The 130,327-nt window shown below is 48.7% G+C and overlaps 4 protein-coding genes, 1 long non-coding RNA gene and 1 other non-coding gene across 15 annotated transcripts; 2 read left to right on the forward strand and 4 right to left on the reverse strand.

Moving 5' to 3' along the window:
- Positions 1-12,808: 12,808 nt before the first annotated feature.
- Positions 12,809-73,106, reverse strand: CFAP45 (cilia and flagella associated protein 45). 2 transcript variants are annotated; one of them, XM_064282790.1, is made up of 12 exons: positions 63,504-73,106; positions 41,552-41,627; positions 39,093-39,235; positions 36,665-36,809; positions 36,167-36,337; positions 34,586-34,764; positions 29,736-29,865; positions 22,421-22,567; positions 18,384-18,497; positions 17,591-17,784; positions 13,346-13,570; positions 12,809-13,021 (listed from the first exon to the last, which is right to left on the reverse strand). In XM_064282790.1, the coding sequence occupies exons 3-12, from the start codon at positions 39,167-39,169 to the stop codon at positions 12,943-12,945; spliced, it is 1,461 nt and encodes a 486-aa protein (XP_064138860.1). In that variant the 5' UTR covers positions 39,170-39,235; positions 41,552-41,627; positions 63,504-73,106; the 3' UTR covers positions 12,809-12,942. The 2 variants fall into 2 exon arrangements, with proteins under 2 accessions (XP_064138860.1, XP_064138859.1); XM_064282789.1 differs by having other exon boundaries at positions 41,552-41,677.
- On the forward strand, positions 23,678-23,784 carry LOC111751999 (U6 spliceosomal RNA). The gene has a single exon (XR_002787026.1). It is a non-coding gene; the product is annotated as a U6 spliceosomal RNA (small nuclear RNA).
- Positions 73,107-73,219: 113 nt separating the features above from the next.
- Positions 73,220-81,758, reverse strand: TAGLN2 (transgelin 2). Of its 3 annotated transcripts, none has more exons than XM_010594864.3 (5): positions 81,657-81,758; positions 76,024-76,231; positions 74,693-74,867; positions 74,335-74,437; positions 73,220-74,010 (listed from the first exon to the last, which is right to left on the reverse strand). In XM_010594864.3, exons 2-5 carry the CDS (start codon positions 76,201-76,203, stop codon positions 73,869-73,871), a joined length of 600 nt encoding a protein of 199 aa, XP_010593166.1. In that variant the 5' UTR covers positions 76,204-76,231; positions 81,657-81,758; the 3' UTR covers positions 73,220-73,868. The 3 variants fall into 3 exon arrangements, with proteins under 3 accessions (XP_010593166.1, XP_064138862.1, XP_064138861.1); XM_064282792.1 differs by lacking the exon at positions 81,657-81,758 and adding an exon at positions 81,012-81,341; XM_064282791.1 differs by lacking the exon at positions 81,657-81,758 and adding an exon at positions 81,008-81,340.
- A 240-nt stretch (positions 81,759-81,998) lies between these two features.
- Positions 81,999-100,737, reverse strand: IGSF9 (immunoglobulin superfamily member 9). Of its 2 annotated transcripts, XM_023554157.2 has the most exons (20): positions 100,559-100,737; positions 100,164-100,352; positions 94,746-94,898; positions 93,835-93,977; positions 93,480-93,597; positions 91,953-92,094; positions 91,705-91,850; positions 91,480-91,622; positions 89,168-89,308; positions 88,456-88,572; positions 88,049-88,199; positions 87,729-87,852; positions 87,290-87,465; positions 86,783-87,033; positions 86,524-86,608; positions 86,267-86,443; positions 85,956-85,998; positions 84,777-85,637; positions 84,211-84,338; positions 81,999-83,958 (listed from the first exon to the last, which is right to left on the reverse strand). In XM_023554157.2, exons 1-20 carry the CDS (start codon positions 100,614-100,616, stop codon positions 83,777-83,779), a joined length of 3,528 nt encoding a protein of 1,175 aa, XP_023409925.2. In that variant the 5' UTR covers positions 100,617-100,737; the 3' UTR covers positions 81,999-83,776. The 2 variants fall into 2 exon arrangements, with proteins under 2 accessions (XP_023409925.2, XP_064138858.1); XM_064282788.1 differs by having other exon boundaries at positions 81,999-84,338.
- Positions 93,508-105,714, forward strand: LOC135230819 (uncharacterized). Of its 3 annotated transcripts, none has more exons than XR_010321571.1 (4): positions 93,508-93,612; positions 94,499-94,615; positions 94,738-94,921; positions 95,942-100,169. It is a non-coding gene; the product is annotated as an uncharacterized LOC135230819 (long non-coding RNA). The 3 variants fall into 3 exon arrangements; XR_010321572.1 differs by adding an exon at positions 103,225-105,714 and having other exon boundaries at positions 93,556-94,615; positions 95,942-96,052; XR_010321570.1 differs by having other exon boundaries at positions 93,556-94,615.
- Positions 105,715-111,119: 5,405 nt separating this feature from the next.
- Positions 111,120-122,318, reverse strand: SLAMF9 (SLAM family member 9). 4 transcript variants are annotated; one of them, XR_002786998.2, is made up of 6 exons: positions 122,149-122,317; positions 121,204-121,545; positions 119,205-119,477; positions 118,719-118,795; positions 117,835-118,022; positions 111,120-115,414 (listed from the first exon to the last, which is right to left on the reverse strand). XR_002786998.2 is itself a non-coding variant. In XM_023554160.2 (5 exons), the coding sequence occupies exons 1-5, from the start codon at positions 122,192-122,194 to the stop codon at positions 117,999-118,001; spliced, it is 762 nt and encodes a 253-aa protein (XP_023409928.1). In that variant the 5' UTR covers positions 122,195-122,317; the 3' UTR covers positions 111,120-117,998. The 4 variants fall into 4 exon arrangements, 3 of the variants coding, with proteins under 3 accessions (XP_023409928.1, XP_023409927.1, XP_023409926.1); XM_023554160.2 differs by having other exon boundaries at positions 111,120-118,022; XM_023554159.2 differs by lacking the exons at positions 111,120-115,414; positions 117,835-118,022 and having other exon boundaries at positions 118,395-118,795.
- Positions 122,319-130,327: the final 8,009 nt, after the last annotated feature.

Genomic DNA, 130,327 nt, shown 5'->3' on the forward strand with positions numbered 1-130,327 from the left:
CCAGATGTACAGGTGGGAGCCCTGCCCGGCAGGCTTGGCCTAGCTCTAGAGAGGCCAGCAGGTGCCCCTCCAACACCCTCAACACCAGGGATCACTGAACTTGCTCCTCAGACCCCTGGCTGGACATCAGCCAACTGCTAACCCCACAAAGCTGGAGGGCGACCCAGAGCAGGCAGGCTGGCAGCTCGGGCTCTAACGGGACCTGGTGATGCTTCCTCTAGCCTCAGGCCAAGAGAACACCCACTCATTCCTGAGATAAGGATCCTGATACCATCTGCCAGATCCAGGAATGGCACAGGGCAAGCCAGGCATGAGCCAAGATCCAATGGAGAACAGCAACTCCACCCTGGGGAAGGGTGGCTGGAAGCAACTTACAACAGAGCACTCTCTCACCACACCATGCCGGCCCACCAGGCAGGAGGGGAAGAATTCAGAGAGAGAGGCTTGGGGAAGAAGGGCTAGGGCTGGAAGAAAGGAGCCTCCACCCTACATCAGGCTGAGTTCTTCAACTGTCCCTAGCCAAAAAGCCTCACCCCAGCTCTTCTGTCTCCTTAGAAGCTTTCTCAACCTCCTCCCCAAACTCCCAGCCTTTCTCTACCTCCTCATTCTACTTGGGAAGTTCTTCCCACTGTCTCATCTTGATTCCTTTTGCTGTGGCACTGAGGAAGTTCTTACAGGGAATGTGAGAGAAGAGAGACACTGGAGAGAGAGAAAAAGGCCAGAATGGAAGAGAGAGCTGGGTGGAGAGACTTGGGGAGAGGAGAGGGACTGGGGTAGTCACAGGAGCTCTCTGAGAAAGAGGACATTGGAAACCAATTCCCTCCACCCAAAAGAAAGCACCAGGGGTCGAACTGGGGAGGAGAACCTTCTACAAGCTGTCACCTCACTGGTAGTATATACTCCCAGCTCATAAATCCTTTCTGAAATTTTAAGCTGCTCCCAGAGCTCCTAGTCCTACCTCTGCAGGAGAGAGAGGAAGGGAAGGAAGGGGAGGAGACATCTCCCACCAGAAGACGTTGGTGTGTAAATACACACAGCGCTGAGCATGTTCTTATGTACCCACAGACACACCCCACACACGTGGAGATGTCCCAGGTCCCCACAGTACAGCCAGAGCTTCCTGAGAGGGCTCTGCCCACCAGCTCTGCCAGCCCAAGCTCACAACAGACAGAGGGAGTGTTGCAGGCAACCTGCCAGAGATGCAGTCACGCATGTAAAAGCTGAACACGCACCACCTTCCCAGGCACTCTTTCCCCATGCCTTCTCACCCCAAGTCCAGACCCCAGAGGGAGTCAGAGCCATTTCCAGCACTGCCCACACAACAGGGCCCTTGCTGGGACTTGCCCCAACCAGGGCAGGCAGCCACAACCTCCAAACCTGAGCCCTGCCCTCAAGGAGTGCCCCAGCAGCATGAGGGGGGATCTGGGAGTTGCCGCCCACCCTCCTCCAGCCTCGTCCTGGAGGGGTGCTTCTCTGGCCCTCTCACAGCACCAGGGGCCCAGCACGGGGTCTCAGGCCGGGGCTCTCACTGGCCAAGATGGAACCACCCACTCAGACTCACCCCAGCCCAGAACCCTTGCCCTTTCAAGACAAGCAACTCCCCAGCCCCTTGGCTCTGGCCTAGCAAGGGGAGGGCCCTGCACAGTGCACAGAGGAGCTGATGAAAATTGATCCTTCCCAGGCTCCTCCTCAGCCCCCACCCAGCTTTGCTACTCACCTGACTCTCTCCTCCCCCATCTCCATGCCCACAGGTAACTTCAGGCAAGCCCTGGCCTTCCATTCACAGGCATGTGGGCGGAGGGCACCTGCACCTGCGGGAGCCCGGGGGATTCATGGACATGATGTGGAGGCACTCCAAGGCCTCCCTACCCACAGACACATGCTGCAGACCTTCAGGCCTGGGTTCTCCTGGGGAGATGCCTCCTGGGCAACGATCCAAACCAGGATGACAGCAGGCCAGGGTGGGCAGTGCCCTGCTGGTACATCTCCGATCATGTTTGAGGCCCCTCGTTGAGCTCCGTGCTGCCGTTTCCCTGCCCATCTTGCCTCCTGCCTGCATCCCTTGCCCACTGCCCAGCCCCATACCTGGGCTCAGGCACACGAGCAAAAGGTGGAAGGCTCCTCGAACTCCCATGTTTCTAGGCTCGGTGTTTCCTCCACCTGGGCCGGCTACCTCTGGGGCCTAGGCTGTGGGTGGGAGGGGGTGCGTGGTGGGAGGGGGTGCTGAGGGCCCAGACACTGCCTGGGGTGGCAGGAAGATGCAATGAGTGCCTGGCGGAGGAGCAGCTGGAGTTATTTCTATGGGAGGGAGGGGGCCTGGCCTGTCCCCGCCTTGGGGAGGAGCCCCAGGAACCCTAATTAGCAGGGTGACTGGGTGGCCTACCCCGGTATTACCCAGCCCTCACCCAAGCTCTTTCCTAAACCCAAGAGTGGCACAGGGTGGCCAGCGGGACTTGTAATTAGGCACCTGTTAAACTTCCACTTCCTCCTGGCCCCATCCTCAGGGTGACAACAGTCGCCCCATTTTATGGCGTCCACCGAGCTCCCCTCACCACTCATTTGTTGCCTTTTCACCGAGGGAAGTGGGGGAGAGGAAGGAGAAGCCAGGCTAGGGGAGGAAGGGTGGCCAGGCCTCAAAGGGTTAACAGTAATCCCAAGGCACAGATCTGACACACTCTCCCTGTGCAGGCTGCAGCATCCCGAATCCCGGCCTCCTCCAAGTATCTCTGACCCCCAAGGGAACCCCAAAACGAAGCACAGGACCCCCAGGTTGAGGTTGGTAGGCAGGAGCACCAATGAAGGGGACAATTCCCCATTACCAGGACCTGGGGCTGGAGGCAAGGATCAGGCAGATGAAAGGAACTCAGGAGTGCCCAGCCCCCCCCTTCCCCTAAGGCCTCTGGCCTTTCAAAGGGAGTCAGGCCGCCTGAGCTGAAAAAGGGAGGGAAAGGGTGTGTGTGAGAATAGGTCTTGCCCTGTCTGTCCCCCCTGGAACTGTGCCCCCACCCATACCTGACTCAAGGTTGTCTCAAGTGTAGGAGATCCCTGGGAGCCAGGGGGCATTATGGGGGACTCAGCCCCCAGTCCTGACATAGGACTGAACCCAGCCAGGTCAGGCCTGAGAGGAGAGGGGCCAGGGTGTGTAGGGGGGTGAAGTCAGTGGATAGGGTGGGTGTGAGGGAATGTTTGAGAGAATAGTGCTGGGAGAACTGGGGAGAGGTGTGCCCATGTGAGTGTGCACACGTGCTCGCTGGGATACACAGTGCGAGGCAAGTAGGGTATCTGTCCCTGTTGAGGGGGCCAAGCCCCTCTGTGTGCACATTTTTTAGGGATCACAGGATGTCCTTGTTTCTATGTACAGGAAGGGAGGCCAAGGAGCCTCATAACCTGGACTGACTGATCACTGGGGTGACCAAGCCAGCCCAGTTCAGGGAAGATTAGGGCAGGGGTCCTAGAGGGTTCTGGTGGATAGAGGGAAACTGTGGAGGGTCAGTCCTTGCTTGTCAGTCCAGGGGGTACCAGCACGGGCCCCATGCCTCCCCTGTGCTCCAGTACTGCCCATGCAAGGTGGTGGGGTCAGGTCATGAGTGGCCTTGTTCAACAACTCGATTCCCTTAAAGGAACAAGGGTTCTCCCCAACTTCTCTCTCCTGTCCTAACCTGGAGCACAGAAAGAGCAGAGGGGGAAGAGTCTTGGGGACAGCTATGGGGCTCAGGGATGCTGCCAGGGCCCACCCCTCCAGGAAAAATGAGAACAATAAGGAATACAAGGAATCCATGCGTCTCTGCATTCCAAACCAAACTATCCCCCTTCCCCTGCGCTCCCAACAATAACTCTGGACCCCACCAGATGTACACAATCAGTATCTTTATTTCCTTGTTTATTCTGAGGTTTATGGAATTGTCCTGTACCCTCTGGAGAGCAGGGATCATTATCCTCATTTTACAGATGGGGAAATAGAGGCCTGGAGGAACATGGGAATTCAGCCAAGGTGATGCTGCTGGAAACTGAGTTGAGGGGTACCAAGACATCCTAACTCTCAGTCCAGAGCGGTCCAAGAAAATGACTTGGTGACCCTCTGAGTTGTTAGGCCAGCCCAGAGAAAAAAAACATGGAAGGTCAGTGATGGGAGAGAGGAGAACAAGTGGAACTGGGAAGGGGGGTACAAAAACAAAGGACTAAAGGTTGTGGTTCCATTAAACTGAAGTATAAGGTTGGGGGTTAACTGGGTTCCAGATTTGAGCTAATGCTATAGTTGGGGAGAAGGCTGGAGCTGGGGTTAAGATTGGGATTAGCTGGAATTATGAATGAAGCCGAGGTTAGATCTGAGGTTGGGATTGGAGTTCAGGTTGGGGTTAGGGTTAGAATTACAGCTAGAATTGAGGTTAGGATTTATGGCTGGAATTTGTGTTAGGATAAAGAATAGGGCTTCAGTTTCCTTTACAGCTGTGCTTGGGAATGCAATTAGGGCTAAACTGAAGGCTGGGGGGAGACTGATTTGGGATTGGAGTTACAACTGGGTTAGAACTGAGTTAGGATAGGCTGCGGTTAGGGTTAAAACAGGAAATGAAGATATATAGGTTTCATGGGAATCAGAATTGAGGTTTTATTTATGATCCAGAAAGACCTCAGCTTCCATCTGCTAGATCAAATTTGGTTAAAATGTTCACCCCTTAGCTCTGGAAAGAATTCCAAAGGCATATGTTGACGGGCATCCCAAGATTTTGAGGAGAGGTTGAAATATGCATCGGCCCATCTGAGGGGTCTGAAGCAACTTAGTCTCATAGCAAATGCAGCCTCTGGGATCCCACCCCACAACCTAAGCTCCTCACCTGGTCTAGTTTTGTGGAAGGCATTTGGGGAAGGGGATGCAGCAAATTTTAAGAAGATGGGGTCCATCAGAGGCAGTCTTACTGGATTGAGAGGTGGCCCGGGTTTTGGAGTCCAGGAGATGGCAGCTGGGGGAGACTGAGGGCCAAGATGCACCTGGAAGAACAGGTACTTCTAAGGGCTCCACAATGGAGTCCCTTGAATCCTGAAAAGGCAGGGCACCATCCTTGTTCCCCCTTGACCCACTGAGGGCTAATTGCCACCTCCTTGCAATTTGGAGCCTATTAAGAAGCTGTTAGCCTTCCTGCCCTGTGCCCTGTGCCCTGCAGGGTTTGGGGGCATGGTGGGAGGTGAGGGTGCTGGGGTATCAGCTTAGTTCTCATAGCCTGGGTCCAGCCCACAGTCCTCTTCCTCTGGGCAGCCCACGGCCCACGTTTCTCTCTGGGCTCCCCTCTCTGTCAGGAAGAGGCCTCACTCCTGGGAGACCCCCTATTCTGACTCCTCTTCTCCTTTTCCCACACCCAGTCTCCACCCCAAACCCTCCCATTTCCCCACCTACTTCCTTTTCAGATCCCATAATGGTCAAGGCAGATCCAAGAGGCTATGGGGGTTCCCTCTATGCCCCTCAGAGAAACAGAGGAGATCAGGAGAGAGTGATGAGTAAAAGGGTCAGAGACAGACTGGGACAGAGACGGACAGAAACCCATGTGGCATCCAAATGGCCCACACAGAGTTCAGCAAGAGGCAGAGGAGGCAGGAAAAAAAAAAAAAAAAAAACCCGTTGCCAATGAGTCGATTCCAACTCATAGTGACCCTACAGGACAGCGTAGAATTGCCCCATAGAGTTTCCAAGGAGCGCCTGGTGGATTCAAACTGCCGACCTTTTGGTTAGCAGCTGTAGCACTTAACCACTACACCACCAGGGTTTTCCGAGGAGGCAGAGGGGTCAGGAAACACAAATTTCCAAAAGGGCCCCTTGCCATTCCCTGAGCAATCCATAGCTTTCAGCTGAGAGCAGCCCCCCTTGAGCACACCCTCAGTCTGGGTAGTATTTGCTCCTGTTCTAGGGCAGAAACAGAAAATCAAAGCGAAGAGGCCTAGGAAGAAATGGACAGAGACACAAGGAGAGAGGGAAGAAGCAGAGCAAGGATCCAGGGAAGCCCAGAAGCTACCTCTGGGATGAGGTACAGCCCAACCCCAGAACATTTTGAGGAAGGTTAGGCAGAGGCCTTGGCCCACCTACTCTTCCTCCAAAGTAACTTTGCAGTGAATCCACACCACCCCTGTTCTCCCTGCCCCTACCTGCCTGCTTACCCACCCAAACTCTTCCCCAGCCTCTCTGGGTTCAGACCCAAGTTCCTCATCTCTCCTTCCAGGGCCCCAGGACTGCCACTTGACACTTTTCAGACTCCCTCCCCACACCATCAGTAGGCTCCTCCGCCCTCTCTCCCAAGTCTCCATGGGGACCCAGGCTCATTGCTCTAACACTCAGGAAGGTGCGCAGCAGCCCAGGGACTTGCCCGGCAGAGAAAACCTCTGAGACAAGGGTATGGGAGCAGAAGTCATGACTGGCCATGGGACAGACAACTTCATATTAAGTCTGGGAGAGGACAAACAGAAGCATCATGGAGGCAAACACAAAAAAGCCAACGAGTCACAGCAGCTGCTGTCTTTCCACCTGGCTTTCAGTGAAGGTTTGGGGTTGGAGGACTGTCAGGGGAGGCCATGGTTAGGTGAGTCGGGCTGGGTGCATAGCGGTGGTAAATGTGTGTGATGGGAGTGCTTCTCCCTGGTGGGACAATGTGAGGTCTGGCAAGGAAGGGTTAAAGTTAGTTACAGAGAGAGAGGAGTCCCTGAGTGGTGCAAACAGTTAACACAATCGGCTGCTAACCAAAAGGTTGGAGGTTCAAGTTCACCCAGAGGCACCTTGGAAGAAAGGCCTGGCAATCTAATTCCCAAAAAATAAGCCATTGATAACCCTACAGACCATGGTTCTACTCTGATACACATGGGTTGCCATGAGTCGGACCTGACTTGACCACAAGTGGTATAAAGAGAAAAAGCCAAACTCGTCAAGTTGATTCCAACTCATAATGACCCTATAGGACTGAGTAGAACTTCCCGAAGGAGTGCCTGGTGGATTCGAACTGCCGACCTTTTGGTTAACAGCCGCAGCTCTTAACCACTGCCCCACCAGGGTTTCTGGTATAGAGAGAAGGGCAAGTCAACGTGTGGGGAGTTTGAGGATGTGGATTGGGGTTAGGGACTGAAGCCCCAATCAAGGCTGGTGGGTGAAGGGTTGGAATTAGGGACTGAGGCCCTAATTCAGTCAGGGTTGGAGGGCGAGAGCTTTGGACACATGTGACCCAGGGACTCCCTGAGCCCCTGCTCCAGCTTCCCAAACCTTGGTGGTTTCTACTGGCCCACCTCAGAAGAAGGAGGACCCTAGGAGGGAGCCTGGGTATGCCCAAATCTCTCCCATCCAGCGGTGTCCTAGGGCTGACCCACACTCTTAAAAGCAAGCAGCACTAAATTATCTCTGTCACTGCAAGGACTATATCAGGGCTATATCGGCAAAGTCCAATGGCAATCGGCAGTTGGTTGAATGGTTATCAGTCTGTTATCAGGGAATGAGTGGAGATGTTAGCTTATAAAGAGGACACACCCCAAAGATAAAAGCCATCTTCACCTCACCAAGTTCAGCCATGTCCTGCGGGACAGCCTTTATCCATTCACAAACCCCGCAAATCGTGTCTGCTTTGGCTAACAAGCCTCAGTCTCTCTTCTTACAAAGCACCCAGTCTGGTGGGGGAGACAGACAAGGAAATGTACAGCTCTACCCCTCAGTGCAATAAGCTGTGGCAGTACGTGGTATGGACTGAGGTTTAAACAGACATCGGAAAGGTAACTGAAGATGTGCCAAGGGGAAGATTAGGAATGGAGAGAAGGGACCGGAAGAATATTCCAGACTTAGGAAAATAAACCAGGGTCCCGTCAAACATGGATTGAGAAGACAGTGAAGTCAGAAGAGACAACTGATGATTCTTTCTGGATTGAGAAGGGAAGATCCATGAGAATTGACATCTTGGGACCTTCTACCCAAAGCCCAGATCACCTCACTGGGATCATAGCCAGGCCCTCAGGATGGATTAAGCTGTGATCGTTCTGGGCCATGTGTATGCTCATATGTGGAGAGACAGACTTTGTCCTGCGGAGAACTGGTGCTCCTGGCCCCAAGGTGCCACCAGGCCTGCCTTGCCCTCCTGGCAGTTGCCCAGGGAAGGAGTGTGGGAGCTGGCAGACGTCAGAGGTAAGCCAGATGTGTGTCTGGTTCAGAGCCTTCTTCTCTAAGCCCATCTTGAACAGTTCTGGCTCTGCTCTCCGTGTTTGTTTCCAGTTGCCTGGGCAATGGGGTAGGGAAGGTGGTGCTGGAGCAGGTGGAGCTTGGAGGGAGCACAGCTCTGCCACGGCTGAGTGGGTGGATGGAAGTGTTAACTGGCAGGAAGGCCATAGGCCCAGCCCAAGGCAGAAAGTGGAAGGTTCCCAGCTTCCCCTTCAACAATCCCTTCCTGTGTTTCCAGAACGACAGGCACACCCCCACACAGGGTCAGGCTGCACAGCAGCCTGGGTAGGAGACATGTGAAGGGCTATCATGTAAAAAGAACCTGGACTTGTTTTTATGTAGTCCCAAAGGGCCATAGTGACCCTAGAGGACAGAGTAGAACTGCCCCATGGGGTTTCCAAGGAGAAGCTGGTGGATTCAAACTGCTGACCTTTTGGTTAGCATTCGAGCTCTTAACCACTGTGCCACCAAGGGCCCATTGGATGCACAGGAAGACATACATTGATTCAATAGTAAGAATTTTTTTGAGCATCGGAGCTGCTCTGAGATGGTTTGGGTTACTTTACGAGGCAGTGAGCTTCCTGTCTCTCAGGGTGTGCACAGGCTGTCCAGCCATTTAGCTGGAGTTTACAAAAGAGATTCAAGCCATCAGAGACTCTTTGAGGTCCCTTCTGGCCTTGACATTCTGTGGTTTGGGGCTCACTCCACTAGCCCAGGAATAGCCTTTCCCCAGGGACCATGCAGGAAAGCTCATTAGCTCTGTGCATTTGTTCCAAGCCATAGACTCCCCTGCTCCCCACTCCCACCCACCCTGACTCCCCTTTCCAGGAGTCTCCTGAGAAAGCCACCCCGAAATCTCAACCCTATCCCTGCCCCCAGGCTCAAAGTCATCAGAGGACACTGAGGTGCTGGGCTCCCCTCTCCCAAGGGGCCATGGGGTGAGAATGCAGGAAGAAAAGCCAAGCTTGTGCCTCACGGAGACTGTCTCAGCTGGGAAGGTGTATGCTATTTAAACCCAGTCAAGTCAAAAATAATTTGGCCTCTTCTGAAGCCCAAGATTTCTGTGATGCTTGAAATAAGGGTCTTCCAGGTAACCTTGGCATTACTTCTCAAACATCTCTCAAACAGTATGGTAGCGAGAGGACAGACGGGGAGGTGTGTCACCGTGGACAGCAGCCTAGGATGGGGAGACCTCTGGTTTGGAGTGAGCCACTCCCTCTTCCCATGCGAGAGTGGAAAAACTTAGCTCTGTCCCTGCGCCTCCATGGCCTCCTCACCCAGCTTCTTGTCTGAGACGCCAGCAACTCCCCTCCACTGCTACCCTTCCTCACCCGCAAAAGACCTGTCTGGCTTTGAACTCTCTGAGCCCCTTTCATCCGAGTCTAACCAAAGTGCCTTTGCTGAGACCAATTAATGCTCAGCTGTGACCTGAGGTGGCATTGAGGCTTTCTGGGGTGGTAGAGGACATCCCAGCACCCCATTGAGTCAGAGGCAGCCTGGCTCAGCCACCACGGCAGGCTGCCGAGTCACACCCAGCTACAGCTGCTTCTCCAGCAGGTGCAAAAGTTCCGAGACCGCCTCTAAGCCACAGGGGAGCGTGGCGCGGGCAGCAGGCACATGCGGGCAGGTGGGGCATGGAGTCCAGCCAGGAGCCTGGAGGCACGCGCTCGGGAGGCAGCTGCCTGTAGATCTGACTCAGCGCCCCAAGGTGAAGCCCAACCACAGGATTTCTACAGGCTGGACCAGCTCGGTCTGATATTGCAAGGGCTGGAAGGCCAGAGGGTCAGAGGAAACGGGGCTGGGAAGTCCTCAGGAGCTACTATGTGCCTTTATACATAAAAAAAAATACGAAAATAAGATATAAATGAATCAGGTTCCCAATTGCTAGGGCTTTCTTTTTTTCTTTTTTCTTTTTTTTGCAAGCTTCTAACATCTTTTCATCTACAAAGACAATGCACCAGGCAACACTTCCTGCTTATCTCCAGGTTTCCCCAGGACGGCTTTCACACCCCACTGCGGTCTTCCAGCCACCCCTGAGCTGATTCAGTGGCTTGGAGTGGGGTACAGAGCTCACCGTACTTCAGAACATGAGAAGGCAGCGGGAAGCTGAAGCCATCCTTAGCAGAGATCCCTGCCCACCCGAAGCTGCAACCTCTAGCAGTAAAATGGCTTGCTGGTTCCTGAGCCTGATTCCCATGAGAGCCCTCCCAAGAGTACAGGCTTTTTCTCGTCATTGTCTCCAGGTCCCAGCCCTACTCTGCAAGCTGGGCTCACACTCTCCTGCCGTCCAACTCCACCAGCCAGTGGTCTTTCCCCTGTAATTACCCCCACTTCCTGCCCTAAGTGAGAAGGGTGGAGGACCAGAGATGCCCATGTGGCCGCTGGCTCCACACCGGCTCCCTGCCAAGCTCTGAGGACTGTTCCACTTCTAGGAACTAGGTTCCTATGACGAGTCAGACCAGCCCTGGAGCCAGTGGCAGCCTGCGCAAGGCTTCTCAGGAATCCTGAGAGATGTCAAATCTCCCCCACATTTTTCCTCTGATGAGTGGGGTGGGGGGCGCGCATTGTGGTCCGCTTCTGCAATGGAGACTCTCTGTGGAGCCTGGGGTGGGGCAAGTAGACAACACAGGCACAGCTGCCCTGGGGCAGAGCTCGGATTCTCTCCCAAGCCGTCTTCTCCTGCTCAAAGGTGGCTCTATACTCCCTTCTCAGAAGCCAGATCTATTGTTCATGTAACCTATAACTGCCCAGTATACAGGCCCAGTCAGAATGATCTCACCTTTAGGGCTTGGGAGCTGCCAGCCACCACCAAAAAAAAAAATCCCATTGCTGCTGAGTCCACTTTGACTCATAGCGACCCCATGCCAGGCACCACAAAAGACGTGCGTTTTCACCAGAGGCAGTCAGTTCTGGCCAACTGCTTTCAACTCGTGACCTTGGCCTATTTTTCTCTACATGGGCTCAGGGACCCCCTTTCTCCTTAACCTGCTCCAGGGGGCCCATTCCTTCCAGCCCTGAGATGGATGACTTGGTGTGGAACTGGGCCAATTCCAGGCCCCAAGGCTTTCTGGCTTTCCTGGGAAAGAAGGTCCCCTGAAATAGGTAAGGGCTCACTCCTTGGCCACTGTAGACATTAACTGAGCAATAGGTGAGCCAGTGTGCCAGCTGCAGAGAGTGTTAGAGTCCTCTCCCATCCTGGGTGGGGTACCAGGTCTCCCAGGCACTGAAACCCCTAGAGATGAGGGTATCAAGTTCCCTAGGTAGCAGGCTTGCTGTGAGGGGTGCTGAGCAGGGAAGGTGAGAAACCTCTTCCCCAAGCAGCTGGTGGGGCTGCCTGCCTGGCTGGGTGGGGCACCAATCCTCATTGGTGGGGAAGGTGGACAAGGTGCCTGGGGAAGGTGTGGCTGTTCTAAGGAAGAGGAAGCACAGGAAGCAGCTTGCTGACTCTCTGTGGGCCTTATGAAAAGAGGACTCTTGCCTGAGGTCCTTGTAACCTGGCATCGTAAACACCCAGGACACACCCAGCAGCTGTCCTTTGCCTCTGCAGGACCCATCAAGGGACACAGATGGGGCTCTGGACTTGAGAAGTGGAACACCAAGGTGGGCGTGGGGAGGTGGGCAGCTGGAGGTGGAGCTCAATGATGACAGCTGAAGGAATACCCTCCCCCTGCCCCAGGCACACAAAAAACAGGGAAGTGGCTCCATTCCTAGAAGCTGGCACTGCAGCCTGAAATGGAATCCTGACAATCCCAAGAGCATGACACTATTCTGAAGGTATGAAAAATCTGGTGGCGGACAGCTGGGGAGGGGCAGCAATGGCAGGCTGGCCCAACTGCGAAGTTTCCATGAGGGCAGAACAGGGCCTGTTGTAGTCACTAAGAGCCTGGAACTGTACCTGGCACATGGTAGGCTCTTGGTAAGAATGTGAATGAATGAATAAAGATTCGTTTCGGGCACAGGAAGGAAAACTAAAACAGATGGAAGTGGCTTTGGGACCCACACTTACTGGAGTGAGGTGGACTGAGGGGATCCTGGCTACCTGAGTGAGAGGCAGCTTGTTGGGGTGAGGGGACTGGGCTGGTAGGCTGAGGCATGCCCCAATGAGGGAATGGGGAGATATCTATGTTAAGGTGCTGCCTGGAGCTGAAAGGCTCTGGTGGGAGAAGGACACAGGAGAAGCGAGCCCAGGTTCAAACATCTCCCCTCCACAGATGTGGTCTGAGTCATGGGCGTGAGCAGGCTAAGAGCTCAGGCTCAGGCCCAGCCCTGGAACCTCCTTCCCCAACTCCACTCAGCCCAGCCCTTGTCCCAGCCCCTCCCTGAGAGAGCATCTCTACCTGCCTGCCTGAGTGCCCTGAAATGTTTCTCACCTGGGCATGGGCCAGAGACAAGACTGTGCTGGAAACGGACTTGATGATGGCATCCCAGACAATCACAAAAAGGCCAGAAACACCAGGACCATAGGGCCACCTGGCTTACAAAGGATGATCATGAGAGAGAGCTGGTTACCAGCGAGCCCCAGCACCATTCCCTTCCCCTGAGCATCACAGTGCCTGCTACCCTGGTCTCCCTTAACCCTTAACCTCCACATTCAGTACCCCGTAGCAACCACCTCCCCACAAGAAAGCTGGGCAGTTCTTTAGAGAAGAAGAATAGATTTAATCTGTAACTACGAAATGTCTAGGTTAGCAGCAAATATAGATTGGGCAGAATCTGTCCTCCGAAGTTGTCTCTCAGGACAGAGGCCCCCTCAGGACACAGAGACCCCCTCAGTTCACAGAGGTGACTGGCAGGATGTTAGCTTTTCGCTCAGCTTCAATGCAGTACTTCTCAGGCAGGCCCGTGGCTCTGTGGGGGAAGCAAAGCGCAGGTATGAGGGGCTGTGTCAGAACACAGAGGAGGCAGCTCCCACCGTACACACCCCGCCTCAAAACACATTCTCGTTTAGGCCCCAGCATCCCACCAAGGAGCTCCCAGAGAGCCAGGATGAGCACAATGTGCAGTCCCAGGACTTCCTGCTGGGGTCCCTCAGCAGGCAGCAGCCCGTGTGAGCCTCAAGACAAGAGAAGGGCAGTCCCTAAGCACATGTCACCATCCCCTCACTCTCCAGCCTGAGGTGCCCTCACTTGGGGAAGGGGAGAGGAGCTGGGGGATGAAGGGGTGTCCACGCACCTCAGCTCTTCAAGCTTTTTCCTCTTGATGTCATCAATGCGCTCACGCCGCCTCTGGGCCTCCTCTTTGAGGCGGCGGCCCTCTTCAAAGGTAGCGATCCGGTCCTGCACCTGCTTCTGTTGGTTCTCACGCACCTGGCGCCGGAGCTCGTTGGCGTGCTGCAGACGCCCTGTGGTCTTCTTCTCCTGCTCCAGCCGCTCCTTCTCAATCTGTTCTCTCTGGGCCCTTGGGGGAGAGCACAGGGAATGGAACCAGCTGGGCTGAGGCATCTCTAGTGGATGTGCTTCAGAGACCACAGCCCACCATGCTCCTGCCTATTCCCCAGCTCAGAGATCAGGCCCCAAGCTATCTGCCCTTCTTGGCTGCCACCACACAGGCTCTCCTGCCCACCCAGCTGGCCCGGCCTCATAGGCATACGACCCATACAGTCACGCAGGGCCCCATGCTTAGAAGGACCCTGCTTGGTTTAACGCTCCACTGTCACCATTTTGAAATTCTTAATACTTTTCAAGCCAGGGGTCCCATGTTTTCATGCACTGGGCCCTGCCCCCAGGGTTTCACCTGCTGGGAGCTACTGTTCCTACTCTTCCTCTCTCTATAACAATGCATAACTCTTCTCGGGTTGTTCTCAGATTTCTTCTTTTCTCTCTTCCTTTCTCTCCTTCTCTCTCCCCTAACCATAATAACATTAACAAAACCAACCAAGGGGGTGCTGTACCATTAAAAGAAGCGGTGAAGCCTATAATGCTTGATTGCTGGAAGAAGGATGGAGCTAGGCCTGCTATCGCTTGGTTTTCTTATTGATCCATCTCCCCTAGTTCCTCTTAGAAGCAGCTTCCCCCAAAGTACTTCATATACCCTGACACCAGGGAGAAAATCACCAGTGGCAACCAGACAGCTTAGAAATTTCAGATGAAATATATTCAACTCTCAGCGGAAATGCAGTCATAGCCCATTGTGAGCTAATACCTAATTTCCTTCTCCATCTTAGCCAGGGATCTCTCACCTGCCCTCCTCCCCTGAGGTCACTCAGCCGAACAAAGGAACTGAAAGCACTGCTCCGCTTACTCATTTCCCTTGAGCATCTTCCCAGATCCACCATACATGAGGTAGCCTCTCAACTCCCAACAGCTCTGTTCCATCATTCAAGCCAGCTCCTAAAATGCCACACCTTCTGTTATGGAATGAATTGTGTCACCCCAAAATGTGTGTCAACCTGGCTAGGCCATGATTCCCAGTACTGTGTGGTTGTCCTCCATTTTGTGATCTGATATATTTATCCTATGTGTTATAAATCCTAACTTCTATCACGATAATGAGGCAGGATTAGAGGCAGTTATGTTAATGAGGCAGGATGCCAGCTACAGAATTAGGTCATATCTTGAGTCAATCTCTTTTGAGATACAAAAGAGAGAAGCGAGCAGAAAGGACCTCATTACCACCAAGCAAGAAGAGCCAGGAGTGAAGTGCGTCCTTTAGACCCAGAGTCCCTGCGCTGAGAAGCTCCTAGACCAGAAGAAGATTGACGACAAGGACCTTCCCCGAGAGCTGACACAGAGAAAGAGCCTTCCCCTAGAGTCAGCACCCTGATTTTGTACTTTCAGTCTCCTAAACTGTGAGGGAATAAATTTCTATTTGCCAAAACCATCCACTTGTGGTATTTCTGTTATAGCAGCACTAGATAAATAAGACACCTTCTACAGAGCATTCCCAGTTTATCAGATGAGAACTGCTGGCCTCCTTGCTCCTCTGTATTTAGACACCAAATTCCTACTGCTCAGAAACATCGTTGATAGCACCAAGACTCTCCTCTTGGCATCGACACTGTTTTTCTATGTGTACAACAATTGTTTATTGCTTCACATTCTTCTGGGTGGAGGGGTAAATGTGGAAACAGGGTGACTACGTGTCACAAGAGAGCCACCAGTGTGGTAGAAAAAAAAAACAGACAGACCAGTTGCCATCAAGTTGTTTCCAATTCATGGCGACTCCATGTGTGCAGAGTAGAGCTATGCTCCATAGGCTTTTCACGGTTGTGACCTTTCAGAAGCAGATCGCCAGGTCTTTCTTGCAAGGTGCCTTTAGGTGGGTTTCAACCACCAACCTTTCCATTAGTAGCTGAGCACTTAACCATTTGCACCAACCAGGGACTCCAACTAGGGCAGTTTAAAATCCAAATGGGGAAGAAACCTAGTCGTTCCATGGCATTAAGGCAGTGATCATGGAACCTGCCAGCCTGCATATTAGAGTCACCCAGGAGCTTTCAAAAAATATTGATGCCTGGGCTTCATCCCAGACCAATTAAATCATAATCTGTGGAGATGGAGCCTAGGCATGAGTTTTTTTGTTTTTTAGAACGCCCAGGTATTTCTAAGAACCACTGGGTAGGGTAGGTCAGCTATCCCTGCTTAGCCAACAGGCTGAGATTTAAAGGCATCCCTCTTTGCAGAAGCAGGAAGTCCATATATAGGCTGTACAGGAGGGCATGCTTTTGAAGTAGGGAAGGTTGGATTGCCAGCCGTTGCAGATGCACCAAGAGTGAAGACACCCACCATGGTAGTCACGTGGCCCTGGAGGCACTAGGTCTAGATGCTAACCTAGAAAAACAACTGAAGTCGAACTTCTCCAATGGGTTGGTCCAGCTTTAATAGCTGGGTAGAGCTCATGCTTCAAGCAAACAAAACAAAGCAGAGGCAAATGGGTCAGCTGCAAAAGTAGGACTTTAATTCCATTCCAATAACATTTATTAAAACCCAGAAATAACATTTATTAGTGCCTGCTAAAGGCAACACTGGTAGCTCCTTGGAAACCCTGTAGGGCAGTTCTACTCTGTCCTATAGGGTTGCTATGAGTCAGAATAGAGTCAACGGCAATGGGTTTGTTTGGTTTAAAGGCAACATGGTTGTCCAAGGGCATAGAGGCCAGGGAGGGGAAGGGAGACATCTGAAAGGCAGTCCGAACCCAGGGGCAGAAAATTCAGGGCCATTTAGGAACTTGTCTTCTTCAGCAGATACTCAGAGACCACAGCATGACCCTTTGGGGCAGGGAAAGTTACAGAGCCAAAGGGTATCACAGCCAGTGGGAAAAGGGTAGAGTCCCACAGTCCAGTAAAAGACCAGGAATCCAGTTCCGAAAAGGACTGAGATTCCTACGGTTCTGCTCTGCCTCTGGCTGGGGTCTAGGTAGCCTGAGACTGACCGCAACAGTACCAAGAGGAAGGACCTAGAGCCTGTAGACCAAGAAAGCTGGGCCACACCATCCAATCTTTACAGCTGAGTGTAATTTCTCTGCTTTTTTATCCACTCCCGTCTCCCAACTTAGATTCTGTTTGGTTTGTTTCTTTTTGACAAATTCTGATCTCATAGAGTCTGAACCTAAGCAAAAAGGAAGTCATTCCCAGTTAGGCCAGAACAGCTGGAGCCAGGAGAGTGCCCCAGGAGCCAGGTCTGATGGTGGTAGATCTGCTGGTAGGAAGTAGGCCAGAGACGGAAACCAGTGGCAGCTGTGATTTACCTAGAAGGAAGAGGAGTGCTGCTGGGGAAGGAGGGCCAATGAGCAATATAAACTCTCAGCTTCCGCTTATGTGTTGGAATTATCATTGAGCCAAAAGAGAGAACAAAAATGAAAGGATAAAGAGCTGGCAAGGCAGGGAAAGACGGATAAATACGGGTGAGCTCTATTCCAATGTGAGTCTCGAACATCCTTCCTACATGAATGGACAAGGGCAGTGCTTTATTCATCTCTAATGTCGCCCATGGTATCCCACACAGAGCCTTGAGTTTATGTGCACTAATAATACATATTTGTCATATGAAGGGCCAAGACCTCTCTTGGAGTCCCACTCCAATGACTCACAGCCCTTAGTATCTGAAGTTCTTCTCTCGCTCTCTCCTAATTCTCTCCTGCTGCAGTTTCACTCCTAACTTGTAGGAGAGGGCGTGGTGGGAGGGACCATATTTACACCTTTATTTACACCTTTACTGCCTCACGGTAACTAATTCCAACAATCCCCCATTCCTTTAACACTTCCAGCTGCTATTTTCTAATTCTCTAAATCATAAAATTCTTGGCTCAGGTGGCTTTTAAATATTTCGACCACCCATCTCGTTGGAATGTTCCCACCAACCCAGTCCAGACAGGCAAGGATCTGTCAGTTAACAGGCCAGAAGGCTCTTCTCTGACCAATATGGACCATCCCTGCTGCAGTACAAGGAAAGGAAGCCAAGGTTCCCAGGCCGCTCCTACCGAAGAATCCTCTCGAATTCATCCCGGTCCCGTTGCACCTGAACAGCCAGAGCGTGCTCCTTGAAAGCCACCTGTTCCAGCCGACTCTTCTTCAACATGGCCTCTGTTTCTATCTTCTTCTGGGCATTTTCCTTTTCCTTTCTGCGCCATTCTCTGTCTGCAACCTCCTGGTTGCGCTTGGCCCGCAAGGCATCCTGGGAAAGAAGAGGGTGGGGAAGAAAGGGACCAATGAGGGTGCATAGTAACCTCAGGTACCCACCAGGTGTCTTTAGGAAGGCACCTGCTTGCAGGCTCTGACAGCTTGCCTTGAGAAGCACCATGGATTTCTCAGGCAACAAATGATTCTAGGGAAAAAAAGATGAATGGAATCCTGTCACAGAACTTTCAGGTCAGAAGACACCCTGAGGGGCACTTTGTCCTTCCACCCTATTCATCCCAATTCTTTCCCTGTATCTCAAACACTTTTCGGCAGCCCTGCAATTGCTTCTTATATAAAAAACTGCTAATGACGGAGACGTCAGTTTCCTCTGGTGACACATTTCAGTGGTTAAGATTGAAAGTTCTTCTTTACGTGGTAGCCAAAGACTTTCTCTTGAACCTTAAGCACATAATACACTGCTCAGTCCTCGCTGCCCAAGACAACAGGAGCAGGCCACCCCATGGCCCTCTGACTGTTGAAGTCTAGCTACTTGCATCCTCTCTTCTATACCTCCCCCTCCCTGAAGGCCATTGTACAAGCTATCAAAGGAATAGCTAGGATGGTAGAAGAAGGAAACAGAGATTAAGAGGGTACCTGTTCTGCCTGGTAATCCTGGGCCTTCTCCTGCATGGCCCTCAGGCGAGCGATCTCCTTCTCTTTCTCCCTCCGGATCCTCTCCTGCTCAGCCTCGAACTCTGCTTCTCGAGCCTGCCAGAAGAAAAGGCCTTGTAGCTAAAAGGACAGCTCCCCTTAACCCAGCCTTGCAATGAGTCCCTGTGTAGCACAAATGGTCAAGTGATCGACAACTAGCTGAAAAGTTGGAGGTTCGAACCTACCTGGAGGCACCCTGGAAGACAGGCCAGGCGATCTCCTTCCAAAAGGTCACAGTCTTGAAAACTCTATAGAGCAGTTCTACTCCGTACACCCGAGGTTACCATGAGTCTGAATTGACCGGACAGCAGCCAACAACCACCTCAGGCTTGCAGAGAGAAACAAAGTCCCTACAAAGATCTGTCGGATATCTCCCCTACCACTTCCTGGCTGCTTTGAAAATGAACTTAGCAAGACCTGAATAACACACAGCTAACATTTACAAAATGCTTTGTTGTTCAGAAAGTGCTTTCACATGTATAATCTGAGAGGGCCCTCACAACATCTCATGAGATAGATATTATAGATGAGGAAACTGGTGTTTAGAGAGTTGATCTCTTGCCCAGGATTGCATAGCTGGTAAGCCACCAATCAGAATTTGAACACAGGTATCCTGACTCCAAATTTCATGCTCCTTCCACTACAGCGCCACAATTTCAAGTTGCAAGGCCACTGGGCCAAACTTCTAAAAGTAACAGTTGTGGTTCCCTGCCTGGCTTGTAAAGCAAAGTGGGTGGAGGTTATCTGACTAGTCCCTGGGCAAAGGGCCAAACATGCATTGTTTAGCAGATACCTAGGAAATGAACCATCAAAATTAACTCCCTTTACCACTCATCTGTTAGTTTGTCGTACTGTGGTGGCTTACGTGTTGCTGTGATGCTGGAAGCGATGCCAACTGTATTTCAAATAACAGCAGGGTCACCCATGGTGGACAGGTTTCAGCGGAGCTTCCAAACTAAGACAGACTAGGAAGAAAAGCCTTGTGATCTACTTCTAAAAATTAACCAATGAAAACTCTATGGATCACAACAGAATATTGTCCAATATAGTGCTGGAAGACGAGTCCCCTAGTTTAGAAGGTACTCAAAATACACAGTGGCCACGACAATGGACTCGAGCATACCAATGATCACGAAGATGGCACAGGACCGTGTAATGTTTCATTCTGTTGTACATGGGGTCACCATGAGTCAAAGGTGACTGTCATGGATTGAACCGTGTCTGCCCAAAATATCTGTCAACTTAGCTGAGCCATGAGTCCCAGTATTGTGTGATTTTCCACCATTTTATGTGATTTCCTTATGCGTTGTAAATCCAATCACTATGATGAAATGAGATGGATTCGTGGGAGTTATATTAATGAGATATACAAGATTAGATAGTATCTTAAGCCAATCTCTTTGAGATATAAAAAAGAGAAGGAAGCAGAGGGACGGGGGGACCTCATACCACCAAGAAAGCAGCACCAGGAGCAGAGCGTGTCCTTTGGACCTGAGTTCCCTGTGCTGTGATGCTCCCAGACCAAGTGAAGACTGATGACGAGGACCTTCCTCCAGAACCAACAGAGAGAGAAAGACTTCCCCTGGAGCTGATGCCCTGAATTTGGACTCATAGCCTACTAGACAGTGAGGGAGTAAATTTCTCTTTGTTAAAGCCATCCACTTGTGGTATTTCTGTTATAGCAGCACTGGATGACTAAGACAGTGACTCAACGGCAACTAACAACAACCATTTCTCTAAAATAAAAGGCATATCCCTACAAACTTCCCAAACCCAGCTTCCCAGCTACCATTCTTGAGTAGTCATAAGACTAATGGGGCAGGTTGGGTGGAAAGAGACTTTCCCATAAAGAACATGCCTTAGCCACTCATTCTACCTGCCCAGACTCTGAGCTACCCAAAGAGTTGTCTGACTGTAAGCTGCGCACAGCTGTGTCAAGCTGGTGCCTCTGTTCCACCTTGCCCTGTATAGCAGGGAAGGGAACTCTGGATGTTTCCACAACCAATCTCTGCCTGTACCTCTGAAAAGGAAGCTCTGGCTGCAAGAACAGAGACCACCATGAGGTTGGGGAAGGGCCTGGGATATACGTGGATACTTACGGTAGATGTAGGCATGCCCAAGTTCCTGATCCCTTTGCAGTCTTCAGCTTCTCCCAGTTTTACCCTGCCAATGTCCTTCCCATATATGAAGACAAGCCTTTCCTCCCTTGCTCGGAAATCTCTGGTGATTTCTCATCGTACCCTGCTTCCACCTCTGCCCATGGTTCAAGGCCTCTCCAATAACTGCTCTCAGCTCTCCATCACCTCACCACCCTCTTTTCTTGTTGTGCCCACCACAGACTCTCTGCTGTAGTCAGCAAACCTGTTCACCAGCTCCTACACATAATTAGCTTATTATCAGAGCCCTGGTGGCACAGTCATTAAGCATTCAGCTGCTAACCAAAAGGTCAGCAATTTGAATCCACCAGCCACTCCTTGGAAACCCTATGGGGTAGTTCTATTCTGTCTTATAGGGTGGCTATGAGTCAGAATCAACTCAATGGCAGTGAGTTTTTTGGTTTTTTTTTTTTTTTATCAGATACGCCTTTTCAAATTATACCAACACCCTCCCCCTGCCCTTCACTGAGAATCACTACTATACCAAACTCATTGCCATTGAGTCAACTCCAACTCACAGAGACCCTACAGGACAGAGTAGAACTGCCCCATAGGGTTTCCAAGGAGTGGCTGGTGGATTCAAACTGCCCAGCTTTTGGTTAGCAGCTGAGCTTTCAACCACTGTGCCACCAGGGCTCCAATCACTACTATAGAGGAGCACACAGAAGTATGAAGTGGCTTCTGTCATGGAACTTGGAAACTGGCAGAGGGAAGTGGACCGATACATGAAGAGTTCAATAACTTTCCCGCCACCTTTGGTGTTTCCTCCTCTCTTTATATAAATCCATGCTCACTCTGTCTAAACTGTACTTAAAACCTAAAACTTTTTACTCCCCATCCCACACAGACCACAATCATTTCACTACTCAATTTTGCCCTAGAATGAGTCCACACATTCCTGAGCTACAGCCATCTGTGATTGTTTGTGGATATTGCTCTTCTCTATGGTACATTTGTTCCTATAAGTCCTATGGTGCAAGATGGCAGAAGGATTTACTTTCGGAATCTAGAACCCAATATAGGACGTCCAATATGGAAGTTTTCACAAGAAATTCACAGGGCAGCTGACCCATGATTACTGGGGATATAATTATCCAAGTTATGAGAAATCCACAAAACTGTACTTCCACCAATGGTTTTAATTTTCTTCCCTGCCTTCACATAACCCTCCTCCCAACTTCTAGCCACAGATATTAACAAGGATAACAACACACTTATTTGGGTGTCCTTTCTAGGCTAGGAGCCCTGGTAGCACAGTGGTTAAGAGCTTGGCTGCTAACCAAAAGGTTGGCAGTTCAAATCCGACAGCCACTCCTTGAAAGCCTTATGGGGAAGTTCTACTCTGTCCTATAAGGTTGCTACTAGTCAGAATCAACTCAGCGGCAACGGGTTTGGTTTAGGTTCTAGGCTAGAAGCCCTGGTAGTGCAGTGGTTAAAGCGCTCAGCTGCTAACCAAAAGGTCGGCAGTCTGAACCCACCAGTCGCTCCATGAGAGAAAGATGGGGCAGTCTGCTTCTGTAAAGACTGCAGCCTTGGAAGCCCTATGGGGAATTTCTACTCTGCCCTGTAGGGTCTCGAAGAGTTGGAATTGACTCAATGGCAGGGGGTTTTCTAGGTTACTCTCTGCCGAGCAAGTGAACTGGCCAAAATGAAGAGAAAAAGAAGGCAGACCCTTGAATTAAGGGCCTGAATTTTAGAATGGGAGATGGCTGCCTTCCATTGGAGCTCCCTTAGTTCTCGGGCCTGGCTCTCCCTGAGGCAGACAGAGAGACAGACATTCCATTCCATTCAGAAGTCCCAAGGCATCAGAAACCTGGTCCCTACCATCTTCTTCTTGGTGAACTCCATCACCATCTGGTCTGCCAATTTCTCCTGAGCCAGCAGCTCTGCTTTCTGTTTCTGGTTTTCATCATTGATGCGCTTAATCTCAGCTTGCATCTTTAGTTTTTCCTGGTGCCTTCGTTCCATGTCCTGCCAGGAAAAAAAAGACAGACTCAGAGTAGAAGTAGACAAGAAAAAAAAGATACTGGCACAGAGGGCGAAGAGATGTCAATGGAGGCAGAGAGAGATATATATTGCCCACAGTCAGGCTTCCATTATTATGACCCTTTGTTAAAGCTTTTCTTTCAAGAGTCATCAAGGACTTCTTCTGGCTTTTTTCCAGTCTTCATCCAACTTGACTTCTTGGCAGAACCTGACACTGTTGACCTCTACATGCTTTCAGGAAGTGGAGGCTCTTAAAATCCTACTCACTGTCATGCTAAATCCTATCCCTATGGCTTTGTTCACGCTGCCTTCCTCCTGCTACAAATTCCCTTCTATTTAAACCCAAAGTTTGTCTCCATTCAACAGTGATGATGAAAATAGTAAGTACTGCCCTAACTGAGTACTTTCTATTCATTGGGTCCTTTACATATACTGTTTCTGATCCCTAAATACATATAAAAACCCTGGAAGGTAGGCTTTACTATCCCTCTTGTACAGGTGAGGAAACCAAGGCCCAGAGTTCAAGTGCTAGTACTCTTTTACAAGGAAACTGACGCCCAGGGCCACACAGCTAATAAACTCCAGAGTCAGGATTTTGAAACTTGGTCTACCTAACTTAAAGTTCCAACCTCCCCTGAAAAGTGATGACCTCAGCTTTCAGATTTCACTCCACTTCTGAGTTCCCTGTGTACTTGAGTCTGTGCCACACCACTTGAGATTGGATGTACACTGTCTTGCAGGACCCCACCCATTTTGTATGTGCTCACTCTGTTCCCACTGGAGGACAGGGACCATGTATCACGTTTCATCTCTCCCCCATCAGTCTGTAGCCCAACGTGTGGAAAACAGTAAATATTCAATAAGCTATTCACTGGGTTTATTGCTAAATGGTTCTTATTGGCAGTGGTTTTTATTGCTAAAGGAGGCAGGGAAGGGGGGACCAAAGTGAGTGGCATGGAATAAAATGGAAAAAAGTCTTAGACTCCGAGAAACACAGTCAGATGGAGATCAGGGTACCAGTGTAACCCTGAGTGACAAGACCCCTCTCATGCCCCTTGCCTTACCCAGCCCTGAGACTTCAAAAGCTTACAACCAGAGCTCGCTTTGGCAGCACATATACTAAAATTGAAACGATACAGAGAAGATTAGCATGGCCCCTGCACAAGGATGACTTGCTAATTCACGAAGTGTTCTGTATTTTTCTAGAAGAAAGGACAGAACAACCAGATATCAAGCCCGATAGAGAAAACACAAAAATAAATCAAAGCTAAAACACTGAAAATAGGAAAACAGAAACGTTAATATGTAAAAGATGACAACATTAAATAATGTAGTCATAGAACTTTCATATGGAGAGGAAGTCAAGGCAATATCAAGAAATAAAAGATAGGTTTAAACTTAGTAAAATAGAGGTAAATTTTAAGGTAACCACAAAGGAAACTAACAATCCTACATCAAAATAAAAAAACAAACAAAAAAAAACATAGACTCAGCAAAAACAAAATCAACAACAATGAAAATGCTGAAAAGAAAATACACAAAGAAAAATGACTTAGCACAGAAAACTAAGTGGAACAAAGAAACTGTCAACAACACACACACACACAAATACATCAAAACGACAGCACTAAACTCATACCTTTCAATAATTACACCGAATGTAAATGGATTAAAAGCACCAATAAAGAGAAAGAGTGGCAGAATGGATTAAAAAAACACCATCTGTCTATATGCTGCCTACAAGGGACACAGTCTTGACTCAAAGATACAAACAAACTAAAACTCAAAGGATAGAAAAAAAAATATATCACAGAAACAACAATCAAAAAACAGCAGGATTGGCAATATTAATCTCTGACAAAATAAACTTTAAATCAAAATCCACCACAAAGGATAAGGAAGGACACTATATAACAATTAAAAGGTCAATAAACCAGGAGGACATAACCATAATAAATATTTATGTACCCAAAGACAGAGTTCCAAAATATGTAAAACAAATTCTAACAGCATTGAAAAGAAAAATAGACAGCTCCACAATAATAGTAGGAAACTTCAACACACTACTTTCAGTGAAGGATAGAACATCCAGAAAAAGAAGCTCAGTAAAGATACGAAGATCTAAATGCCAAAACCAACCAACTTGATCTCATAGACGTATATAGAACAATCCACCCAACAGCAGCCAAGTATACTTTTTTTCCCAACACACAAGTAACATTCTCTAGAATAGACCACATATTAGGCCACAAAGCAAGCCTCACCATAATCCAAAACATCAAAATATTACAAAGAATTTTCTCTGACCATAAAGCCATAAAAGTAGAAATCAATAACAGAAAAAGCAAGGGAAAAAAATCAAATACATGGAAACTGAACAACACCTTGCTCAAAACCACTGGGTTATAGAAGAAATCAAGGATGGAAAAAACTCACAGAATCAAACGAGAATGAAAACACATCCTACCAGAACTTTTGGGACACTGCAAAAGCAGAGCTCGGAGGCTAATTTATAGCAATAAATGCACACATCCAAAAAGAAGAAAAAGACAATCTACATACTGGGGAAAAAAAAATTGGCTACGACACATCTGATAAGTGTCTCATCTCTAAAATCTATAAGATACTGCAAAACCGCAACAACAAAAAGACAAATAACCCAATTAAAAAATGAGCAAAGGATATGAACAGGCACTTCACCAAAGAAGATATTCAGGAGGCTAACAGATACCTGAGGAAATGCTCACGATCATTAGCCACTGGAGAAATGCAAATCAAAACTACAATGAGATACCATCTCACCCCAACAAAAAACACAAAATAATAAATGTTGGCGAGGTAGTGAAGAGACTGAAACACTTACACATTGATGGTGGGAATGTAAAATGGTACAACCACTTTGGAAATCGATTTGGTGCTTCCGTAAAAAAGCTAGAAATAGAACTACCATACCATCCAGCAATCCCACTCCTTGGGATACATCCTAGAGAAATGAGAGCCATCACACAAATAGATATATGCACAGTCATGTTCACTGCAGCACTGTTTACAACAGGAAAAAATGGAAACCACCTAGATGCCCATCAACAGATGAATGGATAAACAAATTATGGTATATACACACAACGGAATAGTACGCATTGATAAAGAACAATGATGAATCCACTAAACAACACGGAGGAATCTGGAAGGCATTATGTTGAGTGAAATTAGCCAGTTGCACAAGGACAAACGTTGCATGAGACCACGATTATAAGAACTCCAGAAAAAGTTTAAACACAGAAGAAAATATTCTTTGATGTTCACAAGGCTGGGGAGGGAGGGAGAGGAGAATTCACTAACTAAATAGCAGACAAGAATTATCTTGGGTGAAGGGAAGGACAACACACGGTAGAGGGGAAGTCAGCACAACTGGACCAAAACAAAAGCTAAGAAATTTCCTGAGCATAACCAAACACTTTGAGAGACAGAGTAGCAGGGGCTGCTGTCTGGGGAGCATGGTTTCAGAGGACATCTAGGGCAATTGGTGTAACAAAGTTTATTAAGAAAATGTCCTGCATCCCACTTTGGTGAGTGGCATCTGGGGTCTTAAAAGCTTGCGAGTCGCCATCTAAGATGCATCAGTTGGTCTCGACCCACCTGGAGCAAAGGAGAATGAAGAACACCAAAGACACGGGGAAAATATTAGCCCAAGAGACAGAAAGGGCCACATAAACCAGAGACTCCATCAGCCTGAGACCAGAAGAACTAGATGGTGCTTGGCTACTACCAATGACTGCCCTGACAGGGAGCACAACAGAGAGTCCCCGATGGAGCAGGAGAGAAGTAGAGTGCAAAACTCAAATTCTAGTAAAAAGACCAGACTTAATGGTCTGACCCAGACTAGAGGAACCCCTGAAGACATGACCCCTGGACTCTCTGTTAACCCAGAACTAAAACCATTCCCAAAGCCTACTCTTCAGACAAAGATTAGACTGGGCTATAAAGCATAAAATAATACTCGTGAAGAGTGTGCTTCTTAGTTCAAGTGGATGCACGAGGCTAAATGGGCAGCTCCTGTCTGGAGGCAGGATGAGAAGGCAGAAAGGGACAGGAGCTGCTTGGATGGACCCAGGAAATCCGGAGTGGAAAGGGGGACTGTGCTGTCACTTTACAGAGATTGCAACTAGGGTCACATAACAATATGTGTACAAATTTTTGCATGAGAAATTAACTTGAGCCGTAAACTTTCACCTAAAGCACAATAGAAAAAAAAAAAAAAAGCTCACAATCATCAGACCACTTCTGAGCACAGTCACATTCTCAGGTCACAATGTGGCGGGACATTGAATCCTGTGTAGCTGGCCACCCTATCGCCTCCATATCTAACTCCAACTCCTTGCTTCAAGCTTTTCTATCCATCAACTCACCCCACTCCCACACTCTCCAGCTGCCTCCGTTTCGCCAAAGACTAAATCCCTCCCTGGCCTTCCAGCTCATCCTAAGGACAGCTTTCCACCCTGATTCTTCAGGTGAGGCGACTCTGCTGCCTGTCTTCCTCTCCGGCAGGCTCTCCACGGCTTGGCTCACTGCCCAGTTCAGGGTTCCTCCCTCCAGGAAGCCTCCCAAGCTGGATCAGCACAGCAACTATCTGCTTCTTAGCTGGGGGGACTGCAGAGCTTACCTTACTCTCTAGGAGGAGGCAGGAAGGCAGCATGTGGAGCACGAGCTGAGCTGTGAGCATTCCACCTCTCACCATACCTACTTCTTTCTCACTCTGCTTCTCCCTTTTTGCCGCTCCAGCCCTCACAGTCCTTTTCTTCCCTCCTCCCTTTCCTCCTTTCCTTTCTAAGTTCTTCCTTCCAGAGCTTTAGGCCTGTCGTTGGTGCCTCAGGCACTATTTAGTCCCACTGACCCTCAGAGATAAAGCAGCTGCTGACCTATATGACACCATGTACAATTGATCTTCCTAGTGCTTTGCCTATTCATTTACTTGTTGGTTTGTTGTTTTTGTTAGTTCATTTCATCTCCAAGAAACCAAAGGGCTTTCCCTGGTTCTCATCTCTGAAGTCCCTCCACGATGACCCCAGATAAACTCCCTCCACTCTTCTCCATCCTGCTAGCAAAGGTGGGGAGGGGATGGAGAGCTGCCCTTGCACTGCCTGAGATGATGAGGCAGGTCTAATGCTGAGGAGGCACACTTTCTACCTTAAAATTGCCTAATGACACTACCTGGAGACTCAGGGAGTGTCTACTAGAAGGACATCAAAAAGTCAATGACACAACTTGGATGTAATAGTGTTGACTCACTGAAATTGGGGGCTTGCTGCTAGGAGTCTCAGTGAACCCACCAATTCCCACTCCCCACAATTCAGTTGGATTTTCCAGTCTTCATTTCTCACCACTTTCCCTGCTTATTTGCCCCATACTTCTCCCTCCTAGGAAACCCTGGTGACGTAGTGGTTAAGAGCTATGGCTGCTAACCAAAAGGTCAGCAGTTCAAATCCACCAGGCACTCCTTGGAAACCCTATGGGGCAGTTCTACTCTGTCCTATAGGGTCACTATGAGTGGAAAGCGACCTGACAGCAGTGGGTTTTTTTTGGTTCTCCTTCCTGGCACTCTCTGTCTCTCTCCCAAGCCAGGAGCTGAAGCAGCCTGGCCAGGCCTCTGGGTCTCCTTGGCCCTGCTGGTTCCCTTCTCAAGCAGTCTACAAACTATGTACCCCCTCGCCTTCCCGCACTATGCCAGTGATCTTCACCTCACAGCTCACGCAGCGCCTCACATCACAGGTGTGCTGCAAAGCCTTTATAATTACAATTACAACCCTTCACGGCTCCCATGTCAATCACCACCATCAAACGCACTGGCTGATGACAACTCAGTCATCCATAAAATGGTGGAGGGGGGAAATAAAAATATGTGTTCCCCAAGGTAAATGGTACCATCAGGAAACAATCCAACAAACCAAGAATGTGGGATATTTTTTAAGGCAATTAGCCTAGACACTTCAAAAAAGTCAAAGTCATTAAAAATAAACAAATAAATTGTGTGTGTGTTTGCGTATGCATCTATAAACATATATATTTATGTATGTATGGAAACTCTTCTAGATCAAAACAGCCTGAGAAGACTTAACTAAACGCAAAATGTGAAGCTTGATTGGATCCTGGTTTGGAAAAAAGGAAAGTGCTGAAAATACATTTGGGGAAAACTTAGGGAAATTTGAATGTGGATTGAATATTAAATGTTATTATAGAATTAGTAGATTAGATCAGGTGGGAGGGAATTACTAATGGTATTGGTGACCTGCAAGAGAATGTCCTTGTTCTTAAGGAGAAGCAGGCCGAAACATTTAGCGGTCAAGTGTCAAGGCGTCCGCACTCGCTTTGAAATCATTTTGCAACAACATACGTATATACATCTCGAAAGAGACAAGCAACCAAGGAAAATGGTTAACAATCATTCAATCTAGCCCGAGGGTTTACGGGTGTGGTATAATTCTTTCGACTTTTCTGTGTGTGTGAAAATTTTCAGAATAAAAAGTTGAGGGGAAAGAAAAAAAATAAATGTTCCAAATGCCTGCCATGTTGCATAGTATGCTGAGGGCTTCTGTCTATTGCAACAGATCAGACAAGGCTAATGGAAGGGGATTTTTTTAAGTCTATTTAGTTTGGGCAGGTATGTAAATATTTCTTTGGCAATGATATGTCTGCTAGTTGTATTTGGTCTAGCAGGAAAAAAGATTTGGCTTCTCAACACAATTAATGGCAGCATGCGGTAACAGCAGTGAGCCTGGAAGTACGGCACTGCTGTGTTTACCTACAGAGTATGTAATGTCCCTAGATAATTGAGAGAAGACTATAAAACATCCCTATGTTTACTTGTGCATCCATATATTTCCTTTATGTGTCCATCTTTATTCATATGTCGGTCTCGGTCCCCAAGTTCCTAGGAGGCAGGGACAGTATCCACCCAGATCACTGCCCATCTCCCAGCATGCTGCCATGGACAAATACTCAACATGGCAATAAAAAGTTAATGATGATGATGTTGTGAAATAAGCATGCATGTGCCTGACAGAAAATGAGTTCACACCCTGACACCCAAAAGGCCTAGAGGACTTTGCTACCATTGCTGGCAGAACTTGGCATTACGTGAGGAGCCCACTGTTACCTTTAGATCCTCCTCCTGGAGCTGTTCAATGTACTCCAGCATCTGTTCCTTCTCCTGCTCCCGCTGCTCGGCAAGCAGCGATCGCTCCTCCTGGTTCTTTTCCATCTGTTCCACAATATGCCGCCTTCCTCTGGGAAGGAACAGGACCACACTGTTTTAGAGGCCAAGGGTGTCTGTCCCTCTGCTTCAACTTCCATCCACATAATCCCCCACAATGGGAGGCATCACGGTAACAATTTGACAAATGCTTCTAAACAGCAATACCCTTTATGGGCCTAGACCAAAGTCCTTCCCTAGGGTGTTTTGGGGGTTGGCCTTCTCTCTTCTAAGCACCTAGTTCTGAGCCTCAACCTTCTTGAAATTCCTTTTCTTCATTTGTTTTCCCAAAAGTGCACCCCACATTATGATACACCTTCTCCCTTCTAGTATGTAACCAGTTGCCGTTGATTCTGACTCATAGAGACCCCATGTGTTTCAGAGTAGAACTGCTCCAAAGGGTTCTCAATGGCTGTGATCTTTTGCAAGTAGATCACCGGACCTTCCTTCTGAGGTGCCTCTGGTGAATTCGACCTGACAATCTTTTGCTTAGTAGCCTAGCGCTTAAGAGTTTGCACCACCCAGGGACTTCCCGGTTCGTAAAGAGCTCCTGAAATCCTACCACCTCCCAAGTCTTCCCAGAGTGAACACAGGAGCCCGGCTAGCTTGAGAAGGCTACAAAGCCCAAGACTTCTAATTTCTCCTCCTGCCATCACCAAGTTTATCTTTTCTTCCTAACCCACCTTCCATGCCTAGTTTGGTAACTGTCTCTTTCATATCCTATCTCACATGCTCAGACTGTCAGCTACTGGTGGGCAGGGACTGAGTCTGAGCACCTCACCCAATGAAACAGTAAAAGCAGGGAAACCAGGTTCTAGAATCAGTGTTGCCAGTGATTCCCTATGTGTTACTGAGATGTCAATAATCTTGGAAGTATCCAGAGAAGATAAGACCCCATGATCTATGAGTAAAGGCTGGAAGAATAGGAGAAGACACAGATTAGGATAGGAATCAAAGGGAAGAAGGGTAAGATTCAGATTCAGATAGAGCACTTGAGTGGCCTCATGACGCCAGATGAAATAAACAGGAGTAACGAGTATAAGTTACATGGGAGCAGGTTTGGGCTGAATATAAGGACCAGTTCAGATCATTAAAGCTGCCTAATGAGGCAGAGATTTTTCCATCACTGGAGCTGTTTTTGAATAAGATGGATAAATGCTTAGTCATTAAATAAACTTGTGTTACGAGCCTATTATAGCCTATCAGGTACCTACCAGAAGTAGAGAGATGAAGGGGACAAGAGAACAGAACTCAGTCAGGAAAAGAGAAATGCCATTCAGTGTGGTACAATGGCTGTTTATAGAGGTAATTCATGTGTTTATGGCTGCTATTCTGAATTTCAGACACCATGGGTCTATAATTTACCTGTTCTGGGACTTGTCCTTTTCTGTAAAATGTAAGGGGAATAAATCTATTCATTCTAGCACTTATTAAGTACCCACTACAGGCCAAATGGAGCCCTGGTGGCACAGTGGTTAAGAGCTCAGGCTGCTAATCAAAAGGTCAGCTGTTCGAATCCACCAGCTGCTCCTTGGAAACACTATGGGGCAGTTCTACTCTGTCCTATAGGGTCGCTATGAGTCAGAAATCAACGGCAATGGGTTTGGTTTGGTTTTTTTGGTACAGGCCAAACACTTAGGCACTGGAGCTACAGGAATGAATAAGACAGGGACCCTGTCTTCAATGAGTCCACACCCTAGGAAGGGTCACAGAGCCACATGTAAAGAGATGCTTGTGACAACTCAAGAAGTAGTGTTCCCAAGCATAAACACAGAGTGACAGGGCACAGAGGTGGGAGCACTCCCCTGTCTGGTGACATGAGGGAGGTTTCAGGGGAGGGGACCCCAAAGCAACACAGTGAAGGAAGAGAAAGCATTTTCCAGGGAGAAAAGGAAAGAGAAGAGTCTTCAAAGCAGAAGAAACAGCAAAAGCCATGAACTTGTGACAAGACCTGGCATACTGGGGGCGGGGGGCGGAGTATGCAGTGCACAGCAATTAGTGGTGAGAAATGAAGCTGAACTGGGGCCAGATTGGAAAGCATTTGTGACAGTCTTGGAAATAATTTCTAAAGGTTAACCTTCAAGTTTTAAAAAGTCCTGTGATTCACAAACACAATGCAATCCCAATCCAAATACCAACAGCATTCTTTAACAAGATGGAAAAACTAATCATTAACTTTATATGGAAAGGAAAGAGGCCCCAGATTAGTAAAGCATTACTGAAGAAGAACAAAGTAGGAGGCCTCGCACTACCTGACCTCACAACCTACTATACAGTTACGGTAGTCAAAATAGCCTGGTACTGGTACAACGACAGACACATAGACCAATGGAACAGAGTTGATAACCCAGACGTAAATCCATCCACCTGTGGTCACCTGATCTTTGACAAAGGTCCACAGTCCATTAAGTGGGGAAAAGGCAGTCTTTCCAACAAATGGTGCAGGCAAAACAGAACGACCACCTGTAAAAAATGAAAAGGACCCCTACCTCACACCTTACACAAAAACTAATACAAAATAGACCAAAGAACCAAATATAAAACCAAAAACCACAAATATCATAGAAGAAAAAATACTGTCAACACTAAGGGCCCTAATATGTGGCATAAATAGGATACAAAGCATAATTAACAATACACAAACACCAGAAGATAAGCCAGATAACTGGGATCTTCTAAAAATTTATCACTTATGCTCATTAGAAGACTTCAACAAAAGAGTAAAAAGAGAACCTACAGACTGGGAAAAAAATTTTGGCTATGACATATCCCACATCTAATTTTTAAAATCTATGGGAAAATCCAACTTTTCTACAACAAAAAAACAAATAACCCAATTAAAAAATGGGCAAAGAATATGAACAGATACTTCACTAAAGAAGACATTCAGGAAGTTAAGACACATGAGGAAATGCTTGAGATCACTAGCCATTAGAGAAATGCAAATCCAAACTACAATGAGATACCATCTCACCCCAACACTACTAGTGCTAATCAAAAAAAAAAAAAAAATAGAAAATGTTTGAGAGGTTTCAGGGAGATTGCAACTCTTAAGCACTGCTGTTGGGAATGCAAAATGGTACAACCATTTTGGAAAACGATAACGGTGTTTCCTTAAAAAAACTAGAAATAAAAATACCATACAATCCAGCAATCCCACTCCTAGGAACATACCCTAGAGAAATAAGGATAGAAACAATCTAAGTGCCCAACAACAGATCAATGGATAAACAAACTATGGTACATACACAAAATGGAATACTACGCAATAATAAAGAACAATGATGAATCTGCAAAACATCTCACAACATGGATGAATCTGGACGGCATTATGCTGAGTGAAATAAGTCAATCACAGAAGAACAAATACTGTGTGAGATGACTATTATAAAAACTCATGAAAAGGTTTACACACAGAAAGAAACAATCTTTGGTGTTTACAAGGAAGAGAAGGGGTAGGGAGGGGAAAACACTAACTAGATAGCAGATAAGTGGTAACTTTGGTAAAGGGTAAGACAGTACACAGTACTGGAGAAGCCAGCACCCCTTGACCAAGGAAAAGTCATAGAAGCTTCACAGACACACCCAAACACTCTGAGGGACCAAGTTCCTGGGTTAAGGTCCAGGGGCCATGGTCCTGGGGGACAGGTAGCTCAGGTGGCACAATACAGTTTATAAAGAAAACATTCTACATCCGACTGTGGTGAGGAGCGTCTGGGATCTTAAAAGCCTGAGAGCAGACATCTAAGATACTTCTACTTGTCCCATCCTGGCTGGAGCAATGCGGAATGAAGAAAATGAAAGACAAAAGGGAAAGATTAGTCCACAGGACTAATGGACTACAACTACCACAACCTCCACCAGACTGAGCCCAGAACAACTAGATGGTGCCTGGATACCACCACTGACTGCCTTGACATAGATCACAATAGAGGGTCCTGGACAGAGCAGGAGAAAAATGTAGAACAAAATTCAAATTCACAAAAAAAAAAAAAATCAGGCTTGCTTGCCTTACAGACACTGGAGAAATTCTGAGAGTATAGCCGCCAGATACCCTTTTAATTCAGTAATGAAGTCACTCCTGAGGTTCACCCTGCAGCCAAAGACTAAACAGGTCTCTAGGGCAAACAATAACACACATAAGGAACATGCTTCTTAGTTCAATCATGTATACAAGACTAAATGGGCACACCAACCCAAAAGCAAAGATAAGAAGGCAGGAGGAGACAGGAGAATTGAACAAATGGAAACAGGGAACCTGGGGTGGAGAAGGCGAGAGTGTTGATACATCGTGGGGTTGGCACCAACGTCACAAAACAATTTAGTATTAATTGTTTAATGAGAAACCAATTTGCTCTGTAAACTTTCACCTAACGCATGATCTTAAGAAAGTATAAAAAAGTGAAATAAAAAAAAGAATTAAAAAAAAAAAGTTCTGTGATTGCACAAATCACTTTATAAAGGTTTCGAGATAATAATAGACATTACCTGTTGCTGTCAAGTCGATTCTGACTCATAGTGACCCTACAGAACAGAATAGAACTGCCCCCATAGGGTTTACAAGGATCGACCGATAGATTTGAACTGCCAACCTTTTGGTTAGCAGCCAAGCTCTTAACCACTGCACTACCAGGGCTCCATACTAAACATTGGTTATGATCATTTCTCATCTCTTCCCTGTTTTGCTAGTTTTCGTGGACCTAAAGACACGTGGAAATGAGTTAGAGCGGGAGATGCCAAAACTGCCTCTTTACCGGATTCTTTCCTCTCTCCTCTTCCTGTCCAGTTCCTCCTGCCTTTGAATGGATTTCTGCCGCTCTACTTCCATCATCTGATCCAAGCGCTTCTCCTCTGTTTCCAATTCTTTTTGGATCAGCCGCTTCTCTAAGATTTGGGCATCCCGGATAGCATGGCACTTGGCATTGAGGATGATCTGTGGGGTGGAGATGAAATCGTGGCACTAGATCTGGGGGCAAAAATAGGGAAGGAGGCAGTGTAGGGGTGTGGACGTTTGAAGGGGGAGAGATGGGAGCAGAATACTATCGAGCTTGCTAGAGATGCTCATGGCTGCTCAGTAGACAACAACCCAGCGCCATCGAGTTGATTCCGACTCATAGCAACCCTATAGGACAGAGGAGAACTGCCCCATAGGGTTTCCAAGGAGCGCCTGGTGGATTTGAACTGCCAACCTATTGGTTAGCAGCCATAGCTCTTAACCACTGCACCACCAGGGTTTCCCATGGCTGCTCAGAAGCCCAGAAATCAACAGCATGCATGCATTGACCCTTCCCCTTCATATAGTTTAACTGTCCTATGAGGTGCTGGACACTGTGCAAGGAGAGGCCCCGAATAGCTCTTTCGGGGCACTGGGTATTAATCTTTTGGGAGTCATGGATCAATCACCCATTGGGAATCTAATGAAAGCTATGGGCCCGGTCCTCAGTAAAATTCACTTACGTATATACACACAGAATTTCCATAGAACTTCAGAGGTTCATGTCCCTTCTTAGGGATCTATGAACTTCAGGTCCCCTAAGAGGGACCATGAACCTCAAGTTAAGACTCCCTGTTCTGCACCTTAGGGAAACTAAGATACTCCTGCAGAGGCCAGGCCACCAGGTTGTGAAGCTGGAAGAGCCCAGCAGGACACTAGATGCGATGAAAAACAATGGGCCCATCAGTAAGAACCAAGAAGTAAAAGCTTTGGAAAACAAAAGGAGGAATAGGTAGAAAAGATTTACCTGAGAGACAGAAATTGCAGATGAAGGAGTTGGGGAGTTAGCGTTTTTTCAGTTGGTGGGGAAATGAGCCACATGCAAATGGTTTGCAAAAACAGAATTCAAATGAGCCTTTGGTCTTTGTGCTCTCAGCTAAAGGAAGCACTCTGGGCACTTCAAAAAGAATCCAATGGCTGAACCACCAAATGTGGCCAGAATTAAACAAACAGGATAAAAATAAAAAGTAATATCCTCATAGTTATCAATCCATGGTCCAAAAAGCTCTCCCGTCTATTAGTTTATTTAACACTGCCAATAATTCTGTTTAGTAGTTTTACCATACCTGTTTTTCAGATAAAGAAACTGAGGCTCAGGAAGGGCAAGTGACTTGCTCAAGGTCACACAGCTAGAAAGTGACAACGTCGGTCCTCCCTCCCTCCGGTCATAGCAACTCCCATGGAAATGCATTTCTTATCTGCCTGCCCCTGGCCTCTCAGCCCTCCTCTTGCCAGCTGGAGCCAATGCCGTCCAGTCTGAGAGTAAGAGATGGGCAGAAGCAGCGGGGAGCAGCGAGTCGCAGTGAGACCTCAGAGGGAGGGAAGAAATGTAAGCGCCCACCTTGCTCATGTCCTTGAGCTCCTCCTCCTGCTCCATCCGCAGCTTGTTGGCTCTCTGCAGGAGGTTCTGGGCCCTCTCCTTGGCCACCTCCTCCAGGTCGCTGAGCTTCTTGTTGTTTTTACACACCATTTCCTTCTGTTTCATGATCTTCTTGCGTGTTGTCACTGCATCCTAAGGGACACCAGTCTGAATTGGTGAGGGATTCCTCCCTGTGCTCTGTGCCCTGGGCACTAGCCTGGCTACTGCAGGTGACCCAATAGGACTTCTGCCTCATGCCATCGTGCCATCAAAACCCAGAAGGTTCATAGTTTGGCTTCATTCCCACCACTGACCTTGCCCCCCAGCTGCTCCCACATCTCAGATATGTCTCTCTAGCCTCCGTTCTGCAATATACACATTCGCTCTCTGTTTCGGGGTCCCCTCACTACAGTTCTGGCCTCTCCCCATTTCCATTCTGCCCACTGTCCGAAGAGATCAGGGCTGAAGGAGGTTAGCTACCATGATGGCTTCCTTCTCCATCTTGAAGGCCTGTTCCTTGGCCTCGAGCTCTTCCCTGGTCAGGACGTGTGATGCCCATTTGATCCGTTCAAACTCCTCGGGACTGATGATAAGGGACTCCCCAGAGGGATCCTCTGTGGGAACACTGACACGAGGAATGAACAAAGTTAGGGAGAGAGAGAGAGGGCAAGATCCTAGCACCATGCTTCAGGCTTCTCTTCCCCTCCCTCATTAGCGGCAGCCCTCCGGCTTGGACGCAGCCATTGTCAGGAAAGACCGCCAACCGTACTATGGCTCTACCAGGGACGAGGAATCCCAGATGAGGGTGAAGTAGAAACCCAGGTTAAAAAGAGACATTCTAAGTACTTTAAAGGACCAGCTGATATGTTACCTTCTCTGTGCAGCAGTCTGTGACCCCCCCATACACACATGTGCCACCCCCCAGGTCCAATCACCTCCTCCTCCGAGCCCCATGGCCCTTTGTTCCTACTGCCTGTATTATTGGCCAGTCATGCAGCATCTGTTTCCTTGGCTGCATTACAAGCTCCTTCAGGGCACTGGCTCTGTCTTAACTGTATTGGTAGCCTAGTCTCTGGCACACTGCTTAACACAGAGTGAGAACCCAAAATAAAGCTACTGAATTGAATCTGAAAAGTACATTATTTCTTGAGGATGACATAAAAAGGGCAAGAAGATGCCAGACAAGGCTGAAATGGATGCCAGTGAGAAACCTAAACATCCCTGCCCAGAGAGAAGCTTTGAACCCTAAATATTAATTAAAATCTCTGAACAACACCAGTCAGAGACATGTCTATAGACCTCTCCTTTCTAGCTGCCCAACTCACTCAACAAACCAATAACTAATTATAATGATTACAAACATGACCTACGTTAAAGATGGGGGAGGGAGAAGCTGGCGGGGGGTGAAGTAAAGGTGCTTCTGGGTGAGGCAATTTAACAGGTACACCTGGCAACAAGACGCAGACACTCTGAGACAGGAAGCAAAATCTCATGTAATAAAACCAGGCGATGGGGGGGATTCCAGGAAGTACACAGAATGAGTGAGTGACTTGGGGATTAGTCAAGATCTTGTAGCTCATTGAGTGGCATGGCACAAAACAGCCTTGGACCTGGAGTGACCAGGAAGGATCTGAATTGGAGACGGAAGCTCATGCTGCTTTCAGCAGCCCCTGAAAAATGACCAGCCCCTTCACCTCTGACCTGTTCAGGACTAGACCACTTCAAGAAGAAACCTTTTCTCAGACCCCAGGGGTGGCTGCTGACCATATCTGGCTGCATCATGCCAGGGACCAGACTGTTCAATCAGGAACTACAGTCAAGCCCAGTTCCCACCTGTGCCTCCCTGGCTCATGACATGGGCACCATTTTCTGGGAATTGTGCCACAAGTGGTTAAGAGCACAGCTGCTAACCAAAAGGTCGGCAGTTGGAATTCACCAGCCACTCCTTGGAAACCCTATGGGCCAGTTCTACTCTGTCCTATAGGATCACTATATGATCGACTGGATGGCAACGAGTATGGATTTTTTTTTAAGTGGGTGGAGCTAGAAGAGGGAGAGCAGTTACAGGGAATTAAGCATTAGTGCAAGAGCTAAACCACTGAGAGGACAGGGCTGGTTCATTTCACATTTCTGAGCTAAGCCTACACCCCACAGGAGGGGCCAAAGCAACAGGCAGCTCCAGTCAGGAAGCAGTGCTGAGCTAATCCCAAAGGAACCCCAGGAACCCTTGTGAATTTCCTCTTCTGGCCTCAGAGTCTGGGAAGAAGCCAGGGAGCTATTAGGCATCTGGTCCATTTTCCTTTGGTTCAGATTCTTAATGCATCAGAAAGGAATTGACAACTGGGTCATTTCCTTTTACCAAGTGAACTAATGACGATTGAGGGAGGTCACCCACTGAGCGCTCAGCCCCTTAGGTCCCAGCAGTAACCAAATCGGTTGTCAATGAGCAGATTCCAACTCATGGTGACCCCATGTGTATCAGAGTAGAGCTATGCTCCATAGCGTTTCCAACGGCTGGATTTTCAGAAGTAGATTGCCAGACCTTTCTTGCAAGGTGCCTCTGGGAGGACTCGAACCTCCAACCTTTCAGTTAGCAGCCAAGCACGTTAACCATTTGCACCACCCCAAGACTCCTTAGGTCCCACCAGTCAGCCAAAAGAAAGGGAGAAGAAAGAAGCTGGCAATAAAGGGCAGTAGCAATAATAGATACAAGACAGCAAGAAACAAGAGAGGCCAGGATGGAGGAGTAAGCATAAGAGCCATAGAACTAAAACGGGAAAACAACTGCGAAAGGAGTGGGGAATGGACTGAGAGAATAAAATCAAGCCAGTTCCCATCTCCCTGCAGAGATCCTCAGCATAAGTGCCACCTGAGCACAGGAGAGCAGGGGCCTTGCCCCAGTACTCACATGAGCTCCCGGACCATGTCCCGAGTGATGAGCTGAATGGTCTTCGGCTTGTGGTCCACTCCTGGTGCAGTGAGCATCCTCTGAATGGCACGCTTGTCTCGGAGCAGTACAACGGGGCTGTCACTGGGGGCCTGAGACAACGGCTATGGGGCCAAGGACAGCTCAGAAGCTGGTCACTGCACTTCCTGCTGGTCAGTCCTAATTTCAAGCCTGTCCTGGGACTTCCACCCGCTCCAGACTATGGGATGGCCAAGAGTAGCCTGGGCCCTGAGAAAGCAGCATGGTGCTCTCCACTGGCACATGGCCGATGTAGTCTGTCCCGACCAGCTCCTCTGAGCCCAAGGCCTCTCTATAACTTGTGCAGGTAAACACCCCTGGAGGGCTAGGGAGAGGAAGGGTTGCCAGTGTGGGTGTATCCCTAGTCTAAAACCATTAGGAAGGAAAAGTAAATTTTTGATCTCTAGGTTTTAGGTTTGGAAACCCTGGTGGCATAGTGGTTAAGAGCTATAGTTGCTAGCCAAAAGGTCGACAGTTTGAATCCACCAGGAGCTCCTTGGAAACCCTATGGGGCAGTTCTACTCTATTCTATAGGGTTGCTATGAGTCAGGATCAACACGACAGCAGTGGGTGTTTTGATTTGGTTAGGCTCTCCTCCTTCCATGATTTACGAAAAAAGAAATAATTCTCTCACTTAGACCCCACTATGGGTTTGAAGCAATACTGTTTGTTATAGACTGATCCAACCTATGATGTTAAGAATTTTTAATCCTTCTTAATGATTAATTGGAGCCCTGATAGCACAGTGGATAAGGGCTCGACTGCTAACCGAAAGGTCAGCAGCTTGAATCTACCAGCTGCTCCTTGGAAATCCTATGGGGCAGTTTTACTCTGTCCTGTAGGGTCATTATGAGTCAGATCCCCCAAAAGAGCCATATCGAGGGAATTCGAAACAGCTAAATGGCTAAACGGCCTGGTGGAGACCTGTCCTTAAAATTTTGGGTGGTGAGACGGTCAGTGAGTTAGAATTCAGCAAGAAGAGTAGAGATTGGATATGTAAGTTTTCAATTTTTTTCGGCAAGTGAAGGAGTTAGCTAACAAAATGAAATCACTTATTTCGGGAAAATGTTAAACACAGACGGGAATTTTGTTTGTCATTGATACCGTAACTACACTCCTGACTGGAGGCAAGGGGACAGCCTCAGTGGTGATTCCGTCCTGTCCTCAGAACCTCACTTTGCATAGCCAGATCCCATGAGTGTTGCTGCCACCTGGCGCCTGGTCTGTGTGTCCAGACGGGCATAACGTCGTCATGCCACAGGGCACTTCTGCCCCCTACTGCCAGTTGAGAGTCTTCCTCAACTGTCACCCAGCAGTAAGGTCAAAAAAACGGGACCAGGGACTGGCATTTTGCTGCCTGCCCCCTTTTTCTAGCCAGCATGACTACTTGTGAAGACCTTGGCCACTTCCAAAGCTGTCTTTGCTTTGATTAGAAAACTTTCTTGGACCCAAAACAAAGAATGCCTATGAGGACACTGCATTCCTTGAATTCCTTCCTTTATCAATTAAGAAAACTGCTGCGGAGAGGGAGCCTTCTAAATGGAGAAAGATGCCCATCTCGAGACCTCTGGAGAGTCCTTTTCATAGTGAGGATGGAACAGGGATAGACACCAACTCTTCCCTCCCTAACCCCACCCCGCTGTCAGAGGGGTTTCTGTCTCCGCTGGCTTCTCTTTGTTTTCTCCTTCTCTTTTCTCTCTCTCTTAATCTCTCACTGTTTCATTCTCTTTCTCCCCTTCCTCTCTTCCTTCATACCTACAGATTTTACATGTACTAAAAAAAGGAACTCTCTCGCTCTCCTTTTCTAAGCTAAAGGAGTTGCCAACCCCTTAATTTGGATGACACTTGCAAATAAATTTCCCCAAAGCTAAGTGGTTGTTTTGTTAAGCATCTGAGAAAGCAGGCTGATTTTGTGTTTCACCCTGGAGCTATTGTTGGATGGAGGGGGAAATATGTTGCTCAATATCTACAAGATCAGCCCAAAAACCAAACCAAACCCGTTGCCGTCAAGTCCATTCCAATTCATAGCAACCTTATAGGACAGAGTAGAACTTCCCCCATAGGCTTTCCAAGGAGCGCCTGGTAGATTCAAACTGTTGAACTTTTGGTTAGCAGCCGAGCTGTTATAACCACTACGCCACCAGGGCTCCTTGATTGGCCTAGGGACCCACAAATGTTTTTATTATGGTGCTCTTACTCAGCACTATTGAGCTCCCTGCTGCTGAGCCTCTCTTTTGACATTACAACAGATTTTAAATGCTGTGCAGATATGAGGATTTCAGGGGTGTAGGAAACTAGGTACCCGTTTACATAAATCCCACTAGATCTACCTCTGAGAAAGGGATGACTTGCCCCGGGCTAGCTTTGTCCTGAGCACCTGGATGGGGCTTGGTAAGGGTTACCTTAATAACTCCGAAGAGGCTCTCATCCACCTCAGAGCTCACAGCTTTCGTTCGATAGCGAGTTTTATTTCTTGACCTGTTGGAAGTGGTAGAAGCAGAGCTCAGGGCGCCAGTTGTGCTCGACGGCTGGAGGAAGAGGCAGAAAGTTTTGGGCCATCAATACTGAGTGACATCTGACCCCTGGGCATAGTAAACACTTCTCCAGCTCATGCTGGGGGAAACTGGGTGGGGTGTCAAAAACCACCTAGGGAAAGCACCTGGGTAAACCTTGAACTGTAGTGGGCAAAAAGCAACAGGTGAACGACGACCTCACAGATGCAGAGGGGTCTTTGGGTGGGAGCAAGACTCACTAGCTCTGTGAGAAGGAGCACATCTGTAGTTGCTGAAGCTGAGGGAGGCCAAGTCGGTCACGTGGTAGGAAGAAAGGAAGAATGATAGGGGGATGGCAGGAGGAGAGGAGCCCCAGTTTTCCACAAAGATAACCTCTTGTGAGGCAATTTGGATGTGTCTACCCAGAAATATATATAGTGTCCTCTTCACCTCCAAATTTCTCCACCTGAGCTCCAAATCCCCTTCACATAGCACTCCCATTCGACCCCCTTTCTGTTTCCATAATCTGACAAGGTTATGGTGGGGATAGAGGATCTACGGGATGGACAAGCACCATGCCCACTGATTGGCACATGGTTGGTGCCTAAGAAGCTTCAGTGGACGGATGCTGAACGATTACCAGCTACAATCAGGCAAACCAGTTCATCATGTCCACACTATGGCTCTTTCACTCCCATGACCCCTGTAGTACATATTAGTCATCTTCTTAGCCATCCAGTATCTTCCTATGTTTGGGGAATTCCCCATCTAATGAGTTGTGGGACTATAGAAGCTGAAAATACCAGGTCTTTGCTTTCCCAGGCTGGGCAAGGGACCTAGGCTTAGCCGATTAGATCACCCAACCTTGACAATGTCTAGGGAACTTGAGAAGAAAAAAGCAGGAACAAAAAAAACCTTTCTGGCAGTGTCAACTTTATCCAGTGTCTGGGGTAATGCCAAAAAGGGTACTAGCAACAGCACCCCCGTCCAAAGCTGGCAGTGACAGAGGTCCAACATCAGGGGTCCTTGTCAGCCCAGCTCTAGGTTGTGATGTTAGCCTTGGTTCCAGCTGCAGAGCTTCCCTTTGTTCTTGTCTATCTTCCTAGCCTAGTTTTGCAGCCATGGTATAAGGCCTATGAGCTCTCCAACATCCTCTGAACACATTCCTTTCTATTTAAATTGGAGTCTGTCTCTGTGATTTATAACCAAGAACTCTGGCTGATTCAGTCTCCATTCCCAAAGGTCAGTCCAGCTTCCGCTCAGCCCCAAGAGTAGATGCCTGACTCCGAGAGGTAGTTTCTGCAAGGACTACTGGGAAACACCAGGCTCAACATAAAGCTGATTCAAATCTCACTTTGGAGGAGCCTGTGCCTCCCGCAGCTCTCTAATCTGGGGTGTCCTGGGGCAATGAATTAATCCCATTGGGCCTTCCTAAATTTAAGAATCAGCAGCCACCAAAGGAAGAGGGAAATGAATCATGTGCTCCTGGTCACTAAACACTGGGCGATGTTTTGAAACATCTCTCAGTGACCTGTCATTACCCCAACCAGACACCCCCAGCACCTGTCCCACCTGTGTCAGGTTTCCACACTAACTTGGGCAATTATTCTCCAGCTGGCTCTGTTGCATGTCACCAGCACTGCCGCGTATGCTGTTTCCCTCCCTGCCTGGCACAGCCGCAGAGGTGGCTTACAGAGCGCACCTCCCTTTACATCCTCAGTCAGCCCCAATGCAGCAGGGCAAAAAAGCTTGGATTTATTAGGAGGTAAATAGAAGCAGCCCTGAGGCTGCCTGATAACAGGGTTATTGCATGGTAGGCGGTGAGCAACTGCTCCCCTTCGCACTGAAAATAAAGAGGAAAAGAATAGAAACTGCAGATGGTGGGATTCAGACATTACGAATAACTGAAAAGACGGAAGGCACTGGATCATGAGAGGCAGTATGAGTTCCGTGAATAATTAAGGAAAAAGGCACAGTGCCCGGCATAGAGGGGCTCAATATGTGTTTTATAAGGAATGAATGAATAAAACCAAGGAAGCTGGTCTCTCAAAGGCTTGCCTGGCTGCACAGGGCACTCCGCATTGTCCATATCACGGATATGGTCTGCACAGTGGAAAATAACATATGAGAAAAGGCTTTGAAGTACTGATGGAAAGTATTATTATTGTTTTGCACTGTTTTCCTGTTGCTTTTCCAGGGCACCTATGGCTTTCCCTTGGGTTCCGTGTCCACCAGGCTTCAGTTTCCTCCAGGACTGGGGCTGCATCTCCTCCTCCCTGAGACCCTGGTATCAAGGACCAGAGGAAGTCACAACAAGAGATATCTGACTGCTTGAGCCTAGAAGTCGGAACAGAGGAAGGGAAGTCGATGACCACAGAAAAGTGGTCACTGGGCCGGGCAGAGGGAAGCACTATGTCCAAGGTTGAGTGGCTAAGAAACCTTACTTGGAAAATGCTGACTCTGAAGCCACAGCTTACATCAGGGTTAGAATGACCAATTTTGCCAAGATTAACAAGAAGGAATCGGGTGGTCACTGTGTACAACTACTAGGAAAAAAAAAAAAAAAAGAACCAAGCAGAAATAGAAAGTTAGATCCCTCTGGACCAGAGACAGTAGCCAAGAGGTTCTTTCAGGTGATGAAGGGCTGATTTTATTCCTTGCACGACCAAAAAATATTCCCAAGAAGTTGAGCAGTGTCTAGAGAGAAGTGTGCCTAGTCCTTTTTGGGGGATGACACCTCTTGAAGGGCAGGAAGAGGGACTAACAAAAACTGGCTTTTATAGCTTAGGTGGCAAAGTAGATTGGGGAAGATGGGGACTGAAGACAGATAAAGATGCCAGGCCCTCTTCAATATGATCTTGGTGACCCAGCTGACTCCATCTCTCTTCATAAACCATCCCAACCCAGGGGCATGAGAGTTCAGCTACAGCTAAGGGCTCTGTGAGACTCTGATGCAGAAAGATTAGCTGGTCAAGTGGATGATGACTTAGCCTTATAGTCATTAATAGTGGACAGTCTCCATATTAAACTTTAAAGAAAGCAGATTATGAGAAACATGTAAGTATGTAAAAACGTTCACAGGGAGGGTATGTACCCAGAATGCATTACTGAAAGAATGTTCACGGAAATGTTTAGCAGTAATTCCAGATGAATTTTACCGTCTTAAAATGTTTCTTGTACTGAATAATTTTCTGCAATAAGTTACTATTTTTATGACCAGAAAAAAATAATATAACTATTTTTATTTAAAAACAAAATAAAACAGAGGGCCTGGCGCCTCGGCTCTGGAAGCAGAAGTCAGCTTTTAAAAGACCACAGCATCGTATAGCCAGGGATTCAGGATGTTTAGCTCAAATCCAGCAAGACAAAGCTGGAATGGGGCTGGAATAGATCAGTGTGGAGTTTCCTTGACGTAACTGAAACACCTGTCAGCTGAACAAAGACAAAGAAAAGACAAAGACATGTCCTTTCCTAGATGTCCTCTCTGCCCTAGGACCTAGTTCCTTTTTCTCATACAAGTCACTGCAAGCTGGCAAATTCAGGCTTCAAACTCTTGGCCTGATTCTATTTTCCTCTCTGTGGGCCTTGGTGTCTTGGTTATCTAGTGCTGCTATAACAGAGATGCCACAAGAGGATGGCTTCAACAAACAGAATTTTATTCTCTCACAGTCTAGGAGGCTAGAAGTCCAAATTCAGGGCATTAGCTCCAGGGGAGGTCTTTCTCTCTCTCTTTGTTCTGTTGGAAGGTCCTTGTCATCAATCTTCCCCTGATCTAGGAGCTTCTCAGGCACAGGGACCTGGGTCCAAAGGACACAGGACACACTCTCCTCATGGTGCAGCTTTCTTGTTGGTATGAGGTCCCCTTGTCTCTCTGCTCACTTCTCTCTTTTAAATCTCCGAAGAGATTGGCTTAAGACAAAATATAATCTTGTAGATCTCATCAACATAACTGCCACTAATCCATCTCATTAACATCATATTTACAACACACAGGAAAATCACATTAGATGACAAAATGGTGGACAATCACACAATATTGGGAATCATGGCTTAGCCAAATTGATACACATTTTTGGGGGACACAATTCAATTCATGACACTTGGTTACTAAGAAGATGGGGATTCCTATGCACCAGGCACCTGCTTCCTTTTCACTCTGAGTTAACTCTTTCCTCTCCTGGGACTAGGTTGGCCCACTGGGGGATGCCATCTGAAGACAACATTCTATTCAATACTGAGGCCCGCATCCCTCTTTCTGAAGGATGTTGTCATTCATTGTTTTGGTAAGAGTTCTGCCTAATCATGAGCCTCCCTCCCACCACCACCTCTACCTGCTCCTCCAAACACTGTCAAAAGGTAGTGAGTAGCAACACACACACACACACCGGACCTGACAGAAGAGCCAAAACCTGTTACTGTTGAGTCTGATTCATAGTGACCCTATTGCACAGGGTAGAACTGCCCCATAGACTTTCCAAGGCTGTAATCTTTACAAAAGCAGACTGCCACATTTTTCTCCTGTGGAGCAGCTGATGGTTTCAAACTGGGGACCTTTCGGTTAGCAGCCATGAGGACGCCACCAGGATCTCTTTCCAGAAATGCACAGATCACTAATTTGACCTGTTGCTTCTCAAAGGTACCCACGTGCCCATTCCTGCCCAAGGGATTTCAGACGGCCTTGGTGAGCCAGCCAAACCTCTGCCCTGAGTGGTCCCTGGGTGGGAACTCCCTGATCTGGGTGCTCTACAGCCCACAAGTCTAACCCAGGGGAACTCACTGATGAAGGAGGGCTTGGGGCTATGTAGGAACTCCCTGGGTAGCGCAAACGGTTAAGTGCTACACTACTAACCAACAGGTTGTTGGTTCAAACCCACCCAGAGGCACCTTGGAAGTAAGGCCTGGTGATCTGCTTCCAAAATGTCACAGCCTTGAAAACCCTACGGAAAAGTTTCACTCTGCACACTTGGGGTTGCCATGTGTCAGAATCAATTTGAAGGCAACTAAAGACAACAAACGGAAACCCTGGTGGCGTAGTGGTTAAGTGTTACAGCTGCTAACCAAAAGGTCAGCAGTTCAAATCTACCAGGTGCTCCTTGGAAACTCTGTGGGGCAGTTCTGTTCTGTCCTATAGGGTCGCTATGAGTCGGAATTGACTCGACAGCAACGGGTTTTTTTTGGAACGACGACAAGTGAATACGAAAATTTAAAAACATGAGGAAAAGGGAACTAACACTCACTGTATGCCCTTAGGTGGAGCCCTGGTGGTGCAGTGGTTAAGAGCAACGGCTGCTAACCAAAAAATCAGCAGCTGGAATCCACCAGCTGCTTCTTGGAAACCGTGTGGGAGAGCTCTACTCTGTCCTATAGCGTCGGTCGCTATGAGTCAAAATCAACTCCACAGCAATAGGTTTGGTTTGGGTTTTTATGCCCTTAGGTGCCAGGCATGATGCTGGGGTGTCTCCTACATACATAAAAAATACATCGTTGCATTTGTAAAGCTCTGAGGGGAGGTGGGGACAGTGAAGCAAAACACAGAAGTGAAAGGCAACCCCCACTGCAACACTGCAGGGAGTCCTCAAAGGCTGGGAACTGCTTTTTGTTAAAACCTGTTGCCTCCAGTTGATTCCAACTCATAGCGACCCCCTAGGACAGAGAACTACCCCATTGGGTTTCCAACATTGTAATCTTCACAGAAGCACACTGCCTCATCTTTCACCTGCAGAGCCGCTGGTGGGTTCGAACCACTCACCTTTTGGTTAGCATCTGAGTGCTTTAACCACTAGGCCATCAGGGCTCCTTTGCTTTTTGTTAGGGACTTATTTATTTCATAATTAACAGTGCTTTTTGGAAATCCCTACTTGGGAACTCTGAATTTGAACCATTGAGGCCCAGAAAAGCAGTGTAACTTCTGCAGTGTGCCCACAAGTGACACACAAGTGGCCACCTTTCCCAGCTGGTGTCCCCCAGAAATTCTACAGTTATTTCCAGCAGCCCAAGACTCCAACACCTCCCCTCTGCCCTATCCACCTCAAGCCCAGGCATCCCCTTCATAGTTCCTCCCAGGCCCATTGCCCTTCTCAACCACATGCCCCACAAAGACCCTTATTGCAGAGAACCCCAGGCCTGCCAGACAGGTCCCAATCCCAATTTCCAGATAGGCTCCCTGGCCTGGCAAACCTAGTACCTTTCTCATTTGCAAATTTCATTGTAAGCCTACTGAAGAACCCAAGGCCCAGCTAACAGAAGAGAAAACTGAGGCTCAGGGACATGATATGACTTCCCCGTGGTCACACTGCTGGTTAGTGACAAATGGGTACGATATCCTGTCATCTGGCCTCCTCACTGGTGTTTTTCCACACCACATCCCACAATCCCCAGCTCAGCGATTGGCCCCAGCATGATGGGGAAGGGACTGGCCGAGCCATGTCTTTCTCCCCAACTCCCGGGCTCAGCACCACTCCACAATGACAATCCCAATCGACTTCACCTCTAATTCCTCTTGGACCCGACTCATGAATTCCCTAGTTTTTTCCAGGGAAGTCCTCTCCACTCCTGGGCCTCCTGACCGCTCCGCCTCCCGGCTCTACTTCGGCCCTCCTCCACCTTCGGATTTTCCTTCCTGGGAACCCCGACCCAATTCAGAACATATATGGGGTCCCATTTGAGGTTCTCTCCCACTTCCCGGTGCCTCACCATCTCGGCCACACGCCTAGACTCCGCCGCCACACCGCAGCCGCCACCGGGGCGCTGAGTGTTGACGCGTTACCATAGCAACCAAGAGCCCGCGCCCGCGGGCCAAGCTCCGCCCCACCCCTCTTCAGTGGGCGGTTGCTGAACGCTGGTTGCTTTGGGGACCTGCACCCCTCCGGTTGACCATTCCCGCCCGCGCCCTGGCGGGAACCGAGGCTCTGATCTACTGATCCGCCCCGGCGTGCCCAGCTCTCCACCTTGGCTGAGATTTTTGGGTCAAGAACTAGGATGGGCCCAAGGGATCTTACTGCCAGGTCACGCTTTCCCCCCCGCCCCGACACCCCACCTAGGTTGCCATGGTTACCGTTGCCTCATCAGGTGCCAAGCCAAATCCTGATGAATGTTTCACCTTCGGAAAATTCGACAGGCCCAGACGAAACGAGTTTCACAACAGGAGTCTGGTTAGACAAAGGAAAGAACTTCCAGCCATAAAGCTATGTATGTAGTCTCCTTGAAATTTGGGCCTGTGACCTCCAGCTCAGAATTTACAAATCAAAATGTAGGCCCTACATTAGACCATCCGCATCAAAATCTATGGAGCTGCCTTTCAGGGAACTGTCTTTTAACCAGGCTCCCAGCTTATTTGTATGCACTGTTCTGAAAGACTTGTTCGGAGTTTTATGATTTTCCCAATTTGGTTTGGCCCCTTATGCCTCCCAGTCTGCAGGGAAAAAATTGAACTGACCCCCACAGGCTGCCTGCTCCAACCCCACAAAGCCTTCCCGCCCTACAAAGAACATCTTTCTTCCTCCAGTGCTTATTATCAGGACTTTTTGGTCAAAAAGACATGGGGGCCCTTCTATTCTGTGAGCCGCTTACCCACTCCCAAACCTCTCTCCAGCCCTCACCTCACAGCCTTTCTGAAGCTTGGTCCAACTTTTGTTCTTCAAAGCCCTTCCCTACGTCCTGTGACATACTTCCAGCTAACAGAAGATTGGCTGCAGAGCTAGGGCCAGGGAGGCGCTGCTGCTAAGCAGGGGCGCCCAGGGGCAGGGGCCTATCTGCAGAAAATAGCGCCTATGGCAACTGGCTTTAAATTGCTAAATGATCTCACAGCTGGCATGGAAACTGCGATGCAGATGGAAATTGCTGTCAGTGCCCCTCCTCAAGCAGTGCCCTACCTGCCGCACCTTTGTTACCAGCCATACCTTAGTTATGTGTCTGCCCTAAGGGACAATCTCTAAATTGCACCTCCCCCCCGCCCCCCCCCGCTTTCCCGCCCCCTCCCCCGCCCCTACACCCCCCCCCATTTCAAGTTGACAGGGGCGATGAGTCAGCAGAAATGCCTTCCCATCTATTGTCTGGCTACCTCAGTCAGGCACCTTTCATATTTGTGGCTCCTGGGAATGTTATCTGGCACCCCCTTGGACTTGCACCCCAGACAAGTGCCCCCCTCTGGTCCCCCCTTTCTACACCTTTGTGGGAGAATAGAGGAAAAGGGACAGGGTCACCTCCTAGAGTTTTTATAAGTACTGTTAAAACAAAAATCATATTAAGCTAATAATAGAAATTGACTGAAGCTTATTTAATATGTGATTTGCAAATCAGGGTAACATTTCGACTAGGGAGTCAAAAACATTCCCAAGATGAGAATCTCCAAAATTCTTATACCCTATCTTATAGACACTGCCATGGAAGAAGGGCCAGAACAAAACTAATAGAACAATTTGTGGTCAGGAAGGATTTCTTACAGCATTGTCTTAAAAAACAATCAAAATAATTACTGATTTACCCTAAAACATCCCTCTAGTTTCAGTGACGTCACTAGGGTTGGTGTCACCTAGGTTGGTAACTCAGGGTGTCACTCCCCACACAGACCAGCAGAGAATCCACCCTGGTGGACCAAACTGTGGGCCTCACCCTGCCCCTCCAGGCCCTGCCCCCACATCTCCCTACAGCTTCTCCCCTCTCCCATTGGCCAAGGTGGAGACCCTTTTCTCTGCCCAAATGGTAGGGATAGCAGCCAATCCCCCCCACCCTGGGTGACAGGTGACATCAACTCTAGTGATGCCACTCAGCCCCTCCCCCAATGGTGCTGACCAACCACTGTCACTGCGGACCCTGGGATCATTTTGGTGTCATTCCTTCTGGCAGTGTAAGGGGGTGCAATCCACAACCCCTGCACCCCCTTCAGTGACATCACTGCCTAGTCTGATCTTTGGAGACCGTTTCTCAGGACAGACTACACATAGACAACTCTTCAAAAGAACATAATATCCAAAGCAGAAGGTCTTTACTGGGTTATCTAGACGGTTGTCTGACTTTTAGAAACCAGATTCTTCAAGACTCAAGGTTCAAAAGGACATCTAAGAGCAGTGGCCTGGGTGGATTATCCCAACTCCATGGACCCCGTAAATCTGGATTCCAGGAGAATTAAAACTGTTTCTCAGCCTTCACATTCCTTCCTAGATTTCCCAACCTTTATCTCCTTCAGGATCCTCAAAAGGGCAAGAGTTGTGCCCTCCACCAGCCCCAAGCCCCACACACAAAGTGTTGGAGGTGGGATAAAAAGGAGGGGAGAGGAAAGTTGCTACTATACAGGGACAGACCAGAAGAGAGAGAGAGCTCAGTCCTTGGGCAGCTTGGGAGCGAAGAAAGGGGATTTGCTGACGCTGGCACCCTTCCTTTTCCAGCCCCAGCATCATAACCCCTTCTTCCCTGCAGCCCAGAGAGAAGGAAAGACGTCACCAACCCACCGTGGATCTGATGCTTCCCAAACTAATCCGCGAAGCCCCATTCTCTATGGGGTGGTTATTATCAAATAACCAATTACCAGGGAGGTAACTGGCCAAACTCCAAGTCTGCGCTGTCAACACAGACAACCTTTCTGAAGGAAAGGTGTAAAGCTGAGGAAGGAAAGAAGGGGACGAAGAGGGGGATGACAGTGCAGTGTAAGAGAATCGCCTCCCAGAGCTCTGTCTGAATTTACCTCAAAGCTAACAATGCTGACGCTTCAGGGCTTCCATGAGCATGAGGCCCTTTCAAGGCCCAAGCAGGGCGCTTAGAAATGTGTCTCCTTGGTTACGAATTTTTGTAAGTTTACAAAAGTAAGCTGTGTCAGAGATACACTTATTTTGGGTCTAGTAAAACATGTTTCAGGGCCCTAGTAGCGTAATGGTTAAGCACTCAGCTGCTAACAGAAAGCTCCATGGGAAAAGAAGACCTGGCAATCTGCTCCTGTAAAGATCTCAGCCTAGGAAACCCTAGAGGGCAATTCTACTCTGTCTGGCACACAACAACAGCAAAAACAACGTATGTTTGGAGTCCTTGGGTGATGCAAATAGTTAACAGAGTTGGCTGCTAACTAAAAGGGTAGAGGTTTGAGTCTATCCAGCGGCACCTGGTAAGAAAGGCCTGGCAATCTACTTCTGAAAAAGCAGCAACTAAAAGCCCTATGTTAAACCTTAACCTAAAAATATCCCCCGAAGTCTTCTTAAAACCAAACAATAGTCTAGGTTAACTGGTTAAAAAAAAAAATCTGCCTTGAGCATTATGCTTTTTTTAAGAACTGTCTTTTTTTTTTAATCTGTATGGGACTAGGGTCGCTATGAGTCGGAATCAACTCAATGGCACTGGGTTTGGGTATCTATATGGGATGAAAGTGGCAACAGCAACTCGAACAAAGATGAATCTGTGAAGCATCTCACGGTGTGGATGAATCTGGATGGCCTTATGCTGAGTGAGATAAGTCCATCACAAAAGAACAAATATTGTATGAGACCACTACTATAAAAACTTATGGAAAGGTTTATACACAAAAAGGAACAATCTTTAATGGTTACGAGGGAGGGGAGGGGTGGGGATGGAAAAAATACTAAATAGACAATAGATAAGTGGTAACTCTGGTGAAAGGTAAGACGGTACAGAGTACTGGGGAAACCAGCACAAGTTGTACAAGGCAAGGTCATGGAAGCTCCATAGACATGTCCAAACTCCCAGGTACTGAATTACTGGGCTGAGGGCTGTGAGGACCGTGGCCTCAGGGAACATCTAGCTCAATGGCATGACATAGTTTATACAGAAAATGTTGTGCACTCTACTTTGGTGAGTAGCGTCATTTTGGAAAACGATATGACACTCCCTCAAAAAGCCATGTTACCGGAGAATGGCCTTGGTTCTTGTCTTCATGTAGGAAAGAATTCAAACACTGAGACAAATAGTGCCAAGCGAGCAGAGGTTTATCAGCAAGCAGAGGGTTGGTAGTAAAAGTACACTTGACTAGGAAGCGTCGAGCGGGCTACTCAGGTAGAGAAAGAATCTGAGTGCCCCATAGTCTTTTTTTTTAGGGTTTTATACCCTTTTTGTCTCTTATCTGTCTCTGTTAGCATTTAAAAGCCAGGACAGGACCCCCTATGAAGACTATTTCCTTGGCTTAAGGTTTAATTACCAAATTAGGGATCTTATCAAGTTAGGGACTTTATCAAGTTAAGGACTTTATCAAATCAAAGACCCCTGTAAAGATCATTTCCTTGGCTTAAAGTTTAACTATATAAAACCCCAGTGCCATCGAGTTGATTCCGACTCATAGCGACCCTATAGGACAGAGTAGAACTAGCCCATAGAGTTTCCAAGGAGCGCCTGGCGGTTTAACTATATAGGAACCATCTTTTATATATATATATATATATATCTTTTTTTTATTGCACTTTAGATGAAGGTTTACAGAACAAAACTAGTTTCTCATGAAATGGCTAGTACATATTGTTTTATGACATTGGTTAACAACCCTACGACATGTCAACACTCTCCCCTCTCAAACTTGGGTTCCCTCTTACCAAGCTTTCCTGTTCCCTCCTGCCTTCTACTCCTTGCTCCTGGGCTGGTGTGTCCCTTTAGTCTAGTTTTGTTTTATGGGCCTGTCCAATGTTTGGCTGAGGTGGGAACCTCAGGGGTGACTTCATTACTGAGCTGTAAGGGTGTCCGGAGGCCATACTCTCAGGGTTTCTCCAGTCTCTGTCAGGCCAGCAGGTCTGGCTTTTTTTTTTTTTTTTAATAATTTTTATTGTGCTTTAAGTGAAAGTTTACAAATCAAGTCAGTCTCTCACACAAAAACCCGTATACACCTTTCTACACACTCCCAATTATTCTCCCCCTAATGAGACAGCCCGCTCTCTCCCTCCACTCTCTCTTTTCATGTCCATTTCGCCAGCTTCTAACCCCCTCCACCCTCTCATCTCCCCTCCAGGCAGGAGATGCCAACATAGTCCCAAGTGTCCACCTGATCCAAGAAGCTCACTCCTCACCAGCATCCCTCTCCAACCCATTGTCTAGTCCAATCCATGTCTGAAGAGTTGGCTTCGGGAATGGTTCCTGTCCTGGGCCAACTGAACGTCTGGTGGCCATGACCACGGGGGTCCTACCAGTCTCAGTCAGACCATTAAGTCTGGTCTTATGAGAATTTGGGGTCTACATCCCACTGCTCTCCTTCTCCCTCAGGGGTTCTCTGTTGCGTTCTATAGGGACCATCTTATTGAGGAATGTCTCCACCCCCGTCTCGTCCTTTGTAGGAATTGTCTTACTGAGGAATGTCACCACCCCCTGCCTTTTCCTCTTCCCGAGTGCAAGCTCTCCCCCTGCCCCTTACAGCCAGAAATAGAAATTACCATACTATCCAGCAATCTCACTCCTAGAGAAATAAGAGCCGTCACACAAATAGACACGTATGCACACTCACGTTTATTGCAGCATTTGTTACAATAGCAGAAAGATGGGGACAACCCAGGTGCCCACCAACAGATGAATGGATAAACTATGGTACATACATGGTGGAAGATTTGTTTAAAAGACTGTCTTTTCCCCATTTGATGGACTTTGGGCCTTTGTCAAATATTGGGTGACTGTAGGTGGATGGATTTACATCTGGGTTCTCAATTCTGTCCCATTGGTCTATGTGTCTGTTGTACCAGTACCAAGTTGTTTCGACTACCGTAGCTGTATAGTTATCTGGGAAGAAGTACAACCAGAATGTTCCTTAGAAGCAGGGATGGCAAGACTGCGTCTTACAAACTTTGGACATGTCGTCAGGAGGGATCAGTCCCTAGAGAAGGACATCATGCTTGGTAAAATACAGAGTCAGCGGAAAAGAGGAAGATCCTCAACGAGATGGATTAACACAGTGGCTGCAACAATGGGCTTGTCAAGCATAACAATGACTATAAGGATGGCGCAGGACCAGGCAGTGTTTCGTTCTGCGGTCTATAGGGTCGCTATGAGTTGGAATCGACTTGACGGCGCCTAACAACAACAGCAAGCTGTATAGTAGGTTCTGAGGTCAGGTAGTGCAAGTCCTCCTACTTTATTCTTCCTCTTCAACAGTGCTTTACTTATCTTGGGCCTCTTTCCTTTCCATATAAAGTTAATGATTTGTTTTGCCATCCTCTTTAAAGAGTGCTGTTGGTATTTGGATAGGGATTGCATTGTATTTGTAGATTGCTTTGGGTAGAATTGACACTTTCATAATGTTAAGTCTACCTAACCATGAGTATTGTACGTTTTTCCATTTATGTAGGTCTCTTTTGGTTTCTTGCAGTAGTGTTTTGTAGTTTTCTTTGTACAGGTCTTTTACATCCCCGGTTAGATTTATTCCTAAGGTTTTTTTGTTTGTTTGTTTTTAGGGGTTATTATAAATGGTATTGTTTTCCTGATTTCCTTTTCATAGTTATCCTTATTAGTGTACTGGAATCCGTGATAGTTAAGATTGTGTGTTGGCTTGGCTGGGCCACGATTCTCAGTGTTTTGGCAGTCGTATAATGTGATCGCTTCCCTGTTGACATTTGATATGTGATCACCCCTATGACGGAATCTACCAAGTGATACCGGTGGAGGCGGGGACTGTGGTGGCTCACCACCCCCTCAGCCTTCAACTCTCTGCCCTCCGCTGCCTAGTCCTTCCTGTTGTCTTTGCCAGGGCTTTTGCTTGTTGCAGATCCTGCAGCTGGCTCCTGTTCATCTGATCTCTAGTTCTTGGGCTAGTGGCTCACCGGCGATATTGCCTACTGATCTTAAGATTTGTTTATCTTCACAGCCTGCAACAGCACTGTTCTCCAGCCTGCCAACCTTGGGTTCACCAGCCCCTGCGGCTACATGAATACTGAGTAAACCTCTTTCCTGCCCCCACGGACTTGGGACGTTACAGCCTCTAAAAACTGTGTGAGCTATTTCATTGAACTGTGTGAGCTATTTGATTGATATCAATCTCTCTATATAGATATATAACATATGCTTTACTGGTTTTGCTTCTCTAGAGAACCCAGACTAAGACAGAATCCAACTGATTTTTGTATGTTTATCTTGTATCCTGCTAATCTGCTGAATCTTTCTATTAGTTCCAGTAGTTTTCTCATGGAGTCTTTTGAGCTTTCTATGCATAGTATCATGTCATCCACAAATAGGGACAGTTGTTCCTTACCAGTTTGGATGTTCCTTATTTCTTTTTCTTGCCTTATTGCTCTAGCTGGGACTTCCAGCACAATGTTAAATAGGAGTGGTGATATAGGGCATTCTTGCTTGTTCCTGTTCTCAAGGGGAATGTTTTCAGCCTCTTTCCATTGAGAATGATGTTGGCTGTTGGTTTTGTATACCAAAAAAAATCCTCATTGCCGTCAAGTCAATTTTGACTCATAGTGACCCTACAGGACAGAGTAGAACTACCCCACAGGGTTTCCAAGGAGCCGCTGGTGGATTTGAACTGCCAACCTTTTGGTTAGCAGCCGAACTCCTAACTACTATGCCACCAGGGTTTCCTTAAAATGCCCTTTATTATGCTGAGGAATTTCCCTTCTATACCTATTTTATTGAGAGTTTTCATCAGGAATGGGTTCTGGACTTTGTTAAATGCCTTTTCTGCATAGATTGAGATGATTGTATGATTCTTTTATTTATTTATGTGGTGGATTACATTGATTTTCTAATGCTGAAGCATCCTTGCATACCTGGTATGAATCCCACTTGGTTGTGGGAAGCTGAATTCTATTGGCTAGAATTTTGTTGAGAAATTTCTACATTCATGGCAGATAATGGTCTGTAATTTTCTTCTTTTTTTGGAGTGTCTTTGCCTGGTTTTGGTATCAGGGTTATGCTGGCTTCATAGGGTGAATTCAAAAGTATTCCTTCCTTTTCTGTGTTCTGAAATAGTTTGAGTAGTACTGGTATAAGCTCTTCTCTGAATGCTTGGTAGAATTCTCCAATGAAGCCATCTGGACCAGGGCTTTTTCGTGTTGGATGTTTTATTTATTTATTTATTACCTTTTCAATCCCTTCTCTTGTTGCGGGTCTGTTCAGGTTTTCAACTTCAGTTGGTGTTAGTTTGGATAAGTAATGTGTTTCTAGAAATTTGTCCATTTCCTCTAGGTTTCCAAATTTGTTGGAGTATAATTTTTCATAGTATTCTGTTATGATCCTTTTTATTCCAGTTGGGTCTGCTGTAATGTCCTCCATTTCATATCTTATTTGGGTTATTTACATCCTCTCCTGTTTTTCTTTTGTCAATTTGCCCAGTGATCCATTGATTTTACTGATCCTTTCAAAGAACCAACTTTTGGTTTTGTTGATTCTATTGTTTTTCTATTCTCTATTTCATTTATTTCTGCTCTGATCTTTATTATGTCCTCTCTTCTGGTGGCTGTGGGCTTCTCTTTCTATTTGTTCAAGTTGTGTAGCTAATGTTTTGATTTTGTCCCTTCTTTTTTTGATGTGTGCATCTATTGCTATAAATTGACCTCTGAGCACTGCCTTTGCTGTGTCTCAAAGATTTTCGTATGATGTGTTTTCATTCTCGTTTGATTCTAAGAATTTTTTAATTCCATCTTTGATTTCTTCTATTACCCGGTAGTTTTTAAAAAGCAGGGTGTTATTCAGTTTCCGTGTATTCAATTTTTTTCCTTGCTCTTCTTGTTGTTAATTTCTACTTTGATGGCATTGTGATCAGAGAAGATACTTTGTGTTATTTCAATGTTTTGGATTTTGTTGAGGGTTGCTTTGTGGCCTAAGATGTGGTCTATTCTGAAAAACATTTCATGTGCATTGGAAAAGAATATGTACTTTGCTGCTATTGGGTGGAGTGTTCTATATAAGTCTATGAAGTCAAGTTGACTGATTGTGGCCTTTAGATCTTCTGTATCTTTGCTGAGTTTCTTTCTAGATGTTCTGTCCTTTACTGAGAGTGGTGTGCTGAAGTCTCCTACTGCTATTGTGGAACTGTCTATTCTCTTTTCACTGCTGTTAGAGTTTGTTTTATGTGTTTTGGAGCCCTGTCATTGGGTGCGTAGATATTTTTTATGGTTATGTCTTCATGGTGGATTGTCCCTTTAATCATTATGAATGCCCTACTTTGTCTTTTATGGTGGATTTTGTTTTAAAGTCTATTTTATCAGAGATTAGTGTTGCCACTCCTGCTCTGTTTTGGTAGCTGTTTGCTTGATCTACTTTTTTAACCATCCTTTCGTTTTTAATAAATTTGTATTTTTGTTTCTAAGGCGTATCTCTTGTAGACAGCATATTGATGGGTTCTTTTTTTTTTTTTTCAACCCATTCTGTCACTCTCTGTCTCTTTATGGGTGCATTTAAGCCATTTACGTTCAGTATTATGTTCAGTATGATTATTGATAGGTGTGAGTTTATTGCTGTCATTTTGTAGTCCTTTTTTTGTGGTGTTCATGTTTTCTTTGTTCCTCTCAGTCTTCTGTACTGAATTCCTTTTGTTTGTGGATTTTTGTTTTATTTCTTTCATTTTTGTGGCTTTTGTGTTTACTGAGACTTTATGATTTTCTTCTTTATTTTGCTAAGTAGGTTTGTTAACTTTCTTTGTGATTACCTTGAAATTTACCCCTGTATTCCTAATTTTAAACCAGTCTTTTATTACTTGATAATGCCTTGACTTCCTCTCCATTTGAAAGTTCTATAGCTACACTGTTTATTCCCTCTTTTATTGTTCTGATGTTGTTATCATTTACAGATTGACCTCTCTGGTTCCGTGTTGTAAATTTTTTAGCTTTGTTTTATCATTGAGAGTTCATTACCTAGATTGGTATCTGGCTGATGCTGTCTTATGTGCTAGGTGTGTCTGATGTTGTTGGTTCTCTAACTGAAGGACTCCCTTTAATAATTCTTGTAAGTTTGTTTTGGTGTATACATAGTCCCTTAATTTCTGTTTATCTGGAAATGTCCTAATATCACCATCATATTTAAGTGAGACTTTTGCAGGATATATTATTCTCAATTGGCAATTTTTTTCTTTAAAGGTTTAATATGTATTATCCCATTGCCTTCTTGCCTGCATGATTTCTGCCAAGTTTTCAGAGCTTGGTCTTATTATTTCCCTTCTGTATGTGACTTTTCATTTTTCTCGAGCTGCTCTCAGGATTCTCTCTTTGGCTTTAATTTTGGCCAGTGTGATTATCATATGTTTTGGTGTTTTTCTTTTGGGGTCTACCCTATATGGGGTTTGTTGAACTTCTTGGATGGTTGGCTTTTCATCTTTCATGATATTAGGGAAGTCTTCTGTCAGCGAATCTTCAATGGTCCTCTATGTTTTCTCCCCTTGTTCTGGAACTCTGATCACACACAAATTTTTGCTTTTGATTTTATCCCACATCATTCTCAGGGTTTCTTTATTTTTCTTTATGCTTTTCTCTGATTTTTCCTCAAAGTGGTAGCCAAAGTTTTGTCTTCAATTTCTCTGATCCTGTCTTCCACTGTTTCAGATTTGCTACTAAAACCTTCTATTGTACTGTCCATTTCTGAAATCTTGTTACCTTTTGAATTTCTAATTGCTATTTTTGTATGCTTTCTATTTGTTTATTTATTTTGATATTTTGCTCCTGTATTATTTTCCTGATTTCTTCCATTGTTTTGTCTGCCTTTTCCATGATTTTGTCTATTTTTTCCTTATTTTTTGTCTGCATTTTCCTTCATCTGTTGGAGAAATCTGAATGTTAGAGTTTTGAATTCCCTATCAGGTAGTTTCAGTGCATTTTCCCTAGCAGAAGGTCATCTGGTGTTCTAGTTTGGTCACTTTCCTCTCCTGTTTTTTTTAAATATGTTTTGATATTGTCTGCTGTCTCTGGGACATTCAGGAATTATTTTCATTTATTGATTGTAGATTTGGTTGTTTCATTCTGCTTTTTTGTTTTATTTGGTTATGTCTGGGCAGGCTGGCTGGGGGTGTTTTGTTGCTTGCTTGCCTGTGGGCAACGGCAATCACTCAGCTGTGGTGCAGGAGGACAAGTCCAGCAGAGGTGGAGGGGTGGGGATGGGTAATTTGCAACAAAAACTGGGGGCAACAAGGCGGGGCTGGGGTGCAGTGTAGGGCAGGGTCTGGGGGACCACATCAGTACCGCTTGGGGGTGTAGCACTCAATGCATGGTGCAGATAGGCAGGAGGGAAAGGAGAGGATGTGATGTACAGAGCTAAGTGGGTGGGTGAGAGAAGAGATAGAAACAAAAGCAAAAAAAAAGTAAAAAGCAAAGTCAAAAATGAATAAACAAACAGAAAGAAGTAAGTAAATAAAATGGCAATGCAGTAGGATTTGGCAGGGGGATGGGACAGACCTGGTGAGGCCTAGTGCTGCTGGCTCTCTAGCTGAGCACTGTGGCTCTGCCAGTCGAGAAGTGGCATGAGTGGTGCATGGGGCTAGGTGGGCAGAAGAAAGGAAAGGAAAGAGGGAAAACCACCAATCAAACAAATAATAAAGAAAATAAATAAACACAAGTACAAAATATGGCGGTGGCAGAGCCAGTCATTGGAGACAGAGTGGACTTGGGGTGGTGGGGAGCTGATGTCTGTCTTGGCAGGTGGCACGGCACAGTCCATTAGGAAGTGGCGGAGGCAGCACAGGACCTAGGTGGGAAGGAAAAGGAATAGAAGAAGGGGGAAGGTAAAGAAAAATTTAAAAAATATGGCACTGAGGGAGCCAGCCTGCAGGGGGGCACAGACCTGGGGAGGCTGTGTGCCAGAGGCTCTCTAGCCAAGCAGTACAGCACAGACCACCAAGAAGTTGTGGGCAGTGCAGGGGTTTGGGTGGTTGGGAGAAAGGAAAGGAAGGAAGGGAGAGAGAAGAAACAATAATTAAAACAACAAAATAAATACACTGACACTGTGGGAGCTGACCAGTGACGGCAGCACAGACCCTGGGAGGTCTCGTCCAGAGACTCTCCAGCTCAGCTGTCTATGGCCCCTACAGAAGAGGTGGGAGCAGTGCACAGGGCTCAGTGAGAAAGAGAAAGGAAAAGAAGGAAAGGAGAGAGAGAAACAGAAAAAAGAAGGGAAAAAAAAAAGAACAAAGCATACAAACCAAAAAATCATAGCTTGTCAAGAAGGGGAGGGGATGGCACACAGGGCTAGCTGAGGGAGACAAAAGAAAGGAAGGAAGGGAGAGAGAGAGAAGCAACAAAAAAAGCTCCCTCAAAAAAATAAAAAAACAAACAAAAATACAAACCAAAAAACAAACGAACAAAAAAGAAAATGGTGCTGAAGGGGCCAGCCAGTGAAGGTGGGGCTGACCTGGCAGCAGTGAGCTAGTGTCTGTCTGGGCGAGCAACTGTGGCCTGTTAGAAAGTGGCAGAGGCCTCGTAGAGGGAAGGAGGATGATGGGTGGGAAAGCTGTATCCCTGGTTAGCAGGTGCACTGTTTCCCGTTGGGAGCTCTGTGAAGTTGCCTTCCCATACTCCCTATCCACAGTCCTTGGTGACTAAGGTCCAAGATGGTGAATTCAGGTGGCAGAGGGCTGGTAACTCTTGGGCCAAGTGAACATGACTGTTGGCAAGCGGTGGACGCCTTAGAGAGGGAAGAAGGGTAGTGGTGGGAAAGCATGTATCCCTGGTTACCAGGTGCTCTGTCTCCTGTTGGGAACTCTGTGAAGTTGCCTTCTCATACCCCCTGCCTGCATTCTTTGGTGGCTGTAGTCCAAGATGGTGATTCCAGCCACATTAGCTGGTAGGGAAACTCCACTCAGTAGCTCTTTGCATTCCCTGTTCTCTGTCAGTTTCTTATTCCATTTGGTGCTTGACTGAGTTCTTTACTCCTTCATTTGATACTTAGGGTTCCAGAATTGACGTTTGAATCATTTTACTTAGTTTTTCAGGTCTTTGCTGCGGAGGGACAGTCTATAGCGCCATGTTGGCTCCATCTCTCCAAGAGATGAATCTTGATCAAAAGGGTAAAAATTGTGGAACAGAACTTCAAATTTTTATTGGAAACCAGACTTACTGAATACATTGAGACAGAAGGAATCCCCAAATCTATTGCCTGGAAATAACTTTTAAGCTGTGAACCAAAACTATCCCATTAAGTCATCTTTAAATTAAGCAACAGTTTAGCTCAGTAAATAATGTTTGCCTTGAGCACTGTGCCCTTTTAAAGAATTTCCTATTTGGAAAAAAAAAAAAAAAAACACCTGATGCCGTAGACCTGATTCCAAGTCATAGTGACCCTATAGGACAGAGAACTGCCCCTTAACAGTTTCCAAGGAGCAGCTGGTGGATTCAAACTGCTGACCTTTTGGCTGGCAGCTGAGCTCTTAACCACTGTGCTACCAGGGCTCCATAAAGAATTACCTATAGAAGGTCAAAATGACAACAGGAACTCTAAAGCACAGATGAGAACTTTAAGGGGCAGAGAGGCTAAGCTAATGCTAGTGAAGCAATATGGGCAGAGACAGGATGGTGACACAATGTGAAGCACGTAAGCATGGTCAATAAACTGTACATGTAAACACTGTTGAATGAGTGTATGTTTTGTTGTGTATATTTTCACCCCCTCCAAAAAAATTAGTGGTTTATGAAACCAAAGTGGTAAAGATGAGCCATGAGATCAGTAGAAATTATTTTGAAATTGAGAAGGAAATTGTACCAAAAATTTTCGGGTTCTACCAAAAGGTAATTCATTAAAAGGAATAGGGAAATTTTGAATAGTATAAATAGGCACTTAGATTATTTGATAATTATTATAAACATCAATATTAATATAATTAGAGGAACAAAATTGTATGAACACATTGGCTAAATATTAAATTTCTTGTTGATTTGACATAAAACATTGTTCTTACGAAGGCTGTGTAAAACTCATAATAAACCAAAAAAACCAAAACTATTGCCATCGAGTCGATTCTGACTCACAGAGACCCTTTAGGACCAAGTAGAACTGTCCCACAGGGTTTCCAAGGAGCTGCTGGTGGATTGAACCGCCAACCTTTTAGTTAGCAGCCGAGCTATTAAGCACTATACCATCAGGGCCCCAAAACTCATACACTAAAATGAGGTCCTAAGACAAAGTGGTTAATGAGTTCCATCAACTCAAAAAACATTTACGATTAGTTACTGAACAACGCCCAGAAATCCTACGACTCATATAAGAAAGAAATGCAACATAGATTCTCCCAAATTTGACAACAATCATAAAAACTGACATGATTTTACCAATAGCAAGCTGTAAAAATCATAAAAACATGATTTTACCAATGGCAAGCTATAAAAATCATAAAAAGTAACATGATTTTACTAATAGCAAGTTGTAAAATAAAGGAAACTTTCTACTATATCAGTAATAATAACAAAAGCATGGATCGATTCATGCCGGAGAGTAGGCTGAATTATCTTTCCACTCTCTCTACAGAAAATAGTATAAAATCGTTGTCCTATGAAAAGACAATCAAGAATGTGCAGCCAAAAAACCTAGGGGTAAAAAAAAAAAAAAAAAATTATTTGAGGCAGTTAATTCAGATAAACATGATGTTATTTTTCTAGCTATTATGATGTTTCTGGTATTTGCCAGTGGTTTTTAAATTTTATAATTTCTGATTTATTTTGTTATTCTAGATAAATCTTTACTTTTGTAACTAATTTTGTATTATTTGTCGTAAACGGAGCCTCCAAATGGTAGAAGCTTCGAGCCTGCCAAAACCAGTTTTCACCCCCTGATAAGTAGGGAGGCGACCTTTCCTTTGGAGGCAAAATTTGGCTCAAAATCACAGCCATATCCGGTGGGGCCTGTGGGACACTCTTCCTCCCATTTCCCAGCCTCACCTAAACTCTGCCCACCCCTCCTTTCCCTGTGCGCTTCCACCTTTTCCCTGTGCCTTTCCTTATTGTCCTCTGGTTTCTACTTGCATTGCTCCTACCTTGATCTCCAACTCTCATTTCACTCTCCTGCTTTGCTTTGTCCAGTTTTCAACCCGCTCTCACTGCCCAGCGAGCCAAGGGGTGAGAGCAACAGCTCATAGGCTAAAGATGCCTGAGGAAGAGGGCAGGTCCCGGGCCTCTATCCAGCCACTAGCCCCACCTCCGGCTGCCTGACCCTTCCTACCAAGTCTCCACTTCAGGCGAAGTCTGGGAATGATCCCTGCCTTGCTGGCCCAGGACCAGGGGCCCAGAGCCAGGAGAGGTGCTGGGAGCCAAGGAGCCGAGAGGGGAGCCCAGCAATCCTGGGCTGGACTCGGTCGCGGCACCTCCGCGCTCCCCACCCCCGCCCTGCGCTTGGCCTTGGAGCCTTCCTGGGTGCCTGGTCAGGCAGGCGCCAACCCTTACCCCGACGAACCCCTGCAATGCTCTCCACAATCGCTGGGGACCAAGGGATAGGAATTTTAACTCTGATGAATAAGCACATTTAAGTGGGAGGAGCTTGGGAGACAAGGCCCAGAGGAGTCGTTGGGTTAAAATGAGAAGTCTGGCCTCGCACTTGAGCTTGTCTCCTGTCTGAAGCACAATGAGAAGGGAAACTGGCTTGCTCCAGCCGGTCTGCTCTCACTCTCTCCTAATGCTTTTAAGAGTCTGCACTTCCCAGCACAGGAATCGGTGTGCTGAGGATGGCTGCTGGGTGTGAAAAAGTGAAAGGCGGTGAGAGAGAAAGCAGGGCCAGGTTTAGAATTAGAAGGGGTCTCCACATTCCTGGGGAGGAGTTTGTGGTTAAGTGTGTGTAGCTCTTCGTCAGTGAGGGTCTGTTTCTCTCATGCTGTCCTGAAGTCCTTGTCTGCACCCATCCTGGCAGTTCTCTGGGAAGGGCCCTACCTCTGGACCTGCCCCCATTGCCCCATATGGCTCTGCTCCTGAAGGGAATTCTGGGATGCCCCTTTGCCTCTCAATAAAGCACCGTGTAGTTTAGACTTGGTCCATCATCTTACCTTCATCTAGGACAGCCTGCAAGAAGCTATCCTGTGATCTGTGTTCCCTGAGGTGGCACATCGCAGAAAAAGCAGTGACTGATTTTGGAGCCAGACCCCGTAGGGTTTGACCCCTGACTCTGCTACTTACAGTTTAGGGATTTGGGACAACTTGCCTAACCAGCTGGACATGGGGTAATAGCCCTAAAGAGAGGTGTTGCAAAGATAAGACCAGGCTCAACAATCAATTTGCACAGTGCCTGTCTCTTTCCTTCCCTTTTCCTTCTCCTGAGGAGAGGGGGATATGGGGTTGGGTCTTTGTCCGCAGTGTAGTATAAACAAGTTCAGGAATCAGACCATAAATCTTTTAAGCTGCTCCTATGCCTGACAGGCTATCTCACTATCCCCCGGCTTCCTGGAATACTTGAACTCTCCAAACTGCCTTAAATTCTTGCTAAAACAAAATAGGGTTTAAAACATAAATAAATACTTAAATGCGTGAATTATTTTACTCAAACTATTTGCTGCTTTCCCTCTTTCTCTTTCCCATCTGTGAGGCCTTCAGGCTTTCCTGCTACAGCCTGAGAGAGAACTCACACAGACCCAGCATGGGGGGTGGGGTGGGGCGAGGTGAAAGTCCCAGGGAAAGAATAGGGTAGATTGGAATTATGAGGGGACCAGTAGTAGGACGAGAAGAGGGAGGGCCTAGGGCGGGAGTGGACTGGGGACTCCTGGGAGGTGTCGTTGGAGTCTCTGGGTCCAGAGAGGGTAGGGAGGGAAGGAGTGGGCACCGCAGTGCAGAAGACACAGGGTAGAAGGGTACAGTGATATTGGTAAGCCCACCACCACCCCCAGGGAGATTGGCAATGAATGAGGAGCTGAAATGCCTGGGTAATGACAGAGAAGAACCTCATGCTGGTCACCATCTCCCCCTCCCCCCACATTCCTACTGGGCAAAAATCATCCAGGCCACAGAGAAAGATATTAACAATTCTGTAGCCTCCCAGCCTTCTTCAAAGCCACATCTCCACCCTTCTGCCCCAGGTCTTCGGGCCAGCGGTTGCCTGGACACGCCTCCATATGCCTGGCACCAGCTTCACCTCCTACGTGACCAGCACGGGCCCTGGTCTGGGTGGCGGATGCTGAGATAAGGCCAAGAAGGGGAAAACCGCCAAAGTCAGGAAGTTACACAGCATGGTTCCCCTGGCAACCCAGCCACAGTCCCCAAACAGTGCAGGGTGGGGGGCAGGGACAGCTCCTGTTCCCGGGCAGACACTCCTTCACCAGAGAAGGCCTTGGGCCAGGGACCTCCCAGGCCTCAATTTTCTCATTGGAGAAGCTTTTCTTCATGAACCTAGGGCAGTGCTGAGTAAGAAATATGGGTGCAGCTTGTTTAATGTGCAAATTTAAGAGGCCACCCCTGCACCACCACCGTAGACCGTCAGTCCAGGTCTAACAGGAATCTGCATTTCTGGCACGCATCCTAGGCAATTCCAGTGCCGCCAGTCTGAGGACTTCACTTAGAGAATCAAATAAGTTCCAAGAACTTGGGACTCCTTACTGCAGAGTTGAGGGGAGATGCAAGATGAGGCCTGGGGCACCCTAGACTATCCCATGTCCACTGTAGTCCACCGCCAACCCCATCTCCAGAGGTCATTGAATTTGAGTTACCAGCAATCAAGACACCTGGATTCTAGCGCATGCAGAACCAGCTAAAATCTGTGAACCCTGACTGTGTTCCTGTGCCAGGCACTGTCTGTTCTGAGACCCATGGACCATACAAAGATAAATAAGGCATGTCGTCTACTCTCAAGAACCCTGGGACCTTGGGCAATTTGCTTAACATCTGCAGGCCTCGGTTCTATCTTTCCTCCAAAGAAGGGTGCAGTAATAATAATCCTTATCAAGAGGTGACAAGTCTCCTTAGAATTAATAAATATTCAAGTGCCTGGTAATTGCAACTCTCAGGTGTTGTTCTTGTAGTTCTGGTAGCTTTTATTGCTCGAGCTAGAAGTTGAGCTGTCTGAGGGGCTTCCAAAAGGTCAGGGAGCCTTGAAGACAGAAACTTCAGGGAGCAGGAGCCATTGGTTCCCTTCTGCAGCTGCCAGAGCTCTGCTTGCCTCGGAGAGCTGGCTTCAAGCTGAACTTCCTGCACCTCTTCTCCCGGCCTGACCTCTCACTTCCTCCTCTGCAGCCCTGGCCTCCGCCCACCTGCAGAAAAGCCACAGCTCTCTCGGGCTGCAGGCTGAGCCCTTCCCCAAAGGAGCCTCATGATAGGGGAAGCAATTAATTAGCATGGATTTCTGTGGTCAGGGAAGAAAGGCCTGGTAATCTACCTCCGAAAAATCAGTCTTTGAAAACCCTGTGGAGCACAATTCTACTCTGATACACGGGGGGTTGCCATGAGTTCCCATCAACTCGACCGTAACTGGTTTGGTTTGATTTTGGTTCTGTTGTCATAAAGTTAAATCCCAGTTCTTCCACTACCTGGGATGTTCAGCAATTTATTTTGCTCTCTCAGCCTCTCCATTCTTATAAGCTAAATGGGAAAGGATGGCATTCTGTGATGGTTTCAAGCTCCTTCTCTTGGATTCCCTATCTCAGTGACAGACACTCCCATTTGCTTAGTTGCTGAAGCTTGTCATTCTTGAGCCCTCTCTCTCTTCTTCACTCTCCACAGTCAACGTGAAAGTAATAAACGACTTTGAAATTCATCCCCACTGTTCCACCCTTAATCCAGGCCACTATCCCTTTATCGTGGACCACTGCAGCAGCCTCCAGTCTGCCTCTCTCAGTCATCCCTCAAACCTCTTCATTCCTCTGCTTTAAATCCCCTACTGGCTCCCCACGCTTCAATGAAATGTTCAAAATTGTTTACTGGACTTTGAGTCCTGTTTGATGATTTGGCCTCGACTTCCCTGTTCAGTCGCATTTCTCAGCACCCTACTATGCACGCACATTCTACAGCCCTGACGTTCTGCATATTCTCACTTCTGCCCTGTGCTCGTGTCACCCAGCCCAGGACTCTCTCCTCCTCACCACCACTAACCTCCCCCCGACCCCATGCTTCCAATTATCCTTAAACCTTCAGTTCAGACATCGCCATCGTCCAGATGCCTTCACTGATGTCCCTCCCCATAAAACTGGGTAGGTGCCTGTCATGGATTGAACCACGTCCCCCAAAAAATGTATCAACTTTGTTAGGCCATGAGTCCCACAATTGTGTGGTTGTTCTCCATTTTGTGATTGTAATTTTATGTTAGAAGGGATTAGGGTGGGATTGTAACACTCTTACCAGGTTACATCCCTGATCCAATGTAAAGGAGAGCTTCCCTGGGTGCGGCCTGCACTACCTTTTATCTTACAAGAGATAAAAGGAAATGGAAGCAAGCAGAGAGTTGAGAACCTCATACCACCAAGAAAGCAGTACCAGGAGCAGAGCGCGTCCTTTGGACCTGAGGTTCCCGTGCTGAGATGCTCCCAGACCAAGGGAAGACTCGTGTACCACAAGGACCTTCCTCCAGAGCCGACAGAGAGAGAAAGCCTTCCCCTGGAGCTGACACCCTGAATGTAGCCTACTAGCCTGTGAGAGAATAAATTTCTCTTTGTTAAAGCCATCCACTTCTGGTATTACTGTTATTGCCATTACCGCAGCACTAAATAAGACAGTGCCCCTCCTGTGGGTTCTCATAGCTTCTAGAGGACTTCCCCTATCCTGCTACATGCCACAGGAGTCCCTGGGTGGTGCATATGGTTAAAGCACTCGGCTGCTAACTGAAAGGTTGGAGGTTCAAGTCCTCCCAGAGACACTCCAGAAGAAAAGCCTGGTGATCCACTTCTAAAAATTAGCCACTGAAAACTCCATGGACCCTGAAACTATTACCCTGAGATAATTTTTAAACCTTAAACCAAAAATATCCACTGAATCCTGGTCAGAGTGGCCCAAAAATTAAGAATAAAATTCATATTCTCAAAAAAAAAAAAAAAGGAGACCAGACTTGCTGGTCTAACAGAGACTGGAGAAACCCAGAGAGTATGGCCCCTGGACACCCTTATAACTCAGTACTGAAGTCACTCCCAAGGTTCACCCACCCTTCAGTCTAAAGGACAAACAATAACACACATAAGGAACGTGCTTCATAGTTCAATCATGTATACGAGACTAACAGGCACGCCAGCCCAAAAGCAAAGACAACAAGGCAGGAAGGGACAGGAAAACTGGACCATGGTAATTCAGGAGGCCAGTGGTACATGTTTTGAAGAACTCACGAAGTTCTCGCTGCCCAGGATGACTTCCCAAGTGGTGGCTGGTGCTGATACCAGGCTACATATCTTAAAAAAAACATATCTTAGGCATCCTTTAACCTGCCCTTCTCCAGGCGCTGCTTGGAAACTCTATGGGGCAGTTCTGCTCTGTCCTATAGGGTCGCTATGAGTCGGAATTGACTCGACGGCAGTGGGTTTATAGGACTATGCAGAGCCCTGGTAACACAGTGATTAGGAGGTATAGCTGCTAACCAAAAGGTCGGCAGTTCAAATCTACTACTGCACCTTGGAAGCCCTATGGGACAGTTCTACTCTGTCCTATAGGCTCACTGAGAGTTAGAATCAACTGATTTTGGTTTGGTTTTTGGTTACAGGACTATGCATGCTTTGAGCAAAGGGATCGTGTCTTAACACTGTTTTATACTACCCCCCCCAATAAGATCGGACATAGAGTAGAATCTCAGGAATGAACAAACGGGTGTGTGTATGTGTGCGCCCAGGCTGAAGTGCCTATTTCCACCTTAAGATGAGATTTGTCCTGTTATTGAAGATGGTCCTCCTGAACCTTAAGAGATCCCATAAACTAATTACCTTCATAGTCAAGAGGGTTGTTTTTCCTTGTCTAACCTAAATTTCTCTAGATGAAACTTCAGTGTGCTTCCTTCTAACCTACCTCCCTGGCCATGGGGACATTTCTTTGCAAGGAGACAGTTATTAATTTACCTTTTAGCCTTCTCTTCAACAGATTTAATCCAGGCCTTTTATTGCTCCCTCTCCGGGGCCCTATAGTCCAACCCCATTTCTTGTTCTACCGCTCCTTGGGCCTTTTGCCAAACTCTCAAAGGCCTCCCTCAGCTGAAGAGGCAGGAATGGGACATATTGTTCTCCACGGAGTGGTGTACAAACACACAGATACTTACACTCTCGCCTACACACACAAAACGCACGCCTCTCTGCACCCATAATTCCCAGCCCTTGGTAAACATGTACTCAGTCAGGCCTCCACACTGGGCCACAAACCCATTCCTCCTCTCCCACCCTCCACTCCCCAGAGCCCTAGTGTTGTAAATTCTCACACACCTGTATACACACTCACTCTCAGATGAATAGACCTACAACATTTATGCTTTTTACCCACGGGGAAGCCAAACTGGGTGGAGCTTCTGAACCCCTTTTCCTTCTCCTATTCCTCCTCTTCCTTCTCCTCCTCTCTCCTGTCCTTCCCCAACTCTCCTTTCCATTGGCTACCAACAGCTAGGTCTGTTTTCTGTCCACCTCCACAGTGATTTTCCACTTCAAGGCTGAAGGCAAAGAGTAAATGAATCAAAGTTGGCTCCTACCTTTTTTTTCCTGCCCTCCTCCCATTCTTTCTTCGCAAATTCTCAATTCTCCTTCCATTTGCCCAGAGCACACACTGCTCTCCTTCCCCTTCCCAACCTCCACCCTTCTGGCTATAGGCAGCACACCTTCTAAGTGTGTGTGTGTGTTTTTTTTTTTTAACCTTTTGGAAATGAACAATAGGGAAGCTGAACTAGGAGCTGGATTTCATCTCAGATCCAGTAATAAGCTGGGTTCCTGGGACACCAGGCTGCCTGGGCACCGTGTTACCAGACCAGGGGGTTCAGGAACATGAGGGTAGTATAATATTCATTCCTTCGCTCATTCTGCAAATATTTATCTGGCACCTACAACAATGTCAGACACTATTCTGCTTGAACAAAACCAACAAAAGTCCTGCCCTTGCGTAGTGTACATTCTCTGGGTGGAGACAGAAAATATACAAATAAGTACAATACACTAGGTATCCAGTGGTGATAAAAGAAAGCAGGGAAGGAAGGTAAGGCAAAGTCTAGGTGCAGGGAATACAATTTTAAATAGGTTGGTCAGAGAAGGACTTGCTTGGAAGATGATATTTGGATAAAGACTTGGAGCCCTGGTTAAGACCTAGGCTGCTAACCAAAAGGCCGGCTGTTTGAATGGAGCACATCCCGTGGAGATCTGGAAGGAGAGAGTTTCAGGCAGCAGGCGCAGTCCTGCCAGTGCAGAGCGTTAGGAACAGCAAGGTAGAGAGCCACAGAGAACAGCCTGTTAGGAGAAGGTACTAGAAGGGGAGCTACACAGAGAAGCTCTTCCTCTGGGCTCAGGGCCTGAAGAAGTACCAGAAAGATGAGGGAGGCCAAGTTAGGGATGAAACTGTGACTTCAAATGGGACAAAATGAAAAAAAAAAAAGAAAGATATTTTGAGGTATCAATGGAAATCAGTTCCAAAGGAAGGAAGCTGAACCTATAGTGAGGGACTAAGGGGAGACACCAAGATTCCTAACAGAGATTCTTGGCAAGGGGCAGCTGGCTGCAGCCAGAAGGAGGCCAGCCCCACAGCGCCGAGGCTTCTCTCAAATCCAGTAGGTATTTGATCTGGTGGAAAGTTATTTCAGGGAATGGAGGATAGGCCAGCTTCGGCCATCTTCGGGTGGTGGTGAAGGGTTGTGGCATTGCCAGGCATCATCTCTCTTCTCTGTCCCAGCCCAATGTCCACGCACTTCCGTTATCCCCACACTTTCACTTCTTGAGGACTTACTATGGTTTTGAAATACTCACGGCAGCCCCAGGGGGAATTACCTCTAGTTTACCTAGGAGGAGGAATCCCCCCTCTTTCGTCCTGCCAGTCCCTCTACAGCTCTACTTCTTGCTGAGCCTGGACCAGCACAGGTTCAGCCAGGCTCACAGCCTGGTAGATGTGAGCTCAAATCTCTGCTCCTCCACCTACTCCCTGTGTCCTTGGGCAGTTACCTGCCCTTTCTGGGACCCAGTGTCTTCATCTGGAGACAAAATGGGGAAAATAATCAAGTCATGGCCACCTCTTGGGCTACTGTGGGGATCTAATGGGAGAATGCAGTGGTTGTCTTGGCACCTTGATATGCTGTGTCTCAGAAAGTGCTGAGGTGTGTGGCCAATAATTTGCAGCTATTAAAAGTTAATTTAGGGAAGGTCGCAAATGGTTTACTTTTTAGTACAAATATCAGTGGATTCAATGTGTTCTCTGCAATGACATCATTCTCACTCACTTGCCTTCCACGTAGCCTTCCTAAATGGAAGATAAAGGGTCCTAGTGACAGCTAATCCTATGGGAATTTGCACACAAGCTGCTGCCTGTCTTATCTGTGCCACAGCCCATGGGAGTGCAGCAAACCAGCAAATACCATCTCTCCTGCAGTGTTGCGGATAAGGCTGAGAGCCACTGAGCTGATGCTAACATAAAGCACTGGCATGGGGCCAGCACATAGTAGGTGCTTCTCGGCAGAGGGGAGTCATGTTAGGAAGGTGGGCATGTGGGGGTGAAGAGAATGAAAACTCTGGTTATAAACCACTGCATAATCCATCACCCTCAGGCCTGATTAGTAGCTTTCCCCTCCTAAGGAGACAGAAATGCCCTAAAGTAGAAAGGGAGAGGGATAATGGGGGCCAGGTCCCTGGGACTGTCTGATGGCAATAGTACCTGGTGTGGGAGGCTGGCCCAGGGTCCCTCAAGTTCTTGGGAAGGCACAGGGTCCGACTGCAAAGCAGTGGGTTAAAGGTGACACCAAAGACTGGAGGTTCAAGCCCACCTCAGTAGATAGGTCTGGAACCTACTTCCAAAAAACCAGCCATTGAAAACCCTATGGAGCACAGTTCTACTCTGACATGCATGGAGTCACCGTGAGTTGGAACTGACTCAATGGCAACTGGTTTTTGGTAGGGATTAGAAACTATGAGTGGAACATTTATGCTTGGGCCAAGGGGCTGGAGACAACTAACCCCAAAAGTGATTATCTTGTTCTGAGGCCACCCATTTAGAGGTAATGCTCAGCTGCTGGGCTCTCCCTGGTAGGCAGCCTCACAGGTGCCTGGAATCAGTCAACAAGGCTTCCTCTTTCCAGCCACCCCCACCAGCCCGCTCTTATTCATTCCCTGGCTGGCTTTCCAGCTCTTCCTCACAACAACCTCACCCTGGCCTTCAAGCTGGACTGGCCAGCTCCAACAGAGGTCACCTTGCCCCAGGCCTGCCTGAAGGGCCTCCCACCTGAAGAGGGCTGTACCTGCCAGGACTCAGGGCTGTGCCAACAGCTAGCCCAAGCCTCCCACAGCCGCTGAGAAGGTGCTCTGGCTGGCGGAAGGAGCCCAGCCAGGAGCTCTAGACAGGACTGCCCCACTTGAAATCCCCTGGGTAGTTGAGGCCCTCACCTCCTGGGGAAGCTGCTAACTTAACTCTGCATTATGGCCTCCAGCCCAAAGGTAGTTGTGAGGTCTTATCTCTTCTTGACCCCAACCTACCCTCCCCTACACCATGAGAAAGGATGGGGAGGAAACCTAAGAGGGGGTTAGCATTGCAACATTTCATCTCAAAGCCCGCATCCCCTGTACCATTCATTGGCCTTTTCCCAGCATTCCTCTCTTCCCCACAGTGAGTACAGTGGTGCCAGACACAGCCAGAGTCCATCGAAAAAAGACTGGGATTCTTTATTTAAATCAGCAAACGCACATTCCTCAAGGCCCAGACCATGGTGGGCAGCTCTCTCTCCCCTGTCCCCTCACTGCCACCCCTTAGCCACAGCAAGAGGAATGGAGGAATGGAAAATGAGAAGCCAAGAGGGCCTCTGCTAGGGAAGGCTGCCCCAGATGTGTGGTGAACGCAGTCCAGCTGTGGTTGGAGTGGTAGCTGCCACAGGCCCCTCCCTATAAATTAAATCCCTGCAGCCTCAGCTTGTGGAAGGAAGGCCAGGAGGCAGCAGCCCTGACCTCCAGCCAAGGAATGGATTGAGGGCACAAGGCCCGGGGGAGGAGAGATCAGAGGGAAAGAGAAGAGGAATTGGGGGGAACCCCCAAATTTTGGTCCCAGGGGAAAAGAAGTGGCCAGTTGGTCCAGTTTTGGTGGTTCTGGGGAAAGGAATTGGAATGTATTAGTAAGTATGGAGAGAGGCCACCGTTGGGCACCTCCAGAGGAGACAGGCCAGGCCAGTCCCCAACCCTGGCAGAGGTGATCTGGGGGCTCTCAGGGAATGTCACTGCTAAAAAACAAATATATATATGTATATATATATATATTAACCATCCATGGGAGTGCGGGGCAGGGGCAGGGCAGGATCAGAGGATCTGGCGTGGCATCCCATAGCCAGTCATGCCTGCCTGAGATGCCCCGCGGTTGGTGCCCATCTGCAACCCTATCACATTCTTGCCCTCTTGCAGCTGGTTATCTGAGAAGTTCCGAGGGTTCTCCTTGGATTTCCTGGGTGGGAAGAGAAAGCTGGTTAGAAGGAGGTCAGAAGTTGCCCAGTAAAGTTCTCCCCTGGACAGAGCACAGGGTTTGCTGTGGGCTCCGGCTCTGCCCTTGAGAGCCTTAAGTTCTCTGAAGCCACCTTCTCATCTCATCCCAAAGGGGAAAACCACTTGCCATCCCAGGAACTTGTGAGGATTAGGTGAGATGAGGAATGTGAAAGTGCTTTGTAAAGGGTCAGTGCTATGGAAACATCAGTTGTTCCCGAGGGACAGGAGTCGGCAGGGACACTGAGCCTGACCCGGTCTTGTAGCTGCCCCAGCAATAAATACTTACTTAGGAAACCAGTTGGGATCCCCAGAAAAGAGCCCATCATTTCGGGCTACTGCCAGCCCACCCAGATTCATCAGTGTCCGCTGTACACAGGCCATGTTCTTCCCTGGGAAGGAGAAGCAGATGTGTTGGCTTCAGCAGGCTGGGGGTCCTGGATACTAGGGTTCCACCTCCATCACTCAGTCAGCAGGTCTACCCTCCTAATTACTCTTTCTCTCATACCCTTCTCCACCCCAACCCCCAACACGGCCAACTCCCCCATAAAACAAACATCTACACCCCTCTTTGTCCCTCGTCCAGATGGCCCAGCCCAGTCTCTGGACTCCCAGAGGGCAGCCCCCATGCCCTGTCCCTGTCCCACCTTCCCAGAGGTCCACAGTCTGGAAGATGTCAGTGGTGTTGATGCCATAGCGCTCGGCTGCTTGCAGGAACTGAGAGATCTGTTCCATCTGCTTGAAGGCCATGGCGGAGGCCTGGATCTTCTTTACTGGGGCCTGGCCCTCGGGGTACAGTCCATTAATGAGCTCACAAAGCACCTGGGTGAAGGACAGCAGGTGTACAGAGGTGAAGACATGCTTGCATGGGTCAGCATGCACTGCCTTCAGCGCCAGTGGCCGTGAACCAGAGAGGTTCCTCTTCTACCTGAAAACAGCTCAGACTCCATCACCCGCAGGGAGTCTCAAGGGTCCTTCTCAGTGGAGTCACTAGAGGGGTACGGGGGTGCAGACTGCACCAGGTGACACTGTCAGAGAGGGTGACACCACAATGACTGTCTATAAAGTTTTTGTGTAGTGTTTCAGCAGAAGTTTATTATTTTTTATAAAAATATCCCTGTAGTTAGTTACAACAACAAAAACATCTTTCATAAGCCCAGCTTACATGTATCAATGTACCTACAAGGCTAAAACTCTATGCTAATTTACTTTTTGAACCTTCTTTTTTTTTTTAATGGGCTCAGGTCAGAGCTGTCATTATTAGCCAATTACAATGACGCTTCAAATCACGTGGTTTGGTCTGCATGAGCTACAAGCATGCGCTGTTGTTTTCGTCACTGCCTGTGTTTTAAGAGTCCTGATTTTGTCAAGTTTTCTGGGGGTTTAGCTACAATATTGTGGTAATTAGTGTTAGTGAACCTATTATCAATAACTTTTTTGAGAATGAAGTAGTAATTAAAGGAAAAAAAGGAGTGATATACGGGAATTACGATTTACGAGTAACAGTACCGAAAACATTACTAAGGATTCTGTATGGTCTGTATGGAGGTGCATGGGGAGAGGGGTGACATCATGAGTTATCACACTGGGTGACATCAAAGCTAGTGATGCTGCTGGTTCTTCTTGCCCACCCCCTTGCTTTTGAGCCCAGAATGAAATGCCAGTGTTTAGTCTTCCCTTCCTATTCCAATATCCCTCTGACTGGAGCACACCCTGCTATAGTCCTTTCCTTAGAGATATTCTTCTTTGGTGTCACCTAGGGCCTTCCCACTGCAGGAAGAAACACATTGCTCCTCACCCTTACCTCTGCAGGCAGGAAGGAAAGCATGGTCTTTGCACAATAAAGATGTCCAGGCTTAGGGAGAAGTTGGGAATGGTGTGCCCTCAGCTTCCTCTTCTTCAGGCTGAACAATCTCCAGACCCCCACACCCAGCCCTGCTCTCTGGCATTTCCAAACCACAGTGGGCCCAGCTCTCACCGTCCCATCCTTGAGCCAGTTCTGGAAGTTCTCCCGGCCAGGCTGAGGCCGGCCCACATCCTTGCGGCACTGGGAGGTGATCCACTGGATCAGGATTTGCTCCAGGTCTGTGTCATACTGTTTCTCAATCTTCTGCTGCACCTCCCGGCTCAGGCCGTAGGCAGGTCCCCTGTTGGCCATTCTGAAGGGTAGTAGTGGCTGTGGGGAGCTGAGGGGAGAACACACCCAGTCCTGGGGTCAGCACCCTGCAGCCAGTGGGGTGGAGGATTCTGCCTGCAGGGACGTACACTGTATCCCCCAGGGTGAGCCCCAGGGGTGAGGACCAGAATTGCTGGCACACCAAGGAAATCTCTCCTTAACCCCTAGATATGGACTAGAATAGCGCTGTTCAGAACTCTGGGAGGTGGCCATCTACAGGTTCCTCATGAGATTTGAACAAATGGTTCCACTCCTAGAATGAAGTATAAAACCCACTGGAGTAAGATAAGAGGAATGTAAGACCAAGATTGGAGGCTCAACCCCTCATTCGGGCTCGTTAGCTTTAGCAAACTGGACGTTCTAAGCCCAACCTGCTCTTTAAAGCCCCAAGAAGGAGAAGGATTCGGGGAGAGAAGGAAGAATATGAAGCAGCTTGGGAAACCTATGCCAGAAGCTGGAGGGCTGAAAAGATCAACCCAAAATCAACCACAGGATTTTCATTGAGCACCTACTATTTATGCTAGGGATTGTGAAAGAGACAGACATCCTCGTCCTAAAGTTGTCCAGAGTGCCATTAGGAAGACAAGCTGAGTACGTATGGAAGGGTAAAAGATTGTACACAGACCACATGCTGTAGGAATTCAGGGAAGAGTATAGACGGCAGCCTGGGGGGCTTCCTGGATCCTTAATGGATTTCAGCAGACAAAAGGAACTTCACATGAGAAACCAGGCAATAAGAATGGATCCTACTTTGCCTCCTAGAAGTTGTGGTGTGCAGAATAATAGCCCCCAAAGATGACTACCTTCTAATTCCCAGATCCAGTGACTACACTTAAAGTAGTGACTAAATTAAGGACCTAGAGTTGGGGAGATTATCCAGTGTAATCGCAAGGGTCCTTAAAGGCAGAAGAGGAGAGTCAGAATCAGAGATGATGTGAGGACAGAAGTAGAGGCTGGAGTGACTCAGGACCATGAGCCAAGCAATGCAGGCACCTTCTAGAAGCTGGAAAAGGCAAGGAAACGGATTCTCCCCTAGCATGTCACCAAGAGGAATGCAGTGCGGCCAAACATCTTGATTTTAGCTCAGTGAGATCCCTGTCGGACTTCTGACCTCCACAACTGTAGGGTTATATACTAATGTTGTTTTAAGCCACCAAGGTTATAGTAATTTGTGGTATTTTTAGGGAAACCTGGAAGAGGGGGGAAGGATGGGGAAGTACACAGGAAGGTTTCTTAGTTTGAGGACTTTGGTTAGCAAGAACTGGGTGGTTTCCTGACTGCTGGCCTGAATTGGCAGTACCTCTTTGCAGGCAGCCTGTCCCCACCACCACCACACTGCCTGAGTCCCACACTCAGGGACCCACCGAGCAGGCCCCAGGGGTGCTACTGATGCCTAGGGGGAACTGAAACCAGAGAAGGGACAGGTCCCCCAGTTCCTGCCCCCATTTCCTCCCTGAACAGGCTCTTCTTTCTGCGTTCAAGGCACCTGTGTTCAAGGAGAGGAAAAGGAGTCACTCCTCCCTACCTCTGGCTCTAGGCCAAGCAGGTTAGACTTAAGGGATGAAGTCACTCTGCCCTCCCCCACCCACACACCTCAGGTCAATCTGGCCACTCGTACAGTGGGCCACCCCTACAATGGGCCTCGGGGTTCAGGCCACAGGGGCTGCAGCTGTCTAACACAGTTCTCAGGTGTGACAGACCAGGGATTCAGCCTGAAAGGTTGCGTGTCTCAGGCCAATCCCCTCCCCCATACTCCAACATGGCTGCTCATTCCTACTCCTCTTATCCAGCTGCACATTTCCAGCACAGAGCCTCCTCATAAATCGGTTATTTTTAAACCTCATTAAGAGCCACCCCCTACCCAACTTCCCTCAGGCTGAAAGCGGGGCTAGATGAATGTGACCTATGCCACAAACCACACACCCAATCAACTGGGGGAAGGCAGGCGGTTGAGTGGCTGAGGCCTGAGGAAAAATGAAGACAAGCTTCCCTCCACCCTGCAGCCCAGCGCCAACTGCTCAGCACTCCCAAAACCCATTGCCAGTCAAGTCAATTCTGATTCTTAATACCCCTACAGGACAGAGTAGAACTGCCCCATAGGGTTTTCCAAGGCTGTGGTTAAGAGCTCAGCTGCTAACCAAAAGGTCAGGTGCTAACCAAAAGGTCGGCAGTTGGAATCCACCAGCTGCTCCTTGGAAACCCAATGGGGCAGTTCTACTCTGTCCTATAGGGTTGCTATAAGTCAGAATCCACTCAACAACTAGGCGGGGGGGGAGATTTAAATCTTTATGTAAGCAGACTGCTACATCTTTCTCATGCAGCTGGTAGGTTTGAACTACGGACCTTTCATCAGCTGAGTGCTTAACCACTGTGCCACTAGGGCTCCTCCTCAGAGACCACCCAGTCTAAAGAAGCCTATAACCTCTGATCCAGAGAAGGATAGCTGGAAGACATGGCAGGAAGAGAAGGGGGCTAGAGGCTGCTGCCACCAGTAAGCCCCCTAGTCCCTGCCCAAGTTTCTAGACCACTCTTCTTGGAGCAGGTTCACTGTGGTCACCCCAACCTTAGGGCTGTGTTTCCATGGGGCTAAGTGGCCTGAGGCCCAGAGCTTGCTATGACACAGGGAAAGAAAGGGCAGAAGAATGATTAACCCAGACATCAGGGTTAGAAGGTGAGAGCCGGGACCAAAGCCAGACCCTGCCAATATCGTACCCCCTCCCCGCCCCCGCCCTCCCCCCCCAAGGGCAGACCGGCCTCTCAGACCCACCCATGCTGAGGGTCCCTCCCACACTCCGGGGCCTGAACATAGCTGGCAGGGCCAAGGCCTCCAGCTGCAGGGTCTCTGCTCCACTCTGGGGACATTGCCCTAGTGCCATAAAGTGCCACAGCCAAAGGGCAGAGCTTGGGGCGGGCCTAGCAGGCCCAGCCTGGCCAGCAGCTGTTTCTCCACCCCACCCCCACGAGCAGGCGGGAGCTGATGGGCTGCAGCTGCTGGAGCTGGAGAGGCCCACCCCGTTGACAGACACCCGGGGACCAGAACCTGTCCTCCACGAAGGAAGGGAAGTGGCCTACCAGAGTGGGGAGAAGAGAAATACCCAGCTGGAAGGCAGATGCGGGAGATGCCTGGAGCTGGGGATCCCCAGCTGGAAGGCAGATGCGGGAGATGCCTGGAGCTGGGGATCCCAAGGGCAGACAACAGCTGGATGACTTGGGGGTAGGTTGGCAGCGAGCAAGCTAAACTCTGGAGCTCGCTACAGCTGTGGGTACAACTCTCGCCCCCACCTACAGGATTACAATGGTCGGGAAAAGGGGAGGGGACACAAGGCACTTTCAACCCTCAGCCCCACCCAGACCCTGGGCTGGAAGCTTACCTCACCCCACCCAGGGCCAATGCCAAAGGAAAGGCGGACACGGAGGGGGTGGGGTTGGGGGGCTTGAGGGTTCCTGGCTGGCGTGCTTAACTGGGAAGACAAAGGGACTAACCATTCACTGTGGAGACAGGACACATGGCAAGGTCCCAACCCAGATTTGGGGGCTGGGACTACTTCGAAAGGGCACTTAAGGACACCTGCCCATAAAGTGAAGTGCTACAGGGAAACAGGCAGAAGCAAGGATGGGTGGGAACCTGTGATTAGGGGGGCCCCCTTAGGGAACCCCCCTCACCATAAGGAGTCTTGAGCAAAAGAGAAAACCGAACTTACACAAACAGGAAGCCGCAAGGTTTGCGCGGGGAGGAGGGGGTGAGGCGGGGCCTGTTGCTATGGCTTCTGTGTACCCAACACAGGAACGGGGTGGGGGGGGTAGGGTGGGGGCACCGGGCAGAAACACCCACTTCACATGGATGGAGTGCTGAGAAGGCACTGAGCACAGGCGGCAGGGGTGGGGTCCTGGGGAAAATGTTCACCTCCCAGAGCTCTCAGGTAGAGCCACGTGCAAAGTAGTCCTCAAGGAAGCAGCTGTGGAGGGCATTTGGAGGAGATGGCAAGTTTTGGGGTAGGGAAGCCGACTCAAGGAAGTAGTTAAGGAGAGGAAGAAAAGCCCTGGAAACCTAAGGTGTGTCCTGAGCTAGGGAGCACCATACCTGAAAATTCTGGAGGGAGGAGGGATGGCGTGAAGGAAGGATTAGAGGCCAATCCCCTGGAGGCAGAGGCAGAAATGAAGGAGGTGGGGCGAGGGAGGGAGGTAGCCATGGGACAAGGACTGTTGGTTCTGGAATGGTAGGTTCCTGCGCCCTGCCCCGCCTTGGCCACCTCTACAGTTTTAGGTCTCCATGTGGACTCGCAGGGCAATGGTTTGGCTTAGTTTTAGTAGTGCAATTAGGAAGGAGAAATGGGGAGCTGTCCCTTTGTCTAGTGCTCTAGAGTCAGAGAGAAATAGGGGGAGCCGGGTCCAAGCAACGGGTCTCCTCCTACACCGGATCTCCACACCTAGTCCCTCCCCACTCCCGCCTCGCTTCTTTCTGCCCCACGGATAACAAGTTTCCCCAGAACTTCCTCGGTACCAGCTCTAGGAGGCCTGCATAGCGCGGTAAAGAGGCTGTTCGCTTCCGGTTCGGCACGGCGGGACCCCACAGCCGCCCCCCACCCCACCGCCACACCCTGACGGTTACTGAGGGATGAGTCACCCACCGCCCGCCCGACGCTGGGGTGACGCAGTGGTCTGGGCAGCCCGCCCGCCGCCCGCGGCCACCATCGGCTTTCCCAGCAGCAGGGGGCAAAGGGCGGGGGCATGGGGGGGGGGCTCCGGCAGGGGCAGGAGGGCCTAAAAGAAGGCAGCTACCCCTCACCTACACAGGCAGAGAACTCCCGGGCGCAGTCGGACCTGCAGGCCCCCAGATGTCTGAGGTCCGGATACTCTCCCAGCAGGCGAGGGATCTGAGCCTTGACTCCCGGCCCCCGCCGGGGAAGGCTAGACCACTGTGGGACCCATGCACGAGGACTCCTCGCCCCAGTCCGTGACTCTAGTCCCCCCAAAAGCTAGCTGGCAGGAGCAGGAATGGAGAGTGCGGGCTCGGGGACGCAGGCAGACGGCAGGCAGCGCCCACACGTGCTCCTGGAACCTGCAAGGGGAGGGTCGCGCGGGAAGCCCCGGGCGCACAGAGTGCGGCCAGGACCGGCGTCAGGGCCCGGGGCTCGCCGCCGCTAGGGGCTAGACCGCTCATCTGCGACTCCCTCCTTTCCTCCACCCGGCGAGCAATCAGTGGGTGGGACTCAGTCCCCGAGTTCATGCACCCGCAAACCTCGCCTGACCTCATCGCCCAACAATGCCCGGATCTAAGTATGGGGACAGGAGGTGACAGCGCGGGGCGGGGCAGCGCAGTTATCGGACCCCCACCTGACCCCAGCCCTTCATCCCCAAGCTCGCGGGAGCAAGTCTCAAGCGCGGGCTTCTTGCTTTCTGCAGCCCGCGCACATCCCCCCTCTGTCCCTGCTCACCGTACAAGCGGGCTGGAGGGCGGCGCGCTCGGGGCAGGGGCTGCAGCGGCGAGTGGAGAGCGGCGGCCGGGCCAGAGGTTTTCAGGAGGCTCCCGCCTCAGACTGGGTGGGGCAGGGGCGGGGCAAGGCCCACAAGGGTTTAAAGGCGCCGCAGCGCAGGGGCGCGCCGGGAGCGTTTTAACAGAGGGGAGCAAGGGCCGGAACACTGGTTAGAGACCCTGGGGCGGGGGGGGGGGGTCTGGGGTCTCCAAGGGCAGCTAGTCTCCCGCCCATGAAAACCTCTACTTCCACCCCGAAGCCCATTGACTTGTACTCCAGTGGGAAACTTCCTGCCTAGGTTAGCTCAAAACTGGGGGCGTGTTTACGTGGGAAGAAGCCTCTTGGTTTACAAAGACTGGCAAGGTAAACGGAGGCACAGAAGACTCCCCTCCCTTCCTCGCGTCTTGCAACTAACTAGGGTGTGGCAAAGGGACTGGGGCTCGCAGGCCGGGACAGCACCCCCCCGTGGTCCTGCTCGCCACCTTCTTCAAGCCTGGGCAGGAACTAACAGTGAGGTCACTCCCTGCCCGGGGCCCAAAGGGCGTGATCAGTGTTGGGACCCAGGTTCACGGCGATTTCTCTCCCTCTTTCATCTCCTCTGACCTGACCTGACATCTGTTCTTAAATCCTGGAGGGATATGAAGGAGAGGCCTCAGTGGAGGAGGAAGGCGGCAGGGACCCTGTGGCTTCTGAAGCTGTATCTGACGGTCGAAGGCAGCATAGTTTAGGGGTGGAAGGAGCGTCCACCCTCCCCCATTTAGGCTTCAGTTGAGAAGAATCCCCCTACGGTGAGGTTCCTGCTTACACTCGTGGAGTTCCTCATGTTTGGTAGAGTCGCTGTTTCGACTGGGTTTCAAGAACGTCAAAAACCAGTCCCCTCCCACCTTCCCATTCAATCTCCTCCCCCAGTCCTAGAACCAGTTGCCCTCAGGTGGACTCCTTGTTTTGCAGAGAACTATGCACCATAAGGTTTTTCAGGCTGTGACCTTTCAGAAGCAGATTACAAGGACTGTCCTCTGAGGTGCCTGCGAGTAGGTTTGAACCACCAATCTTTCAGTTGGTAGTCAAGCTCTTAACCTCTCCCACCAAATGATTCCCTGATAGGCCGAGTTTTCACTCCTCTATGCTTTTACTCAGAGACTGTTCCTCTGCCTGGAATACTTTCTCTTCCTTGACTGGCTTCCGTTCTGCTCTACCACTTACCAGCTGTGTGACTTCAGACAAATTACTAAGGCACTCTATCTATACAATAGGACTGATAGTAGTACCTGCCTCAAAGAGTTGTGGAGAATCAAAATCATGCAGCTAAAGAGCTTACAGCAAGCAGTGCCTGGCACATAGTGAGTGCTCAAATTTTAGCTATTATTATTACCACCTTTTTTTTTTTTTTTTCTGTGAGGATGCCTCTGAAAAAGCCCTCCCAAATATCCCTCAAAAGCAGCATTTGTTCCACCCAGCACATGCCGTAAGCACTCACTGTTGACTTGAACTTCTTCCTTTGTGCTACCATAATAACCAACACACAACTGTATCACAAGACTTATCGCATCAAATAGTAACTACTTCTTTACTTGCCTGCCCCGCTGACTAGAAGAACTCCCCAAAGGCAAAGGCATGTATGTCTTAGTGAACTCTGTATTTTCTCAGCCTCTAGTTCAATGGCTGGGCCTAGTTGTTGACCTCAGTAAGCACTCAATAAATGCTCTTTGAATGCATGCTGTATACACCTCCATGCATTTAGGAAGACTCTCCTCTTTAAGGGTCCAGGCATTTTCCCACTTCCCCCTCAGATAATAGGCCAGGCAACACACAGACACATTTTTTTCAGATTTTTTTTAAATTCACCTATAAAAAACCTCACCCGCACCATAGACAACACCACACACACACACACACACGGACAGGCCTAAGATCCCTGTTCCGATCCCCAGACTCATCACCTAGGGATCACCACATACCTCCCATGTCAAATCCCACCCTAGTCCGCCATCAGTCTGTGCCTGCGCACCGGAGCGGTGGGGTAGTGCCCCAGATTGGAGCTAGCTCTTGGGGGCCTCCTTTGCAGGGTCCATGAGGGCTGTTCACAGCAGAGTGGCCTGTTCAGGGTGGGGGACTGGATGTCGATACACTGGGAACCGGGCCCGAGTAGCATCTCGGCGGCGGCGGAAGGCTAGGAATTCCTCTCGAAGGGCAGCACAACGGGCCTCGGGGCCAGGAGCATGAGCAGGGTTCAGGGGGCAGCTCTCCTCTGGGGTCTTAGCACCTGCAAGAGGCGGGCCGGAGGAGAGGAGGGAGAAAGCTTGAGGTTCACAGGGTGGAAGGCTCAAACATGGAGCTCTCCAGGGCCTTCCAGAGTAGATGAGCCATGGGAGTAAGACACAGCCCAGAGCAGGGGAACCTGGACTAGGCTCCAGTGGGGGCCAGGGTCTGACTGGGAACAGACTGAGCTCTGAGGCTTCAGTGGATGTTGGATAGGGAGGCCAGGAGTGCCTGCCTTTCTGCAGGGCTCGCCCACCTAGCTCTGGCTCAGCTTCAGGTCGGGGCCGGGAGCCTGCCAAGCCCAGGTGTAGAGTCTCCAGCAGCTCCATATCCCCAGGGAATTCTGAGTCCCATTCATAGTTCTCGTCCACAGATGTGTTCCTCCTGTCAAACAGAAAAAACGTGGGGTGGGTGGAAGAATACAGGGGAGTCAGAAAAGGCTGGAGCTGGGATCCCCAAACTTAGGTTGGGCCACAGGTTTTCCTGAATAGCCCTAAAAACAAACCAAACCAGTTGCCGTTGAGTCAATTCTGACTCATGGCGACCCCATGTGTGCAAAGGAGAACTGCACTCCACAGAATTTTCAAGGCTGTGACCTTTCGGAAGAAAATCACCAGGCTTGTCTTCCCAAGTGCCTCTGGGGTAGTAGTTGACAGCTTAACAATTCATGCTACCCAGTGACTGAATATCCCTGGGCCTCAGCAAAAGAAGACCAGGTCACCCGGCCCCAGACTGGGAGTGCAGCAGAGAAGGTGGAGGGTAGTGGGGAATTCTGAGATGACAGGGCAGGGCTGGGCAGGGATGGACAAGGACTGCCCTCACCTCTTGCTGACTGTCACCACGTGCTCCCTTCGGGGCCACCTCTCAGGGCCACTGGCCCAGCTGCTGGTGTCCCCTGGAGCAGGGCTGAGATAGCTGCCTCCTGCAGAGGGCACTGTGGAGGGGGGCCGCAGGAAAGAAGCACTGCCCCTCCCGCTGCTCTGGCTTGTGAGGCTGCCCCGAGGGGCAGTGGGGAGGTGGCCTGGCAGCAGCCGCTCCTTCAGTGTCCAGTCGGCCAGTGCTGTGTAAGGGGGCTCTGTGGTGGCCCCAGCCCCTACCAGGGCCCCAGGGAGCGCTGCCCTGGGGGGAACAGGTGGAGAGTCCAGGGGGCGAAGGAGAGATGCGGTGGGGCAGGGCTGGGTATCTATGTAATCTGGGGGTGGAGCAGGGCTGGGCTCCTCAAGGGGAGGCCAGTCCCCATCCACATTCATCTCCCGAAAGAAGGGCAGGCTCAGGTACTGCAGCAGGTGGCCTGGACCTGGCAGGGGGGTGGGTGGGGCTGCCAGAGGTGACCCCACAGGGCTGATGTCTGCAATGCAGAGGGGCTGAGGGGTCCCACTGGGGCTGCTGCTGCTGCAGTCAAAGGACCGGGCCTGACGCCGGGCTGAGGTCTGAGGTTCCGGCCGCTCTGGACCTGACCTTTCTTGGGGGGCCCCCACATTGGGTCCCATCACAAAGCGCCCATCTGGGCCCCGGCAAATGGGCTCCAGGGGTAAGGGTCCCCGGCTAGGTGGAGGATCTGGAGGGGGGCTGGGGGGTCCAGTGGGTTCTCCCCAGAGCAGACTCTGGCGCAGGCTGGGGGCTGGGGAGCCCTGGAGCTTCAGCTTCGCCACGCTGTCAGGACTGCCCGAGCCCGGAGCAGAGCTGGGGAGGGACAGGAGATCAGGGTCTGTGGCCAGTCTCCCTCGCAGGAGCCAGCGTCAGGCCTTGAGAGGTCTGGAGCACAAGAGAGCAGAGCTAGGGAGAGCAAGCAAGAAAAGGACTAACATGGTGCAGGGGTGGAGGGAAGACACAGCAACACAGGACCAGCCCCAGGCTAGGGCCTCTGCACCCCGATTCTCTTCTTCCTCTAACTTCTGTTTCCTGTCTCCCACCTCTCCCCAAGGTGCAGGAAAGGAAGCAGAGGATACTGGCATGTACAACGGGAAAGCAGAGGAACGGCAAGGAGGTCATGGGACTTACTGTGGAGCTGTCTTCCTAGGCGGAGAGAAGATAAGAGGTGCTTCTGTAAGGGCATGAGAACAGGAGGTGACATAGGCAAAGGATAAGCTCCTCCAGGGCCCCAGCCAGTGCAGACCCAGTCACCCACCTCTAGGTGCCCAGCCCCATGCAGAAGGCCGCTCGGTGGGCCCTGAGAAGGGACCACGGAGGAGGAGGGATTTCCCTCCAGGTGGGAGGGGCTCATGGGAAGGCCAGCCTCTTCGGGTGTCTGAGCCTCAGGAGGTGGGTGTGCCAGCCACCAGCCCGCTAGATGATGGCAGAAGGAGGTCTACCTTGGCGGAGGCGCTTGCGGCGGCGGCGGGCAGCCCTGCGCCGGTTCATGAAGCAGGCGGCCAGGATGCTCACGAGGACAGCCACACCCAGGAAGCAGAAGCCGCCCACCACACCGGCCAGCACCGGCTGGGGCAGGAGGCCCGGCAGCTGCGTGCGCGAGGGGTAGACCTCCAGGCCTGGGCAAGGGGCCATGAGGGAGAATCAGTGCCCAAGACTTGGTCGGCTCAGACCCCCTTCCCCACCACCAGGTTCTCACCGGAAGTGGAGACGTTGGCCGTGTTGCTGGGATCACTGACATAGCTACCGGCAAAGGCCACTAGGCGGAACTCATAAAGGACATCCTAGGGATGCCAGGAAGAGGGTTAGGGCCAAGCATCATCCATCCTAACCCCATTTGGAATCTTGGTCAAATCAGGGTGAGACTATCCCCCGTGGAACCCGGGAAACAACTAGGGCTGGAGAACTGCTGGGAGGACACCCCCGCCCCCCGCCCCCGTGTCCCTTCCCACACATACCTTGATGAGCCCTGGCACCAGCAGCTGCATTTCTGTGCCTCCCACAGCACCGTCCAGCACCTCCCAGCCCTGGGTGCCTTGCCTGCCCTCCAGTACGTAGCCATCCAGCCTCTTGGGGACAAGTTCTGGGGGTTCCCAATGCAGGAGCACCCCCCGCGGTGTCCTCACTGCCACCAGACCTCGGGGAGGGGACAGGGGAGGAAGCATCTCTGTTGGAGGAAGCCTGGGAGCAGCTGGTGTGGTAGGAAGCCCTGATGGGAACAGATAGGCAGGTCAGACACGGGATCTCCGGTCCCTCATCCTCCTTCCTGGCCTTCCATAGCCCCCAGAGCCCAAATATTCTTCCAAAGCCCCTAGAAACAAGCCAGAAGAATCACCCACAAGCCCCTCTGGACCCCGAGCTGCCCAGCACCCTTGCCCCTCTTCCATCCAGGTCCTCCTACATCTGGCCTTCCCACCAGCCCTTCCCCGCCCTTGTCCCTGCTGCTCTGGAGTGAGAGATCTCACCTTCCGGGGCAGATAAGATGATCTCACTGAAGGGCCCACTCCCCAGCTTGTTCTGAGATAGGATGCTGAACTGATATTGTGTGTGGGGCTGCAGTCCTGGCACTAGGAGGTAAGTAGCCCCCACAGGCACTGCCAGGGAAACCCAGTCATGGTGGGCTCGGTCAGGACGCTTGGACCTGGGGGGGCATGAGGAAATGGGGGGCACCTCAGGTGCTAGGAAGACCAGGAAGATTTGGGGTCCAGAAAGCTGACTTTCTCCCCTCCCCAACTTTCAACCATCCAGGTCTCAGGACCTGGGCCCCGAACACCTAAGATTTTCTGGAAACAGGGCAGCAGAGTTGGCAGAACCAGGGATAGAGGGATGGGAAAAGGGCCAGACAGACTCAGGTGGAGAGGAGAGGACGTGAGACTGGCGTACAGTGATGGCAGGGGCACTCACAATGGGGTGTACCAGACACTGAATCTCTGCAGATAGCCACCATCAAAGCCAGGCTCCCAGGAGACATTGGCACCCTTGGGCAAAGGTACCACCGACACATTGGTGACAACATGGGGGCTGGTGCCTGGGTAGGGGAGAATGGAGTGAAGGATGGTGGTCAGGGCCCTTAAGGAAGGTGAAGAGCTAAGGGGAGCTTGGAGGCCTCTTCCCTCCACCCATCATCCCAGGGGTTCCCCCATGTGGACCTCCAAAAATGATTCCCTTATCTCCTGTCCCACATGGTTACCTCCAGCCCCCTGTCCCGCTCTCCAGCCACTAACCCAGCACGTAGACATTCGTGTAGGTGGCCACTTGGGCAACAGCATTGCTGGCGCTGCACGCCCAGCGCCCATGGGCCTCCTTGGTCAGTGGCCGCAGAATCAGGCTGCTGTTGCTGTTGAGCTGGGCCTGGCCCCGCAGCCCCCGGCCCACCTACAGAACCACTGGTCAGCCCTGAGGACACACGCAGCCACCCCTCACCAAGGGCGCCACTCGTCTCTCTGGGCAGCTCCAGCTTCCTCCCACCCTGCCTCCAACTGCCCTCTCTTCCCCACATCCTCCTTCCCCAAAATGCCCCGGGAGGATGGAGAGGCAGGGGTGTAGTAGGCACGAGTACGGGCAGAGGGGGGATAGAGAGGTAGGGGTGTAGTGGGCACGAGTACGGGCAGAGCAGGGTCAGGAACCTTACCTTGGCCCAAGAGATAATAGGAGGAGGGTCTCCTCGGGCAGAGCAGGGGATGAGTAGCTCCCGCCCTACTTCCTGGAAATATTCTTCCTTGGGCTGTTCTGTAAAAGCTGGGGGAGCCTGCAAGCCAGGTCTGGCATTGGAAGGGAGCTCTCTTGCAGCCTGTCTCACATTGCTAGCTAAGGCTGGGTAGGTCCCCTCCCTGGGTCCCACTGTCACACCGTAGTTCTCATTCTATCTCATTCTTTCTCCAGCTCTCGGTTTCTCTCTAGCTATAGCAGGTGGGGCTGGAGGGAAATATTGGGATAGAACAAGGACTGGTGGCTGGGGTGGGTCTCTGTGGAGATGTCTAAACCGCCACCCCCCGCCTTGCTTTCCATCCTTTTCTCCCAAGAGCTCCAGAGAGGGAGGGAGCGTGGTCAAGGCTGGTGAGAGGGTGGGTGGGGCCATTTCTATCCTTGTTCTCACTATCTTATTTTGTGGATATGTTGTGTGCCTGACATCCCACCTCCCCAGAACCATCTCTGTAAAACTCTCTGTGGATGGCATCTAACAGTTGTTACTGTGGCCACTATGGGGAAGCCAGAGACTTAGGAGCCATTCCCCATACAGAGGGATGGCCCATTCTGCCAGCCTGACCCAGCAGTGAGGCATGCTTCTTCAGCCCACTTGTGACCCATCTCTGCTGTGGGCCCTGGGCCACCCTGGGCCTCACCTTGAGCAGCACACGGGTCACTGGGGAGGGCCCGGCAGTACCAAGACTGTTGTAGGGGGTGCAGGAGTATTCTCCCAGGGCATCCTCGTTCCCCAGGGCAATGATCAATGAGCCTTCTGTGCCCTGGGACCAGCCGGGGAACTAGGGGGGAGAAAAGATGACAACCAGAGAAAGAACCTCAGGAGAGGCAAGACTGAGATGGGAGAGGCAATAGAGGAGACAGAGACAGTATGAGAAGCCCACATCTATGCAGATGTCTCCACAAGTATCTCGGGCTGACGGCTGTCTGAATCCCAGTCTCTCATTTCTCTCTTTCCTGTGGAGAAACCACTATACATGAGTGTGGCAGCTGTGACTACACAACTCCAGAGGGTGCCACTCACAGAAAACGCAGCGTGAATGGCACCTCCTAAAGCTGGAATGGAGCCCCCTGGGGCTCACTGCCTGAGGAGACCTCACCTAGCTGTCCTCCCAGCATTCCACCACTAAATTCAGCATTTTCCACCCCAACCAGTTCACCAGTTGCTGTCCAGTCTGCCCCAGTACATGGTGGCTCCGTCTGTGTCAGAGTAGAACTGTGCTCCACAGGGTTTTCAACTGCTGGTTTTTTTGGGAGTTGATTGCCAGGCCTTTCTTTTGCGGCATATCTCAGTAGACTTGAACCTCCAGCCTTTCTAACGAGCCAAGCACTTGTGTTTGCACCGCCCAGGGACTCCTTTACATCCCAGTTGCTTTTCCTGGCTTCTGTATTTCTAGTAAAGATCCCCTCTGTCCTCCCCACTAAAATTTGGTTCCTCACCTTCCCTCATTCCCCCTGTTTAAACACTTGTCAAGCCTATCATCCTGGGAAGTTCCTTTTGTCTGCGCATGAAGGCCCATCCATCTCCGTGTATTTCTCTCTCAGATTTCATAACCTCTCACCTGAACCATTTCAACAGCCTCTGAGTTCCTCTCCCTGCGTCTAGTCTCTCCCCCTCCACATTCTAATGGACACGCTCAACTCCTGATCACAGCTCTGACGGTATTACACCATTGCTCAAAACACTTCACCTGATCCAGGTGACGTTAGACTTTTTTTTTTTTAAACATTCAACAGTAATTTATTGAGTATGACTATTGCAGAAGCCCTGGGGACACCATGATTAAAAGATGCAATCCTAACCCTCAAGGAATTTATAGTCTCTGCAGACAAATAAAAGATTCCAATTGCCTTGGAATGAAGTCATGTTAACTTGGCACCCACAGCTCTCCCTTTTGGCCCCAACCTGTCTTTCCAGCTTTCTCGGCACCATTCATGTCGCTACAGGCACTGCTGCACCTACCAAACTGGAGGACTCACTATTGGCACTATAAACACACTCTACTACTTCCTGCCTCTGGGCCCTGGATTCTGCTTGGAATGTCTGTCCCTACTTCACGGCCCATCATGGAAGTCCCAGAAGCTGTTGCTGATCAGTCCTCAGCCAGCCTGAGAGGAGGGCACTTGCTCCAACCCTGCCCTTCTAACAGAGTGTCTATATTGCTGTCTGTTATGGATGGAACTGTGTCCCACAAAAATATGTATTGCAAACCAGAACCCCTATACCTGTGGATGCAATCCCATTTGGCAGTAGAGTTTCTGTATTAACATGGCCATAATTCATGTAGGATACGTCTTAAACCAATCAATTATGAGATATAAAAAAAAACAGATTAGACACAGAAACAAGCGAGCATGGATGGGAGAAGATAGATGCCACACCACACAAGGATCGCCAAGGAACCAAGGAACAGAAGTCAAAAAGAGACAAGGACTTTCCTCTAGGGCCAACAGAAAGAGAGCCTTCCCCTAGAGCCAAAGCCCTGAATTCGACCTTTAAGTTGTGAGAAAATAAATTTCTGTTTATTAAAGCCACTTCCCAAAACAAACAAACAAACAAACCCATTGCTGTTGAGTGGATTCCAACTCATAGCGACCTTATAGGACAGAATACAATTGCCCCACAGGGTTTTCAAGTAGCAGCTGTGGATTTGAACTGCCGACCTTTTAGTTAGCAGCTGAACACTTAACCACTGCACCACCAGGGCTCCATTAAAGCCACCCACTTGTGGCATTTCTGTTATAGAAGCACTAAGAACACTGCCCTCCCCCCTTTGGACTGTACCCTCCTTAAGGACAGTGCCTGTTCCCCACTCAGCACCCTGCACAGCACCTGGTAGGAACTGCATGTTCTGTAGTTACTGAACTAAACCAAGCTAACTCCACCCCAGGCGCCCTTCTGACCAGAACCCCACCAAGCTAAGCTGTTCTTTCCCCTGCCCCAAGTTTGTACCTTGTCCAGCTGCAGGGCCTGGCCATCCTTGGTCCAGCTGACAAACAGCAGTGGAGGGTTGGCACGAACAGGACACCGGATCACCCCCCGCATGCCTATAGGCAGGGGTGTCTCAGGAGGCATGGATGTCACCTGGGCGGGGTCTTGGGAGGAAGCAGTGGCATGTTGGGCTGGCCTGGCCCAGGGAAGAGGTAGAGGCTGGGGAAGGAGCTGGGTCAGGCTTACAGAGCACGGTGAGGTAGGCAGAGGCTGAAGGCGGGTGCAGGAGGCCATTGCTGGGCACACAGGTGTAGCGGCCAGCATCGTCAGGCTGGGCAGCTTGCAGCCGCAGGCTTCCATCCACCAGGATCCGCACCCGGGACTGCAGGTGGCTGCAATATTGCATGTGTAGAGAGGGGTCCAGACCCTGCCTGCCACAGGGCTCCTGAAAAACTGCCCACCAGTTCCCCACCCTTCCCGTTCCTGAGCCCCACCTGATGTGGAAGACATTGATGCTGTCCTGGAACCAGCTGTAGGTGAGGTTTCCGGGGTATGCTTCAGCCTGGCAGGCCAAGGAAACATCCTGGGAGGCATTGACTGTGCTGTTCTTGGGGGGCACCACAATGACTGGGGGCCCTGGGGGAAGCACACGGCAAAGGAGGTGGCTTCAGCTCACAGTCCTCTAAAAACCCTGAGGTCATTTCTACAGCTTCTCTCAGCTCTGCCCTCTGGAATATGGGGCTGGTTGTTGCAGGGCCTCTGGGGAATTGAAGCAGGACCTTCCCCTTGGGTGTAAGAAAAGTCATGCTGTCCCAAGACCAGCTCTCCTGCCAGTCTACCAGGGGCAATCCCATTCGCCTAGTTTTCCCACCTAGAAATTGTGTGTGTGGTGGGTGGGGAGGGGGAGGAGGAGTGAGGGTCAGTTTTAACTCTCTGCTCAGTTACCCTTAATGTCTCCCATCTGTCAAGTCTTATGCCATTCCATCTCTTATCGCAATCTAGGTACCCAATATGTCACCCTCAGATGCTGCAGCAACCCCTGACTCTGAGCAAGGTAATAATATCAGCTGGCAAGTATAGGGCACCTACTGCATGCCACGCACTCTGCTGAGCACTGTACTTGCCTCAACTGGTTTAATCCTCATGAGAGCATTCTGTGGTAGGAATTACTCTCCCTATTTTATAGATGAGGAAATGAAGACTCAAAAGCAGAGAGACTTGGCCAAGGTCAGCGAGATTCATCTTCAGGCCTTCCTGATGCTAGAGACTGCTCTTAACCATTACACCACCCTGCCTTTCCCACAGTACCACAGAGAGCAGGGCTTCTCTATTTCACGGATTCCTCTTCTGTCTATCCCCACATAGATAATAAGCCCTTTGAAGACAGAGCCCAGGCCTTGTACTTCTCAGCTTTCCTCCTAAAGGGGAAGACTTGGCCAGAAATTACTAAATGCCAATCGCCATGTTTGGTAGTTAGCTACTTAAGTCCTTGTAACAGTCCGAGAGGCAGGTATGGACCCCTTATAGATAAGGAAACTGGGGCTCAGGGAGGTTGAAGAGTTCACAGTCAGAAGCTTTCACATCAGCGCTGCTGCCCTTTCCCCTATACCACACTACTGGACACTATATGTCTATTCCTCCACTTACTAATTTTTTTTAAATTAAGATGCTGTCTTTAGAGCAGCGGAGCCCTGGTGGCGTTGTGAAGAACTCGGGCTGCTAACCAAAAAAAAAAAACAACCAACAGGTCGGCAATCGGAATCCACCAGCCGCTCCTTGGAAACCCTACGGGGCAGTTCTACTCTGTCCTATAGGGTTGTTATGAGTCGGAATCGACTCCACAGCAATGGCCTTTAGGGCAACAGCCTGCTTGGGGCGCTCCCTCACTCTCCACAGGCCTCTACCCTCATGCTCAAGTCTCCTCCCCACACCTGCTTTGTGCCCCGCCCCCCACCCCCGCCACTGGTCACAGTCCTCTCACACATGTGTCCCTGGCTTCCAGCCCTCCCACCACAGAGCACCTTGTACCAGCAGCTGGGTGGCGTGGGTAGCGCTGCCTTCGGTGCTGGAGGCCAGGCAGGTGTAGACCCCAGAGCTACCCCGCTCTGCCCGCCGGATCCACAGCGTCCCATTCTGCACCTGGGGAAGAAGTTCGTGAGTTCGGTCCCTTCCCACCGGCCTCAGACGCTGTGCTTCCCAATCTGGCCAGCAGAGGGCGGCAGCAACCCAGACTCGGGGAGGTTGGTGGGGGGCTAAGGTGCAGTCCGTCTCCCAACCTGCCCTTTGGCTCCTCCGCCTTTCAGCCCCATTCCCAGGCCCCCACCTGTCCCTCGCCTCTGTCTGGCCCACCCCACCCAGCCCAGGGCCCAAGTGCACCTGGCCGTGGCCAAGTTCCTGTCCGCGGAGCTTCCAAGTCACTCGAGGCTGGGGGCTCCCGCGGGCCACACAACGCAGGGTCACAGGCTCCAGTTCCCGCACTTCCAGCACCGGGGGAGGAGTCTCCTGGAATTGAGGGGGCGCTGCGGGGGAGAGAGGCGTGAGGAGCTGCCAGGGAGGCCATCAGCCGGAAGAGCACGTCGGAGAGCCAGGGAACCTGACCACTAGGGGCTCAGCCTCAGTCCCTCAGTTTGCCCAGCTTCACAGGAACTCCGGCCCAGGGCCACCCTGTCTGCTGTACCCAGAGCCAGCCCATGTCCACACACTGGCCTGCCGAGCTGGGGCTGAGCACAGGCTGGGTGTTTAGAGCAAAAGGGAGAGCTGGGTGCCCTCAGGAGAGCACTGTTCCAGAAGTCAGGAGGCCTGGGATCTAGGCTCTGCTCTGGCACTAATCAGTGGCCTGACCTAGCCTTTCCGTGCCCCAGTCTCCTGGTCTATGAAATGGGAATAAGTATGACCTCTCTCCTTCTTAGGGTTGAGAGTGAATTAATGAAGTATTGGGTGAAAAGATGTTTTGAAAAAATCAAAAGTGTTGTATGTATGTGACCTATGGTTCACTCAGGGCCCAACTCCACCCTCTAACTGTCCTCTTATGGCAAGGAAGGCAGGAGCTGGGCAGAGGGGAAAGAAGAGGAAGCTCCTGACACAGTCTGGAGCCTGGAGCCTGGAAGGCTGACTGGAGCTAGATTTGAAGAACTGAAAAGGCAGGGGGATGCAAAAAGTGAGCATGTAAACAGGGGTGCCAGGAAGGGTGGGGCACTGGAACCGCGTGTGGGTGGAAATAGAGCTTCCTCTTCCCCTTTCTCTCCCCATCAATCCCCTTCTCCACCACCTGTGCCCCAGCTTCATACAATTGACTGTGAGGTGCACCCAGGAGCCGTTAGCAAAGTCGTCCTCCGGGCGGTGCTGGTCCAGGAAGAGCACGCGGCACTCGTACCAGCCCTGGTCTTCTGCGCGGAGCCCTTCGATCTGGAGTGACGCCCCCTTCTCCAGCCGGACGCGCCCTGGGGGAGGAGCCCTGAATCAGGTATGATGAGGAGACCTCACGGTAGCCCCAAACCCCTGGCCACACTGGTCATTCTCAGAGGTCAGGAACAGGGTCATTCTCTCACAGTTACCCGGATAGAGTGGGGCCCGGAGAGGCACAGATAGGGCTGGGGTCACTGGGGGCTGGGGCCACTGGGGGAGGTCCCTGGGTCCAGCCCCCGTGACCACTCCTGCCTTTCAGCAGAGTGGGCCCAGTGTAGACAAAGAGAAACCCAAAGGGGCAGATGATAGACAGAAAGTTCCACTGAACTACACCCCGCTTCCAGGACTGTTGGCTGCCCCCTACTCTGGAGTTCTTTTGTAGGGGAAGGTATGGACTCCCAGAAGTCCTCCTCCCACCTGAGGACTCTGTGCCTGGAAACCTGAGCTGAGTTTGGGGCCCTAGCAGGCCCCAAAGCCTCTAATCTCTCAGGGCTATTATCAGCAGCCTAAGCGCCTTAGGGTGGCCAGAGTCCAGCCCGGCCAGGCAGCAAAGTCAGCAGCCTCATCCCTCAGTCTTTCCACGCCCCTGGCACACTGGCTCCAGCTGACTGACCACATACAGCCACACAGCCACAGCCCAAGCAGACACTTCATCAACCCCCTTAGTCAACACCCAGACCACAAAGCCAGGCTCAGACGGACAGTGCCCCCCCAAATCCCCTCCACACCCTCCCCTAACAGAGGACTATACCCCAGACAGCTTCAGGGGTCCCTGGCAGTGCAGTCAAGTGAGAAAGGCACACACTGAGGAGCCAGAAAGATCTAGAAATGATTTCAGCTCTCAACTTCGGTTTCTTCATCTTCAAAGTGAGAGAGCACAAAAAACGTGGGTGGGGTGGAGGAGGCAGAGAATTCAGGGAAGGCATCCAGCACGGTGCCCAGCATCAGCAGGTGCTCAAACAAGGGCTGCCAAACAAATGACTGAGCTCGGGATTTGTAATCAGAAGCCTGCATTCAAGCCCTGCCCGTCTCCCTCACCTGATAACACGTCCTCTTCCCTTTCTCCCCCACCCTCTAGGAGTTCTCTGTACCACCATGCACCAGCTCACCCTACCAGAAACCTATCACCTGGACTCCTGCCTTCACCCCCCATGTCTACTTGTTCATCGTTGCTGTTAGCTGCTGCCAGGTCGATTCCAACTCATGGCGGCCCCATGTGTGCAGAGAACTTTTTAAATTCTATCTTCTACATAATTTTTTCCTTCTCTACCACCTTCACCTTGGTGTAGACCTGTGATATCTCTCATGTGGGTTATTCCAATAGTCTGCTCATAGATCTGCCTGCCTTCAGCCTCCTTCCTCTCTACATTCATCAGTTGCCCACTCCCACCCTGACCTTTGATAGGGACAAATGACATTCTCTAAATCTTATGGGGTATGCAAATGCAGCTCCAAGCCAAGTCCCTTAGCAGTGTGCCCATCCCAGCCAACCAGACTGAGGCCCTGAGCCTTCCTAATACTGGTAATTCTGACACTGCCAGTGCACGCGCCCCTCCCATCTGCTCCCACTCTCCCTGCAGGGTGATCCTTCTGAATTATAATCCAAGCCTACGGTGCCCAAATGTCATCAGGGCAAGAAGAGGGCAATGACCAAGTTGAGGCTAGCTTTGTGATCTTAGGCAAGGGACTTATCTCTTTCAGAATGTATTCCAGGGGTGTGGATTCTCTAGAATGGGTGGACCTGCTTAAAGGGCTAGGTGTTTAAATCCCCACCCAGGAGATAAGCACAGGCCTAGCAGGTAAATATTTAACACAATCACATGCTTCCACCCATCAATGGGATTCCTCCGTAGCCCTAATCTGCCTTGCCACATGGCCCTGCACACCCCAGACTACAGCCTCTTCTAAGACCTATATGATAGGAACTTTTCAATATGGTGATCATCAAGCTCTGCAAAGAAGGAAGGTGAGGGAAGGGAGAATGAGCGTTCAACACGAGCCATGCAATATCAGGCATCATCACCATATTTAATTCTCACAAGAATTCCATTACAGACAAAGGAACTGATATTAAGTTTCCTTCCAAGGCCACATGGCTAGCAAGGGACAAAGCCTGGCTTCCTTTCTCCAGAAGCAGTGCACTTTCCATTGGACACTGGTGTTAGGATCAGTTGATGTTCAGTACAGTGTCAGCACTGAGCACAGTGTAGTAGCACTTGGGAGATGTTGGTAGCCAATGGGTAATGGTCCCAAATGGCTGTTAACCAAAATATCCAGTGAAGCATACTGCATGTCCTAACTTTTCTGTGAGATATGGATTTCTAGACCTGTAGATAGGATCTCTGGGTGGTGCAAATGGTTAAACACTCAGTTACTAAGCAAAAGGTTGGCAGTTCAAATTCACCCAGAGCCGCCTTGGAAGAAAGGCTTTGTGATCTACTTCCCAAAGATTACAGCCATTGAAAACCTCATGGGGTGCAGTTCCACTCTGCAACACATGGGGTCGCCATGAGGCAGAACTGACTCAAGGGCAACTGGCAGTGTTACTGATGAACAGGAAGACAGCCAAGGGCAGGCAGTCCTGGGTCCTCCAGAGTCCTGGGCCCACCTCCTGGAGACTCGCCTTCTACCTACAGGGCCAGAATCTGATGTTCTTTAGATCTCCCTGCGTGGAGGGATATGTAAAGGAAATCAGAAGGCAGGTAACCCATATTATGTTTACACACGCAAGTTCACATACACACATACACACCTAAGTTCAAAAAAATGGTGCTAACTGTGCCCAGCATTCCAAGAGTCTGCGAAGCAAGAGGCGAAGGGAAGGCTTTCAGGAAGATGCGATTATGCAGTGGGCTTTGAAGGGAAAAGGGAAGTAAGGGGAGATTCCTACATGGAGCCCCAAAGGGGAAAATGAGATACTGGATTTTTGTCAAACAACTCAGGACAGAGCGAAGACTCACTTCCTTTCTACCATGAGGGGCGTCTGCAGACTCCCAAGTAATGCAGCACAAAAGTCAAAGAGCAGAGGCCCATCCCATGGGTTAGAAGAGGTGGTCTAAACTCCACACCAGGAGGGCTGGTGCAGAGTAAACCCAGCCTCTCTCTCCTCTGGATGTCTGTGATACGGTTCAGCCTACATACCCGGCTGTCACCATTTACCAAGCACTATGGGCTGGGGTACCTTACATGCGGTAGTTATATGATTTGCACTCGTCTACTAACGGAACGGTTGGTGGTTTGAACCCCTTCAGTGGTTCCACACAGAAGAAAGGCCTGGTGATCTGCTTCCATAAAGATGACAGCCAAGAAAACCCTATGGAGCAGTACTACTCTGTAACACATGGGATCACCATGAGTTGGAATCGATTCAGCGGCAACGGGGTATGGTCAACCTAGTGCTAGTATGTGGTCATACCTTGCTTTATGTTGCCTTTTACTACTTTTGTACTGTTCTACAAATCCAGTGTCCTCTGCTAGATGGACTCTAGAGCCCTCAAAGATTGAAAGTGTCCCTTTCAGTGTAGCCCCTGAGGCTCCAAACGGTCTCTGTCACTGGTCCCTCATACATTCTAGGGCACTAGCCTCCCGCACAGTCCCAGGCCCATCTCCCCCTCAATTGCCCAGAGGATTTATGACAGTACAGCATTGTCCATTGCAACCTCCACCTCCCGTTGCTTAGCAACTGCAGTTCGGAGTCCCCTACACAAAGGCGGAGAGGCCCCTTCCACACTGTGAAGCAGAAAAAAGGTTAACGGGCTCAGGGGCCTCTCTTGTGAGTCTGAGTCCCTAGACCAGCTCTGGCCTGACCAGGAGTTCCAGACTGGGGGTGGAGGTGGGAACAAAGGGTAGGGGTAGGAAGAAAGCCCCAGAGGTTACTGCTCACAGCCCTTGGCACTCAAAAGAACAACAGAGACAAAAGAAAACCCACAGGTAGGCAAAGTTTCCACCATCCAGTGGCCTGCATGCCAGAAAGACCTCAAGGCAGGGTGACAGAGCAGAGAGAAGGAGATGGGTTTCACATCTCCCTGCTCCATCCAGGAAAGCCCTCCTCTCTCTTCTCCTCCACCTCCCCCTTGCCTTGCTCTCAGTCAGGGCTACATTTTGAATCTGCCCAGCCTCCTCCCAACAGCCCAAACCCCTCCTGGCCAGGCAGGCAGAGGCAGGGAGGGAAGGCTGGGAGGCACAACCATCTTTTCTCCTCTTGTCCTGACTGGGGCCCTGGTCTCATCAATTCCCACCGGGCTGGTGTAGGCACACACACTCCCACCAGGCTGTTTGCCAACAACCGCCCCCAGTTTGAAAATAAACTCTTCCCTTCTCCTGCACCTGCTGAGCCCGCCCTGACCTGATAGCTCAGCCAATCTCAGGGCTTCCCCTAGAATTCAAACTAAAGAGAGAAAGGTGGGGGTGCTGCCCCCCTCCACACCCTCCCAGGTGGCCTTTCCTGGGTTTCCCCTCGAGGAGGAGGTAACAAGACTCTCACTTGCCCTGAAGCTTGATGCCCCGCGGCCCCAGCCACATCGTTAGGACCTCCGGCATACCACCCTCTGAGACCTGCCTGCCATGGCCCAGCACTAAACCGCTCAGATTAAGGCTGCAGCCAGGATTAGGCAGAAGCAGAGCCATTTTAGGGAGTCAGCTGCAGGACAGCACAAGGCCTCCGGGGATGCCTGTGTACTATTTTAAGACCCATGCAGGACCCACCTGCAGCACCAGCCCAGGCCAGTCCCATCCATTAGCTGATCTTTAGGGGGCCTGGCCCTCTCTAGCCCACCCCACAACGCACCTGCTCAGAATCAGGCTGAGCCACCACTGGAGAACCGAGGGGACACCTACCCTGTCACCGCTTTGGCCCACTCCTGAACAAGTCTGGAATCCCCTGGACTAGCATTTAAGACACTGGGGGTGGGGCCATGAACAGCTAGCAATTCAGGAACCAGGATAAGGCCAAGTGGGAGGTCTACAGAAAATCAGGATGGAGTCTAGGAGGCTTCGTGATGAGATCTAGAAAGAGGGACTAGAGAATTAGGATGGATACTTGGGATAGGGTTCCGGCATCCTCTGGAACAGACCGCACGGAGTTCTAAATGGCACAGCTACACCGTGCGTGTACGTATGTAAATGAATGAATCAACACTGCTTGGCGGCAGAGCCACGCTCACTAAGCAGCATGGAAGCAGGGGAGTGGAGATGAGGTTGGGACAGGGACAGTGCAGTTAGGAAGGGGTCTTGCTCCCATCCTTCCCAGACCCCCTTTGTTGGTGCTGTCTCCCTACCGCCCCCCTGAGGCTAACTCTTACCAACGTAATCAGGGTCGATGCGGGGAGAATAGAGGCCGAACTGGATAAAGATGGGAAGCAGGAATCCAAAGCGCAGCCACTCGATGACATGCAGGGGGGGCCGGCCGGCTGGGGGCAGGAGGTCACAGCCCAGCACCGTGCTCTCCCCAGCCCGGCCTACCACTGACACCACCTCAGGCTTCCCTCGACCTGCATGGTGGGTGGCACAGAGAGTCAGGGATGGAAGGGAATGTCTCATCAGTATCTCTGATTTTGGGGTGATGGGGAGAATCCCCAGCTTCTTTAGAACCACCTCTGTTCCTCCCTTCCCCTCATGTGTTGCATGGAGAACCCCCTGGGGAAGCCCCCACCCCAAGGCTAGCAGAGAGTTCTTGGGCCCCAGGAGTCCAGCTCACCGTCAGCCCCCTGGCTGATGACCAGGCTGAGGATGGCCAGACTGAGGCACCAAACCATAGCCCAGCTGGCCTGCTCGTCCAGCCCCTCCTGTCCACAGAGGCTCAGATGGAGGGGCAGAGGGATGTCCACAACCCAGCAAGCCTAGGATCAGTTCCTCTGATGGGCTTCTGGGAACAGGCTTCAGCTCTCTCTCCTCTGGACAGTTAGGGCTTGGCTCATGTAACACCAGATGAAGCTGTTCTCTGGAGACCCACGGGATCTAAATGTAAGACACAAGGCTACATGCATTGTTGGCCAATACTGGAGCCTACAAGAAACCTCACAGCTAGAGAAAGGCACTAGGAAAAGACAGGAGAGCAGATAAGTAATGGTGGGGGCAGGGGGATACAAAGAAACCAGAGATCTTGCAGCCCCGGGCCAGAAGACAGAACCCCGCGTCCCAGCCTCCTCTGCCTTCTCTTCCCTGACCCCTGGTACTAACGACAAGGCAGCAGATAGCAGGCAGAAGCAGTATTACTACTGCCTCCACCCACACTGTGAGAAGTAAGAACCCTAAGGATTTCAGAGGGCTTTGCTCAGGGTCCTAGAGCCAGTCATGGGCAAAGCCTGGATGAGAATCCAGGCCTCCGAATTCCCAGATAGCAGTCCCCAGGGTCCCCATACACAATCTCTTGCCCCATTTCCCCAGCCTCTGGGAAGCACCCTAGAAGCTGGGGACCCTGTGGTCTCTTTCTCTACTCAGCCTCCCAGCAGGGCTCTTGCTTTAGCAGGGAATGAGTCAGACTCTTGGGGGAGGAGGAGCTGCCTCCCCACCTGCTGATATGGGGGCCCAGGCAGCATCCCCCAGGTCTGGGCAGGTCCCACAGCAGGCAGTTGGCACCACTTCCCCTTCAGGATGCTGCCAGGCAGCCCTCCCTCTGCCAGGCACCACGGCCCACGTGCCTCACCCAATTCCTCCCACCCACTCGCCTCCAGTCTGCTCAGGGCTCCCGGTTTTCTAGGCCTTCCCTTCACCAACTCCAGGGGCATGGTCCATGACAAGCCCAAAAGCCTGGGAGTCCCTAAGGTGTAAAAAGGGAGCCCTGGGGCAGGTAGGAGAGGAACTCTTGACAGCCACAGCCTCAGAGGTACCAGTACAGTCACAGTGGACTGGGGTGGGGGTAGCCCTGTCTTGGGCCTGGCAAATCCAACTGGACTCTGCTCTGGGGCCTCCACCCAGCCCTCAGCCTCATCTCACTGGACTGGCTGTAAAACAACCTCCACAGCTCTATGCCTGATCCCTGCCTCTAATTAATCCCCAGTATATATTTTTTTATGGCTAACTCCTAGCAAATCACCAGCAACCATTCCCCCTGCCTCCCACCACCCCTAGCCAGCCCCCCATATTTCCCTAAAATATCTTTTCCCAAGCATATAGGAGCCCCAAGTTCTCTCCTGGCTCAGTTTTCCAAGAACATTAGTAAGCTAGGTACCCCCAGAATTCCTGTTTTTCCTGAGATCTTTCCAACTCCTCTGGCCTCTCCCCCCAACCATTTCCAAACTTCCCCAGTCCCCCCACCCAGCACTTCTTCATTCTCCCAGTGCTCCCATCCCAGGTATCCCTATTTCTCCCAGTCCCCCCAAAATTCCAGTTTCTCACACCTGATCTCCCATTGCACCAGGTCCTCTGCACCCCCAAAAGCTCCCTTACTGTCTCTCCCAGAATCCCCCCCTCCAGTCCTCCCCACCCCCCCACCCCACCCCCGGAATTCCCCTCGCTGGGATTCTCCTGCCTCAGCCCACCATACACTCTGGCGCCCCACCTCAACAATTCCCTTCTCCTTCGTATTCACGGACCTCTGGAACTTCTCTTTTCCTTTGGAACTCATCAGGAACTCCCCGACTCTAACTCCAGAGCTCCCGTTCTCCGGGACACCCCCCCGTACCAAGAATTCCACTTCACTCTCAGAACTCCCCTAGTTCTGCCCCCCAAAGAATTCCACTTCTCTCCGCAACTCCCTGCTTTTTCCTGTCCCCCCATAACTCCAGCACTGTTCTCCATCCCCCCCAAGCACCCCCACTTCTATCCCCCCAGAACGCCCCCGCCCTCACCTGCTCCGCACCGCTCGGCTTCACTCTTCCAGCTACACAATAGGGGGCGGACCCGCCTCCCCGCCTCGGATGCCCCGAGCGCCTCCCGTTGTCCTGGAGACCGCCAATCCCCCCCCTCCGCGGCGGCCAATGGGAGCCAGCAGAAGGCGAGGCGAGGCAGGCCGGACCCCTTAGTGACCTGGGAGTTGTAGTTTCGGGATAGAAGGACGCGGTGGCACGTGGGCTCAGGTCGCCCCCTCGTGGAGCTCTGTACAACCAAGCGAGGAGAGACAGGTCCGGTGCTTCCTGCAGCGAGCTTCAGGGGCTACCCAGCCAGGGGCCCCGCTCCAGGGAAGCTGAGCTCCTTGCACGCCCTTTCCTTTGTAACCTGCCTTCGACCCTCTGCCCTCCCCTAACAAGCTAAAAGAGCCGCAAAGGCGTCAGCTTGGGTTGAAATCTGAGCCTAGGGGTAAGAATACCAGGCGGGGAGCGGGACTCCCCGCCCTCCTTCCGGGGTGTCCACCCAGCTCCCGAGCTCATCTGATCTCCTCCCTCATCCTCATCCCCCACCTCCACCCATTTCTTCTCTCACCAGACTGGAAATACCTGTCTGCACTGGCGCGCTCCCAAATCTTGCCCAGGCACCTCCCACGGAGTGCACTAGGGGAAGTCTGCGCTCTGAGCTTGGGGTGCCGAGTCAGCTCCAGCTCCAGCTCCCAGCTCAAACGACCCTGAGACACAAACATCCTGAAGTGGGAGCTTGAAAGAGGAGGAATGAAATACATGATCATTTACTGAGTCCCTGCAGGGCGCCAGACCTGGACTAGGTATTTTATAGCTCTACTTAATGCACAAAAACTCTATGAAGCAGGTATAGCTCCATTTGACTAATGGGCAAACCGAGGCTCAACCAGGTGAAGTAGCTTGCCCGAGATTTCCCATCCAGGACATAGCAGAGCTGGGATTCAGACAAAACCCAAAGCTTTCATCAGGTGGCACCCCCTGACTTCATGAAACTTGTTCCCTTGGAGACTTCAACCCTCAAGCAAAAAGATATCTTGCATGTCTGGCCCTCAGAGCTTTCTGCTTCCTCAGGGCCCATGTTTGGCCTGTCCTCAGGATGCAGAGTTGTCATTCACCCTTCCCATCAGGCTTAAACAATTATTGCCTGTCCAGGTCCCACTCATTCAGTTGGCCCCCTGGAAGCCTTCCCTGAAAGTAACACACAGATCTCGCCCCCATCTGAACACCAACAACTCATCCTGAGTGCACCATAGAGCCATGGAACCATCTCAACATCAGGAGAAACCCTATGGGATGGGTCTAACCACTACTTCCAGCCAGAGTCCCTGCATGTCATCCCGCCAGGTGGTCCTCCAGCCACTTTCTGACCACATCCGGGGTCAGAAAGCTCACCATCTCTTGTGGTAAGCTACTCCATCTTTAGTGGGCCCTGACTGCTGGAAAGTTCTCTCTGGTGTAAATGGGTGCTTCTGGTCACAGCCTGAGATGGAAGTGTAGCTAAGGAGAAAGAAGAGGCTGGAGTAGGGGGTGTGGTCTCTCTCTCAATCCCTTAGCACATTCTCCCAAAGTAGCACCTTTCAACATTGTTTTACAATGTACTATACTGACCTAACAGTTGGTGAGACTGTAATAGAAACATGTTAGTGGGGGGCAGTGGTGGTTCAGGGGTAGAACGCTCACCTTCCATTCAGGAGACCTGGGTTCAATTCCCAGCCAACGCACCTCAAGCCCAGCTACCAGCTATCTGCCTGTGGAGGCTTGCATGTTGCTGTGATGCCGAACAAGTTTCAGCGGAGCTTCCAAACTAAGACAGGCTAGGAAGAAAGGCCTGATAATCTATTTCTGAAAATCAGCCAGTGAAAACCCTATGGCTCACAATGGTCCGATCCCATTGTGTCATGAGTCAGGGGCCAACTCAACGGAAGCCAGCAACGACATCAATGAATATTAAAATGAAATTAAGAAAACATGTTGGTAGATGTGACATGAAAGCAAGACCATGCAGAACTCCTAGAAAAGACCGTCAAATAGGGAAGCGCTTTTTACTTCTTGGCTTCTCACCAACCAAGGGAAAGACCTCATTCTCCCATATTGGAATCAGCTACACTTCCAATCCAGACGTTTCATTTCTACTACCTCCAGTGTTTACTTGAGGATAAACTAATTTCTCCTGATTTGGGTGTTAAAATTACTTTTTGTAAATTGGGATTTAGAATGGCTTTCAATTTAAAAATTTTTTTTCTGGAAGCTTATTTTGTGAGTTTTATTGCTATTGTCATTTTTCTCTGATTCATATGTTTCTTAGCGAGTTTTTGGTAAGAAAAGGAACTTAGTCCTATAACTTGTTCCTTCATGGTGCCTGAGTCTCAAAACTGAAGATTTTCTTCTAGGTTTTCCTTGATCTGTAATCTTTACTCTCTGGGAAAGTTTATTCAACAAACTAGGGTTCCCTGAGCCAAAGTATCAGCCAGCTCACATTTTTCCAATTGCTGACGAAAATATCAGAAAACGTACTCAATTCCAGGGACGCTGTGGCCGCGTGTCCATGAACACTGGTCCTCTCACCCCAGCACCGGATCAGAAAAGAAGTGTGATTTCCCATGGGTTGTTACTGAATCTGTTTATGTGTCTGCCTTTTGTCCCAGTGAGGCTCTAAGCTACAACAGGGTGTGAATCGCGTTCTGTTCATCCTTGAATTTCCCCACAGCTCTTAGTCTATCAGAAGGGCCCCTGCTTACCTCTCCAGCCTAGTTTCTCACTTACATCTTTATCAGGCTGGGCTTTGGCTTTGCAGTCCTTAGAATTTACTGTGCATTATTTATTATATTGATTATTACTGATGATATCAGTGTCTTGGCACTTACCTTCCGCTGGGCTAGAATGCCCTTTTTCTCCTTTCCTTGGGCTCACTGTTGATCACAGGTCAAAATTCTATTTACCTGTTTCCTCCAAAGCACCTTCCTTGACCCCTCCCACCACACCCTCATCTTTACCCCACAGCCCTTGTTGCACCTCATTATAATTATATCTTTATTTATTTATTTTTATTGTGCTCGTCTTAGTCATCTAGTGCTGCTTTAACAGAAATACCACAGGTGGATGGCTTTAACGGAGAGAAATTTATTCTCTCACAGTCCAGTAGGCTAGAAGTCCAAATTCAGGCTCCAGGGGAAGGCTTTCTCTCTCTTTTGGCTCTGGAGGAAGGTCCTTGTGATACATCAGTCTTCCGTTGGTCTGGGGGCATCTCAGCACAGAAACCTCAGATCCAAAGGATGCATTCTGCTCCCGCACTGCTTTCTTGGCGGTAGCAGGTCCCCATGTCTCTCTGCTCACGTCTCTCTTTTATATCTCAAAAGAGATGGGCTTAAGACACTACCTAATCTTGTAGACCTCATCAGTGTAATTGCCACCAATGAATCTCAATACATCATAGTAATAGGATTTACAACATATAGGGAAATCATATCAGAAGATAAAACGGTAGACAAGCATACAAGGGAATCATGACCTAGCCAAGCTGACAGTATTTTGGGGGGGACACAATTCAATCCACGACAGTGCTTTAGGTGAAACTTTATAGCTCAAGTTAATTTCTTATACAAAAATTTATACACATATTGTTTTATGACAGTAGTTGCAATCCCCAAAATGTGACAGCACAATCCCCCTTTCTACCCCAGGCTCCCTGGGTCCACTCTACCAGTTCCTGCCCCTTCCTGCCTTCTCATCCTGCCCATTTGGTCTTGTGTATCTGGTTGAACTAAGAAGCACACTCCTCAAGAATATTATTTTTAGTTTTATAGTCCTGTCTAATGTTTGTCTGAAGAGTGGGCTTTGGGAATGGTATCGATCCTGGGTTAACAGCGTCTGTGGGCCACATTTTCAGGGGTTCTTCCTGTCTTTGTCAGACCATTAAGTCTGGTCTTTTTATGTGAGTTTGAGCTCTGCTGCACACTTTTCTCCCGCTCCATCCAGGACTCTCTGTTGTGTTCCCTGTCAGGGCTAACATTGGTGGTACCTGTGCACCATCTAGTTCTTCTGGTCTTGGGCTTTTGGAATCTCTGATTGTTTAGTTCTTTAGTCTCTTGGGCTAATATTTTCCTCGTGTCTTTGGTTTTCTTCATTTTCTTTTGGTCCAAGTGGGATGGGATCAATTGATGCATCTTAGATGGCCACTCGCTGGCTTTTAAGACCCCAGGCACCACTCATCAAAGTGGGATGCAGAACATTCTCTTAATAAACTTTGTTATGCCAATTGATGTAGATGTCCCCCAGAACTATGGTACCCCCACCCTAGCCCCAGCTACTCCATCCCTTAAAGCATTTGGGTGTGTCCAGGAGACATCTTAGCTTTTGTTTCGGTACAGTTGTGCTGACTTCCCCCGTATTGTGTGTTGTCCCTCCTTTCATGGAAGCTGATCCTTGTCTACTATCTAGTTAATGAGTCCCCTTCCCCCCACCCTTGTAACCATCAAAGAATGCTTTTTTTCTGTTTAAACCTTTTCTTGAGTTCTTATAATAGTGGTCTCATGCAGTATTTGTCCTTTTTTGACTGACTAATTTCACTCAGCATAATGCCCTCCTGACTCATCCATGTTGTGAGATGTTTCTTGGATTCATCATTTTTCTTTAGTATTGCATACTAAATTGTTGTGTAATACTGTGCAACTACATTGTTGTGTAGTATTCCATTGTGTGTATGTACCATAATTTGTTTATCCATTTGTCTGTCGATGGGCACCTAGGTTGTTTCCATTTTTACTATTGCGAACAGTGCTGCAATGAGCTTGGGTATGCGTATATCTATTCATGTGACAACTCTTATTTCTCAAGGATATATTCCTAGGAGTTGGATTGCCGGATCATATGGTATTTCTATCTCTAGATTTTTAAGGAAGTGTCAAATCGTTTTCCAAAGTGGTTGTACTATTTTACATTCCCACCAGCAGTGCGTGAGTGTTCCAGTCTCTCCACAACCTTTCCAACACTTATAATTTTGTGTTTTTTGGATTAGCACCAGCCTTGTTGGGGTGAGATGGTATCTGATTGTAGTTTTGATTTGCATTTCTGTAATGGAGACTCTGGTGGTGTAGTGGTTACGGCTGTTAACCAAAAGGCCGGCAGTTTGACTCCACCAGGTGCTCCTTGGAAACCCTATGGGGCAGTTCCACTCTGTTCTATAGGGTTCCTATGAGTCAGAATTGACTTCATGGAATTTTTTTTTTTTTTTTAGTGGGTAATGATGCTGAGCATTTCCTCATGTGTCTGTTAGCTGCCTGAATGACTTCTTTGGTGAAGTATCTGTTTTTATCCTTTGCCCATTTTTTAATTGGATTATTTGTCTTTTTGTTGTTGAGGTGTTGCAGTGTCTTGTAGATTTTAGACATTAGACCCTTATCAGATATGTCATAGCCAAAGTTTTTTTCCCAGTGTGTAGGGTCTCTTTTTACTCTATTGGTGAAGTCTTTGGATGAATGTAAGTGTTTCATTTTTAGGAGCTCCCAGTTATCTAGTTCCTTCCTGGTATTTTGGCATTGTTAGTTATGGTTTGTATACTACTTATGCCATGTATTAGGGCTCCTAGCATTGTCCCTATTCTTTCTTCCCTGTTTTTTCTTCCTGATTTTTCTCGTTTTACATTTTATATTTAGGTCCTTGATCCATTTTGAGATAGTTTTTGTGGATGGTGTAAGGTATGGGTCCTGTTTCATTTTTTTGCAAGTGGATATCCAGTTATCCCAGTACCGTTTGTTAAAGAGACTGTCTTTTCCCTATTTAGTGGACTTTGGGCCTTTGTTAAATATCAGTTGCTCATAGGTGGATGAATTTATAACTGGTCTATGTATCTTGTGTCAGTACCAGGCTGTTTTGGCTACTGTGGCGGTATAATAGATTCTAAAATCAGGTAGTGTGAGGCCTCCCACTTTGTTCTTCAGTAATGCTTTAATTATCTGAGGCCTCTTCCCTTTCCATACGAAGTTGGTGATTTGTTTCTCCATCTAGTCAAAAAATGCCATTGGAATTTGGATGGAGATTGCGTTGTATCTATAGATCAGTTTGTGTAGAATTGACATTTTCGCATTGCTGAGTCTTCCTATCCATGAGCAAGGAATGCTTTTCCACTTATGTAGGACTCTTTTGGTTTCTTGCAATAGTGTCTTGTAGTTTTCTTTGTACAGGTCTTTTAAGTCTCTGGTTAGATTTATTCCTAAGTATTTTATCTTTTGGAGGGCTATTGTAAGTGGTATCGATTTGGTGATTTCCTCTTCGAAGTTCTCTTTGTTGGTGTAGAAGAATCCAACTGATTTTTGTATGTTTATTTTATATCCTGATACTTTGCTGAAATCCTTTATTAGTACCAGTAGTTTTCTTGTGGGTTCTTTGGGCTTTTCTGTGTACAAGATCATATCATCAGTGAATAGGGATAGTTTTACTTCCTCTTTACCAATTTGGACACGTTTTGTTTCTTTTTATTGCCGTATTGCTCTGGCTAGGATCTCCAGCACACTGCTGTAATAACAGTGGTGATAAAGGGCATCCTTGTCTGGTTCCTGTTCTCAAGGGAATGCTTTCAGTCTCTCTCTGTTTAGAATGATGTTGGCTGTTGGTTTTGTGTAAATGCCCTTTATTATGTTGAGGAGTTTCCCTATTTTGCTGAGGGCTTTTTAATCATGAATGGGTGTTGAACTTTGTCAAATGCCTTTTCTGCATTGACTGATAAGATCATGTGGTTCTTATCTTTTGTTTATGTGATAGATTACACCGATTGATTTTCTAATGTTGAACCATCCTGCAAAGCTGATATAATCCCGCTTGGTCATGATGAATTATTTTTTTGATATGCTGTTGAATTCTATTGGCAGAATTTTGTTGAGAATTTTTGCATCTATGTTCATGTTTTTACCTGGCTTTGGTGTCAGGGTTATGCTGGCTTCACAGAATGAGTTTGGGTGTATTCCTTCCTTTCCTATGCTCTGAAATTCCTTTAGTCGTATTGGTGTTAACTCTTCTCTGAAAGTTTGGTAGACTTCTCAGGTGAAGCCATCCAGACCAGTGCGGATTTGTTGTTGTTGGAAGTTTTTTTTATTACCTATTCCGTCTCTTCTTTTGTTATGGGTTTATTGAGTTTTTCTCCCTTGGTTTGTGTTAGTTTAGTTAGGTAGTGTATTTCTAAAAATTTGTCCATTTCCTCTAGGTTTTCAAATTTGTTGTAGTACAATTTTTCCTAGTATTCTGTCACGATCCTTTTTATTTCACTTGGGTCTGTTGTGATATTGCCCATCTCATTTCTTATTCGGGTTATTTGCTTCCTCTCCTGTTTTTCTTTTGTCAGTTTGGTTTATCAATTTTGTTGATCTTTTCAGAGAACCAACTTTTTGGTCTTGTTGACTTTCAGTTGTTTTTCTATTCTTTATTACCTGTATTTCTGCTCTGATCTTTATTGCTTCCTTTCTTCTGGTGGCTGAGGGCTTCTTTTTGCTTTTCTCTTTCTATTTTTTTTGGAAACCTTGGTGGCGTAGTGGTTAAATGCTACAGCTGTTAACTAGAAGGTCTGGCAGTTCAAATCCGCCAGGCACTCCTTGGAAACTCTACAGGGCAGTTCTACTCTGTCCTATCGGGTCGCTATGAGTAGGAATCAACTTGATGGCACTGGGTTTGGTTTGGTTTTTTTGATTCTATTTATTAAAGTTGTAGGGTTAATGCTTTGATTTTGACTCTTTCTTTTTTTGGATGTATGCATTTTTTTGCTATAAATTGACCTCTAAGCACTGCTTTTGCTGTGTCCCAAAGGCTCTGGTAAGATGTGTTTTCATTCCTCTTTTATTCTATGAATTTCTTTATTCCATCCTTGATTTCTTCTATAACCCAGTAGTTTTTGAGCAAGGTGTTGTTCAGTTTTCATGTGTTTGATTTTTTTTTCTTGCTGTTTCTGTTATTCATTTCTACTTTTATGGCATTATGGTCAGAAGAGATGTTTTGTAATATTTTCATGTTGTGGATTCTGTTAAGGCTTGCTGTATGGTGTAAAATGTAGTCTATTCTGGAGAAAGTTCCATGTGTTTTGGAAAAGAATGTATACTTGGCTCCTGTTGGGTGGAGTGCTCTATTATGTCTATGAGGTCAAGTTGATTAATGGCAGCATTTAGATCTTCCATGTTTTTATTGAGCTTCTTTCTAGATGTTCCAACCTTCACCGAAAGTGATGTGTTGAAGTTTCCTACTATAATTTTGGGGCTGTCTATTTCTGTTTTCAATGCTGTTAGAGTTTGTTTTATACATTTTGGAGCCCTGTCATTGGGTGTGTTTTATGTATTTTGGAGCCCTGTTGTTGGGGGCCCTGTCATTATGATAATATCCCCCTGGTGTAAATTGACACTTTAATCGTTATGTAGTGTCCTTCCTTATCCTTTGTGGTGGATTTTGATTTAAAGTCTGTTTTGTCAGAGATTAATATTGCCATTCCTGTTCTTTTTTGGGTTTTTTTTTTTTTTTGCTTGATATATTTTTTTCCATCCTTTGAGTTTTAGTTTGTGTCTTTGAGTTTAAGCTGTGTCTTTTGTAGGCAGCATACAGACAGATCGTGTTTTTTTATCCATTCTGCCACCTTCTGTCTCTTTATTGGTGTATTTAGTCCATTTACATTCAGTGTAATTATTGATAGGTATGAGTTTTTTATGAGTTTAGTGCTGTCATTTTGATGTATTTTTTTGTGTGGTGTTGACAGTTTCTTTGTTCCACTTAATTTTCTGTGCTGAGTCATTTTTCTTTATGTATTTTCTTTTCGTCTTTGTCATTATTGTTGATTTTGTGTTCACTGAGTCGTCTTTTTTTTTTTTATTATTTTGATGGGTAGTTTTGTTAGCTTCCTTTGTGATTACTTTAAAATTTACCTTTATTTTTCTAAATTTAACCCAATCTTTTATTTCTTGATATTTTCTTACTTCCTGTCCATATAGAAATTGTATGACTACACTGTTTATTCCCTCTTTTTTGTCATGATGTTGTCATCGTTTATATATTGACGGCTCTAGTTCCCTATTTCCAGTCTTCAGTTTTGACTTGTTTTTGTGACTTCCCTATTTGGGTTGATAACTGGTTAATCTGTCCTGTATTCTAGTCTTGGGTTGTGTCTGATATTGTTTTTTTCTAACTGGAGGAATCTCTTTAATATTTCTTGTAATTTTGGTTTGGTTTTTACAAATTCCCTTAACTTCTGTTTATCTGAAAATGACCTAATTTTGTCGTCATATTTGAGAGACTGTTTTGCTGGATATATAATTCTTGGCTGGCAATTTTTTTCTTTCAAGGCTTTATATGTGCCATCCCATTGCCTTCTTGCCTGCGTGATTTCTGCTGAGTAGTCAGAGTTTAATCTTATTGGTTCTCCTTTTTAGGTGACTTTTTTTCATTTATCCCTAGCTGCTCTCAAGATTCTATCTTTGGCTTTGGTTTTGGCCAGTTTGATTATGGTATGTCTTCCTGAGTTTCTTTTGCGATCTACCCGGTGTGGGGTTCATTGAGCTTCTTGGGTAGATATCTTCTCATCTTTCATGATATCAGGGCAGTTTACTGCCAGCAGATCTTCAACAATTCTCTCTGTGTTTTCTGTCTCTCCCCCCTCCCACCCCCATTCTGGTACTCCAATCCCTCTTAGGTTCTTCCTCTTGATAGCGTCCCACATAATTCTTAGGTTTTCTTCATTTTTTTAAATTATGTTTTCTGATTTTTCCTCAAATAAATTAGTGTTAAGGGATTTATCTTTGTCTTAGTCATCTAGTGCTGCTATAACAGAAACACCACAAGTGGATGGCTTTAACAAAGATAAATTTATTATTTCATAGTCCAGTAGGTTACAAGTCCAAATTCAGGGCATCAACGCCAGAGGAAAGCTTTCTTTCTCTGTCAGCTCTGGAGAAAGGTCCTTGTCATCCATCTTCCCTCAGTTTGGGAGCATCTCAGTGCAGGAACTTCAGGTCTAAAGGACATGCTCTGCTCCTGGCACTTCTTTCTTGGTGGTATGAGGTCCCCAACTCTCTGCTTTCTTCCCTTTCCTTTTATCTCTTAAGAGGCCACAGACCAGGGAAACTCCCTTTTCATTGCATCAGGGATGTGACCTGGTAAGGGTGTTACAATCCCACCCTAATCCTCTCTAACATAAAATTACAATCACAAAATGGAAAACAACCACAGAATACTGGGAATCATGGTCTAACCAAGTTGATGCACACATTATTGGGGGGATGTAATTCAATCCATGACAATCTTCAATCTCACTAATTCTGACTTCCATTGCCTCAATTCTGTTCCCATGACCTTGTACTGAGTTGTCTAATTCTGAAATTTTATTGTTAATCTTTTGGATTGCTAGTTGCTGTCTCTCTATGGTTCCTAGCACCCTATTAAATTTGTGGTTTTGTTCAGGTATCGTTTTCCTGAATTCCTCCGTTGCTTTGTCTGTGTGTTCCTTGCCTTGGTCTGAGTTTTGCCTGACCTCCTTCCTGATCTCTTGGAGAGCTCTGTATATTAGTCTTTTGAATTCTAACTCAGGTAATTCGATGACCTTATTTTTCTCCAGAAGGTTTCCTGGTTCTTGGTTTTGGTTGCTTACTGGAGCCACCTTAACCTGCTTCTTTATATGAATTGATATTGACTGTTTACTCCAAGCCATCAATAAGTAATTATATTTATTTATTGTGTGTTTGTTTACTGTGTCCTAGCTTTTTGTTTTGTTTTGGTGTGCCCAAGTAGACTGGGCATGTGAGCTACTTTGGTTATTGGTGTCTTTGAAGCTCTCACATCCTGTCTCCAGGTGGTTAGAGCAGCTACTAGTTGTGTGGGCCCAGGAATCTGTTCACTTGTGCAGGTGTGGCATAGCTGTCCAGGTCGTCGGTCACAGAGTGTGTGGTGCAGACTCTCACCTACAGTCCTAGACAAGCAGGGCTGTGTAGGGATGTTCGGAGCTGGCTGCGGTAGAGGGCTATGTGCAGAGCAAAGAAGGGGTCTGACAGCTGCCCCTGGGTGCCTGGGTGGAAGGCATGTCCCTGTCCCCTATAGCATGTGTTGTCATTGTTGTTGTTAGGTGCCGTCGAGTTGGTTTCAACTCATAGAGACCCAACGTACCACAGAACAAAAGACTGCCCGGTCCTGCACCATCCTTACAATCGTTATGCTTGAGCCCATTGTTGCAGCCACTGTGTCAATCCATCTCATTGAGGGTCTTCCTCTTTTCTGCTGGCCCTGTACTTTACCAAGCATGATGTCCTTCTCCAGGGACTGATCCATCCTGACAACATGTCCAAAGTCTGTAAGACACAGTCTCACCATCCTTGCTCCTAAGGAGCATTCTGGTTGTACTTCTTCCAAGACAGATCTGTTTATTCTTTTGGCAGTCCATGGTATATTCTGTATTCTTCACCAACACGATTCAATGGCATCAATTCTTCTTCAGTCTTCCTTCTTCACTGTCCAGCTTTCTCATGCATATGATGTGATTGAAAATACCATGGCTTGGGTTAGGCACACCTTAGTCTTCAAGATGTCATCTTTTCTTTTCACCACTTTAAAGAGGTACTTTGCAGCAGATTTGCCCAATGCAATGCGTCTTGATTTCTTGACTGCTGCTTCCATGGGTGTTGATTGTGGATCTAAGTAAAATGAAATCTTGACAACTTCAATCTTTTCTCCATTTATCATAGTGTGGCTTACTGGTCCAGTTGTGAGGATTTTTGTTTTCTTTACATTGAGGTGTAATCCATACTGAAGGCTGTGGTCTTTGATCTTCATCAGTAAGTCCTTCAAGTCCTCTTCACTTTCAGCAAACAAGGTGGTGTCATCTGCATGGCTATAGGTTGTTAATGAGTCTTCCTCCAATCCTGATGCCCTGTTCTTCTTCATATAGTCCAGCTTCTTGGATTATTTGCTCAGCATACAGATCAACCAGAGCATGTATTGGGTGGGATATTGCAGCTGGTCATTGGGCAGCCAGCCAGTGCTGTTGACTGGAGGGACTGGGAGGCACCACTTATTCTCAGACCCCTGTCATGGGGGACTAGATGAGTGGATGGTACCACCAGCCCTCAGGTCTCTGATGTGTGTTGGCGAGGTCCCTGCTTAATGGGCAGGGTGGTGTCAAATGTCATGATTCTGCAGCTCCCCCTTGGGTGCTGCAGTTGAAAATAGGTTTCAAGTATATGCCCTGATGTTTTACGCTAATGGGGGCATGTGGTGTTGAATCAGTCCACACAGGTCTAGGCAGGGGTGAAGGGCGCTGCAAGTCCGTGGACCCCTTATGCCAGTGGCTGGAGGAAAGGGCAGCACATCCCGACCTGCCCTGAGTCCTGGCGTAGGGAACTTGTTGTTTTTTAAAGCCACGAGACTGGTGTGGGTTTGGAGAGCCCAGAGTTCTAGCTTAGGAGGCGTGGCAGTTGTTGGGTGGGGGATAGGGGGCGGGTGAGGGGAAGGAAGCACTTCTCTGCTGTGAAATTCCTGTAGGAGGAGGGGCTATTTTGTCCCCGCCCAGTAGATTGCACTTAACTTTTGCAAGTCTGGCGCACCGGCGCACCGCTTCTACCCGGCTCTGGAGGCTTGTGCAGACTTGCCGTCGCCTGGCCTCTCCCAATGTGATGAGACACTCCCAAATGTTACTGCTCACCTCAGTCGGCATCCTGGCGACTGGCATTACTTCACCGCTTTTCAGTTGTCTCTCCTTACTTCTGTCGCTCAGTCCAACTCTTCAGCTTTGTCTTTGATGATCAGGGCTCCTAGTTTGTCATATATAATTGGTTCACTTATTTTTGGGGGGTCTTTGTTGTACGAGGGACGAAAGGAAGCATCTAGCTATTCTGCCATCTTGGCCCCGCCTTGTAATTATATCTTTACACACTCCACAAAGTTCCTTGAGGGCAGACAGTGTCTTTTCTGCCTCCCCACTGCTAACCAATGCCTGCCCCTTAAGAAAAAACAAACAAACCCATTGCCCTCAAGTCAATTCTGACTCATAGCAAACCTATAGAACTGAGTCGAACTGCCCTGTAGGGTTTCTAAGGAGCAGCTGGTGGATTTGAACTGCTGACATTTTGGTTAGCAGCTGAGCTCTTAGCCACTGTGCCAACAGGGCTCCTCCTAACCCTTAGTAGGTGCTTAAGGATTAGCAGCCCCTCCCCTAGTTTGCTTTCACCTACTTCAAAGACTGAGGAACAAATTTTGCAAATTGTCAAGTGCTGTCATATGATTATTATCCTGGCTTCCCACCTCTGAACTTATATTCAGCCTTCTCTAGGACGTCAGCCTTCCTCTTCCAGGTACTCTGAGTTGTTTTGGGGCCTCTGCTTTTCTCTGCTCAGAGACAGGGTATCAGAAGAAACGACTTTGTCAACTTCCAGGAAGAGCCCTGGGTCAGCTGCCCAGGGTCCAGTCATTCCTTTATTCACCTTCTGTGTGCCACATCCTGAAATAGGTGAGGAACCAACTAGCTGCCCCTGTGTGCACAGGGTGGACTCCAGTTAGCCTTTTCCAGCTAGTCTCTGGCACTGTGAAAGATGGGGCCTCATAGGAAAGAAATCAGAGGAAGTGGGGCTGCAGGCTTGGTCCCAGACTGCAGGCCTTTTTAGAGGTGGGACTATTTCTCTGATGCGTGCTCAGGGCCTAAGGGAAGTTCAGAGAACCAGCCTCGGGCCAGGGACTGCCTCTCAGAGGGGCAAGGGCTGGGACATCCAGGCAACAGAGTGGATCAAGCTGCCATTCTTAGAATCTCTTTTGAGACTGTTTTCTCAACCTCACCCTCTCCTTCCCAAGCCCCAGGGGACTCCTTCTCCTGAACAAAATCTAAGTCAGGGAGCCCTTGCTTGTCCCCTGTGCCTGCTTCCTTTCTAGTCCTGGAGACTGACTCTTGGCTTCCTTCAAGCCTCATGCTACCCGCAGTCAGAGTCCTTCTCCTGCGTTGCCCTAGTGCCCGGCCTACATGCTCCTGCTTCCCTTAGAGCAAGGGATCCTTGGTCTCAAGATCCTCCAATATGTCCCCTGCCCCCTTCACAGAATTAATATCCCTTTTCTTGGAAGACACTTTGGAGATCAGCACCTTCCCCTCACTGACAGGAAGGCATGAGAGATCTAGAGAAATATCAGGGCGTGCCTCTTGCTGCTTGACCTCTCCTTATCTGTCAGACTCCTCTCCTGAAGTTTCTGAGGTTACCCGCTGACCCTTCTGTGTGGGAGCCAAGTCACTTGCTTTAGCCATCTCCCTGTAAGAACACTGTCTTAGTTTCCTAGCACTGCTGTAACAGAAATACCACAAGTGGGTGGCCTTAAAGAACAGAAATTAATTTTCTCACAGTTCAGGAGGCTGGAAGTCTGAATTTAGGGCACAGGCTATCCTCTGTTGTCTCTGGAGGAAGATCCTTGTCTCCACTTCTATAGCTAGCGTTCCTCAGTTCTTGGTCATGCTCAAATGTGCTTCTGCCTTCCACAGTTCATGCTTGCCTCTTTGTGCCTAATCTGCTCTTTTTATATCTCAAAAGTAATATACCCTATACTGATATGGCCTCATTAACATAACAAAGAAAACCCTATTCCCAAATGAGATTACATCCACAGGTATAAGGGTTAGGATTCCCATACATATTTTTGGGGGGACATAATTCAATCCATAACCAATCAGCTGCACCTACGTCAGCCTCTCCATTGAGAGTGTGTGTTCCTTGTAGAAAGGGACTGTGGCTCAATGGATAGTTGCTGAACAACATGTCCTGGGCTGGAAGACAACGGGTGAGCAGAACCCAGATCTCCTGAGACCTCACCCCATGCTCTCCCCGCTGTATCCCACACCACCTCGTCAATTTACTTGCTACCTTTCACAGGGATGGCTTCCAATTCCCTCCTCAATACCTCCTTCCCTTCCTGCCCCTAGAGTGGCAGCTGAGAAGACCAAGGCTGCCTGAAGAACTGCATTAAGTAATGTCCACAGATCTGATTTGAGGGAATGATCGAGACTTGGGAAATGACAAATCAGGCTTGGGTGAGAAATTCAGGTGGATCATCAGGCTAGGGAAAGTGCAAGAACATAAACTTAAGGGCCTTTGGTGGGAATAGGTGAGGGAGACATTAACCCAGGACAAGATTCCAGAGAGAAGTTCTGAGACATGGAAATCTACAAAGAAGGGACAGACAGGACAGTGATACCAACCAGAGGTTGTGGAGGGTCAAGGGTCCAAGATCTTGGCTTCTGATCCAGCAGAGTTGTCATGTCTTTGGGGTGGGCACCAGAGACCCAGAACATCTGGTGTCAGGGAGATGATTGAGACGTCACCAGGCTCAACTCAAAGGCAGAGAAGGACTGCCTAGGGTCCTTCACAGCTCCTTGTGTGGGACAGCCTATAAACCAGAGCGGGGGCAAGGGGGGAAGTTAAGTAAATTTATCAGCCAGGAGGAGAGTAGGGAATCTTAGCAGGAATAAAACCACGCAAATGCAAGGTCCTAAGTGCTATTCTACCATATAGGAGTCACAGGTTCCATTAGGTTAAAAGCAACCTCTTGCTTTTCTTGTTTAAAATGTAAATGGTATGTGTGTTGGTGGAAAGTGAGATAGGCAGTGAATAATATCATACCAAAGCTGCATTGTGAATGGATCTTTTAGACTCACTTTCCTCCCTAAAGAAAGGCTTGGAAAAGCACTTGGGCTTGGAGGAGGGGCACCAAGAATAGAAGGAAAAGTTATGGAAGTGAGTTTTGCCAGAGCCAGGCCCAGTGAGGACAGAAGAACCAAACACAACTCCTCCAGAGTGGTGGTCACTTAATTTAACTTTATTGCCAGACTTCCCTCAAGAAGCATGACCCTTAGGATATTCACCCATGAGCCTCCTGGGGGGAGAAGAGCTGAAGGAAGGATTCCTTGGGGGCTGGGAAGAAACAAAGCTAAGGACAGAGGTCCCCACCAGGCTGTCAGGCTAGGCTGGGGCCAGGCTTTCCCTTTTTCCTAAGTTTCATTCTGTTTCTCTTGAGTTTCTTCACCTTTGGTGTTTGGCATCTTTTCCGGACCCAGACGACCCAGAGCCCCACAGCCAGAATTACCAAGAGCAAGAGAAGGAGCAATCCCTTGGCCAGGAGGCAGAAGGTAGATGAAGCCTTCTCAGAAGGAAAGCCAGGATCTGGAATGGAAAAAAGGAAGGAAAGAAGGACTTGTTAGAGTGAAGGATCAAGTTAAGATTAGGGAATAGACATCTACACCAAATTTCACAGAGGGGGTCTCAAGTTCATAAGTTGACATCGAACAGTTGATGTCCTTTTGCAAGTGTCTTTGTAAATATACATTCTATGCACAGAAGGAACTGAGATCAGGGGAGTGGTCTGAAGATGACGAAGAGAAGACACCATTGGAAGTTGGGGGCAGAAAGAGGCAGGACCCCTCCCCAATCCAGTTGCGGGAAGGGGTAGCTTCTGTCTTCCATGTGCTCTCTTGGAGGAGTTTGGGGAGGAAGATGGTGGTTCCTTCCTCCAGAGAATGGCCTTGAGGCACATGTCCTAGTGGTTCAGGGGCTATCTCTGGTCTCCTGGTACCTGCACAGAAAAGCCCAGCATGAATTCGATGGGAGCTGACGTTGCTGACGGGGTTGCTGGCCATGCAAGTGTAGGAGAGAGGATCCTCCCCAGGCCTCCAGGATGTGCTGAGAACAGGGCCTTCATGGGCTATATCAATGCTGTCCCCCGAGGATATCCAGCTGTAGGTTACATCCATGCCTGCCTTCTCCATGGAGCATGTCAGGGATATATTACAGGCATCTTTCCCAGAGATCTTAAAGTTCACAGTGACTCGGGGCTCCAACAGCCGTTCTAGAGGACAGGGGAACACAAAAAACCCTTTAAACAATCAGGAGTCAGTTGTTTTCCTAAATTCCTCAACTCTGGGGTCCTGGTGCTACCCTCTGAGGACCCTTTACCTACAACAAATACACAAAGACAAACAAAAAACAACCACCACACAATCTGTGGCTCCAGGGCCCCCTTGACAGTTGCTGAGGTAGGAAGACCTGCCTTTGGCATCTTCCACCTTCTCCTTCTGCCTTCTCTCGCATCTTTATACCCCGCTGCCTTAGTTATCTAGTGCTGCTATAACACAAATCTCACAAATGGATGGCTTTAACAAAGAGAAATTTATTCTCTCACAGTCTAGGAGGCTAGAAGTCCAAATTCAGGGTGCCAGTTCCAAGGGAAGTCTTTCTCTCTCTGTCGGTTCTGGGGGAAGCTCCTTGTCATCAATCTTCCTCAGTCAAGGAGTTTCTCAGCACAGGGACCCTGGGTCCAAAGAACATGTTATTCTCCAAACTCTTGTATCTTGGTGGTATGAGCTCCCCGTGTCTCTCTGATTGCTTCTCTCTTTTATATCTCAAAAGAGATGGACTTAAGACACAACCTAATCTTGTAGATTGAATCCTGCCTTATTGACATAACTGCCACTAATCCCGCCTTATTAACATCATGGAGGTAGGATTTACAACACATAGGAAAACCACATCAGATGACAAAATAATGGACAATCACACAGTACTGGGAATCATGGCCTAGCCAGGCTGACACACATTTTTAGGGGACATAATTCAATCCATAACACCCACCTTCCTCCGAACCCCATTCTACCTCCTGGGTCCCATAAAATATTGTCACTCCTCCTAGGATTATTTATATTTTAATCAGTGTCTCTTTAGGATTCAAGGTAAGATATCGGTCAGTGTGGCAGACACTAAGAAGAAATGTATGTTCAAGTAGAGGGCAGATACTGATTTTTTGTTAGCTGCTGTCGAGTTGGTCCCTGACTCATGGCAACCCCAGGATCAGGCTGTTGTGATCCATAGGGTTTTCATTGGCTGATTTTCAGAAGTAGATTGCCAGACCTTTCTTCCTGGCCTGTCTTAATCTGGAAGCTCTACTGGAGCAGTTTAGCATCATAACAAGGAGACACTGACTAGTACCCTAAAACCAAAAGAACAAAAAAAAACCTGTTGCCGTCAAGTTGATTCTAATTCATGGCGACCCTATAGGACAGAGTAGAACTGCCCCATATAGTTTCCAAGGAGCATCTGGTGGATTCGAACTGCCAACCTTTTGGTTAGCAGCTGTAGCTCTTAACCACTACGCCACCAGGGTTTCCACTAGTACCCTCGTATCCCTCAAATAACACTCAGGGATGAAAGGCTCAAGAATAGATCGTGTTCATTGCCGAGATACAAAAATCTCACTGGTAGAGAAATGAAATGACCAAAGACCTAACAGGGCAGGTTCCTTCCCTGAGAAGACACTGCAATGACACCTGGCCCCCTGAAGGGTCTATGCATGAAGCCGCATCCCTCTCACTGTGTGGGGCACCTGCCTGGGGATGCCTCAGTGCCGCAGAGCCTCATTGTCACAGGTCACTTTGGCTGTTGCTGCAGCTCAGATAGTGGGGTTGGACAGACTGGAGACTGTCCCTCTCCTCGTCCCAGCCCCTCAAACCATAATCCAGAGTCACGGGAAGCCCAGGAGAGCCAGACAAGCAGTGGTGTGGTTCCCAGTGTAAACTCACGGTAGACTCGTAGATTGTAACGCTGCATGGTAGAGCTCTGGGACGTCCTCAGGTTGATCTGGGCATGGTAAGGTCCTGCATCCTCCCAGCTCAGATTGCTGATCTGCAGAGAGTAGCTGGGGCCCAGGAAGCTCACTCGGCCCTGGTAGCGAGGATTGATCACCGTAATGGCAGCTGGGTTTCCCTTTTTCCCTGGCACCACAGTTGCCAGCCGTATGTGGGAGGACCAGATAACGTTCTCAAACTCTTCATCTGGTGGTGTTTCCAGGGAAAGGCTGATGGACTCCTGAAGAACAGCCACTACTTCCTCAGGATCTGTACCATCTCCAGAGTCCCCTTTGGCTGCAGACATAAGAAGAAAAGAGATGGAGACAGCCCAGCAGTTGTCGGGGCTGCTGTGCCTGGCTGTGGGGCGGTGGTCTCAAGGGAGGAGAATGTAGTTTTATTGGTTTATCTTGTCCTCCAGCTGCCTCTTCTGGCTCTAGCTTTCTGCTGCACCTACGTTAAGCACATACCAGAGGCTGGCTTCCATTTGTGCCCTCATCCCCAAGTTTCACCTTCTCCTTCTGCCATCCTAGGCTTCTCCCCGTTTCATGTCCCCAGGTTCCCTCATCTCTTGGTCCTGCCCTGAAGCCACATCCTAAACCCAACCAAAACCAAACTCATTGCTGTTGAGTCTATTCTGACTCATAGCAACCCTGTAGGACAGACTAGAACTGCCCCATAGGGCTTTCAGGGAGCGACTAGTGGATTTGAACTGCTGACATTTTGGTTAGCAGCTGAGCTCTTAACCACCACAACACCAGGACTCCTACTTATCATTATTTCAGAAAAGCTGAAGCATTTAGCCCCAGAGGAAGAGGCTGGCTGGCCCAGGTCCCAGCAGACCAGGAGGACAGAGAGAGAGGGAGAAACTCACATGCAGAAGTAGGAGGTCTCACTCACCTTCCAGGAGCAACAAGAGAAGGACCAGCCAAGCAAGAGCCCCCATGCCAGCAGCCTGTGCTCAAAGGTATGACTTGGTCAGCCCCCAGTGCTGTGAGGAAGACAACTGTCAGGAGACATCCCAGCCACAGAGTGACTGATCAACAGTCCTGAGGAGAAGGAAATGATGCTTACCCTATTCAGCAGCCCTGTTACTTCCTCCCTCCTCACTAAGCCCCTCCTTGCCCACGAAGAGAGTTCGCTCTCAAAGCCTGATTGTCAAGATGGTGTTCCCACTGACTTGTGTTTGCTCAAGTGGTTCCGGTCCACTGAGAGGCACCTCAGAAGAAAGGCCTGGTGATCTACTTCTGAAAAATCAACTGTTGAAACCCTATGGAGCACAGTTCTACTCTGATACATATGGGGTCATGTTGTCCCACCAAGCCCAGCTAAAATCTGGCTTCCTAAATGGAGCCTTCGTATACTCCATGTCCTCTGTATTCCCAGACTCCCATCCACATTACCCACCCCAAACTCTTCGAACACTTCCCAGGTAGACTTGGCATTTGGCTGGTGGTGTCCTTTGCCTTAGCTGTCCCTCGGCAGCCCTATGTTGCTGTGATCATCTGATCTTATAAGCATTTTTATCTCCTCAGAGAGACTCCATCTTTTGTCTCCTCTGTAGGTCCTGCTATTGCTGGTCCCCATGCTAGACACATGTTAGCACTCCATTGATATTTCTGGAACAGATGAATTAATGAAGACTTTCTATTTAAAGCTAGTTACGTTCTCACTTGAGAGGCTATTCAGAGGGGGAAGAATTTAAATCTCTTTTAAAAAATCAGTTTGGACCAGAGAGCTGGTCCAGGTTGTTAATATTATAGAAAGACTTTAAATCATTCACTGAGAATATGATGTCGCTCAAGCTACAGGAAATCAGACTCAGGGTGCGCACAGGAGATCAGAGCAGGAAAAAAATTCCTGGTGATGGAGTTGTCTAGGATGCAATGAGTAGCCTTGGGAGGTAGTTTCTGTCCCTGGAATTCAAGCTAAGACTGGACAGTCACTTGCTTGGATTTTCTGCAACATCTTTGGCATCAAATGGATAATTAGACTAAATAATGTTTTAAGTTTTTTCCAATATTCAATAATTCTATGTTGTGGTGAGGAAGCAAGAGTCTTTATCTCAAGACCAAGGGCACAATGGGGGCAGATATATTCAGTTCTGGCCCTGTGCCAACATTTCGTACCTTTGAATTAGCAAATTCAGTGCTTGATCAAACATTTATTGAGCAGTTTCTGTGGCCCAGATTCTGCTTTAAATGCCAGGGGGTCAGCAGTTTCCAAGACTTAGATCCTGACTTCACGAAGCTCATAGGCTAACAACTGACATTGGACAAGTAAATACAAGTTTGGTGAGTTCTACCAAAGGAAAGTGGTTCAATGGTAGAATTCTCACCTCCTGCGAGGGAGACCTGGTTTCGATTCCTGTCGGTGGAGGCTCTCATGTTACTATGATGCTGAATGGAATTCAGCAGAGCTTCCAGACTAGGAGGGACTAGGAGGAAAGGCCTGGCAATCTACTTCTGAAAAGCAACTAATGAAAACTCTGTGGATCCCAATAGTCCCACCTGCAATCAGTCATGGGAAAGGCGTAGGGCAGGGCAGTGTTTTGTTCTGTTGTGCCATGAGTTTAGGCAGACTGAACAGCAGCTAACAGCAGTATAACAAGGAGACTTAGTAAAGTTGGTGTCAAGAGTGTCCGGGAAATGCTTTCAAGGAGCAATTATATTGAAGCTGAGACTTTAAGGAGGAGTAAGATCTGCTAGGTGAAGAATAGGATGAAGCGGATAGTTCTTAAAGTTCAATTTAGGAGTAGATTGAAGGATTGAGGTTTTTTTGTTTTTTTTTTTTAAGGTAGATCAGGTTTCAGCGTGAGTATGAAAAAATCTTTTTTTTTAATGGTCTTCCCCTTTGTTAAAAAATAAAAGCAAGGAGAAAAGAAAACAAGTTGATACAAGTAAAGTTCAGATTTGAAAGGGTGAGTATAGCAGTCTCTCTAACAAGGAGATGCTGGAGACAGGCATGAAGGAGGCTTACAGATGGCAACGCCTGTAAAGAGGGCAGTGGTGGCTCACCTTCCACGCAGGAGACCTGGGTTCAACTCCTGGCCAAGGTGCCTCACCCACAGCCACCACTCAACTGTCAGGGGAGGCTTGCGTGTTGCTATGATGCTGAACTTTCAAACTTTCGGCAGAGCCTCCAGACTAAGACAGAGTACAAAGAAAGGCCTTGGTGATCTACTTCTGAAAATCAGCCAGTGAAAACCCTGTGGATCACAAGGGCCTGACTGGCAACCAAGCACGGGAATGGTGCAGGACCTGGCAGCAGGGTTTCCTTCCGCTGTGCACGGGGTCTCCATGAGTCAGGGCCCGCTCGGTGCAGCTAACAAAGTCTCTCCTGACTCAGCAGGGAGTTCTGGAGCGAAGCTGGTCCATTGGTGGAAGCCACATTGGACGGGAATGTCCAGGCACTCAAGCTCTCACTGTGCTGAGTCTTGGGCTGGGAGCTGCCCGGGGAGAGCGTAGCCTCGTAGCTGCAGCTGGGGCACCTCCGTGGCTGCCGCAGTGAGTGTGCTGACCAGCGAAAAGGTAACTCTGTTCAGATTTAGTAAACCTTTCTCCACAGCAAGCACAAACAGTACGTTATGCTTGCTGAGTGTGAAAAAAAAAAAGTTTTTTTTTTTTTTGAGAGGAATAATTCCCACCCGGGTCCTTACCAAGCCCTCTCGGTCCAATGTGGAGAAGGTCATCTCTCAGAGCTTGTCTTTCAAGTCCGATTTTCATTCTGGCTCTTGGATTCTGACCCAAATGCAGCTTCATTTCGTCCCCCACTACCCTGTGATCTTATTCAGTAGGGCCATCTCACCCTGCCCCTGCCCCAGATGAGAGCCCAGGGCAGTCCATGGTTCCCGGACTCAGTTCAGAAATGAGCAAGTCTTGTCCTATGTAATATCCGAAATCCCGATAATCTCCCTTCCTCCAGCCTGGATCTGCTTCAGGCTGGAAGCCTACAGAGGGGAAGGGGGAAATGGCTCTTTGCCCTCTCCACACTCTCAGCCTACTTCCCCCTCCTCTGCTTCCCTCAGCAATGCTCCCCCTCAACTCACCCTCTCCATTCATTCCCTGTCCCCTCCAAAAACGTGGAGAGGGAGGGGAGGTGGTAAAATTATTCTTACCTAGCACAGTAACTTTGCATTCTGCAGGCCTAACACATGGCCAAGTTGAATTATTTTGTTTTAAGGGCAGGTTGATGGGTTCCAAAGAGTTCCCACTGGCTCTCTCCCCTGCCCTTGACCTGAGGTGGGTGTATCTCTATTCTGGGTGCTCCTTTCAGCTCCTTCCTGAGCCCCTGGACATCTAGCTACACACCTCCAGTCTCCTTCCCTACTCTCCCTCACACCCTCAACCGTGTCTACGTACAGGACCAGGACCACACAAACAGGCTATGTCTCATGGGTGGCCCTCAGTTGCCCCTGTAAGCATCCCTTGCTCTGACAGATGCCAGAATGTACATCATCGCACCAGATTCCCAGCTCCCTAGTGAAGTCTCCTCTTAGTACACAGTCTGTTTTAACTTTCCCAGGCCTGACTTGGGCACTGTCCCCTCTGACCCCCACCTGCAGGGCACACATTTCAGGTGTCTCCAGATCTTCCCTTTGAGTCCCCCTCAGCTGGCTTGCGGTCTGAGATAATATCACCTATCCTTTGGGGACAAGGTGGGAACTCACAGCAAAGTACAGTTATTTCCAAAGGAATCTCTTTCCCAGCCTTCCTCTCTGAATTCTCCATCCATGGATGAGAAGTGACAGGCTCTCCTCAATTCCCCCCGTGAATTCTGGAAGGGGAGAGGTCTCTCACACCTCCTTTGATGCCCTTCTGTCTGTCACAGTGGCACCTCAGTGTAACCAAGGCAGGAAGAGTCCCGTTCTAACCCCTTGCTTGTAGCAGACACTTGTGGTTCCCTGTACCAGAGTCCCTTGTCCCACTTCCTTTCTGTGCTGTGTGGTGGGCAGCTTCACCACTGAGTCCCACCTGCAGTTTTCATCCTGGGCAGACTCTGCTTTTCTACTTCAGGGCTTACTCTGCAGCAGAGTAAGAAGTCCACTCAGCCCAAGCACAAGTAGAGCTAACGAGTCTAGGGGGAGTGGACACCCCCCCAGAGGCAACCCCAGCCAACGGAGCACGGAATCCGTGGGTGAATGTCCCAGCCTCCTCGCCTCCATGTGGCAGTTCTGAGGCATTTTCTACATGTTTGCTCAGAGACAGAACCGCAGTTGCCCATAGCGTTAGTCAGTCGTTGTTGTTGTTAGCTGCCATCCAGTTGCACCTGACTCATGGTGGCACCATGCACAATGGGATCGGACCGTTGTGATCTCTAGGGTTTTCACTGGCTGATTTTCAGAAGTAATCACCAGGTCTTTCTTCCTAGTCTGTCTTAGTCTGGAGGCTCCTCTGAAACCTGTGGGGCATCACAGCAACACACAAGCCTCCACCAACAAACGAGTGGCGGCTGCGCATGAGGTGTATCGGCCAGATACTGAACTGAGTCTCTCGCACGGAAGGCAGAAGTTCTACCACTGAACCACCAATCCCCTTAATCAGGGATGGACACGCCCTTTAGTGGCGTTTTTCCCTTCCCTGTCTCATTTCCCCCTGCTCTCTCAGTTTTGGTCTCTGATCACTTCCCAGAAAGACTTCTTCTACCCAAGTTCTTGTCTAAAGTTCTGCTTTGGGAGGAACCTAAGCTAAGACACAATTATGTAAGACGAAGTAATGGAGTCAACAAAATTTAGATCCCCTCTCTTTTCTGCCTGGGTCAGAAGGAACAAAATAAGCCAATGACAGCTGCCCCCATCCCCATTCTTCTGATATCACAGCCTTGGGAAAGGCGGACCAGTGAAAAGCTGATCCTGTTCTGACAGAGAGGATGAGGGGCTAATGAAGGGCAAAACCTTTCATCAGGCTTTCTCCTCAGCTTCTCTTTGGATCTAGAAAGACAGGGATCCACACAGCAAAACCATGGTTCCAGAGGAGCCATTAAACCCGTCAGTCCCAAATAAATCACCTCTCTCCTGTGGCAAAGCATGTTGAGACCTACACCTGTCTTCTATTCCGGGGCCTGCCTGTGCACTTGATATATATGGTTTCCTTTTCTTTTCTTTCCCTTTTTTAAGCACCAGGGTTAAAAGAGTGATTATTCAGTTGAACCATGAAGGTGGCTGGAGAGAAACAAAACAGTCTGCAAATTGTTGAACTGCACCCAAAGGAGTCATTATGCAACAGAGGAGAAAAGATCGTTCCCAGCAAAGGGACCAACCTGGGCTCGATACCTGAGGTGGGAGAGAGCAAGGCACACGGACACAGGCAGAATCCCCACCAGGTGGGCAGAGAGAGTGAGGTGGCGGATAGTTGAGATGAGCCTGGAAAGGTGGACTGGAGACAGCTCGCCAGGGTCTTATGGACCTGTTCAAAAGCTTATGTGTTATACCCTTTCAACAAGTATACCTTCGATGAATACTTAGAATAGGCAAATATGTAGAGATCATAGTTTAATAGTGGTTACAGGGGCAAGAGGGGAGCAGAAAGGGGGAGCCATTGTTTAGAGACTCAGAGCATTGACTTTGTTTTCGGTGATGGGGAATTTGGCACTGGACATTGGTGTTGGGCACACAACATGACTGATGTAATTGGTGACACTGAATCATACATGGGAAAAACGTTGAATTGGCGAATGTAGTGCTATATATACATTTAAAACAAAAAAGAAGTATATCTTTGATGGGGATGAAGATATAGGATGGAAGGCGGATGGAGAATATAGGGTAGAGGGAAAGTTTTATCCATGATGCTTTTCTGTTTTTCTTTTTTTTTTAAGATGAGAGAATTTGATTTGAGTGTATTTAAATAATAAGGAGGAGCCAGTAGGGAGACAGGTTGACTACGCAGGAAGGAAATGATCAATGGAGCAAGGTCCCTGAGAAGAAGAGAGGGGTCAAGAGTCAGAGCACCGGAAGAGGAGCTGACCTTAAGATTGCAGGAGGCCCTCCGTTATCATAAGAGAAAAAGAAGAAAAGGTAGGTAGGGATGCAGGCAGGTTTGCATCTTAGTCATCTAGTCGATGGCTTTAACAAAGAGAAATTTATTTTCTCACAGTCTAGTAGTAGGTTACAAATCCAAATCCAGGGTGTCAGCTTCAGGGGAAGGCTTTCTCTCTCTGTCGGCTCTGGAGAAGATTCTTTGTCATCAATCTTCCCATGGTCGAAGAACTTCACAGGGGCTGGGACCCCCAGGTCCAAAGGACTTGCTTCTGCTCCTGGTGCTTCTACTTGCTTCCCTTTTGTCTCTTGTAAAATAAAAGGTGGTGCAGGCCACACCCCAGGGAAACTCCCTTTAGGTTGGATCAGGGACGTGACCTGGTAAGGGTGTTACAATCCCACCCTAATTCTCTTTAACATAAAATTACAATCACAAAATGGAGGGCAACCGCACGTAACTGGGAATCATGGCCTAACCGAGTTGAGACATATTTCTGGGGGGACATAACTCAGTCCATGACAGTTTGTATGTGGCAAGAAGTTAAGGGCAGCCCTGTCTGATAGCTTCAGTTTTCTCGGTAAAGCAGAGGCAGCTGAAACTGTAAGTGCGAGTGTACGTGTCAGAAGCAGGACTTCAGGAGAACGGGCAAAGGCTGAACCAGATGGCGCGACTGTCTCTCAGGGCTGCTGGAGACAGCCTGGTTTTTCCTGGCCCCCTTTGCTCTCAGAAGTGTCCTGGTTTGGAGGATCATTTATGTGGCTTCCCTAGAAGAGGAGCAAAATCTTACTAAAAGCATCATGGTGAGATGGCTAAGCTTAAGAGTTTTTCTTGTCAGCAAATTGCCCTGACGATCAGGAGGGTGGCAGAGGGGCCTGGCAGTGGCCAGCATCTGGAGCCCCACTGCTTGGGTTCCTTCATCTGCCACACAAGAAGCTCACAATGTCCACTTTATGGGGTTGTTGTGAAAATCAAAGGAACTAAAGTAAGGAGTCCCTGGGTGGTGCAAGCGTTTAACATTCTCTGCTGTTAATCAAAAGGTCGGAGGTTTGAGTCCACCCAGAGACATCTCAGAAGAAAGGCTTGGCAATCCCCTTATGAAAAATCAGCCATTGAAGACTCTGTGGAGCACCATGGAGTTGTACTCTGACACAAAAGGGGTCCCCACGAGTTGAGTCGACTCGATAGCAACTGGTTCATTTGTTTTTGTTTTTCTTTTTAACTGGTTTTTTCTTAAAAAGGCATAAAAAACACTCACCACAGAGCTTGGCACATGGTAAGGGCTCAGTGAACACGAGTCGTGGTTATTACTGAAGGTTGACTAAGTGTAAAAACTGCGTTAGGCAGACTTAGGGCCCCTAGATTGTTGGCAAGGGTCTGTGGCTATTGAAGAGAATACTCAGGAAGTCTCTAACAATAGTCACATGAACAGGTTTATTCGAGAACCTTAGCTGGCAGCGCCAATCAGCCCCTGGCCTAAGGAGGCAGCAGGCGTTGCTGTCAGGATGTATAGCCGGCATAGGCCCTGCTCCAGCTCGTTGCTTTCCATGCCAATGGTCTCTACACCAGATCAACCCCTTTATGATGCAGCACGCTAGGCTGACCCCCTCGAACCCCATTGCCTGAACCATGTATTCCTTGCTTTTCAGGCATCACCTGTCCCAGGGTGGTTCACACACACACATACACTTCCCTCAACTTATTTCTCTTCTTTATTGTGGTAAATATATAGGTAACAAACAACTGCCATTTCAATGATCTTCACACGTATAGTTCGGTGACATTAGTGGACTCATCTTGTTGTTCAACATCACCATTTCCAATTTTTTTCATCATCTTTCACAGAAATTTAGTGTCCCCTAAGCATTGTGTCTTCCACTCGCCTTTGCCTCAACTTATCTTGTAAGCTCAATTTGTCTGCCCTTCTTTGCTAAAGTCGACTCACTAACAGTGTGTTCCTCTGGGTTGCACGTCCTCTGACTCCCTTGTGCTGATTTTCTCCAAGTGTAGCTTTTGTAGCACCTACATCATTGTCACAAGGAGGCTGGTTAAAATGCTGATTCTTTGGGCGCACTCCAGAACCACTGAATCAAGATGTGGGCCGG

This window comes from Loxodonta africana, chromosome 3 (genome assembly GCF_030014295.1).
Source record: "Loxodonta africana isolate mLoxAfr1 chromosome 3, mLoxAfr1.hap2, whole genome shotgun sequence".
Lineage (NCBI taxonomy): Eukaryota > Metazoa > Chordata > Mammalia > Proboscidea > Elephantidae > Loxodonta > Loxodonta africana.

What these genes read in the sequence shown, in the direction of transcription:
- CFAP45 (XM_064282790.1), bottom strand. Translation starts at nt 39,169, where the DNA reads ATGCTCACTGCACCAGGAGTGGACCACAAGCCGAAGACCATTCAGCTC. An exon ending in GACATGGTCCGGGAGCTCAT is followed by an intron (nt 36,810 to 39,092) that starts GTGAGTACTGGG and finishes TCCTCGTGTCAG; the next exon opens with TGTTCCCACAGAGGATCCCT. An exon ending in AAAAAGCTTGAAGAGCTGAG is followed by an intron (nt 13,022 to 13,345) that starts GTGCGTGGACAC and finishes CTTCCCCCACAG; the next exon opens with AGCCACGGGCCTGCCTGAGA.
- TAGLN2 (XM_010594864.3), bottom strand. Translation starts at nt 76,203, where the DNA reads ATGGCCAACAGGGGACCTGCCTACGGCCTGAGCCGGGAGGTGCAGCAG. An exon ending in GACTGTGGACCTCTGGGAAG is followed by an intron (nt 74,438 to 74,692) that starts GTGGGACAGGGA and finishes TCTCCTTCCCAG; the next exon opens with GGAAGAACATGGCCTGTGTA. An exon ending in GATCCCAACTGGTTTCCTAA is followed by an intron (nt 74,011 to 74,334) that starts GTAAGTATTTAT and finishes CTTCCCACCCAG; the next exon opens with GAAATCCAAGGAGAACCCTC.
- IGSF9 (XM_064282788.1), bottom strand. Translation starts at nt 100,616, where the DNA reads ATGGTTTGGTGCCTCAGTCTGGCCATCCTCAGCCTGGTCATCAGCCAG. An exon ending in AGTGTCTGGTACACCCCATT is followed by an intron (nt 87,466 to 87,728) that starts GTGAGTGCCCCT and finishes ATGCCCCCCCAG; the next exon opens with GTCCAAGCGTCCTGACCGAG. An exon ending in CCGCAAGCGCCTCCGCCAAG is followed by an intron (nt 85,999 to 86,266) that starts GTAGACCTCCTT and finishes ATGCCCTTACAG; the next exon opens with AAGCACCTCTTATCTTCTCT.
- SLAMF9 (XM_023554158.2), bottom strand. Translation starts at nt 122,194, where the DNA reads ATGGGGGCTCTTGCTTGGCTGGTCCTTCTCTTGTTGCTCCTGGAAG. An exon ending in TCTCTTGTTGCTCCTGGAAG is followed by an intron (nt 121,546 to 122,148) that starts GTGAGTGAGACC and finishes TTATGTCTGCAG; the next exon opens with CCAAAGGGGACTCTGGAGAT. An exon ending in TTACAATCTACGAGTCTACC is followed by an intron (nt 119,478 to 121,203) that starts GTGAGTTTACAC and finishes CCTGTCCTCTAG; the next exon opens with AACGGCTGTTGGAGCCCCGA.